The sequence below is a fragment of the Miniopterus schreibersii genome, assembly GCF_964146895.1.
Source record: "Miniopterus schreibersii genome assembly, chromosome: 17".
Lineage (NCBI taxonomy): Eukaryota > Metazoa > Chordata > Mammalia > Chiroptera > Miniopteridae > Miniopterus > Miniopterus schreibersii.
In genome coordinates, this window is record NC_138117.1 from 23,465,895 (window position 1) to 23,593,546 (window position 127,652).

General features: G+C 39.3%; 2 protein-coding genes and 1 pseudogene across 3 annotated transcripts; 2 read left to right on the forward strand and 1 right to left on the reverse strand.

Moving 5' to 3' along the window:
• The first annotated feature begins 43,585 nt into the window (after positions 1 to 43,585).
• LOC308546956 (large ribosomal subunit protein eL31 pseudogene) lies at positions 43,586 to 43,978 on the forward strand (annotated as a pseudogene). Its single transcript has one exon. The product of its transcript is annotated as a large ribosomal subunit protein eL31 pseudogene (transcript).
• Positions 43,979 to 55,259: 11,281 nt separating this feature from the next.
• ARMC1 (armadillo repeat containing 1) lies at positions 55,260 to 79,170 on the reverse strand. Its single transcript, XM_081116381.1, has 7 exons — positions 78,961 to 79,170; positions 75,128 to 75,348; positions 69,486 to 69,577; positions 60,369 to 60,558; positions 57,251 to 57,367; positions 57,094 to 57,168; positions 55,260 to 56,065 (listed from the first exon to the last, which is right to left on the reverse strand). Exons 2-7 carry the CDS (start codon positions 75,308 to 75,310, stop codon positions 55,874 to 55,876), a joined length of 849 nt encoding a protein of 282 aa, XP_080972507.1. The 5' UTR covers positions 75,311 to 75,348; positions 78,961 to 79,170; the 3' UTR covers positions 55,260 to 55,873.
• Positions 79,171 to 85,932: 6,762 nt separating this feature from the next.
• On the forward strand, positions 85,933 to 121,516 carry MTFR1 (mitochondrial fission regulator 1). The gene is made up of 8 exons (XM_081116884.1): positions 85,933 to 85,998; positions 97,070 to 97,210; positions 105,232 to 105,330; positions 109,945 to 110,060; positions 116,973 to 117,205; positions 119,002 to 119,251; positions 119,808 to 119,976; positions 120,761 to 121,516. The coding sequence occupies exons 2-8, from the start codon at positions 97,145 to 97,147 to the stop codon at positions 120,827 to 120,829; spliced, it is 1,002 nt and encodes a 333-aa protein (XP_080973010.1). The 5' UTR covers positions 85,933 to 85,998; positions 97,070 to 97,144; the 3' UTR covers positions 120,830 to 121,516.
• The last annotated feature ends 6,136 nt before the right edge of the window (positions 121,517 to 127,652 follow it).

The following is a 127,652-nucleotide window of genomic DNA, read 5'->3' on the forward strand; positions in this document are numbered from 1 at the left end:
TTTGGAAAACCTTTGCAGCATGTCACAGTATACTTGTAAAAGGTGGGGCAAAAGTAGATTTACAGTTGTCCGTAAGGAAAATAACACAATAATGAATAAATAGCAATACGAGAATAAACCCTGTGTTTCTCATACTCACAACTGTAAACCTACTTTTGCCCCACCCTGTTTATTGGTCTCTTTCATTTCAATGTGTTGGCCTTTCTCTAGGCTCTTCTACAAAGAAGAAACTATTGGAGATTATTAATTTCTCCACAAATAGTTTCCCCTCAACCCCACAATGAGTAAGCAAATTAAATCCTATGTCTTAGTTCTCCCCAGTGAGATCTAAAAGAGAAGACCTATGTATCAAATAAAGAACACTTTGGAGCAAGCATACATTAAAGCAGCGCCTTCTTTCTCTGGGGAAAATTGATAGACACACTTTCAGATCTTAAGTTCTGAAAAGTTTTTGCAAATGGTGTGAGTGTGAAAGAAAATCTATTGGGCTTTCTCACCTTCTCTTAAAGCTCTGCTTACTGCCACTTGATCACAATTGGTCTCCTTGAGATGCTGACAGACATCTCTCAAAGCAGTGGCATTGTATATTTCGCAGAAAGCCTCTCCCTTGGAAGGCAGAGCTCCTTGGAATGGTACCACATTGGCCAGAAATCCTTATTTTCTGCAGTGCAGCATCCATCCAAGAAAAGTCTCTCCAGGACCAATATTGCCAAGAATAATACAGACAAACATGTTGGCATTCACAAACTTTGAAGGTAGCCCAGAAATTGAAATGCTCAACCTACTCACAACAGAGAAAGACGTGTACCCTCACTTCTTTGTCTGAATTACTTATCACATACCTGAGAGATTTGGCTAACTCACTAATAGTGGGCAAAGACTAGCTCAAGGAATAACAGGACTTTGGAAAAAGCAGCTTACGCTAAAAAACTGGAGACTTGGCCAAAATCTGATTCATTAGAACAGTGCCTCCCAGTGTTACAGAACCAGACCCAGCCAGTGTCTCTATTCCACCTCGCCTGAAGTTAGATACTGAAGACAAGGGTGTTTGATAAGTCAACAAAAGCTAATTAGCTGACATCAGTCTTGATCCTGTAGAATGCACCATTTGGTAAATCTAACTTAAAGTTTGTCTCACCAATCTTTCTAATGCCCTTAGGCCAGAGAGAGGAGGAGTGGAACCACTTCATGGCCTCATCCTGTACCTCTGTCCCTCACCCATTTTAACAAGGAGATAACAAGTGTGCAGAAACTATAAGAGATTTAAATTTTGTCAGACACTGTTATATTATATTTCCTCCAATTTAATGGCAGAAAATCCTGGTCAGAACTTTCTAAACTCCTTTCCATACTTCTCAATAACTACCAACCCACCTGCCATCTTCATAAACTCATTAGTGCCCACCGCCTCTGCTGGCTAGAGTAACTCCTTGCAGCAAAAAGAGGGAACACTTTCTTAAAAGGATAATTTTATTTCAGAACACTTGTATACTTTATAAGTATTCTTTAAATAATAAGTGTTTTTGAACATTGTACTGATAATGATTTAGCTTGTGAAATTATTAGTGGCTGAATTAACACAATTTCACAAGTGACCAACTTGTATTTTAGAAAACATTTACTGTCCTGGACAACTATATTTTCATGCATGAGTCTGAAATAGCCAAATTTGCAGATATTTTACAGCAAGGTTTGAGCTGAAGGAAAAGATTAGCTAACACCCTGAAAAAATATGTTAGACATTGGAATCACAAGGCCATCGAGAGAGGCAGAGTAAAATTAAGAAAGATGAGCAAGGAGAAAATATCTAAATACCTTTTAAATGAGATTTGAAAAGGAGATGGAGGAGCAATGAGGTGTAAAGATAAGACAAAGGCAAACTTTCAGATTTCCAGATAAACAAGCAGACATCATTCACACCCAGTGAGCTACGGGAGGCAGAGAGGCCATCAAGCCTTACTACAAGCAATGCTCCCACCTCGCACCTTAATTATAAGAGGAAGTCTAGTCCTTGTCCTCCATACAGCTAGTTGGGTTTCTAGTTTTCCATCTCACTGCTCTAAAGAATCATTTACGTTGGCTCAAGCCACCAGAGACTAATGGATATTCCCCACTCCATAAACCAGCTGCCACATTCATGTGTTTCTATGGAGAGGCTGGGCAAGGGAACACGTATGTGAGGTTTTGTCTATAACCAATGCCATCGTTCACAATAACACTGATGATAATATACTCCCACGTGTAAATCAAATCTATATATTTCCAAAGTGCCGGTCAACTTACTAGTTAGGCAAATATTTATCAAGTCTTGTTGTGAGTGAATAAAAAGCTGCACCAAGTATGAGAAAGAAACTCCAAGCTGTATTGGGACTAATCCCTGTGTAACAACAAATTGAGAAAACCTACCTTGACCTTCAGGTCCGCTAAGGTACCTAGGACAAATAAGTATGTCCGGCTGTTCAGGACCCAGATATGATTAGAAGCTAAGTAATATTGCTTGTGGCCCTCTTCCTACCAAAAATACCAACTTTTTACCATTTTGTTATCAGAACCTCCATCAAAAAAGTTTTTAATCAATGCTCAGACTTTATCTTATAAAAATCTAAAGTAACACCAGAAAAATAGGCAAGAAAAAATAAAGCAAAACAACTAGTTTATTTTTCTAATGTTTATAAAAGGCAAAAAGAATACTGAAATTATGAATAACTTTATTTGACTAAAAAGTTTAATCACTGATTAAAGCTGAGCATATCAGGTTTAACCCAAATACTAGGCACTCAATGACACCATCTTCTATTCAACTGAGTGGATCAGTAACACTTAAAAAAAAAAAAAAGGAAAGCCAAATCATACAATTTTGAATTAAATCCTAAGTCCCATGAAATCAGCACCAAAATAAAATGAATTGTTGGTTGTTTTAGCTTCATCCTAATAAAGTTTAGATTTTTATGCTTGTGGCTATTTTATTTATCTATTTGCTTGTCTTTTTGTTGCTTGTTGTGTACTGAGTTTAGCAAACTCAAGGATGGTTCTGGCTGGAAATTTTGCTCTGTAGCCTAGAACTTAGAGGTCAGCCTAATTAAATTTATTTAGCAATAAAACCAGAAGTCCAATTGTTATTACCCTCTTACACACTCAGGCTATGGTAATTTACAATATAAGAAAAGAAAATTAATCTCAGGTGAAAGAATATAACTCAGCTACTGTGGAACAAACCCAAATGTTTCTATGAAATTGTATGAATCTAGACTATCCGTGCCTGAGTCAACATAGAGGGAGCTGAATTCTCTGAACAAGGATTCTCTGCAATTCATGGAGACTCATTTACCCAGGAATGTGGAGAAATCAATATTGTTTTTGGTGGCAGGGGGAAGTGACAGATGGCTCTTAACTTTAATAAAATCCTTTGTAAACAAGGGTAATCATTTTTAAAAAGAAACAATACATTCTTTTTATTGTTTTTCTTTCTTAATATAAAAAATAAAAATTTCACTTTTTATCCCCTCTCTACTTCTTAAAGAAAACTCCCAATGGAAACCATGAAAATAAAAGCTGTACGGTAGCTGTGAAAAACAGCAGTCTAGCAGCCACTGGAGGAAACAGAATGAGTTTGGAGCTCCCCTAAAAGCTCTGTCCCCAGAGAACAGTCACGATTTTATCTGTCTGGCAGCTCACTGAAAGGCTCCATTCTTAGGGCTTGTCTTTATTTGACATGACTTAGAACTCACTCTGTGCAAACAGACCTATCTACAGGGCATTTGTCAAAAACAATCAATGGCGATTGTTCAACACTGCTGCTGCCTGAGGCAACATTACCAACTGGGGCTAATAAGAGGCTGACCAAAACTCTTAAAACTAGGGAATAACACATCTGTACAGACTTTTAAAAGTTCTTAAATATCCCTAGCTACCAAGAAAGTCATATGTATGACCTGGGCTGTGTGCATGCCCAGAAAAGACCTAAGAAGGTCATAATTCCATACCCCAAACTGACCTTGAGGCTCTGCTCAAGCATAAGGTGAAGGCTAAAGCAGACTTGTAAATAACCTGCTGCAGCATTGAAAGTGTGCCCCAACAGACACACACACACACCCTCAGCAAATGCTGGGAGTCTTATTGGCTCAGGGTTTTGAGGGAAATCTCTGTCCAATTTTTAGCTGATCTCTAAGGTCAACAAACAGAGACTCCAGTGGCTACATACAAGTTTACAACTTTATACAGACCACAGAATTAGTCCAGAAACATGACTAAATAAACAAGTAAAAGGCAACAACAAAATCTCAGGGGGGTGGGGAAGGAATAGGGAGAAATGTGATTTCCAGAGTTGCTATATTATATTTTAAGTGTTCAGATTTCTTTTTTAAAAAACTACAAGATATGCAAAGAAAGGAAATGTTTAACTTATACACAGGAAAAACATCAGTAATAGAAACTGTACCTAAGGAATCCTAGGTGTTGAACTCACTAGGCAAGTTCTTTAAGGTGGCTACAATAAATACATTCAAAAGGCTAAAAGAAACTGTGTGTAATGAATAAAAGGATGTTATGAGAATAATGTCTCACCAAATGGAGATCATCAATAAGACAAAAAAATTATGAGGAAGAGGAAGGGGGTGGGAGAAAAAGGGGAAAGGAGGAAATGATAAAAAAAAGAGGAAGATGAAGGAGAGGAACCAAATATTTTGGCGTTTAAAAGTACAAAAATGGAAATGAAAAATTACTAGAAGGACATAACAACAGATTTTAACTGTCAGAAAAAAGCATCAGCAAACTTGGAGACTGATTAATTGAGATTATAACACCTGACAAATAGAAAGAAAAAAAATTTTTTTAAATAATAGGAATCAAGATGGTGACATAGGAAACAGCTGTACCCGTCACTTCCTGCAACCACATCAAAATCACAACTAAAATACAGAAACACCAGCACTCAGAGCCTCCTGAGATCCAGCTGAACAGAAGCCCCACAACCAGGGAACTGAGGAAGCACCGAGAAGGTAGGAGGGGCGGAGACGAGGCCAGATTGGGGCTGGATCGTGGAGTCGCGGCCGCGGACACACACCCGGTGCCGCGGGTTAAACCCGGGAGGGAATCTAGGTGATGGGGGTTTCCCAGAGGAGTGAGGGGTCCAGGCCCCACAGCAGGCCCCCAGCCCAGGGCTCCAGGGCCGGGAAGAGACGTCCCCACAACTCCGGGCTGTGAAAACCAGCGGGACTGTGGCCGAGGGTCGCGGAGGCTGCGGGAGCCCCAGCAGCTCCTCTTAAAGGGCCCGGCACGGACTCACTCAGACGCTCCCTCTGAGCCCAGCGCCGGGCAGCAGCTTGAAAGGACCTGGGATACTTGGGGGGGAACTAACCTGCCTGAAGTCAGGGCGAGAGGTGGCGGGGCAGCTTCCTCCCAGGAAAAAGGTCTGGCAGAGGCCATTGCTCCTTCGGCGAGTCCACCCGCACACAGCCGGCAGGCAGGCGCCATATTTGAATCGCCAGCGCCTGACTCCCGCCTTTGGCCCCGCCCCGTGATTCCTGGAGGCCCCGCCCCTCCCCACCTGCAGCTCATCCAGGCCATTTCCAGGGGCTTTTCTATGCAAGTGGCCTCTCGAGCCTCATGCTTAGGACTTTCCTAAAATCTCTCAAACAAGCAGCATCATGCCCAATATGGCTTGATAAATGACCCCAGGCGTAGCACTAGTGGCAGCCTGCACTGGTTCATAGCTTGGCCTCTCCTGGACACCTCCAAGCCCAGCACAAGTAGCAGCCAACTACGGTTTGCTGTGTAGCTCATGCTGGGTGGCCCTGGGCAAGGCACTGGCAGAGGCTGACTTTCACCTCCTGGGATGCCCCAGAGACAGTGCACCTGGTGGTCAGACTCGACCACGCTGGGTTACAACCCTACCACAGCCACAAATAACACACTCAAGGGGCACACTTGGTGAACACCAAAGCTCCACTGAAGTAAATCCTGCTCCATAGGGGTTTCTCCAGTACAGCAGCTCTTTGAGTATAGTTGCAGCTGGTCCTCAGGGCTGATTAGCCCCCCCGGGGGGTGCAATTCCTCCCAGTGATGCCAACAGCAGCCAAGGCTCAACTACAACAGGACAGTGCACACAGCCCACACAGGGGAGCACCTAGAAGGCCCAGCTCAGGTGACTGGGGAGGCTGAGCCACTAGACCCTTCGGGACACCTACAACACAAAGCACTCTACAAATTCCAGGAGACATAGCAGCTCTATCTAATACATAGAAACAAACACCTGGAAGCAGCCAAAATGTGGAGGCAAAGAAACATGTCACAAAGGAAAGAACAGAAGAAATCTCTAGAAGAGGAACTAAATGAAATAGATCCATGCAAGCTAACAGATACAGAGTTCGGAATTTTGTTTATAAGGATGCTCAAGCATATTATTACGAAATTAACTGAGAAAATCAATGACATAATAAAGTACCAATTTGAAATGAAGGCTACATGAACTGAAATGAAGAATAATTTACATGGAATCAACAGTAGAGCAGAGGATGCTGAGAATAAAATCAGCAATTTGGAACATGAGGAAACAAAAAACACCCGACCAGAAGAGTAAAAAGAAAAGAGAATCCAGAAATATGAAGATAGCATAAGGAGCCTCTGGGACAACTTCAAGAGGGCCAAAATTTGTATTATTGGGGTGCCAGAAAGGGAAGAAAGAGAGCAAGAAATTAAAAACCTATTTGAAAAAAATAATTACAGAAAACTCCCCCTGCCTGGGGAAAGAAATAGACTTACAAGTCCAGGAAGCACAGAGGGTCCCAAACAAAACGAACCCAAAGAGGCCCACACCAAGACACATCATAATTCAAATGCCAAAGGTTAAAGTCAAAGAGAGAATCTTAAAAGCAGCAAGAGAAAGCAGTTAGTTACCTACAAGGGAGCACCCATACGACTGTCAGCTGATTTCTCAACAGAAACTTTGCAGGCCAGAAAGGAGTGTCAAGAAATATTCAAAGTGATGAAAACATGGAATACAACCAAGATTGCTCTACCCAGCAAAGCTATCATTTAGAATTTTAGGTCAGATAAAGAGCTTCACAGATAAGAAAAAGCTAAAGGAGTTCATCACCACCAGACCAGCACTACAGAAAATGTTGAAGGGTCTTCTTTAAGAAGAAGCTAATGAACAAGAGAATCTGACTAACTAAATAGCTCCAGAGACATTGACACATGTAACAGACGATCATATTTCAGAGGAAAGAGGGAAGGGGGTGGAGGGTAGGAAGAGATTAACCAAAGAAGTTATATGCATATATGCATAACCCATGGACACAGTCAATAACAGGGTGAAGGCCTGGGGAGGAGGTGGGAGCAAAGTGGAGGGGGTCAATTGGGGGGGAAAATGGGACACCTGTAATACTTTCAACAATAAAGATAAATTTTAAAAATAATAATAATTAAATAAATAAATAAATAAATAAATAAATAAACAAGCCTCAGAGACCTATGAGATTCCATTCAAGCATACCCAATATACCTATAATGAGAGTGCCAGGAGGAGAGGAGAGAAAGGTTCAGAAAGAATGAAGATACAATGGCCAAAAACTTTCCAAAATGATGAAAAATATTAACCTACAAGTCTAAGAAGTTCAAGAAACTCTAAGTAGGATAAACTTAAAGAGATATATACCTCGATACATCAGTCAAACTGTCAAAAGACAAAGACTAAGAAGAAATCTTGAAAACAGCAAGATCAAAGCAATTCACCATGGATGCCTACTTTAAATCCTACCTTATCAGTAATTGCATCAAATGCAAAGGACTGATGTCTACGATCAAAAGACAGAGATTGAGAGAATGGATTTTTTAATGATCCAGTTATGTTATCTACAAGAGACTCACTTAAGATACAAAGACACAAATAAGTAAAAAATAAAAGGATAGAAAAAATATACCATGCAAACAGGAACCAAAAGAGAGTTCGAGTGGTTATGCTAGCATTAGGCAAAACAGACTTAAGACAAAAATTGTTACAAAAGAAAAACAAGGATATTTTATATTGATAGAAAGGTCAATCCAACTGCCAATTTGACATTGCCACTGGATGCTTGTCTCGAAGTCAATATGTCCAAAATGAGCTCCTGATAGTGTCCCCAAAACAGCTCCTCCTAAAGTCCTCCACATCTCATTTATAGCAATTCTATCCTTCCAGTCACTCTAGGCAAAAACCTTAACTCCTCTTTTCTTTCACCGCCTACATCTCTTCCCTCAGCAAATTCTATCAGCATTACTTTCAAAATATATTAAGAACTTGAGCACTTACCATCATCTTCACCATCACCACCTTGACCCAAAGATCATCTCCCTTCTATTCAGTAACCTCTTAAGTAAACTGCCCTTATTTTTTAACTTTGCCCCAGGACTTTAAGGGGCATAATTACTGAAAAGCACACTGTAATGAACATTGATAACTAGATAGAAATAGGGAAATATAGAAAAAAGTATTCAGAGAAAATTTGGCAAATAACTTTTAAAACTGTTCCAAATAAAGCTAAAGATAGTTCTCTTCCAATAATTTTGCATTTCCAAGAAAGCTTAAGTGTAATAAAGTTTGTTTTCATTACCTAAAGGTTACTTTATAAATGTGTTTTGCAAGTACATCACAACAAATAATTTTGTGCAACAGATGTTCCCCCCCATCCTTGTCCATTTAACAGTTGCCCTCCACGAGAAGTTGCCTCGTTGTTTGTTCCTAGTATCTGCATGCCAGATAAATGGAGTGAGGCTGCTGAACCACTATAACCAAACTCTTTATGTCTCCAATGGTCTGCCTGCAAGAGGGAAGCATTTTCCCTTTCACTATATCCTAGTCCTGTCCCCATAACAGTTTTTAAAAAACTCATCAATCATCTAGTAAATACATACACATACATTCAGAAAAAGACATTGAGAGAGGGTGTTGTCTGCATGATACTAATGTGCAGTGCAGTGCACCCTACTCAGCAGGTTTTATAACATAGCACTTCAAAGCAAAGACTTGGTCACACAGGCTTAGGTCCCATTCTGGTTCCTGCATACATGAGCGGTACAACTCAGGTAAGACACCAAACCTCTGAGCTTCAGCCCCACCCATTGTAAAAGAAGGGGCAATAACAGTATTTACTTCATTTGACATTTGTAAAAAGTAAATGCAACAAATGAATCTATAACACTAAGTTCTGTGCTTGGCACAAAGTAAAATAGGTAATACTTATTAGTAGTATTTTCATGTAACAAAATGAAAACAACAGCAATAACAAAAATTAATCATCACTCCTGAAGTGAGAAAAATAAATTCTTAACCATACCCCTTCACTCACAAGCTGTGGGTGGGAAAAAACTCTGCCTAAGACTTTGACTTTTTTCCCCAAAGTCAAAGTTTTTACCAGTTCTTTGTATCACGTATCCTAAGGGCCGGGAAATTCCTTTTTTGTACAGGGTAACCCAATTATGGACTTCCAGGAGCCGGGGAAACTTGGGAAAGAGAGGAGACGAGCTCTCCACCTATGATGAAAAACCAGCAATAGTTGAAGACTTTAGGACCCTTAAGTGAACTATGGCCAGTGAAAGCTGGCCCCATGGTGTGAAGTGGTTAATAAGCTATTTTTGGAAAAATCATGTCTGATGTTGAATTTGCAGTTGTTTCTTGTTCTGAGCTATTATGCTATTATCCCTAAAACCTTCCTAACAGTCTGCTGCTCGTAGTACCTTGTCAGTGTTGATTTCGGCAATAAGGGACTAAGGGTTGGGTCTCAAGTAGAGTGCTGTGGGATGAGGAAAGGGCAGGAGCCAAGGAAGAGGAGACTGGTGAGAGGAAAAGGGAACTGAAGAGCAAGCGTGGATTAGAGCAAAAAAGTCAGGAGACACTGTAGGTGCAACCAGGAATCCTTGGGAATACTGGGAAGAGCACTAGGCCTCCAATATTTAATGTGATGAAAGCTTCAGTTGCTCTGTTTAGAATAAATGCTAAACAAAATATAAAAGCTGGAGGACTCGGGGCTACTCTAGTTACAATGATTAGTATAAGAGCAGCACATTTTAAAATGTTACCGCTAGTACAGATGTTTAAGATATGAAAAACTGGGGGTAAGGCTTCATTTAACCAACTCACACAGTTGAGGATAAACTCCCAAAGTGGATCTACAAATCAGACTCAGATTTCTCCCACAATACACAGCAGTACGTAGACTTGGCTCCATGCAGCTTCCACAGGAGCCCAGAACTCTGGCCCTGGAGTCCCATTGGCCCCCCTTCCCCCCTTACACAGGCCGTAGTCTCCTCCCACAGGGAAAGCAGGACAATTCAAAGGCCCAGATGGATGACCCTCACCTCACTACCTTTATGTTCCCAAGGTTGCACTAACCTACACAACATTCAGTTCCCTCCCTTTTCTTTTTCTAACCTCTACTTCACCATTTTTTATAACTGTTCTCAACAGGAACCTCTTTAACTAAGCTGCTGCCACCTTTGCCCAGGACATAAGTTCTGCTAGATGGTTCCAGGTGCCAACTAATTTGGTAGCTGTGACTGAACAAAGTTGAGGTACTGAGACACTATAAGCAAGAAGCAGAGTTCTGCCAATCATTAAAAGTTAAAATCATTGTTTTAAAGCTGACAAGAAATTTTAGTACTAAGTTTATTACTGGAATAAAAAATAGTCAACATAGCAACTGTAGAGGGAAATCGCAAGTACTATGCGAAGTCTATTCTCTGGGCTCGAGTTAGCCAGTTTCTTTAAAGCTGCCTTTCATAGCCAAACACGGCCCTGTCCGTCACTTACAGTCACTTACTGGCTTCGTCACAAAAGCTCCCTGTCATGCCTGGATAGGAGTCCGACAGCTTCCAGGGCATCAGTTCTGTCACTAACACATTTCTTTTCAACCTACATAAGATTATAGTCCTTTAACCAGGCTAGAGACATTCTTTTTCTGTTAAGATCAACCTGGAGGCCAGACCTGTCCTCACTCTGCATTTTTCTGCAGGGTCCATTTCAGGGGCTGTCCCTCCAGGTCCCTCTCCATTGCCTTAGTTAGTGACTCAGTTCATGGTGGCCACACTCAAGATCACAAAAATGTTCCCCTCAGTTGACACTCCGTTACCTTTGGAGGTGAATTACGTTATAGGTGTGCTTCTGCTAAATTACAACTGGCACATTCAGGTCAATTATACCCCCCTATCCATCCTGACAGGTCTGTCACTCGGGCAGGAAGCACAGCCACCTAGCTCTCTCAGGGCACTCACTTCTCAGAGAAAACCTCAGCCAGGTGGCTGCCTGGGCCGCCCAGGGGGAGAAGCGGGCCCAGCCAGCTCCTCGCAGGCCCCACACGCTTCGCTTTTCCGCATTTCTCACGAACATCATTAAAAACTCAAACAACACTGAAGGTGTCTCTTGGTTATTTTCCACACACAGGATACTATGGGACTTTTCCCTGACTTATGAAGAAATGACATTACAGTATATGTGAGTATTTGTGGTCTGCTTTTGCTAACATGACTACGAGAGAGAGAGAGAATAAAATACAGGTGGCCAGCACAGCCGTCGCTTTCCCACGCTCTCCCCACCGCTTCCTCTGCTGTCTCCCAGGGTCCAACCCACTCACACTCTCAGATGTTCTCACTAAGCTGGTGTCTTAGTCATACTGCAGGCAAGCCACTCACCACAGAGACGCCCAAACACAATAACACAGAAGATTTTTTCTCTCCCCCGAACAGCCTGAGGTTGGGATAGACTCCTGAGGTTGGTAGCTCTGCCCCACAAAATCGCACAGGGGCCCACCTGTATTCTTACCCCCCTGACATCATACAGGGACCCTCCTATATTCTTGTCCCTCTATTCCCAAGGGTATTACCCTCATCCCCATCTTCAGAGCTCATTAACCACACCACAGTCTGCAAGAAGGAGGAGGGAAAAGAAGAGTAGCATGTGTGACTTCTGCTCACATCCCACAGCCAGAGGTGAGGAAATATAGTCTCCAGTTGGGCAGTCTTGGCCACAGCAAGTTTAAACTCAGGCTTAGAGAATCCCCAGATCACCCAGTCTGGACACAAAGACTATAGCATTTCTCACACTAGATCCTCATGAAGCCTCTGCTATTGGTGTAGCACAAAGACTGTCAAGTGGAATATGTTTAAGTCTCAAGCATTGTGCTAAGTACTTTACATACACTAACTCTCACAGCAAACATATGAAGTGGACACTGTCGTTTTTACTTTAGAGCTAAGAAGAACTGAATTTAGAAGAATAAAGCACCTTTCCCAGGCTCAGATAGCCAAGTGGCAGTCAGGGGCACAGGGCAGAGAAAGGCAGTCACATGGCTTCTAGGTTGATTTCAAGTCAACTAGATCACTGGGCAAAGCTCTGAACTGATAGAGATGAGATTGGAAGCTAGGTTCCCACGAGGAGGTAGGGTGGAGACAGGGAACCAGGATGAGGGCAGAAGACTGGATGATGCAAGATGCTAGAGTGAAATAGATGAGACACGACCTATTCCCATCAAGGCACTAAGTGAGGAGTTTGTTCTCCTTTGGGTCCACCAAACCCTGAGTCTAGAAGTAACCTGCCATTTTCTGCCCCAGCTCACTATTGCTGTAATCAGTTTCCATGTTTCAGTGCTTGAAGGAACTCTGGCCATATTTAGTCATTCAGCACATGTATTATGTACCATCCTTTAGGCAGAGTCTGTCTAGGCTTTGGGAATATAGAAAAGATCAAGAACAAAATCATCCCTTCTGTCACCGAATGCAAAGTCTAGCAGGAGAAAGAGACATTAGATATTGTGCCCATAATAATGTGTAACAAATATTGTGGTAGGGAAAGTACTGGCTGGGGGATTTGACTTTAGAGAGAGGAAGGGAGAGAGAGAGAGAAACATTGATGTGAGAAACATTGATTGACTGCCCATGTCCCAACCGGGGACTGAACCCCTCAACATAGGCATGTGCCCTGACCAGGAATCAAACCCATGACCTTTCAGTATACAGGAAGACACTCCAACCAACTGAGCCACACCAGCTAGGGCATCTACCAAAGGAATTTAGCTTTGATCAGGCAGGCCCACTCTTAAATAGAAGAATAACAGAGCAATAAATATCTGAGAAATTGTGTTCTGTTAAAAACTGGGAGAAAATAAATCAGAAGGAAGCTGAGTTACAACGCTGTCTCAATAATTTGAACACAAAATGATGAAAGAACGAATGAAGTCTCTAGTTGTAGGAGCAATGAGAAAGACCCTAACCCAAGAACCATTGTACGTAGTGAATTGTTAGGACCTGGAGACTGATCAGATAGCAACCTGAAGCAGGGGGTAGCATCAAAATAACTCCAAAATGTTGAGCCAGGAGCACACTGTAGAAATAGATACAAAAGGACATTGAAAAAGATAATCTCTAAGATCCATTCCAACTCTCACTGCTATGATTTTTTTTAAATGGATGAGGACCCCACATTTTTGGAAACGTAATAAGTCATCCAATTTTCTTCATTCTAAAAGTGTTTATTGGGCACAAACTATGTACCAGACAGTGTCTAAAGCCTGAAAATACAATGGTGGATAAGACAGATCTTTGTCTTATGGAGCCTATATTCTAAAGAAGATACATGCAAAAAAAGTCACTGAAAGCTCATAAACAAAGATTGCTCCAATCCAATTTATGTTTTAAGAAGGTCACTTTGCTGTCCTCTAGAGAATGCATGGACAGGAACCAAAGGCTAAAGAGGGAAGATTCCTTCAAAGGCAGTTAGGAAAATAAAGGTGGTCATAGTGGAGATATAAAGAGGTAAAAGTGAAGATATCCAAGGTTCTGGATTGGACTGGATGTGGTAGTGAGAATAATGGTGAAATCATGGATAACTGCTATGTTTCCAGCTTAAGTAATCAGAGGCATGTGATTCCTTTTACTCTGATATGGACGTTTAAGGGGAAAACAAAGCTATTAAGGAAAACCTTCTTATTAAGGTATTTTTGATGGGATATGTAAATAAGAAAAGGTATGTCAAGTGTCAAATATTCGAGCTGCACCAGTTTCCAGATGTACAGCACTCACCACTCCAGGATAGAAATTAATATTTGGGGCTTGATCTATTGGCTTTTTGGCCATTCAAGTGCAAGTATTAGTAGGTTTGGTGGGTGGGGAGAGAGTGAAGCTTGCAGATTGAAGCTGAGGAGATTCTTTAATATGCAAGTCAGAAAAAATTTGCAAAGTATTTACCTATCATCAAATAGCTTATTAGCACTGTCACACCACGTATCTCTGACAGAGTCTAGACAAGGATGCTCTTTACCATCTTAGTGCCACAGACAAGACTTAAAGGCAAACAGAAATGTTGGGGGGGGGGGGGCGAAAATTAAATGACTTCCCTGTGATAAGTTAGGCTAGATGGCAAAGTCAAATCTTGTGCCACAAGCTCATGAAATAGAAAATCTTTATTTACAATATTGGTCTCTGTTATTATTGCATGAATTGCAATAATAGAAGTCACCATCTCTACCTTAATCCTTATTTAGAAACATTTAGTTGTGAACTATATTGATGGCAGCCAGAAGCAGCTAATCAATAGTGCAGGGATTCTTTCTGACACGGAAAATCAGAACATGGCAGATAAATGGACTTTCTGTCTTGGCTCTCAAATCAATAGGTCAATTGGTCTAGCTCCAAGTATTCAATATATATTTAACCTTAAAATAACAGACTCCTTTGACCCAGTTCTATAAATCTCTCTTTATTAGTAAGATACCTATAAGCTACTAGGAAAAGTCTAAAAAATAATTGACAGGATAATTCACCAGTGAAAAGGCAGGGAATCACTTTCACACGGGATCTAGAGACATCTCTGGTTCATTTTTTTCTGTAAATCTTATGGACTCTACCCTGTAACAGCTCTCATATCTTTCCCCTCCTTTCTTAACCATACCCACTGTCACTATCTCACCCTTTAATATAACAGTCCCAAACTCACCAATGCTCTTTAATTCATTTATTTATCATGTATTAATTGAGCAGCTATTTATGCAGCAGGCACTATTCTAGGTACCTGGGAACCAAATGGACAGAACCCTCTGTCTTTAAGGAGGTTACATTCTACTGGGGAAAACATCAAACAAAAAACACAATAAGGAAGTAAATTATACAATGGTAAGTGCCACACACACACACACCAAAAAAAAAAAGAAAGAGAAGCTAAAATGATGTAAGGAGGATCTATACAGTCGGTGGGGAGGTATGTCACAGTTTTGGATAATCTGATCAGGGAGTCATCATGGAGAAGGTAAAATCTGAACAGAGAGTTGGTGGAGGGAAAGGAGTTGGCAAAGCAGATACCTGTGTGGAAAGCATTCCAGGCAGGGGAAACTGTCAAAGCAAGAACCCAAAATCAGGAACGCATGGATGCCCCTGCTGGCTAATGTGAGTGAGTGAAGGGTAGAGGAGAAGTGAAGCTGGTTCTTGTCTTTGTCCCACAGCAGGACAGAAGTCAGAAATGAAGGAGTGACCACAGGCTTCTCCCACGCCACCCATTCTATCAATATATCTAGTTGACTTTTCCTCATAACTATCCTGCTAATGTCTTTTCTGACCTATTTCATACTCTCATCATTTCTCCCAGAGATTGCTGAAGTAGGTCTTATCTATCTTCCAATCCTACGCATTTCAGGAGTTCTTCAGGAGTGACCCATGAGTTAGTTACCTTAAGAAACTGAGGAAGACCCATTTATCACCCTGCTGATAAAGAGACATCAAAGAATGTTTTCCAAAATGTTAATTGGGGCTCCCACTGAGTGATAAAATTTCACATGATCTTTACTCCCCTTTAGAACTTTTTATAGTGCTTACTTCTTCTTTGGAAAAGTGTATGTTACGTTTATAATAAATAATATAATCATTTTATAATAAAAAGTTAATAATGAGCTCTTTTATTTGCGAGGGGAGCCTTATTCTACTTATTTACTAACATTGGGAAATACACTACATTGTTGAGTAAAAATCAATCTATAAAATGATATAGAATAGAGACTACAAGATACACACCAGTGTGTTAGTGATTGTTTTCTCTGGACACTGTGATAAGAGGTGAATTTCCCTCTGTGTGTTTCTATACTGTCTCATGTTTTATGAATTGAATAAATATATACATATATATTACTTTCATAATTTTTTAAAAAGAACAGTGTGTTTTTTATATGTTCCATACATTTTAGAAAAACTAGTATTAAAAAACTTAATAGTATCACATATTTACATTGAAACTACTTTTGTTAATACTAATTAAATCTCTTACCCATTCTCACCTCTTTGATAGGTACTAATACCCTACTGACTTACTGGCCACGACTAGAAACCCAGGAAAAGAAGACATTCCTGCAATCGTTTCTTTTTGTGCAGCCCTTAAAAGAAGCAAAAGTGACTAACAAAATGTCATTAGAGAGACCACAGGAGAAGCCTGGCATTCTTCTAAACATAGCCTTATGTGCATAAGGGCAGGGACTATAAACATCAGGTTGGGAGTTCTCATCATATGATATTGTCTACTTGTCTCAGCTATTTAATACCTGCCCTTTAATTTCTATTTCTCAGACCTGAAATCCTGTTATATTGAAATACGTGCATTATCATTTCATTTTCTCCCCCTCAGAACTGCATCCTCTTGCTCACATCCTAATGTTAAAGGGTTAAATTGTGAACCTTACCTTCCACTGTTCCTAGAAATCCTGACCAGAAAAGCTCTCCTCAGTGAGCCCTTGGTGTCTTTATTTTATATCTAAGCCATCTTCCCAGTCAATGAACCTCCCTAAAAGATTAATGTAGTTTGAACTTTTTATAGAGGAATATCATTTGTGCGCTGTCATATTTAGCACAAATGGTGCTTCAGTCACAGCTCAGTAATATTCCAGCATATTATTTCCAAGGTATTTGAGAGTTTAAAGAATTATTGAAGGGCACGCTGTACTCATTTGGTAATAAGGCAGAGAGCACTGCCGTCTACATATGATTTCAACAAATGGAATCACCACTAATTTCATTGCACGTAGCAAAATAGTTGTGGTAATAACCCAGGTAAAATATCCCACTGGAGGAAATAGATGACACAGAGTCTTTTATAAGACCTCCAAGAAGCATTGAAGAGGAAGTCCTAGGAGTGGAGGGCAAGGTGCTGAGAAATCATCTTCCCACATGGAATACGTACCTTTGACATTGGGGTTTTGTCGGCCCTGCGTGTGAGGCCACAGCCCTCACTTGGCCATTACTTTTCTGCAGAAGCTGCCCAGCTGCACCGGCAACATGTAGCATGATGGAGATGTGAAAGGCACCGAAGGGGAATGAAGGGCTTCATGGCACTTAGGGGGAAACCGTAACCACACCAAAGCTCAGGTGTTTGGTGAGAAAGTCCCAGACTACTGCAGCTTTGTAAAGAGCGTAGGTGAGAATAGTTTGACCTTTTTTTTACATTTGAATTGACATATGTAAGTTTTTAGAGGAAGGAAAGGTCTTGCTCACTGTCAAGTGTCACCAAATAGTAGTTTAAAGGTTTCTAGATGTACGCTAATCAGAAAGACAGAGAGAAACCTACTGTCCTGAAAGGTCCTTTTCAAATATATTGCTCCAACTCTGTTTCGGATACTGACCTTTTTAGTGAATTCTCCATTCCCAGCAATGATAGTATTTAAGTCTTCAAGTTAGGGGAATCCTGGGAGCAAAGATAGGTCTCATCTTTCATTTCTAGATTAAGAAAGGCATAATTTTGCCATTTGGGAAGCTAGCTTATTCAAAACACAGCTTCTTTGGGTTGCTAAAAGCTATTCTCTGCTATTGAATTGACTTAGTGAGAGATTTTGAGAATACTGCTATTTGCATTAGTTGGAAATATCCAACCCTCAATTCAGACAAAAATGGCTCTGTCTCATTTTCTCCCATTTCTTCCCAACACTCCACCTGGTATGACTCTGCTTAGAGTGACCAGAGGAGTTTTAACCTTATAGGAGAATGCTCCTGGAATACTTTGTGGTCAGCATCTACATGTCACCTATTAAGGAAATGTGAAATTATTTCAGCAATATTTAGTACTTCTCAACTCAGACAAAAAATGTCAAATGTATAGATAGCACATAACACCCCTTAAATTTTTAGCCTATATATAAAGTAAATGAAAACCATGAAAAGTATACAAATAAATGGGTCATTCAAATACAGCTTGAAAGGTTAAGGGTCAGTGGTGTGCAGGCAGGTTAAATAGCCATCTCAGACGGGTGAATAAAGAAATATTAAAATGATTAAAAGGGGATGGAGCTATCCAAAGGGAACAGCTACACCACACTGAGCCAAAGGGTATTGGGTCCATGGTAGCAGCAAAAATATCCTTGGGACAGTGAAACAAGAAAGACCATAGAAGAAGCAACAGGGGAGCCTAGGCTGGGCTGCTCTGGCTCACTGAGAAGTCAGAGAGAGAAGCGGGCCTTGAAGACAGATTCGGGGACCTTGTAGACAGGTTCACAGGGTAAGCTGGGGACCTGGGATGAGCTGCCACTGCCCATTGCTCCCCTGGTTGCAAGTCTCCCAGGGTCCCTTTGGAGGGATGGAGATGGCACTGGCTTGCTCCCCTGGTGCGGTGCGCGCACTGGGTCCTTTGTCCAGTCTCTTCCTTGCAGGCTGGAATCTTAGGGGAGGTCTCAGGGGAATGTCTCAATAGAATATATTCATCAGCTTTCCAGGTGTGCTCTTTCAGGGTCATGGTCTCCACTGATTGGTCAGTGCCAGGGCACAGGGGTCATTAGTCAATGTATCTGGTCCTGAGGCAGCCACAGCAGCCCCTTGTCTGGTTCCGCTGTTTATCTGGGCCTGGAGCTGAAATACAACTGAGGCCCAAATGTTATCTTTAGGGAGCAACACTGAGGGGGTCTAAACCAAATGACCAGTGATATGCTAGGGGAGGAGAGATTACCCTGGGGACAAGGTTCTTGTTTTCCCAGTTTCACCCCTGCCCTGGTGAGTCACTGCATCCTAGTTTCTGTACCTGGATTTCTGTCCTTAGCCCATCTAACACAGCTGAAGTGACTATATGCCAAAATTCTTAAAAGTATTCTTTTTATAGGCTTTCTTAAAGTACAGGGATTGTGGCATATAGTATGTGGTATCTTATAACATATACTACCAACTTGTTTTCTGGTATTACCCCTCCCCGGGTACCCTATGTTGACTTCAACCCACCAACATATCTGTTTCCCTGGCTATATTATCATTGAGAGGTGGCCATGGGCCTTAATAACATCCAGTAAAGATGAAATTCAGAATATTGATCCAGACATATTCTTTCTCCCACTGGATATAAATGTTAACCACACACTGCACTGAGAGTTATGGGAAGTCACCTTGTAACCACTAGGAGGAGTCAACCTTGGGATAAAGTTGACCAAGGATAAAGTCAACCTTGGAAGGCAAAGGGGAGAAAAGGGGGAACAAAATGGAGCCCATAATAACATAACTGAGCTCTAAATCAAGCCCCCAAGCCTGGCTTAGCTTTGTGTTTTCAGTGACATAAAAAAAATCAACCTCTTTTCTTTTTAAGTTAGTTTTACACAGGTTTTCAGCTATTTGCAACAACAACTTTAAAAAGTACTGATTCATAGATCCAGAGGGGGAAATTAAATTATATTTATTTAAAAATCTAAATCAAAAAGTATCATGTCAATGAATAAATAAGCATTTCTGTCCTACAATTGTATACAGTACTCATCACCAGGCCACCCAGGTGCTGTAACAATGAACAGATGTGATAAGTCAGAACAGGATGCCATACCATTCCTCAGGTTCTGCCAGCAAAAGGCCTTTGCTATTTTTTATTTTTTAAATTTTTTGTCTCTGAACAAAACTGGAACTGAGGATTAGATACAATTTTCTTTTTCATTCAAGGCCCAGATGGCAGACGGCAAAAACTTAATTTCTGGCCTCTTGGTAGAAATTTGAGGACTGTCAGCTTTTAAGATTTTAAGTAATTCAGTCAAGAGACTATAGGCACTGTAGGTTTGGGAATTGTCTGTCTTCAGTTTTGCTGTTGTTTTGTTTTGTCCTTAATAATTGTAACATCTTAATATTCATCATCTGTCTCGGAGAAAATCAGCAGGGTGCCCCCCAGTGTCTGACAACATGGATTGTTTACAGGCCCAGGATCCCCAAGGATTGAGCTTTGAGCAGCTGGAGCTTCTGAGGACTGGTGTGATGGAACTCAGTGAGCATTTGGGAACATTTGGGATTTACGCCATGAGATGCTGCCTTGGGGGAAGGTTGACAATAGGAGAACAGTGGCATGTGAGAGAGGCAGACAGGGACAAAAAGGAATCTGGGTTGTCCGTGGTATTCTAGAGAAGGCTTTTAAAGCTCACAGATTTGACTCATTATATTATACAGTTTTAGGGAGGGGTGCAGTATAGGCAGGCCTCTAAAATTGTCCCCAAAATGTCCCACTTCTTCACCTCACCCCCCTAAGTGCCCCACATAATCTTCCCTACGGTGAATCTGCTGGCTTTTTCTGGTTTGATTATATCATATTATGCGGCAAGGTGACTTTAAGAAAGAAAGATTAGCAAGATGTATATTACCTAATGGCCTGAAGCTGTTAAAATCTTGCAGTTATCTCAGAGACTGGAGGATGAGAGGATTCAACTCAGGCCCAGCTGACAACCAGTAAGGGGACGGAAATCCTAGTCCAGCGACTGCAAATACAGTCACACACCATATAACAATGTTTCGATGGACAACCACATATACCCCAGTGGTCCCATAAGATTATAATGGCTTAAAAGCAAAAGGTTTGTTTGCGATGTTGAAAGAAAAGGCTACACCTGCCTATGATGTTCAGTGCACGGCAAGCTCCAGGTGGTTTAAAGAGTACACAGGAGGCTCGGCACGCTCTCCACCTGCTGCCGGCTGGGGCCTTCATGGGTGCGTGAGCCAGAGGACCGGGCTGGAGGGGAGGGGAGCCCGCCCCACGCCCTGCACACACACGTGCACGCACACGACACACTCATGCACACCCACTTCCCTCAGGTTCTGTTTCTCTCTTTCCTCCCTCTCCCCTCTCCTTTCCTCCACCTGACATCTGTTCTTCCTCCCCGGGCACCTCCTTCCACAGCCCTCCCCCTGCCCCTGCAATTCTCATGCCCAAACACATACACTTTATTTTTAATACTATATTTTTACTGTACCTTTTCTATGTTTAGATACACAAATATAACTGCCTGCCATAATCAGTACAGTAACATGCCGCCCAGGTTTGTAGCCTAGAAGCAATAGACGTGTCGTAAGTAGGCTATACCATCTAGGTCTAGTGTACGTGTACTCTATGGTGTACACACAGTGATGAAAGCACCTAAGGACGTTTCTCAGAATGTGTCCCCTCCTTAAGTGAGACGTGACTATTATGAAAGTCTGCCAACAACAAGCCTGAGCTTAGAAGTTGATTTTTCCCCCCAGAGCCTTAAGACAAGAACTCAGTCCAGCTGACACTTGATTTTGGCCTTGAGTTTATCCTGAAGAGAGAACCCAGTCACACGGTGCAGGACTTCCCACCTACAGAACTGTGAGCTAAAAAATGGGTGCTGTTTTTAAGCTTCTAAATTGGTGGTAAATTGTTACACCGCAATAGATAACAAATACTTCTTTCAAATCAAAACAATGAAAAGAGCAAATTATGTTGTCAGGAATACTGAAGAAAGAATGTAAGGAGGTGGAGTTGGATGGAGGAATCCTACTGAAGAAAAGGTTATTCACAGATTAGGAGCAAGTGGCGAACACTAACATATTTCAGACCTGCTTGATACTAGCCACCTGGGTTTTGGATAAGACAGTTTACCAAAACAGAAGATAAATGAAAATCACAGAAAAGGACCTAGTCTTCATAACTTCTAATGCCCAATCCTCCTAGAACATTAGTAGCAACATTTGGGAACGAATAAGAGTAACTTATAATTACATTTATAAGTCAGCTAGTTAAGTATGAATTTATTGGCAATATATAATATATGATTATGATAGATATTTACTAATCATGGGACAAATATGTAAGAACCTTGTGATTTACTTCCAGAGCCTAGCAGATTCCTAGCTCAGCAAATGGTCTAATGCATGTGGGTTAAGAATTCTGATGATGGGATAATCTAATTTTCACATTAACCACTAAACCAATTACTTTTTTCATTTTCGTTGAGTGATTTTGAGATATTTCTACCAACTGCAGATTGACATATTAAGTGACAAATGATGAATAGAGTAGCTTTGCCATTTGCTCAGAGTCGTATCTGGTTATGTACAACTTTACATGTGAATCCTGAAGACCTTATTTTAAAGAATAGCATGAAGCTATCATTCACAGAAAAGTGTTTTACAATAGACTTTATTTTTTTAAAGGAGTTTTAGTTTCATGGAAAAGTTGAACAGAAGGCACCGAGATTTCCACATACTCCGTCTCTCCACACATGCACAGCCTCCCCCATTGTCAGCATCCCCGACCAGAGTGGCACATTTGTTATAGTTGATGGATTTACACTGACGCACCTTTATCACCTAAAATCCTTATTTTATATTATGGTTCGCTATTGGTGGTGTATATTTTATGGGTTCAGACAAATATATAGAGCCGTGTCACTGCCCTGAAAGTCCTCTCTGTTCTGCCTCTTTACCCCTCCTTCCCTCAACCCCGGGAAACTGATCTTTTTGCTGTGTTCATAGTTTTGTCATTTCCAGAACATCATATGTTGGAAACATACAGTATGTAGCCTTTTCAGATTGACTTCTTTCACTTAGTGATATGCATTTAAGTTTCCTCGATGTCTTTTTATGGCTTACTATTCATTTCTTTTTAGCACTGAATAATATTCCGTTGTCTAGATGTACCACAGTTTATTATTTAACTAGTCACCTACTGAAGGACATCTTGGTTGCTTCCAAGTTTTGACAATTATGAATAAAGCTGCTATAAACATTCATGTTCAGATTTTTGTGTGGACATACATTTTCAATTACTTTGGGTAAATACCAAGGAACACAATTGCTGGATCATATGATCAGAGGATGTTTAGTTTTGTAAGAAATCGCCGAACTGTCTTCCAAAATGGCTGGGATTTTGCATTCCCACAGTGAGAGTTCCTGTAGCTCCACATCCCTGCTAGCATTTGGTGTTGTCAAGGTTCTGGATTTGGGCCATTCTAATAGGTGTGTAGTGAAATCTCACTGTGGTGTTAATTTGCATTTCCTTGATGACATATGATATGCAGCATCTTTTCATATGCTTAGTTCCCATTTGGCACATTTTTTTAATTGAGCTGTTTGTTTTCTTATTGTTGAGTTTTAAGTGTTCTTTGTATATTTTGATAGCAGTCCTTTATCAGATGTATCTTTTGCAAACATTTTCTCCCAGTCTGTGGCTTATCTTTTTATTCTCTTGACAGTGTCTTTTGCAAATCAGAAATTTTTAGTTTTAAGGAAGTCCACCTTATCAATTCTTTCATGTATATATCATGTCTTTGGTGCTATATTTAAAAAGTCATCACTGTCTGGCCAGGCATGGCTCAGTGGCTGAGTGTCAACCTAGGATCCAGGCGATCGGGATTCGATTCCCAGTCAGGGCACATGCCCGGGTTGCGGGCTGCAGCCGATCAATGACTCTCTCATCATTAATGTTTCTATCTCTCTCTCTCCCTCTCCTGTCCTCTCTCTGAAATCAATAAAGATATGTTTAATATATATATATATATAGAGAGAGAGAGAGAGAGAGAGAGAGAGAAAATAAAAAGTCATCACCAAACCCAAGGTCATCTAGATATTTCTCCTATGTTATCTTCTAGGAGTTTTGTAGACTTGCATGTTACATTTAGGCCCATGACTTATTTTTAGTTAATTTTTGTGAAGGGTGTAGGTCTGTGCCTAGGTTCTCTTTTTGCATGTGGATGTCCAGTTATTTCAAGACCATTTATTGAAACGCAAAGTTTTTCACTTAGCTATCAACTTTTATTGAAAAGTGTGTGCTAGTATCTTAGTGTATCTTTGTTTCTAACAATAACAAATCTCCCTAAAAACTTGGGATGCAGACATTTCATATAAAGACCCAGCAATCGTGTTACTTTCATTCATTTCTCTCACAACCACTCTGTGAGCCAGCTTAGCAGTGTGACCTTATTTTACAAATAGAGAAGCTGACAGACAGAGAGAGTGAAGAAAAGCTGCCTTGCTCACCCTACAAAACCCACAGCAGAGTGAGAGTTCACATTTACTGTCCCTGTTGTTGCCTGAGCGCCTGAGGCATGAAGGTCACCCGTTTTTACTTTGTTGCCGAGAAACACTGAGTTACCCAATCTCAACGAATATGAAAAACACTTCTCATAGTTTCAGTCCTGGTACTACAAGAGCAAAAACTACCAACCCTGTTCCCTTTGCTCTCTTTGGCAATAATGCTAAGAAAAAACAAACCTAAATTGTGAGCCTGAACTAGAGGTGAAGGGAAACATTAGGTGCATACCTTAAATGTTATGCTCACTTTCTGCAAATGATTTTTCAGAAAAGTTAGCAAAAAATAATACTGGGAAGTTGGTAGGTCATTAGTCCAGAACACATACAAATAATTTTAGAAGCAGAAAGAAGATGCTTATATCAAACTCCAGAGGTCCCAACTAAAATACTACCCTTCCTAGTTGAATACAGTGCTACTGATTTTTGTGATTACTTCGCTTGTGCATGGCTGAAAAAAAAGCTTATACCACAAATTCACTGATTCCTCAAAAGAATATTCTAGGATTCATGGGACTGTATACAGACTTTTTTTGAGAGAAAGAGAGAGAAAAGGGGAGAGAGAAACATTGATGTGAGAAACATTGATCAGCTGCCTCCTTCACGAGTCCTGACAGGATCGAACCCGCAACCTGCATATGTACCCTGACCAGGAATCTAACCTGCCACCTTTGTTGTATTGGGACGACTCTCCAACCAACTGAGCCACACCAGCCAGCACTCTCCAGGCCTTTTTAAACTTTGCCGTCCAGCCTTCCTGTTGACTGCTTCTTTTGCTGGCTGCTCCAATTTCCCTGAATCGATGCCGCTGTTCTCAGAGGTTCCCACAGGGCCAAGCTCTCTGACATTGTGCTTCCAAGTCCATGTGGTCCCAAAGCAATTAGTCAAACTTGTGTTGTTTTACAAGTTGTTTGTATATTGACTCTAACAACTACATGTGAGAAACTAAGGCTTAGAAAAAGGGACCTTCAAAAAACCCACCAGATTATCTACCAATATTTTTAACACACACACACGAAAAAAAACTGTCTTAATTAAAATACAACTATTTTAACCTGCTGACGTAACGCATTTTGTAAGTATGATATTGCTTTTCTCTTTTTCTCATTGGCCCTGAATAAGACTCAGCCTCTAATATCTCTATCAAAATTCTTAGCTCTTCCCCTTACGAATGGCATTCACTCCTTTAGGACTTAAACTTCTTTTCCTCCATTTATTTTGTCTCATTCATTTTATACTATGGCCGCATTTACATCCTTAGTTATACCCTGAAAAGACAAAAGTGGGGTGTCCTGGGAATTAGAAAGATAACACGCCGCAGCGGGAGGACACGGTCCATGCGGACGGTCTTAGATTTGTCACATAAGCGCTGAGGGACTTTGGACAAGCTCACTCACGTTAAGGCCTCCCCTGTAGGTTATGTGGGTGAGGAAATGATATACTGCGGGGGAAACACGCGGTTCTGCGAGAGCAGCGCGTGTGGAAACGGTGAGTGTTTGATTCCAGTCGTTTATCTTCTTTGTCTCAGCTTTTCCGTCTTGAAAGGGGAATGACCAAGTGTGGAGAAGCTGTACAATGGGAGTCGGGTAAGCCTGCGGGGGGTGTGGGCAGCAGGGAGCGCTCAGGGGGTGAACACCCGCCTCCCACCCACCATCAGTACTGAGATGACCATTGGATAGAAGTTTCACGATTCTGTCACTCTTAAAACATACACTTTGAATGGACTCTCTGGGTTAGACAAGACTGCCACCTTTGTTTTCCCTGTGAATTTATGATAACTGCGGAGATCCCCACTCATCATCTGGTACCTTCTTAAAAAGGCCAGTATCATCTCTGCCTCCATTTTTCTAGCTCAGGGTTTTCTCAGTGTGCTCTGGGGAGCCCTCACGGCACCGCATATTTAATTAGTGTAACCCCATGAAGCAGTTCAGTGGTCAAATAAGTTTGGAGAATATGGGTTAAGCAGGATTAAACAGATTCTTTTAATCTAGAGTGCCTCTGAGCTTTTAATGTGTAAATGGCCATCATCAACCTCTGAAAATGTACTATAGATTGTTTCCCAAAGTTCCTGAACCTGATGTTGGCTTGTTACCTTAGGGGGCATGTGTTCTTAAGAATACAAGTTGGTGCCTGGCCAGCGTGGCTCAGCGGTTGAGTGTCACCCTATGATCCAGGAGATTGCGGTTCAGTTCCCAGTCGGGGCACATGCCCGGGTTGCGGGCTCAATCCCCAGTGGGGGGATGCAAGAGGCGGCCAATCAATGATTCTCTCATCATTGATGTCTCTATCTCTCTCTTCCTCTCTCTGAAATCAATAAAAATACATTTTTTTAAAAAAAAGAATACAGGTTGGAAAATACTGTTCGCAGTGTGACCACTAGCAAACCATGTTGTCAGTTTAGGACTGAGTAGTCTTAATTACCAACACATAAGCATATTTGACCCTTTGGGACCCCACAGACCCAAAGCTGTTTAAAACATAGAATCCTAGGCCCTTTTCCAAACAAACCAAGTCAAAATTTTCAAGGGTGAGGCACTAGCATCAGTATTTTCAAAAAACTCCACCAAAGAGTCTAATACCAAGTCAATGTTTAAAACAATTGGTATAGAAAGTTCACATGGATCCTGAAGACACATAGTTTGACATATAAATTCCCACTTCACAATAAATCAAGTCACATTCAGTCCCCCACGAGGCCTTACACACTTACTAGTTCATAAGTGACGAGGTCCCTCTCACCATATGCAGTCGCCATTGAGACCCCATGAGGTCTGACCTGGGGGGAGAGGGGAGATGGTCCAGCATCTGGCATACTGCCTAGCATTCATCTGACAGCCAATGTCAGTCTTTTGAATGAATGGCATTTTTAAACTTAGTGGGTTCGTTATAGACAACTCTAATCCATCGTTTATATTATTGGAATTCTGACAGCAACTACGCTATAATTAACAAGATAATTTCCATGCTTCCTTCCCACTTCATCATTTTGTACTACTAGAAGTAGTATGCCTGGATCTAGCCAATAAATAACTCTGATTGGATTTGCCCCTAACAACTCCACTAAGTGGTCTTTGAAACATTAAAATGAGCTACCCAGCTCTATTAGTTTCCTATTGCTGTTGTAGCAAATTACCGCAAACTAAGCTGCTTAAAACAACACAAATTTACTCTCTTTCAGTTTTGGAGGTCAGGAGTATAAAATCAAGGTGTGGCAAGGCTGCATTCCTTCTGGAGGCTCCAGAGGATATTTTATTTTTTTTTATTTTTATTTTTTTACTTTTTCAGATTCTGGAAACTCCTAAATTCCTTGGCTCATGGCCCCTTCTTCAAGTCACTCCAACATCTTTCTTCCGTCATTGTATCTCCTCCTGCTGACTCTAATCCTCTTGCCTCCCTCTTACAAAAACCCTTGAGATTCCATCATCTCACCCAGACAACGCAGGATAGTCTCCCCACCTCAAAATCCTGAATTTAACCGCTTCTGCAAAGTCCCCTTTACTCTCTGAGCCAAATGCAGGAAATTAAGTAGGACACTAAATCCAGAAAGTGCCAAAAGTTAAAGTTGTCATGGTAACAGGAACGCAGCAACACAGCAAAACCTGTTCCTCCAAAGGATACACTAGCCAGCTTTGCAGTTATGATCTGCTGAAAAAGCAGCTTTCATTCAATGATCCAGAGCCCTTTGCAACTACATATTACCCCTTGTTCTGTGGCTATTAGGCAAGAAATGGCTTGCCTACCCAAATTCAATTTCACAAAATTATAGGTGTCATCTACTACGTGTAAGATGTGGAAGACGTGGAGCTAAGTTCTCAGAGAATAAAATATGAATAAGACATACGTCCTGACCCCAAAAACTTTTCTTCCAGGGCTAAGCATGCAAATGATGATAAAGTTCACGAAGCAGAAAGAGCACTTAGTGGAAGTCAAAGAAGTGAGAGGACTCAGGCAGCTGGGAATGACAAAAGTCTCCTGGATCAGGTGGCATTTGAAATGGATGGGATATTTGCAAGAAGGTGAGAACACCCCATTAAAGCTGGGAGGGGAAAGAGCAGAGTATGCAGGAGAACAGCATCAGTGTGGCTAAAATAAAGGCGACATGAAAGGATCTTATAAAGCCAGGGCCCAAAATGATAGGCAATAATGTAATTATCAGATGTCAGTGTTTTAAATAAGGATATTTCACAAATTTAAAAGGCCAAAGTTCTCTTATCTCTACTTTACCTGACTCTCCTACTGTAAAAATGTTATCTCAGAAAAGCCCTTATCTAATTTTTTTTCAAACTTTTTCTGTTCTTGCTGTTTCATAGCCACAAGTCTCAGCACATCTTGGCCCCCGGTACCTGAAATGCAAGGCAGAAATTATGGTATCAGTTTACTAGACCAGGACATTGAGAATCAAAGATAAATTTCCCAAGCTTACATAGGAAGGAAGTGGTGAAGCAAGGGTTTAAATACTGTCTGACTACAAAGCCCAAATTATTTTCTTACTTTGATTATTGAAGGTACCACTATATATTGCAATTACTTATTTGAATGGCTCTCCCCCCAATTAAACTGTGAGTACCTTATGGATAAGCTTCATACCTTGCTCACTTTTGTAGCCTCAGAATCTAATTCAATGATGGACACACAAGGGGACCTAAGTTTTGTTGAATGGGTGAACAAATGAATTTTAGTCAAGCAGTTACTGAGGGCAGCATTTCTCCGGGAACAATAAACCCTTTGCCACAGAGCAGTGATGTTAATTGTATGCCCCTATTACAGCAAAACTTCATGGGCTTTACTCCTCAACTGGTTATTTATAATATTTTTTTAAATAGATGTCAACTTCATGGATATTCCTTCCCTCATCTTAATTTATGCTTGTACCTCTCCTTTCTGCCCAAAACTTGTTCCCAAGAGTGTTGAGAAACACCATCTCCAACCATGCTGGTATCCTTAGCATTCTTGCCAATTGGCTTTTTACCTCCCGTGGTCCAGGGACCCCACCTCACACTTGTATATCACTCGCGATATCAGAGGGCACCACCGACTTCTCAGAGTCCTGTGTGAACTGGCTTCCAGAAGGACTCTGGCTTCCTCCCGTCCCTCCACTTCCAGGCGACTTTCGTCATCCGAGGACACTGCAACGATCCTTTACCTTTTCCAGTTACAATAAGGGGAGATCATTTGATCTTTCCAGGTGACTCACAGGTGCAGAGAACATTTTGTCGTTGGCCAGATGGGAGGGGGGTTGGGAGGATGGGTGAAAAAGGTGAAGGGAGTAAGAAGTACAAATGGGTTGTCACAGAACAGTCGGGGAGATGTAGAGGACAGCAGAGGGAGCGCAGTCAGCACCATTTAATGGCTATGCATGGGGTCAGGTGGGTACAAGATTTATCGGGATGATCACTTAGCAAGTTACGCAACGTCTAATCACTGGGGTGCACACCTGAAACTAATATAATAATATGTGTCAACTGTCATTGAAAAATATAAAAGGATTTTATTTAAAAAAAAAAAAGTCTTCACTGTGCACTTCGTCAAGATGCTACCAGTTACCTGAGTGCCCTAGCTTGTGCCCATGTTCCAAAGTCTCCCCTTCCCTGATGGTCTCACCCCACACTGCACTTTAAGCCTCTCTACTGCTTCTCCATTCATTTGTTTATTTTTTTATGTTTATTTTTTTGTTAATTCTTATCCGAGGATATTTTTCCATTGATTTTTAGAGAGGAGGGAGGGAAAGAGAGAGAGAGAGAACATCCATGTGAGAGCGACATATCAATTGATTATCTCCAGCATGCACCCCAACTGGGGCCAGGGATTGAACCTGCAAACCCAGGTACATGCCCTTGACTGGGAATCGAACCCAAGACCCTTCGGCGACAGACCGATGCTCTAACCACTGAGCCCCACCTACCAGGGCAGCTTTCTCCATTCATTTTAATCACTTCAGAAATTCTCTCCTCCCATGGAGTCTTATTAATTAAGTAGACCCTATACTATCTGGATATCCTGTCAGCATGACCCTCAAAATATATACAGCATCTCCATGTCCACTGCCTCTGCCTCGAATGGGCCACCATCCCCTCTTGGCTGCAGCAGTCACCTCTGCGGGTCTCCCTGCCTGCCACACTCCATCTGTTCTCAGCACAGCAGCTCCATCGATCCTTTAAAAATCTAATCAACTCAATTCCCTTCTCTGCTTAAAATCTTAAATGGCTCCCAAGTCACTCCTAGAAAAGGCCAGTCCCGCATGGCCTACAAGGGCTCATGAAGTCCCGCCTCTGCCCTCTCTGACCTCACATCACTCTCCCCCTTGCTCAGGGCCCCCCAACCACACACTGACAAGGCAGTGTGCTCTTGGGGTCCTGCCATTTGCTATCCCTCGTACTCGCGTCACAATCTCCCCCATTTATCTGCTCCTTCAAGTCACTGTTCAAACGTCATTCATCCTGGTAGCATGGCCTACCCTCAGTGCCCACTTAAAGATGCAACTCATCCCCTTGCCCAGCTTTGTTTTCCTCCTGGGCACTGATCACCATCTAATGGGCTAAGGCTGGTTTATTTGCTTTTTATTTGTGTCTACCCAAAGAAAATCCAGGACCCGAAGGGCAAGAAGCTGTGTCTATTTTTTTCAGAAAACAGTGACAAGAGTAGTGCCTGGCAAATGCAAACTTGTCAAATGAATGAAATCAAAGCATTAATGCACTGCAAGTTTTATATTTTGCTCTTGTTACTATTAAAACTTCATAGAGCCCTGGTCAGTTTTTCTCAGCGGTTAGAGCGCAGACTGGAGGGTCTCAGGTTCGATTCCGACCAAGGGCACGTACCTGGGTTGCAGGCTCAATCCCTGGCTCCAGTCAGGGCCCGTGCAGGAGGCAACCAATCGATGTGTCTCTCTCACATTGATGTTTCTCCCTCTCTCTCTCTCTCTCTCTCTTCCTTTCACTCTCTCTGAAAAAGCAACGGAAAAAATATCCTCAGGTGAGGGTTAAAAAAACCCCACAAACTTCATAGAGACACAGAACACATAAAACCCAGCTTCTACAGTGCAGAAGTGCACCTTTGATAGTTTTACCTTTTGCTATGTTTTATTCATAAGCGACAGAGCCATCGCATTTTGCTTGTAGAGTCACCAATAACAGTGATTCAGTGCCTCAGAGCCTCGCGAGGGCCTTGGAGACACGATGCACACAGCCAGCAGTCCAGACCAGCACGAGACCCCGTTCACGCGTGGAACAAGAAGAGAAGTGGCTGTGTAAGAATAAGGAGAAGATACACACAGTACTGAGAAAACGTTGTCTCTAATGGTCTTACTTGCAAAGCTTAGGGCTTGACAAGGTGTCAGCTCTTTTCCCCCAGTTCATACGAAGCCAGGAGAAAGAAAAAGGCACCAGATCCTCAGCTTACATAACCAGTGAGATAGAAGATTCACTAAACAATAAAATAATCTCGGGCTTGAAAAAGAGTTCTGAATTTGAAACGTAACACTTTGTTGTCTTAGATTTTCATTTCCACCGCTTGTATAAAATGTTCATCATCCGTCATATGGAATAAATAAGAGCCTGAATCCTTTGGCTGACGGGCCCTGTTATAAAACAGTTCTTTGCCAGCATCAGCCCCTCCATGGGAAGTGGCAGCGATGATAAGATGGTGGTGCTGCCACCCCGGCTCCGGCTTGCGGGTGAGGGGAGCCACCATAAGGCGACCACTCAGAAACATGCTCCAGTGAACAGATGGGTCTGCACAGTGCCCTGAAGGCAAACAGACCGGGCTCTGCTGGACCGCGGGAGGAAGCGCATTCCAGGGTCCAGGGTCCCTCCTTGGGAATACACCGCCCCTGAGTTCCCAGACTTCAAGCCTCCAGCTCCTTGGTCGCCCCACCCCAGAAGGATCACAGAAAGGAGGCTCCCTGGGGAGAGCACACCTCAGTGCTGCCTGGCTGCCTAGATAAAAGCCAGCGACTGAACCTGCTGGCCAGGTGCACTGTCAGAGCAGCACAGGCGTAAAGACACTGCGAGGAAAGGGGCGATTTTTATAAATATCACTGCTCTGCTACACCGTCAAACTTGAGAGAGCTTGTCTTCCTTCCTTTGCTGCCACAGTTTGAGCACAGGCCTCGCCCTAATGCTTTAAAAAGGGAAAAGAGAGTTTGTCAACATGTCCTTATGTTTAATGTACACGCTCTGCCCACTCTGGCTACAATGCAATTGTAGGATTTTATTAGTAATTTCAATGGTAGGTGTTCTCGTTTTGAAAATATTACTTGGTCAAAAGTTTAGATTTTAAGTACACAAGGATAAACATACAAAATTGTTTGGTGCTACATTGTTGTTACAGCAACGAAAAGTAACATGGAAAGCAGCATCTATCAATAGAGGTAGTTCAACTGTGGCACAAACATACAACGGAATAACGCATAGCTTATAAAAATCAGACATGGGAAGATGTCCATGATAGAGTAAATGTAAAACTTATGTATGATCTCATTTCATTAAAAAGGTAAATGTTTGTCTTTACATAGAGAAATACTTAGGCAGATATTAACAAACTGCTTCAGGGGACTACAGAGGACTTCATTTACTATTTCATATGTTCCTGTAAGATTTAAAAGTTGTGACAGGCATCTGTTATTTCTATGAACAAAAACCATGTTCATACATGTGTGTGCACGCACCCGTGTGTATAATTAAGTTCTCCAAGCTTTGGGCATAATGAAACGCAAGGTAATAAATGGCACAGAGTAGAGAGAATGATTTGTCATTAATTGTATCTATAGAACAAACTTATATTATGCCTTTTATCACTTCATAAGGAATACGGAATCTTAAAATTAGAAAGCCGAGGTGGTTCACAGAAAAACAGTTTTTTTCTTTTGACTCAAAAGCACCCGCAGCCCTGGCTGGTGTGGCGCAGTTGGCTGGAGCATCATACTGTGCACCGAAGGGTGACAAGTTCAATTCCCAGTCAAGGCACATGCCTGGGTTTCGAGCTCCATCCGCAGTCAGGGGGCAGGTGGGAGGCAACCAATCAATGTTTCTCTCTCTCCCTCTTCCTTTCTCTATCTCTAAAAATCAACAAAAAGCATAGCCTTGGGTGAGGATTCTTTTAAAAAATAGCAGCACCTGCAACTATCTATTGTTAAATCCAATAACCCACGTGAACAAATAAGTGAACGTGAAGCCAATAATGTAAAATTGATATAAATTTAAGTGGAAGCTGCAGTCTCCATAAAATACCCTTTTCCCAAGCACCCCCTCTCTTCTCACCCTGCCCACCTTCACTTCCCCAGGTAAGCTCAGGCCCCAAGACCTGAGAACACTTTCTTTCACTTTCTCACTTGTTTCTAAGTGATGGTAAATCACCACACAGAACATAGTAAGATTCCAAAGCTTCCTGTTCCCAGGTTTTCTAAGATTACTTATGAGAATGCTAACTGTGACAGAAACATATAGACTGGCACGCACATCACATCACATTTAGTCCTGGCTCTCATTACAAAACGTGGCAAGCAAGGAAAACAACTTTAAGATGCAAAAAGAAAATAAAACCCTCATTACATTTATCATAAAAGACCTGAGAAATCATTTGAACGCTCTCACTGACTACTCGATGCTTAGAAAGGACCAAATTACAAAGATTAGCCTATTTTTTATTAAAGTGGACTTCTAAAAACCTCTCTGTGGATGATAAATTTAAATGAACATTTCTCTGCTGCCATCCCGTGGATTATTTAAGTACTGCAGTCAAAACTCAGGAGTGGGCAAAATCCAGTCCTTTCCCCCAAAATTTTGCAGGATATGAAAAGACTTACTGATTCCTTAAAGTCATTTATTTGACAAAACAAAATATAGCAATGTATATGACATTCTACTTCTAAAATATTAAGCTTCTTACTAAGAACTAGGTTTATTTTTAAGTTTAAGGTTTATAACTTTTAAGTGTTGTTGCCTTGATAGAGAAATAAAATGCTTTTGCTACCTCTTAGGTAATAATTACTATAACAGATGTTATAAAATCCTGTGTTAAAGCAATGCTCACTTGAAAAAAAACAGGTTTTTCAGACACACTGTTGGCATTATCTATGCCACCAAATACTAAAATTTACAAAAGACAGTTAAAATCCCCTACCTAAAAGATAATATATATGACATTTCAGCCTAACTCCAGGCCAAGGCCCTCCAAACCCATATACCATTGGGAAATGGCACCAAAATACATAGCAAGAATTAATTTGAGGTCTCAGACAAGTGAGGGTCAGGCAAAAGATGAGCACCACCAACCCTCCATAGCTGAGCTCTCTGTCCAAGTACCCTTCCCCAACATCTGTGAACACCAGTCATCTCCAAAGTACGAACTCCTGGGGTTCATGAATTCACCTGGTGATGTGACTGTGCAATGAGGATCAGAACGTCCACCAGAAGTACCATGGCGAGCCAGATTATTGCTAGGTGAATTAGGAGTGTGGTAACTTCAGAGCTGTCCCCTTCCACAAAGATTGGGAACAGGGGAGGGTGGGGATAGGGAAAGGGGAACCAATATTGTGATATTGTGATTTATAAAAGACACTATATATTGCCTGGCAGGCATGGCTCAGTGGTTGAACGTCAACCTATGACCCAGGAGGTGAGGGTACATTCGGGTCAGGGCACATGCCTGTGTTGTGGGCTCATCCCCCGTAGGGCGCATGCAGGAGGCAGCCGATGGATGACTCTCTCTCATCATTGATGTTTCTATCTCTCTCTCTCCTTTTCCCTTCCTCTCTCTGAAATCAATAAAAACATTTTTTTAAATTTATCTTTATTGTTAAAAGTATTAGAGGTGTCCCATTTTTCCCCCCAATTGACCCCCTCCACCTTGTTCCCACCCCCTCCCCAGGCCTTCACCCCATTATTGTCTGTGTCCATGGGTTACGCATATATGCATATAACTTTTTTGGTTAATCTCTTCCCACCCTCCACCCCCCTTCCCTCTTCCCTCTGAAATATGATCGTCTGTTACATGTGTCAATGTCTCTGGAGCTATTTAGTTAGTCAGATTCTCTTGTTCATTAGCTTCTTCTTAAAGAAGACCCTTCAACATTTTCTGTAGTGCTGGTCTGGTGGTGATGAACTCCTTCAGCTTTTTCTTATCTGTGAAGCTCTTTATCTGACCTTCAGTTCTAAATGATAGCTTTGCTGGGTAGAGCAATCTTGGTTGTATTCCATGTTTTTTATCACTTTGAATATTTCTTGACACTCCCTTCTGGCCTGCAAGGTGTCTGTTGAGAAATTAGCTGACAGTCGTATGGGTGCTCCCTTGTAGCTAACTGCTTTTCTCTTGCTGCTTTTAAGATTCTCTCTTTGTCTTTAACCTTTGGCATTTGAATTATGATGTGTCTTGGTGTGGGCCTCTTTGGGTTCCTCTTGTTTGGGACCCTATGTGCTTCTTGGACTTGTAAGTCTATTTCTTTCCCCAGGTAGGGGAAGTTTTCTGTAATTATTTTTTCAAATAGGTTTTCAATTTCTTGCTCTTTTTCTTCCCTTTCTGGCACCCCAATAATATGAATGTTGGGCCTCTTGAAGTTGTCCCAGAGGCTCCTTATGCTATCTTCATATTTCTGGACTTTTTCTTTTTGCTCTTCTGGTTGGGTGCTTTTGTTTCCTCATGTTCCAAATTGCTGATTTGATTCTCAGCATCCTCTACTCTACTGTTGATTCCCTGTAAATTATTCTTCATTTCAGTTCGTGTAGCCTTCATTTCAAATTGGTACTTTATTTTGTTATCGATTTTCTTAGTTATTTCCCTAATAGTATGCTTAAACATCCTTATAACCATTATTCTGAACTCTGTATCTGTTAGCTTGCTTGGATCTATTTCATTTAGTTCCTCTTCTAGAGATTTCTTCTATTCTTTCCTTTGTGACATGTTTCTTTGCCTCCACATTTTGGCTGCTTCCAGGTGTTTGTTTCTATGTATTAGATAGAGCTGCTATGTCTCCTGGAATTTGTAGAGTGGCTTTGTGTAGTAGGTGTTCTGTAGGGTCCAGTAGCTCAGCCTCCCCAGTCACCTGAGCTGGGCCTTCTAGGTGCTCCCGTGTGGGCTGTGTGCACTGTCCTGTTGTAGTTGAGACTTGGTTGCTGTTGGCGTCACTGGGAGGAATTGACCCCAAGGCCAATCATCCGTGAGGACCAGCTGCAACTACACCCAAAGAGCTGCTGTGCTGGAGACACCCCTATGGAGCAGGATTTACTTCAGTGGAGCTTTGGTGTTCGCCAAGTGCTCCTCTTGAGTGTCACTTGTGGATGTGGTAGGGTTGTAATCCAGCATGGTCGAGTCTGACTACCAGATGCACTGTCTCTGGGGCCTCCTGGGAGGTGCAAATTCAGCCTCTGCCAGTGCCTTGCCCAGGGCCACCCAGCATGAGCCACACAGCAAACCGTAGTTGGCTGCTACTTGTGCTGGGCTTGGAGGTGTCCAGGAGAGGCCAAGCTATGAGCCAGTGCAGGCTGCTGCTAGTGCCAGACCTGGGGCCGCTTATAAGCCATATGGGGCCCGCTGCTGCTTGTTTGAGAGATTTTAGGAAAGTCCTAAGCATGAGGCTCAAAAGGCCACTTGCACAGAAAAGCCCCTGGAAATGGCCCGGATGAGCTGCAGGTGGGGAGGGGCGGGGCCTCCGGGAATCACGGGGCGGGGCCAAAGGTGAGTCAGATGGTGGCGATTCCAATATGGCGCCTGCCTGCCGGCTGTGTGCGGGGAGGACTCGCCAAAGGAGCCATGGCCTCCGCCAGCCCTTCTGCCTGGGAGGAAGCCGCCCCTCCACCTCTCGCCCGGATCTCAGGCAGGTTAGTTCCCGCCCGAGTGTCCCGGGTCCTTTCAGGCTGCTGCCCGGCGCTGGGCTCAGAGGGAGCGTCCGGGTGAGTCCGTGCCGGGCCCTTTAGAGGAGCTGCTGGGGCTCCCGCAGCCTCCGCGACCCTCAGGGACAGTCTCGCTGGTTTCACAGCCCGGAGTTGTGGGGGCGTCTCTTCTAGGCCCTGGAGCCCTGGGCTGGGGGCCTGGTGTGGGGCTGGGACCCCTCCCTCCTCCGGGAAACCTCCCCACCGAGATGTCCTCCTGGGTTTGAACTGATTCAGCCCCGACCCGCCCGCGTCTCCGCCCCTCCTACCGTCTCGGTGCTTCTTCAGCTCCCTGGCTGCGGGGCTTCTGTGCAGCTGGATCTCAGGAGGCTCTGAGTGCTGGTGGTCCTGTATTTTAGTTGTGAGTGTGATGTGGTTGCGGAGGCGGCGGGCGCAGCTGTGACCTACGCCGCCATTTTGTTTCCTCTCCAATAAAAATATTTTTTAGATAAAAAAAATAAATAATAAAATAAAATAAAAGACCCTATATATTTGTTCTTCATCCTGTTTCTGGCATAGGACTCCTAAAACCCTTGGAGTTTCCTAAGTGAGGAGAGCATAAAGGTGTCTTTTGTTATGTTAATGAGGTGACTTTTGGAAAACACCTCGGGTTGGGGGGTCGGTGCCAAAGGAGCCAATCATGTGATTGGAGGGTTGGAACTTTCAGTGAGAGGAGCTCAATCTCCAAGAGCCAATGATTGAATCATCTGTGCCTATGTAATGAAGCGTCCTTAAAAACCCAAAAGGACGGGGTTCAGAGAGCCTCCAGGCTGGTGAGCGAGTGGAGGTGCTGGGAGAATGGTGGTCCTGGAGAGGGGATGGGGCCTCTGCACCCTCTCCCCGGACTTGCCCTATGCATGTCTTCCACCTGACCGTTCCTGAGTTACATACCCTTTTACACAAAACGGGTGAGCTAGTATGTAAAATGGTTCTGTTATGTGAGCGGCTCTGGCAAATTAATCAAACCCAAGGAAGAAGTCCTTCAAACCTCCTATCTATAGCTAGGTAGTCAGAAGCGCGAGCGACAACCGGGACTTGATTCAGCATCTGAAAGGGAGAGGGGGGCAGTCTTGTGGGACTGAGGCCTTAACCTGTGGGATCTGATGCTATCTCTAGATGGTATCAGAATCTAATTGAATTATAGGACAGCCAGCTGGTGTCAGAGAATTTCTTAGTGGTGTTGGAAAACACATCAGAGTTGGTGTCCGAATCCTGAGTGCCCTCGTCCCTGCTCGGATGCTGAATGCGGTCCTCGTGGGCGAATGCTACTGTGAAACGCGGGGATCTGTTTACTATGTGGCTGCCAAACCCACTGTCGAGTGCAGTGACTAATTCACGCTCACTTCCCATACCACTTCTGGACTTGCAGGCCTTCCGCGCAGTACCCAAGTTTCAGGGCCAGCAAAAAACTCAGGAAGGGATACAGGGGGAAAAATAGAAATTCACATTAGTCATAATGTATGATTTGGAGAACTGAAGAAGAAACTGGAAAAAAAAAAATCTGCTTCCTACTCCCCTCCTTATGTCCCTAGTAATTATGAGAATGTATAGGATTTTCCCATTTGAGAAGGACTTCAAAGGATGTATTAGGAGAATCTCTATGAGACCTTATATTTGTTCTTCAGAATCCCATGAACAAGATCTGGGGTTCATGTTGCCATATTCATGGCCAGACCAGCATCTTTCAGCAGCTCGGTACCCTATACAGTAAATAATTTTTTTAAAAAAGGTAGGGAAGCTGGCTACTAATATGTGCTCTCAGTTGGATATATTTTGGTCTCTGGTTGTAATTTAGTTGGTTCTATGGGAGGAAAGGGGCAATACTTCATAGATCATATCTTCTGAGTCAGATCCAAGCCTTGAAAATGCTACCTCTCCGTTAGGTTCTGTAGAAGCTAAGTTTGGGGCCTTCGAGGTAGACTATTAGATTGACCAGGAGGAGCACCTGGAGTTGCTAGATTTAGCAAAAAAAATTGAGGGCACACAGTTATACTAAAATTTCAGGTAAAAAAAAAAAAAAAAAAACAATTGGGACATACATATATTAAAAATGTATTCATTGTGTATCTGAAATTCAAATTTCTAATGGGCATCCTGAATTTTATCTAGTAACCCTAATCTTCCCCCATCCCCAAAGAAAGTATTAAAGAAAATTAACATCTCAACTAGAGAAAACGAAGCAAAATGGTAATTTATTTTCAACGTAAAGCTATTTTTTTCTTATTAAGATAAAATACCATAAGAACACACTGAGTAACAGGTTTTTCCAAAAGTAAGGCAAATTACATTAAGGTAGAATTGAAGCTCAGGTAGAATTACACAGCTCAGTACTTCAGGTACTTAATAAGCACCGCAGCACGCAGGCACCATACTCAGCACCGGGAAGAGCAAGTTCAAAAAGACACAGCCCTGTTCCCAAGCAGCCACAGTCTAATGGAGGAAAGAGACAAAAGAAAGGGTACACGTGTGATGTCGGCAAGAATACAGAGGACAAGAGATTGCAGGCCTCTCTTCTGCCCCCTATAGAACTTAGTCCTTCTATAATGAGGTGTGACTATCAGGTGAAGCTTTTTTTTTTTTAAACGGCCCAAACTGTCTCCACTGACTTTTGATTAACATCAAAACCCACACATTGTCTGTCAGATGATAAAATGTCAAAGCTGGAAATAACCTTAGAGATCTCATCTGGCATGCCTGCTTGGTAAGCCCAAGCCCAGCAGCCATGGGCATCGGAGCAGCTGCCCCTTTTCGACAGACTCCAGCTAGAGGCTTTTCCTGGCAGCTGCTTCCTCGGGTGAGGTCTGGCCATGAGGATGGACTGATCCATTTCTCAGGTCCAAATGACGAATAAGTTCCTGCTTCCAGAGGCAAAAGCTATCAAAGCAGAGAGGATTTTTAACAGAGTTACAAGAAAGGCTGCCACCACACTGTAGCACTCAGATTAGAGCTAAGAGCACAGTGGGTTAGGAAGGCAAACAAAGTTACTAATGTCAGAGGTGATGCTTCCAGTTATTCAGCAGATAAAATCTATTCATTCCATTCTTCGTCCTCACGTGGTTATATCAAAAGGCTAATCTCGACTTAGTAAAACAAACTCAGAAAATTCACACGGTGTTGACAATTGATTCACAATGCAGGGATTGATTATAAATTGCTGATGTTATGCCCTGGCTGGGTGGAGAAAGCAAGGCGGGAATGGGGTTGCAGGATACCTAACAAGGTTATGTGCTCTCTTGAGAGTGGTTAAGCTTCTGAGGGGTCTGAAAAAGAGGCATTTCAAAGGTGTGTTAACCTAGATGCTCAGAAGCAATGGACAGGGCTTGCTTACAGCAAAGATAAACCTTTCATTAAAGAAGTTAAATACTTGAGGTGTGACGACCCACCATAACCTACCTAGTTAGGAATTTATGATCAGATCACCCTGTGAGGTTACTTTCAGTCCAATTTATCATAGAGCCCTTTTTTCATGCATACTATATATATAAGTATAGTCAGATCTCTTCTAGAAATAGGAAAACTATAAGTAGGACAATTCCCACTAAAATGTAAATGATTTTAAATAGTTTATGGTCTTCCCAATCCCCCCTAACAACACTTCTAAGAAAATTAATAAACTTCAGAAATAAACACAGAGATTTATTTAGTCATTATGGGTTTCTTTCTTTGCCCCACCACCATCTATATAGTGAGATAGAGAGACCTCTAAACAGACAATTTCTATAGTGTGTACTGGCCAGTCCCTAGTTCACATTTCATGATTATAATTTAAATGCAGTTTTTATTTTTAACTTTAGAATGCACAAATAAAGCATGGGTGGTTACATTTTGTAATTATGGCTAAAAAAAAAACTAAAAAGAAAAACAGAACATAAACATCATAAACTGTGTAAGGAACTAATGATAAAGTAATAAAATAGATGGCAGAAATTGGAAGAGAAGTGAGGGGTAAGCCTCTGAAGGGAAATATTATATCATCTTACCTAGAAGGTATGTATCAGTTATCTACTGCTATATAAAAAATATTACCATCACCACCACCACCCTAAAAAACAAGTGACTTGAAAGACCAATAAACATTTTTTATTGCACAGAATTATTTTGGATCAGGAATTCAGAAGCAAATTAGTTAAGTGATTCAAACTCAGGGCTTCTCAGGAGGTTGCTGCCAAGAAGTTGTCTTCAAGCTGCAGTCATCTGAAGGCATGACTGAGGCTGGATAATCTGCTTTCAGAAATGGCTAGCTCACCTGGCTGGCAACTTTGGTGCTAGCTGTTGGCAGGAAGTCTCAGTTCTTTGCCACATGAGCTTCCACTTAGGGCTGCTGGAGTGTCCTCAAGACAGGACAACTGACTTCCCCCAGAATAAATGGTCCAAGAGAGAGCAAGGCAGAAGCCACAACGTCTTTTATGACCTAACCTTGGAAGTTGCACCCCATCATTTCTGTGATACTCTGTTGGTTACACGGGTCATCCCTACTCAATGTGAGGTGGTCATGAATGCAAGGAGGCAAGAATCCCTTGGAGAAAGAGAAGGCTGGTTCCATAGGGTATTAATAGGTACTGTCTAAGGTTGATGAAATAAAAATAGATGTTTAAGTATATTATTTAAAGTTATAAAAGGAACCAAAAGAAATAAAATAATAATATAATTAACCAACTCAATGGAAAAGGTAGGAAAGAAAGGTGGGAGTCATCTTTTATATTAGAAAATTCACTAATGTAGTATAAATTGGATACATCAAGAAACAGAGAAATAATATTTTTTGGTCTGGGAGTAGCCACCTTTAGAATTAAAACTAGAACAGTCAAGAAGTGACTGCCTCTGGAGAGTAAATAAGGATAGAGTGGGAGATTTTTACTTCTTATTTATTAAAATCATTTTATATCAGTTGATTTTTTTAACCAAATGTAAATATTACTTTAATAATAATAACTTTAAAAGTGGAATTTTATCTGTAGGACAGACGTATGATTTTCTATATGACATATGCTGGGATTAACCCAGGGACAATATATTGAAGTCCAAAAAGCTGTTAATATATTCACACTGCCCCATAAGTGGTCACCTAGTAACACTCACACATGCTTAACATAGCTTGAGTGGTTTAAAACAAACCATTGTTCCAACAGTAAGCTTGTCTGGACTTTTTTATTTTGTAACTATACAACTCTTATAAGGATTTATTTCAGTAGTGAAGAATTTCCACAAAGTCACACTCCCTTTAAATTCCACAAAGTCACACTCCCTTTCTTTAAGAATTGTTCTTTTTCGTGTTTCCCAAGAGTCATCAAATGTAATTAAAAATAAAAACTTTTAGTGAAAGATTATATTCTTAAATTTGTGGTGCTAGGGGCTATGGACCATTTTAGGACCCTAATAAGAAGTTTCCAGAAATAAAAACTAGTTTACTGCAGAAAACCAATGAGAGTGTATCACCCAGTACACATTTCCTTGTCTAACATGTCTTTAAAATTCACCTGGAGAGGAGACAACTGGGTGGGCGTAGACAGTATTCTAGATAGAGCAGCCTTCCCTTGAGAGAACTGAACTAGCACCAACAGGAAAGCAGATGCCAGAGCAACAAGGAAATTCTAATAATCAGAGCGCTCTGAAAACCAAAAGGGCTGCCTAGAAAGGGCTAAGGTGATGGCTGTTAAAGCAATCGGGTAACAAAGTAGAACTGAATTATTACCATTCCTTTCAACTCTGAGATTTTTATAAATAAGATGTTTCACATTGAGTGGATGTTGCCTCCAAAATTTATGCTGGGAAAGTAAACACTTGGGAAATATTTTTTATATAATATTTGACCCTTGGTGGACTGAGGAAATTACCCACATACTGTCAGACAAAACAGAGGAGAACAGAGTCAGACAAAACAGAAGAGAGTTTTCCTAGCACGTGTTTTAGGGCCCTGGGATCAATCTGGAATTATGTCCCAAATAGAGTTAACTATCTAGAGAATAGTTGCTTTTACTCGGGCTTCTTTATGGATCGTAAGCCTGTCACATTTCACTTGTTTCATGAGCATCATCTACAAGCCACACTAAAAATTAATTAGCAGGAAGGAATCATCCCTGCCATTACAGGACACAGAGTCGAGAATCAGAAATGTAATGCTTGCCACAGGACTCTCCAGCTAGGCCAGAAAGACAGGAGGCCTGACCATTGGAAGGAATAATCAAAGTTCCCCTGAGGCACTCTTCCATGGCAAGCCCACAGGACAGGAAGTGCTGCACAGTAAAGCACAGCTCCAAACAATGTGATAAAACTGTAGAAACACAGAGAGAGAGGCCGATCTGATACATCAATCAGAAAGAGAGTAGCTAATTTGAAACCCATGAAAATTTTACAGGCTAAGAGCTTCCTCTGCGGACATGGACAGAGCCTAAAAATCCCACGTGATTCCCAACTGAAGGACACTGAGGCAGCTTTTCCAGCTTGGGCTCTGCAGAATGGCTCCCACAAAGAAGGGGAGCAAGAAAGAGCGCCGTTCTGCCATCAAAGAGGTAGTGACCAGAGAATACACCACCTACATTCACAAGCGCATCCATGGAGTGGGTTTCAAGAAGCTCGCCCCTCGAGCACTTAGAGAGAGACCTGCAATTTGCCATGAAGGAGATGGGAATTCCAGGTGTGCCCGTTGACACCAGGCTCGACAACGCTGCCTGGGCCAAAGGAATACGGAATGTTCTGTACTGTATCCGGTTGTCCAGAACACGTAATGAGGATGAAGATTCCCCAAAAAGCTCTATACGTTGGTCACCTACGTGCCTGTCACCACTTTCAAAAATCTACAAACAGTTCATGCAGGTGAGAACCAACTGCTGATTGTCAAATATTTATAAAACCTTGCTTTATATTCAGGTCATTACTTTAGTAACTTTAATGAAAAGATTTTTTTTAAAAAAATATCTCCATACACTTTGGAAGATCAAGAACTGTTCCAGATATCTATGTTATCTAGTAACAAAGGAAAGTTGGAAGGATGCTGCATTTATTTTAGTGGAATTGCACTTCATACAAAGATGTATACACAAGAAAAAAAAACCCTCATGGAGTCAAAATTATGCTTGGAAATCTAAGTCACCTTTAAAATACAGTATACAACATTTACAGACCATGTTGGAAGCAGACTCTCAATATGTCCAACACAGCCAATTTTTCCTTCAGTGTTCAAACAGATGGCTCATTCTTTGGGTGAGCACCAGATGAAGTAGTTGGCTTGCATTTGAGGCCATCTTGTATATATTTAAAAAAAAGCACTTATCTTTAAACACTAGAGTCACACTCTGCACTGTGAGAAGCTCACTCTACACGGCACAAAGAATCTATGACCAATTGAAGGAGCTATAGATTAACATCTCCCTTTAATATATTTTTATTGATCTCAGAGAGGAAGGGAGAGGAAGAAAGAGACAGAAACATCAATGAAGAGAGAGAGTCATTAATCAGCTGCCTCCTGCATGTGCCCCCCCTGCTGGGGATCGAGCCCAAAACCCGGGCATGTGCCCCGACAGGAATCGAACTGCAGTCTCGTGGATCATAGGTTGATGCTCAACCACTGGGCCATGCTGGCTGGGGAATACTCAAGAGAAATGATACACTTAAATTTTAACACCTAGTCTGGGGAATACTCAAGAGAAATGATAGGCTTAAATTCTCTCTCTCCCCAGCACATATAATTGGAGTCATAAAAGAATGTGCCTCTGATGGGGCTCCCCTATGTTCATAAAGATACTGATAATGAAATAAAGGTCTTAAAATGGTGGTTTATATCCCACTCCTGGTACCAATTTCTGTTATTGCTCTTCTCAGGTTACAAATAAGAAACATGCCCAGGTAAACTTAAAAGAAAAAGATTTATTTGAAAGATACATCCGATTCACTAATGGCACTAGTACTTTGACATTATCTCTGTTTATGTCAGGGCTTTTTAACTCCGAATAATCCAAGCTGAAAGCAGGCTGGGTAATTTCATCACCACCCCCCTTGGTCACTGAAGTTGTGTCCACGGCTGAATCCACACCAGGAAAAGGGCAAACACTCCTATTCCACACAAACAAACCTGCCTTGGGCGACTTTCCTCGGACAAAGGCAACTTAACGAGCTATCACTATTTTTTTTTAATATGTGTTTATTGACTTCAGAGAGAGGAAGGGAGAGGGAGAGGGAGAAGGGGGGAGAAACATCAATGATGAGAGAGTCATTGATTGGCCCCCACAACCCGGGCCTGTGCCCTGACCCGGAATCGAACCGAGTTCTCCTGAATCATGGGTCGATGCTCAACCACTGCGCCACGCCGGCCGGGCCCCACAATCACTTTATGGCCTCATCCTTGTTTAGTACAAATACCTTCCAAATAATCACAAAGATAAAGTAAGGCAGTCTGTGACCTGAGGAGCAGCCAGAATGTACACATTTTACACCTTTAGTAACATACATTAGAGTTAGTGAAAACTAGGAATGCCGTCTAGCCTTGTTTGCTAAAAGAAGATAAACAAAGCTTAAAATGTTTTGTTCCTAGTAAAACAGCCTTTCCCTTAGCATATTATGTCTCTAACTAAAGCAAAAAGGACAAGTGAACAATCTGAATTTCATTTTTCCTACTTTTGCATTTTGAAAAATCAGAAATATAATTGTAAGGAAGCTTAAAATCCATGGGGGAAAAATGGATAGCTTAAAATTTTCAAAATTAATTTAAGGAATTCATTATATTTACTGAAAAATCATTATTTGTTTGACTCAGTTGAATAAAATGAAATTGTTTCTTACATTTAGTGCTTCTGAGTGGGGATTTTTTAGACTGACCAAGCCACCTTGCCTTAGAGCATCTGTCAGTGATTAAAGCAGCAGCTCCCCCATTTGTGATTCAGGACTTCATGATTTCCTAGTGGCTACTAAGTTCTTCCCTTTCAGATCTAATGAGTATATATCTTCTCTCCCAATTCATTTTAAAATTTGAGCCCACTATTGATTTATATCTAGATAAAATGTAAAATATCTGATCTAAAATTACATAATTTTTATTAATCAGTAAAGTTATGGCATTATTACTTGTATGCACTCATTATATAGGGGTGGGCAAAAGTAGGTGCACAGTTGTATTACAAATAAGTAATACAATAGTGAATAATAATATAAGAATAAACTCTGTATTCACAACTGTAAACCTACTTTTGCCAAACCCTGTATTTATTACCAGTGTTTCTCTACTTGCATTTTGGGCAGGACAATCCTCTATATTTGGGACTGTCCTGAGCACTGAGAGACATTTAGCATCCCCAGCCCCAGCACACTAAGTGCCAATAGTTTGTCCCATTACTATGACCATTGCAACGTGTGGACACAAAGCATGACTGTGCCCCCAGACACTGTGAAAACCATACCACCCCCCGCGACCCCTCAAGGACTACTGTGATGTGCATCATAGTGACTGTGGGGAAGTAGGCAAGGATAGCCAGTTCTTTGGAATGGGTTTTTAGGAGACCACGTACATTCAATGTAAAATTTAGCTGGAAAATTTTTCTGTAATTATAATTTGACGTGCTGCTTTATTATTGAGCCTGGATTAATTTTAGAGTAATACATCCATATGATATCAATTTTTAATAATGAACATTGTGTACTCTAATAGATAATTTTGTTCATTTAAGTTGAAGAAGGGTTCAGAGTCAGAACTATAAATTTAGGAACTGTACCTTTCTCTCTCCCTACCATGTCCCCCACCCAACCCTCAATCACCACACAGGACAGACCTCTTTTTAATTTAAAAGAATGAAATGTCATGAAAAATAAGGGTTACCTCTATAAATTTCACATATCATGCAAGATTTTTCTTTAAAGCAATTCAGATTTATTGATATTGATTTTATAGAGCACGCTTATGTATTTGTTTTAGACATACTTCTAGAAAATTGTTATGCCTATACATTGCACAGAGATGTTACACTGCAGAGCCCTTGTGCAATTATTTAAAAAACTACACACCACTTGGGGTGGTGAACACACAATACAGCATACAGATGATGTGCTGTGGAATTATGCACCCAGAACCTGTTTCATTGCATTAACCAGTGTCACCCCAATAAATTCAATAAAAGGAAAACAACAACAAAGTACTACAAACCAGAAAATTGTAACTGAATAAGACTGCACAGAGACAACTATTAAAACGAATGTGAATCTGAAATCTCAGGGTACAGAATCACGCTCCTTTCATACTTTTTCTTCAATGGTTCATCTGCCAGAAAGGGGGAGGAAGGGTAAAGTTTCATAAAAATAGTAAATAAAATAAAACACTTTCAAATCTTCAGTTGAAATCAAAACAACTCCTTGGAGAGCACACAGGTACAGAATCTGTTTTATATAAGTGTATTTTGAAAATAAACCAAAATATCCATTACATGTGTGTATTTTATAGTTACAAATTGTGATGTACACGACAGATCCCTGCATCTGCATATGCACATACTGGCTATATTTACTTTAATAATGAGATTGCCTCTGTAGAGTAAATGATACAATAAATGTTCAAGTATTTTGAATGGCTGCTATTTCTATTTTATGGTCAGTGATATGTCTTCATTGTTTTGAAAATGTAGACAACTGGAATGAAATAGTCAAACCATTTCTCTACAGAAAGCACTAATAGGTATGTTACACACAAACACAAACACTTATAAAAACATCCAATGCATTCCTTTGAAACAGGTGAAGAAAAATAACAGTCATAACTTGCTACAAAATCATGTAAAGTAGCTGCTTTCCTGATGACATTTTTGCTTCTAGAGTTTTGGGTTAATATTTTTAGTTTGGAGAATTTATAAATATACAGGAAATGTGAGACATCCATTAAACATAATTCCACGTTTATGTAATTGCAGAAACTATAATTTATAACAGACACCAAATAACAGTGCAAGCTTATTACAACTATTAAAGGCTTCTTCATTCTAAAACATTTATGCCTTTGAATAGTTGCTAGCTCTAAAATTTTTATATTCATTTTAATTATTCAATTGCTTACATTTAAGCTTTCTGCCCACCAGTGCCTTCAGAAATTTTTGAACTATATTCTTGCCTTTTTGGTATCTTTTTACTTTGATCATGGTCTATATTCTTTTTAATTTTTATTTATTGATTTTAGAGCAAGAAACATCAATTTGTTGTTCCACTTATTTATGCATTCATTGGTTGATTCTTGTATGTGCCCTGACCAGGGATTGAACCCACAACCTTGGTGTATCAGGATGATGCTCTAACCAACTGAACTACCCAACCAGGATGATCGTGGTCTATATTCTTGGTACCTGGAGAATCCAAACATTTTGGGGTATATATGTTGTCAAAGTATTTTAGAATAGCTATACTATTTGGAGCTAAAATAAAGGAGAATTTCAAAGTTAAGAAACTCCAAATCTATAAAGAATATCTGCCATCAAATAGGTGGCACCATGCTCAATGCTATTTAGTTGAGACCCACTGAATTAGATGCCAAGGATCACATGAAAGGGTCAGAGAAAGTAGAGGGTAATCTAGGAGTCTGATGATCATTCATGAAAATAAACTTATCCATACTAATATAAAAATGTGAGTGGATAACTTATTAAGACTGAGCACATTCTCTTTCTGGCTAATTTTAAATAGCCTTAACATAAAACTAATTCAACTTGCCTTCTTAATCCACTAGGAATATAAGAAATTTCCCAATGGATCAGTCCAGCAAGTCTTCGTTCAGCCTTAGGGAAGGGCCAGAAGAGTTTGTCCATCACAGGCCAGTCCTTCCACCTCTACTCTAGATTCCACCTGCTTCTGAACCTCATTCTACATTCAATGTTTGTTCCCTTTTCTATATATCTCTCTCCTGGGTCCATCCAACTAACATTTAAACATTTCCATCTCTCCCATCTTAAAACACCCAACCCTGGATCCCACATCAACATCCTTGCCCATGATCCTATTGTTCCAAAGTTCTCTAGCTCAGGGTCTAACAAGCCCATCAGTGCAGCTGCCAACAGAATCCTGGGAGTCTCCCTTCAGAATGAATCGCCAGGTTCTTCTGTGGTACTTCCTAAAAACACTCAAACATGTCACCTCTCTCCATGCCCACTGCTACTTATCCAAGTCCAAGCCACCATTGCCCTGTATTAAAAGTATGGTAAGAGCCAACACATAATCTGGTATCCTCAGATTCACTTTCCTCTCCACATTTCCTCTCCAGGTCCATTCTCCATATTGTAGCCTACATAATAGCCCCTTAGGCAAATTACCAAACTCATGCTTCAGTGTTTTATATGTAAAGACCACTTTTTTTTAAAGAGATTGTTGTGAAAATGAATACTAGACAGATATAATTAGCAGCTGCAGAGCATAACAAATGGTAGCTGTTATGAGTTTATTAATGTAAATTCTTAATAGCAATTGAACTACTTATATTAGGAAAGGAAACAATATATTATTCAGGGACTAAATCGAAGGGCCTGGAGTCCTACCTGGCCTCCACCAACATTCGTCTCCTCTTAGACTCAATGCACCAACCTCATCTTACATACGAGGCTTCACAAAACTCTTATTCCCTTTGTCTGGACTCTTCTCCGTGTCCCACTTGGCCAGTTAACTGCTGCTTGTCATTCAAGTTCTAATTTAATCTTTAATTTCTCCAAGAAGCCTACCCTGACTCCTTGAGCTCCAATTCCCAACCAACATCAGGTCTCCCAACCTCCTGTACTGCTTCCTGGTGCATCACACTTGTAATTATCTGTTCCAAGGTCTTCCCTTCCCCTAGACCAAGTCCCACGGAGATTATGTCTGTAATTCCACCAACGAGCACTATGCCTGGGACAATATAGGTATGTTTTTCCCCCCAATTTTTATTGATTTTTTGAGAGAGAGAGAAACATCAACATTTAGTAACTGACATTAATGAGGTAACTGAAAAACACCCTGAAGAGCTACATTCTAGCCCAGCTGGGCCTTGCTCAGCCGTTGAGCATTTACCTAGGATCCAGATTGCAGTTCGATTCCCGGTCAGGGCACATGTCTGGGTTGCAGGCTCGATCCCCAGTCAGTGACCTCAGGAGGCTGCTGATCAATGACTCTCTCATCATTGATGTTTCTCTCTCTCTCCCTCTCTCTGAAATCAATAAAGATATATTTAAAAAAAAAACAAAAAACTACACTCTGATAAGAAGCCTGTAACAATCATCATGAATGGGTAATGCTGGCATTTATCTCCCAACCAGAAATGCTATAACAGAGAGTAAGAAAAATACCTTCATTTTTTAAATTTCTAATACAACTTTTCTAATATAAAAGTTCTATTTCTAGCATAACTTTTGTGGAGGTGACAAAACACCTGCCTGGCCTATTTTGCTACTACATCACTAAGAAGTCGTATACTGAAGGAAGGAGGCTGCTCTGCTTTCCCACCCTGGATTACAACTAATAGCTCAGTGACCAGGATCTTAATTTAGAATATATTTTTCTTTAAGTCATTACCTCATATAAGCTTACTCTTGCTACCTACTACCCAATCAGAGAGAGAGAAAAGATTCCCATAGATTGTCATATCTAACAATTTTGCTACAACCACTTCCAGAAAAAGACTATAGTCCTTATATCAAGACTATAAATATTTTCACCCAGAAGTGTCTTTATACATTATCACCCTTAAGCTAGTTTTTTACTAATTTAATTATTTAAACTAATCTCCCCATGTCACTAGGACCAGAAACACTTGGTTTTGTTCCCGTTAGGTTCATCTTGCTTTACTTCCACAAGTGTCATGTGAAGGTAATTTTTTTAAAACAGACCTTAGCCCTAGTTAGTTTGGCTCATTTTGGCACAGTGGTTAGAGCGTCGGCCCGTGGACTTAAGGGTCCAGGGTTCAAGTGCGGCCAACAGCATGTACCTCGGTTACAGGCTTCATCCCTGGCCCCTCTCTCACATCAGTATTTCTCTCTCTCTCCCTCTTTCCTCCTTCCTCTCTCTCTGAAAAGCAATGGAAAAAATATCCTCAGGTGAGGATTAAAAAAAACCAAAACTTTTATTGCCTGAAGAATTTGATCCATTAAAAAAAAATCAAGCCCAGCCGGCATGGCTCAGCGGTTGAGCGTCGACCTATGATCCAGATCAGGGTTCAATTCCCTGTCAGGGCACATGCCCGGGTTGCGGGCTCGGTCCCCAGCAGGGGGCGTGCAGGAGGCAGCCGATCAATGACTCTCATCATTGATGTTTCTCTCCCCCTCTCCCTTTCCTCTCTGAAATCAATAGATATATTTTTAAAAAATCAAAACTAAAAGTATAAATGCACATGTAAACAAAGCTTGTTTTACAAAGCTTTATTTTACATATAAACTTTCTTAGAGCAGTACATTTTTCTCTGAATTTCTGCACTGAGAGGTAATGATTCCCTTTTCCCTTAGAAGTTTCTCTCCTAAAACTGAGTCCTGATGTGTAGCTCAACTCTTTGAATGTGCTTGTTTTCACCATTTGCTTTAACCCCTTTTTTCAGTCATTGGTAAGGACGGTAGAGCTGATTTTCCTCCTGTGTATGTTCTCTCTTTTTCCATCTTCATTCATTTGGAGTTCATTCTATGCTCTTTTCTTGCCTCCCAGTCTCCTAATTCATTTAGCTCACACTAAAATTTTCCTTTTTTCTCTGAAAGTATATTGCCCACTGCCCAATTTTGCTCCCTCTGGGTAACTGGAATATTTCTGTTTGCAAATTACTCATTGAGTATTATTTTTAATGTGTCCTAATAAACTATCCTCCCACCTAAAATGTTTAAACATGAGAAAATGGGTATTTACACAACTTACATTTTCACATTCAACTCCAGAGCAAAGATCTGGAGGGTGGGACAAATATGGAATATTTTGGGTTATAATAAATAGACAAGCTAAATAAGCAGACTGTTTTGGTAACAATGAGATATACAACTGTGCCTCACACATAAAGTCTGTAATAATGCTACAGAATGCATGAAAGACTACGCTGGGGGCTAAACTCTCATTTTTGGTGCTAAACAGTCCAATCTAATCCAAATGCCTGTTGACATTACAGCAGAAAATGACAAAAACAGTTCAGATTAATCTAATAGATTAGAATGTGGCTAGTCTAGAATAGTAGCCAATTTCTGGCCCATAGACATGTTTTATGTGGCTCAGATAGTGTTTTAAAGGTCTGGGACAGCCACAAAGTCCAGAAGCTCTGCATGTGAAAACCCCACAATCCGAGTGAGGAAAAGATGGTTCCCTCTTTAGATGGGCCAGGTGCTCTCCATGTTTTCCTTATGTTGTGGCCTAACCAGGCCTACTTCTTTCATGGACCTAATTTTTCAGGTCCCCAGAGTCCTTGACTGCTAACAGATTCTACTTAGTTAAGACTCTAGACATGATTCAGAGGGAAGGATCTGGACTAGAATGGTGGTGGTAGGACACACAACCAAGGGACCTAAGATGCAAGCTGCCTTGTGAGGGTGTATAGTCTGGGAAGCCGACTGCCAGGGTTTGAGTCCTGGCTTCACCACTACCGAGCTCTATGACCTGGGACTGAGTTACCTAATTTCCGTGTCTCATTTTTCCCCCCATCTATATAATGGGATGTAACAGCATCTACCTCATAGTTAAGGACAGTGCGTGGCACAGAATTAGTGGTCTATTTTTTAATATAAGAGTGCCTACCATGAGCTTGGTTCTAAGATAAATAAAAACTCACAGTTTACATTTGACACAGCAAAGGAAAGGGAGCCATCAAAGATGGCAACAGTACAATGGAGATTTAGAAGTTACATACTGAAAGCTAACTGAAATCCTGACAACAGATGACTTCTATAAGGGACATTTAGATAAAAATCAAATAGCTGAGAACTAAGCCTCAAAAAACAGTCCCTCTGACTGGATACAGAAAGATGAGCAGTCAGATAAAGTGCAATTAGAAAGGTACAGTGTCTCACTTGAGAATTAAGGACAAGAAGAGAATCATGTCAAACTTCCAGTAACAATAATTCCATCTTACACTTGTAAATTTTTAGTTTTCAAATTATTCATGATGATCCCACTGGATTCTAAAAATGACCCATGAAGCAGAGGGGTTATCTCCATTTTACTAATGTAGAAAAACCTTAGAGGTTAAATTATTACCTAAGATTAAGTAGCTGGTAAGTTATAAAATAGAAAACCGAAACCACCACTATATATATAAAATATTCTCCTGTAACAATTCTATAAGAATCAGGACAGTATAAGTTAATCTTAACTTCATTCAGTGGAGCAAGTATTATGATCCTCTGCCACTTTTTAAAATATAAAAACTAAATGACAAATGAAAAAAACAATAAAGTGAATAAATCAGAAATAAACATGCCCCCTCCCCCCAAAATAGTACAATCTGACATTTTCCTGTGTGCCCATTTTAATTAGTATCTTCTATTTATTTTTAGTGATTAAAAACAAATTATTCATTCAGTCTCTTAAAAAAATATCCGAGTGCTAGCTACTAGCCAGGTACAGTTACATACGCTCTTGGTTCTCAAAGAGCTAAGTAGGGGAAAAACACTGGTAAATATAATTTCAATCTAATGTGATAAATGCTATGATGAGTATATGTAAAGAGACAACTGATCCAAAGCCAGGAGGAGGCAGGTGTGGTGCTGGGAAGAAGATGAATGGAAGGTGCATGGGAATTAGTCGGGTAATGCACCTGCAGGGAGCTAGAAGGTGCCAGGCAGTGTGAATACAAACAGGCTTTTTAAGAGTACTCAATCATGCTTATTTCACAGAAATGCAATATCCATTCAATTTTAATTATGTTACCTTTTATTATTTTACAATATATTTCAAAAAATGCCATTACAGTTGCCTTAACTGCCCTATAAGACCTGGAAACAAAAGAACACTTAGAATTAGAACACACGAACACCAAGCTGTAATACCTACTTGTATTGAACCATTGCTACCAAAGGGATGTAGTTTTTTAAATAGCAGATGTGTGGCAATGCAAAATAAAACACAAACTTGTTAAAACAGAACAGTAAACTTTGTTTTAATGGCTATAGAAAGGAGGTGGTTTTGTTTTCTTTTTTCAACACATCTGGTTCTGGCAGCAAGCTGTATTATGCATTTAAAGCAATACACGCCCTGAATGCTTATATTTTCATTTGTGCGAGTCACCCAACTCAGAGTCCAGACACCTGAAAACTATCATTCTCAACACCCTCAATACCCCTCCCTCCAGAAGGTCACAATGTTCAAGATTCTTGTTGGTGAAGCATTTTACAATAATTTTTCTCCAGTAACACTGGATGCTTTTCATTATCTCTAAAAGAGAAGTAATGAAAATGCAAGAAAACCCTCCAGGGTCCAATTTTCACTTCACATTCTCCAAGTAATAAAATAGCAGCTCTACATGTAGATGAAAAAGAATTTCAATTTCTTCCTATTAGTTTTTAATCGTATTGGCATTAAAACTTATCTGGATTTAGTTGGAATTCCAAAAGGAAAATTTTAGTTGCCAAATATTTCAGAAATGCAATAAAGCATTACATATATGTAATTAGCTCTTATCTACAAAAAATATATATGTATATATATTTATATTTATTTATCTTACCTTCACTGAAGTTTTTTTTTTCTGGCTGGACATGAAACACAAAATTAAGTAGACCAATGCTGGCTCTATTTCTTTATAAGCATTAATTTGAGTACTTTTTCCATTCAATTCGACTGCAAATTCATAATAAATTCACAAAAGGCAATACAAGGAAACACCTACTGAATAGCCACCTGCCAAGCAATTGATGTGTTAAGGTTAGACTCTACCAAATGGTATACGATATTACAGGCATCCAATTTTTGTTTTCTTTTCCAAGTTTGTCAGTTCTTTACTATTTTTTTTTCTCACAGGAGATAGTGTGTAATCACAAAATAAGGCCTAGAGACCACTAACAGTTGCTCCCAATATTATGGTGGCTGTAACTCTCAAGAGCTGATATAAACCAAACAGAACAGCAGTCAAACTACATTTGGTCACATTCAGTCTCCACAGCACTTTGCTGACATACATGTTTCCCTCTCTCAAATGATTGTGTATTAATTATATTAAAATGACAACAAATAAGATTGCAATGTTTTTGTAGAATTGTATTTTTAGGGGACTGCTACATTCAAATGAATATATTTTAATTCACAAAATGTCATTAGTAATGACCTTTCTATAAACATGGTTGGCAAAATTAAAAAAGGCACAAAAGGGGAACAATGAGAAATACTTCCAACTCTCAGTAGAGTACCAAAGCGAGTATCTTTCATGAAGAAAAGCAGAGGAAAACATTCCGTAATTCATGCACAACTTGAGCTAAGAAAACTTCTCTTCAGATAGGTCCCGAGGCCGGAGGGGAAAATGAGTTTTCCTATCAAGTGCTTCGTGTAAAATAAAATGTAAAGCTGCACATATGTTTGGTTTAACTGTGGACCCATGTTTTTTAAAAAATGAGGCAATTAAACAAAGGAAAACAAAACCAAAATACCTTCATAAACAAAGCAACTCCCCCTGTAGCCTCTGTCCTTTTTAACACTTAGTGGGGCAAAATGTCCGATAAAATGTAAAACGCAGCATACGCAATCATGTAATCTAAAAACTTTTCATGATAACTTATTGCAAATTGCACTTGACAGTTCACCATGACAATGGAAAACTGGCCCCTTGTTCATTCACACAGTCCTTGCACCCCAAATTGAAGTCACCAGTAAAACGACCTGGATAAAAAGTTTGCGGCTGTGCTCAGCCAGCTAGCCCCACCCTCTGGGTGGGAGCCGACCCTTGACACTGCTTTGTCCTGCTCTTTGGTGGGGCTCTCATCCTCAGGAAGGTAGTCAGGCAGCTCTGTGTTCTGTTCTACTTCCACAGCCATATCCTGGAATGGGACCAGCATCTGACACAGAGAATGTGTGAACAGTTAGTGCAAAACCAATGTAATTGATAGATGTGTGTCAGAAGTGAAAGGACAACTTTCTCCTCATTTTAATCACCACAGTATTTATTTTCAGGGGCTGTATTCCTTTGAAAATGTCCCTCCTACATAAAGGTAAACCCATTTTCTGAGCATTGTGTAAGCACAGAAAGGCAGAATTACAAGAATAAATGTTCAACCTCTGTCTACTTCAAGATGACAGGGTAAGGCAGAAAAGGGGAAGGAGATTAATAAGTGCAAACTTCCAGTTACAAAGTAAGTCATGGGAAGTAATGTATAGCACAGGGAAGAGATCAATAATATCACAACTGTGTATGGTGACAATTCTTAGACTTCCTGTGGATAGCACTTTGTAAAGTATATAAATGTCCAATCGCTGTGTTGTACACCTGACACAAATATAGTACTGTATGTCAACTATAATTAAAAACAAATTTCTAAAAATTTAAAAATAAATAAAGAAGATAAAAGCAAGCATCTGGCCACTGGGTGGGCCTCTGGAGAGCCAATGACCCTCCTTTTTATGGCAACTCAAACGAGCCGAAGCCATGTAGATTCATTTCCCTATCACAAAGCTGGTGGAAAGAGCAACAACAGGCAAAGGTTTTCACTATGTGTATTTGCCTAAGAGGGGGACTGCAGTTTTACTTTTTGGATTGGCAAGACTAATTAAGGTTAGAAAGTATTTAAAGACCAATCACAGAAACCACATCTCCTTTATTTCCATATATCAGCAAGACTTCTCCACTGAAAGAAGGGTCTGAAATTCACAAAATATAACATATATAAAAAGAGACTGAAATCCACAAAAGATCTTTCTAAATTTCTAAAAAGAGTTAACTGCTATCCAAGAAACATTGAGATATTCTGGCCCAACCCCATTCCTATATACTTGGCAACTATTAGTCTAAAACCAGTGGCAATCTGCTGGCCGTAAAGAACAACCTAGAGTCGCAGTTAGGTATAAAAAAACTACATAAAGCTTTTACCTCTTCTCCACTTTCACTTTTCACAACTTGCTGAGCCTTCATCACCTTGGTCGATGCTATCGCGGATGCCAAAGCCTAGGCCAGGATAAAAAGGGACAAACTTGAACTCAGATTTGTTACCTGGAAACTCAAGCATATCAGTATTTAAAATACTAACCTCTGCTTTCAAATCTGAACGGATTCGCACCACACATCTTTGAACAGCCATTTGAAAAGTAAAGCTAATAACGCCTTTAATTTTTAACAAAGCCTCTTCACATAGATTTCTCCGAGACTGAAAAAGTAAAAGCAAACTGTTACTAAAATTGACAAAATAATAAAAGGGAATAAATCAACTGAAACCACTAGTCGTTACAAATGGGAGGGTGGGCACCATGGGGAACAAATGTCCCTATTTCAGTTCTACCATCTCAGATGTGAGGGCACAGGGAGGGTGGTGCTTAGTCAAGTTTATTAAATTTTACAAGACCAACAGAATTGTATTCCCTGCTAGATTTTTTCAAGCTCATTACTAATATTTAGTTTTGATAATTTTAACAAGAAGTTAGCCAATGTTAATTTAAATCTTAAGGCAAAAAGTGCTGAAAAGCAGAGGTTCCTCTCACTCAAGGGTGGGCAAACTAGAGTCCGCCAGTTTTCTTTCTAAATCAAGTTTTACTGGAATGCAGCTGCACCCATGTGTTTACATAATGTCTGAGCTAGTTTCATTCTACAGCACAGTTAGTAGTTATAACAGAGACCACATGCCCTGAAAAAACTAAAATATTTCCTATATGGCCCTTTAAAGAAAAGGTTTGCTACCCCTGCTGTGTTGCTTAAAAATCTCTAGGGATAAATTCTAATAAATTAAAGTTAGAATCAGTGAGCATTCAGTGTTTGACTCACTGTTTTTTAAAGCACTTGGTATTTATAAATATCACCACATTCTTCATTAATGGCATTCTCAATGGGTACCCACTGCGGTCTCAAGGGCTATCAATATCCTCTTCTTGGTTCTCATTTTCCTCTGACAGCACAATGTAACATACACCTTTCAATGCTTCTTTGACTCCTAATAATACACTACCCTGGTCTTCTACTTACAGCACTGATTATTCCAACTCTTGTCTCGTCTTACCTCCAAGATCCAATGTCTAAAACTAAGGGATTTTCTTTCTACTTTGCCCCTCAGTGGACTATTCTCATCACTTTCACACAGAGAAACACAGACATATTCCAGCATGATTTTATTTTCATTTGTCTACTGCTACATCCACTTAGGTATCAAGTAGTCATCTCAAAACAAGATCCAAAGAGATGGATTAAACAGTAACTAGTTTCCCCTCATCCCTCCCTCCACCTCCAGCCCACATATCTCAATTTTCCTGTTTCTGTATTGAGACCAGGTTCTGATTCAGTACTTCTGAGGGGACAGAAATCTGCAATTGACCCCAAGTCTCTGGATCACACCCTAAGATGCACTTCCTTCAACTTACGCAATTCGTTCTTCTCTTCTATTAAATAAAATCAGTCTTCACACTTATCCCCACTTCCTTCAAAACAACTCATATCCTTTCTATCTCCCTGTTTAAACCATTTTTTCACTACTCCCTACTACATTTCAGTACTCCTCAGGCAAGGACCTGGGATATGGTGGCACATGGCAGTGCACAGACCTGCAGGGGCTCATCAAGAGCACTGTTTCTTTTTACAAGACAAAAGGTTGTACACGTACACAGATGCATGGTGACGATGGTTGCAGAACATTATGAATGTATTTAGTACCATTGAACTCTACACTTAAAAATGGTTAAAATGGTAAAGTTTATGCTATGTATATTTTACAGTTAAAAATTTAAAAAAATTTTGCTCTGGCCAGGTGGCTCAGTTGGTTAGAGCGTGGTCTCCATACACCAAGTTTGCAGGTTCAATCCCTGATCAGGGCACAAAGAATCAACCAGGGAATGCATAAATAAGTGGAACAACAAATTGATGTTTCTCTCTTTCTCACAAATCAATAAATTTTTAAATATTTTGAAAAAATTTAAAAATATAGATTTAATGTAATAACAATGTATTCTGGGACTCATAGCATATGCAGGAAGAAAACATAGCAATAGCGCAAAGGCTGAGCTAAGGGAAATTAAAGTATAGCGTTATGTCTTATACTATGTGTGAAGTGATGTAGAGTAGCCCCTACTTATCCTCAATTTTGCTTTCTGTGGTTTCAGTTACCCTCAGTCAACTGTGATTCAGAAATATTAAATGGAAAACTCCAGAAATAAACAATCCATAAGTTTTAAATTGCACACCATTCTGGGTAGTGTAATGAAATTTCATGCCATCCTATCCCCACACACACAAATAATTCATCCCTTTGTCCAGCGTTTCCATGCTGTAAACGTTACCTGCCTATTAGTTACTTAGTAGTCCTCTTGGTTATCAGATCAAATGTCACCCAGTATCACAGTGCTTGTGTTGAAGTAACATTTATTTTACTCAATAATGGCCCCAAAGCACAAGAGTAATGAGGCTGGCAATTCAGATATGCCAAAGATAAGCCATAAAGTGCTTCCTGTAAGTGAAAAGGTGTGCATGGATATATAGGAAAAACACAGCATATATAGGGTTCCGGACTATCCATGGTTTCAGGCACCCACTGGGGGTCTTGGAACTTATACCCTGCAGACAAGGAAGAACTACTGTAATAATAATTGAAGCTAGACTGTGACAGTTAAAGATATAAAAATAAACCCTAAGTCAACAAAGGGAGGGAGGGAGGGAGGGAGGGAGGGAGGGAGGGAGGGAGGGAGGGAGGGAGGGAGGGAGGGAGGGAGGGAGGGAGGGAAAAATGGGGCAATCTTGGCAAATATTCCATGTGCACTTGAAAAGAATGATTATTATCTTGCTGTTGGGAGGGGTATTCTATAAATACCAATTAGGTTAAGTTGGTTATTAGTGTTGAGTCTTCTATGTCCTTACTGATTTTCTGTATAGTTGTTCTATTAACTGAGTGGTTCTCATATCTTTAGCTCTAACTGTAGATTTGTCTATTTCTCTTTGCACTTGTCAGTTTTTGCTTCATGTATTTTGAAGTTCTAGTGTTAAGGCATAAATATTTAAAATTGTTATGTCCTCTGATTAACCCCTTTAGCACAAAATGCTCCCCTTTATCAGTATAAAATACTAATATTGGGACTTCCTAAAGATTGTTAGCAGGTGACACTGAGGAAACTATTTCGTTAACATGATTTCTCTTTCTCATCTTATGAACCATGTGTTTATAAAAGTCTTACCGTATCATCAAGACCATCTATATGTAAAACCACTGTTTTGGCACGTTTGTTTGTAGTTCCCAGAAAAAACTGAGCTTTCCTTCGACGTGAATTCATTTCATTGAAACTATCACTATCTGCCATATTGGAAGCTTGAAGAATGTCATAGATTTCAGAGGCCAGAAGCTTTGTTTCTCCTGGAGTTGTAGTCCTTGAAAAGAAACAGATAAGTTATAAATCAGTATAATCACTTCTACTGATTCTGTAATTTTATTCCTCAAGTTTGAAAAGCCTTGTTTTCTTCATTCTGGCTTGTTCAATTTAAAATACCAGTGAATCCTAGAGTCATCTGTAATGTAGAAAAAGCGTCTAATCTATAACAAAGTCTTCTCATTTCATTCTAAACCCATGGTTCATTGAGATTCAAAACTCATCATCACTACAGTGGTATAAAAGCACACTTAATTGAAATCATTAATTAAGTAGGAAATCAACTAAAAAGATCAAGCTATAACAAGTCCCTGGATTAACACTAACATTCAACTCGCAATTTGAAAGTAACCTGACCTTCAAGAAAATACAACAGGAGAAAACAAATTAGATCGTTCATATTAAAGTTACCTCAATAGAGACTTCTTAGTAAATCCAAACTGATTGTTTCTTAATTTGCATTTTTACATATCTTTCACAGAGTATGTATCATAAAACCACAATTCAGACAAAAGTTTTCATTCTTAAACTTTTAAATCCTGTATAGCTCCTCACATAAACACTTGTGCCATGCTGTCCAACAGCACTTTCTACACTGAAGAAATATTCTGTACCAGCACTGTCCACTCACATGTGGCTATTGAGCACTTGAAGGCTCAGCTCAACCACCATCTTCTTTATGAAGCCTCCCCACCCCAACATGCCATTCATCCCTCTGCATTCAAAGTACTGTATATACTTTACTATTGATTTTAATTTTCTATTTCTTTCTCTTCAAGAATAGGGGTGTATTCTCTCTGTACCTTCCACAAAGCCTAATGAACTTTTTTGCAATCCATTTGTTTATTGAATGAGCAGAAATACTTCAATTTCTAACTAAAAAGACACATTCTAGCTATAAAGACCTTCAATTCCAGGAGTGCAACCTGGCAATTTTCTGGGCCCTCAATTTATTATACCAGGTGCTTTTTGAGCCACTGTTGACCACAGAGATCAATTGCTTTGAATGATTTTGGCTCTGTATTGCAGGAAGCTATGAAAAAGACTATTTTTTTAGGAGATGTCTCAGCACCTTTCTGATGGCTGTTTTACAGTTTATTGAAAAGGTCACTGCAGTTCTGAGATATTTTAAATACTGCCAACCACAAGTTGTAAAGTGTATGAGGACACTGGCTAGAGGCACTCATGAATTTAAGAGGAAAAAACTACCTGAGTAACTATTTTCCCAATTCTCCCAAGGATGGTATAGAACTAGAACCATTCCAGATTCATGGGAGAGAAGATAATCTGTATATCTAATGGAGTCCTTAGGCTTGAGGGCTTAATTCTATCACAAGCCCGTTCTAGTGGATTCCATATTAGTAGCAACAGAGGGGAGAAATGGCCATTTGTTAATAAAAACAATTTGCAAAGGTGAGACATGTGCATTCATGATTGTCCGTACAGCTACAGACTACTCACACTAACTTTAAATTTAAAAGCCGAAGATTTACACAAAAATATACTTCATCTATAGAGTTACACAAGCTATGCCTACTTAGGTAAACAAAGCACTTAAGATGATTAGCAAAAATAGATAAATGAAATAAATACTCCTACCACCACCATTATTAACTTCCTTACTCCACAGTTCCAAAGTTTCATCATTTTCATATAGTAATAACATTCCTTTTGAAGATTTTCAATTTCTAGCTACTCAAAACCAAAAGATTTTAAAGGATAACATAATCAAATCAACATGATGGTCTAATTGTTATTTCAAGTATGTTCTTCTGGTATACTCACAGGACTCAATTGTATTGCTACCATTTCTATGAAACAGTTAGAATATCTCTATTTATAGACCCATAACTCCCTTAAAAGGAAGTAAAATTTTTTCTTAGGCAAAAAGAAATTAACAAAATCATGTAAGCAAAATGAATTACAAACCAAGTTACTTCTTGACCTACTTACTACATGAAGTATCACAAATATCAATGCATCTTGCTAATCAACAAATCAATTATAAATAATTATTTCCCTAGTTTAAAAATATGCTTTTAAAGCCAAAAAACCAAAAATAATCCAAGAGTACTTTCAGGTTCAAAAGCTATCTTAGTCTTTTTTTAATAAGCCAAAATTATTGTTCAAATACAATGATTCAAAACATTCAAGCAGAAAAAGTCTAGAGTTATATGGTACATTTGGCCATAAATGTTAGAGAGAATGTATAATTAAATAAGTATTAATTGCCCTAATCTTCCTAGGCAGGTGAAAATTGAGAGCTGATTAATGACCTGGATTTAGTTCAGTCTTTAAAATCTGACATCAGAAAAAAAGACTATCTTGAAAGGCTCCTTCATCTAGTAATTGTAATTTTGCTCTCAGTAATTTACTATTCCATAATGAAGTATACTGACTCCTCACCACTTTTCCTAATTAGTTATCTATATTGAAAAAGTTCAAAATGTTATTCATAAAACACAAGTAAAAGGTGAACTTTGATCTTTATTATATAGAAAAAATAATTTTCATTCTGAATATAGTATTTCCTTATTGTCATAAACAGCAATTCAGTCTAATCCTAGATGCTGCTAATAACATTTTATATTGTCCATAAAGGCCAGTTAAGACTTCCATATACTTCATGAAGAGGCAGGATAGTAAGCACCTAGGAAAATTCCTTGACAAGTGGAATGGGGAAACTGAGATAGACAGCTGAACAAACTGGCCGACCAATTTACAGCCAAATACAGAAGGTCACCAGGCCGGAAAGTCAAGAGTGCCTAGGAATGGGCAAAACTGGTGCCACCTCACCCCCAGGACGGCCTTTCCTCCCCTGGCATATCCCTGGTCATAGGACCCTCCCCTGATGTTTCTCCCTAGGTTTCAGTTGTATATCTGCTCCAGGCCCAGAAAAGCAGCAAAAACAGGCAGGCGACACCAGGAACAGCTGCAATGACTAATGACCCCCTGCCCCAGTACTGACCAATCAGTGGAGACCACAACCCTGAAAGGATACACCTGGAAAAGCTAATGAATATTCTATTGAGATCTCCCCTAAAATCCCCATCTTTAGAAAGCAGATAAAACCCCTCAAGACAAAAGAGCCAGTGTGAGCCCTTAGGGCACCCCCACTCAAATCTCCTTTTCAAGTGGACTTTCTTTCTCCTAAACTTTAAGGGTCCCCACAAGACTTAGCTCGTCTCGGAATAACCCCTTGAACATGTCTCCAAGGCCCCCTTTTCTCCGACTTTCCAGTGGGCTGAGAACAGCCCCACCTTGACTCAGTTCTTTCCCATAACCTTTCTAGAGAGCCAAAGCAGCCCTGCCTAGTCTCTCTCCTGTTGCTTCTTCTATCCCAGGTCCTTCCTTGTTTCACTGTCCCTAGCTTTAATAAACATACTCTCAAAATCACCTGGACTTCTGTTGTGACATCTTCCCTGCATGAAGTCAAGAATCCACGTACTACCAGCCCACGGTAGACCCACTCCGAGCCCATCCCCCTTTCCTGTAACAATGAAAGCAATGAATATACATGTTATTTTACTGTTAGAAACTTACCATCATCTTTTTTAAAACTCCACAATGTTTCCTTTAGGAATTGGCTTTGCATTTTTTTCCTGTTATTTGCTAAGAAAAAGTCTTCTTGTTAACATTTATGCAACCCAGAAAATCATCCCTCATCTTTTAACACAAAACAATCCTATCTTAAAAACTGTTCTAAGCCCAACCGGGCATGGCTCAGTGGTTGAGCATCAACCCAGGAGCCAGGAGATCGAGGTTCAATTCCTGGTCAGGGAACGTGCCCAGGTTTTGGGCTCGATCCCCAGTGGGATCGTGCAGGAGGAGCTAATCAATGACTCTCTCACCACTGATGTTTCTCTTTCTCTCTTTCTCTCTCTCTCTCTCTCTCTCCCCCTTCCTCTCCCTTTAAAATCAATAAAGATGTATTTAAAAGAGAAGTGTTCTAAACAGCTCTGTTTAGGTAACAATGAAGTCCAAGGCATGGAAACGATGATCCCTGAGCCAAAGCCTATTAATTTACATATTATCTATAGCTGCTTTGACCTACAAGGGCAGAACTGAGTACTGTAGTTGCAACAGAGATTGTCTAGCAAAGCCAAAAATATTTACTATCTGCCTTTTTACAGAAAAAAATTTGCCAGCCTCTGTACTAAATAATTACAAAAATAGACGCTGAAGAAAACTACAAAGAACATGAAACGTAACTGCAGCCATTTAGAATGATGTTTCAGTAAAATGGTTATATGGAAGAGTGTTCCAGATATATTAAGTAAACTACAGCTATCCCTCAAACATTGTTTCATTCAATATTGTTTTGTTATAACGTTGATGACATGCCACAGGAACTTAACTCATTTTTATCAATTAGCCTAAGGTAAAACTGGTTGTTATACATGGATATTAAAAGAGGACTTACTATACTACTATTATCTTTTATATGATAGGTTGACATTAGACTTCTCAAAACAACATAAAAATCAAGGCAAAATGAAACATCATTTTCAAGAATCTCAAGAAAACAAAAGGCAAGCCAAAGATCCAGTCTAGTTATCCTTTAAGTATCAAGGTTACTGAAAAGTTTTAAATATGAAGGAACCCAAGGAAGATTTGAGCCTTCCTTGAGCAATCTCACAGACAATGAGCTTCGACCAACCAATAAATGACAGGGAGAATATGAGCCAAAGGACAGATGATGAACATTTTAAATATTTAACTGTACATCTAACTTTAAAACAAAGGTGGAAAAGAGAATGAAAGAATATATAAATGTTCTGACAAAGTAGAAGTAATGCAACTTTTAAAAAGAAAGGAGAAGGGAAAGGAAAAGAGGAAAGTAGAAAAGCTCAGTGACTATGGAACACATAATAGGTGGGAGTCAAAAGATTACCATTAAAAACCAACAAGACAGTGGAAGTTTAAGAAAACAAGTCAACTGAGAACATTTTTTTTAATCCTCACCTGAGGATATTTTTCCATTGCTTTTCAGAGAGAATGGAAGGGGAGGGGGGAAAGAGAGAGGGAAACATCGATGTGAGACAGGTTGTCCTGCATGTGCCCCAACCAGGGCCAGGGCCAGGGCCAGGGACTGAGACTGCAACAGAGGTAACATGCTCTTAGCTGTGACCCTTGAGTACGAGAGCCGATGCTCTAACCACTGAGCAAAATCAGCTAGGGCTGAGAACATTTTTTAAAAGTACAAAGGCAACCACTATCACAATAGGACAAATCTAAGTACCAGAAGGAATTTTCAAAATAAAAGAAGAAAACATCATGCAGAGAAACACAACTAGTTTAACATAATATACGTGGTAAGTACAACAAAAATTAGTTAAAATGAAATACATCAGTCAATAAATGAAAATGGACTTAGCTCACCAACTGAAAGAAAAGGATTTTCAATTTGGCTCACAAAGCAAGACACAGTTAAAACAAAGTGATTCAGAAATAAAGGAATGGGCAAATGTAGAAACAATGAGAACAGGGGTTGCATGCTGATAAAGAATTCCAGCCCCAAATCCAAGCAGTAAACATGACAAAGGGCACTTTTTTTAATCCTAAAAGACACACTTCACAATAAATATATATATAAATCATGAATATATATGTACTAAATAATATCATGTATGGAAAGAGAATGATAAAGTTCAACGGTAAAGCAAATGTTAAGATGTTAAAATTTAGAGAATCTAGACATAGGGTATTTAGGTATAGTTGTACTGCTTTTACAACTTTTCTGTAAGTCTGTTATCATATATGTAAATGAAAAGATAAATGGCATTATGGGTTTTCTTCCTTTTTTGTATTTTTTAGTTTTTACACATACTGCATACCTATAATATTTTTTTAATTTATTTATTGACTTGAGAGAGAGAGAGGGAGAGCACGAGAAAGAGAAACACTGATTTGTTGTTCCACCTATCCGTGTGTTCATTTCTTGATTCCCATATGTGCCCTGATTGGGGATCGAACCCAAAACCTTGGAGTTCGGGAAGGATGCTCTAACCGCTCAGATACCTGGCCAGGGCCTAAAATGACATTCTAAAAAGTAAAAGAACAGCCCAGCTGGCATGGCTCAGCGGTTGAACACTGACCTATGGTCTAGGTGATCGTGGTTTGATTCCCGGTCAGGGCATCTGCCTGGCGATGCCGGCTCAATCTCCAGTAGGGGGAGTACAGGAGGCAACCGATCAATGACTGTCTCATCACTGATGTTTCTCTCTTTCTCTCTCCCCCTCTTCCTTCCTCTCTCTGAAATCAATATATACATACTTAAGAAAAAGAAAAAAAAAAGACACAGAAAAGAGGCATAAAGAAACGAAAGCACACACTTTTCATCCAAGATTTTAACAAGACTAGACCACCATATATTACGGCACTGTTTCAAAATCTAGAATTTTAGGAAGTTCTCCAGATGAAATAAGATATTTTAAAGTTGTGATGCCACATTTTATTAAAGGGGTTTTTGTTTATAGTATATTTCATGTTAGTTATTCCAAGCACTTTTATAAAATGCATCTTTTGTCAGAAGTATTACTCCTGAAGTACCAATTAACAAATGTCTTAAACTGGGTTCAGATGTTCTCCTAAATTGGCATTTTGAAAATTCTCTTCACATAGGGATCCAGACTAAAAATAAAATGTAAAATGGTTCTAATCTCTAATGACAAGACTTTACTTATGGAAGACATTAAAATTAGGACATAATGCTAGATTTAGCATGAGTGACAGAGAACTTCAAGTTCTCTTCACAATTAAAGAACTGAAAGCAAGAGTGACTTTGTAGTGAATCCAACTGTTGATCTGTAAGCCCCAATTTGACCTCAACGCAAGTAAAACCTGCTGTTGAATAACACGTTAAAAATCTCAGCAACATTCTGTAGCTAAACATAATACGGTGATTAAAGGGCGAAAATTTTAGTACGCAGAATTTTCCCTATTTTACAAAATATTCTTCTCTTCTTCCCACGTGAAGAATAACCTCTACTCTCCCTACCTACTTCTGCTTTTTGGTTCCACTTTGATCACTGCCAAATGGAAAGTTTCTCTCCAAAGCAGTATCCCTTCACAACAGATTTCCTTTGTTCTGTGGCTCTTTCTGGGATATAGGAAGATCTTTGTTATACTTCCTTAGTTGCACAGTTCCAGAGAATCACAGCTAAATCTCCCGCTAATTCAGTACACTTACAGAGAGATCCTGTAGGAATCCCATCCTGACTTGCTGGCTGTCATGGAACAGCCACATCAAAGAAAACAAATCTAACCCTAGCCGATTGCTCAGTGGTTACAGCATCAGTCTATAGATAGAAGGGTCCTGGGTTCGATTCCGACCAAGGGCATGTACCTTGGTTGCATGCTCGATCCCCAGCCCTAAGGGGTGCGTGGAGGAGACAACTAATCGCTGTGTCTCTCTTACACTGACGTTTCTCTCTCTTTCTCCTTTCCTCTCTCTAAAATCAATTTTAAAAATAGTTAACTACATGGCATTAAAGCATACTAGGAACAAAAATAACACTACCTTGTATTTTACACACTTTAGAATTTACTAAGCATTTCTACAGATACTATCTTGTTGGATTCTCAATTACTCTGCAGCTGTTACTTCAGGCTTATAAAGAAACTCATGGGCAAAAAAATTATTTGTCTCAAGTCAGAACTGGAATCCAAATTTTTACTAATGGAATTGACCTCAAACCACAGGCAATATTAATGCAGTTGATAGCAGTCATTATTTTGTTAATTCCTAACCAATCACCTGAATAAAAAGGAAGACTTCAGTCTTCATTTTGTCATTAGCAAAGATCAAAGCACCAAAGAATCAGTCTATCAGGCAGGTAACCCCATGAAAACAAATATTTAAGTAATCTCTAAAAACTGAGATTAATAAAATAAAATTTATCCAGAAGCCAAGAACACTAAGAAAAAAACAAACAAAACACTGCCTTGGAGGTGAATTTAGATGATTCTTCACTGATATAACTTGTATTTGGCAATTACAGGACTTCTGTGACCACTCAAGCCAAAGAATCAGCAAGATAAGTTTTTTAAAATCAAATTAAATTAAGTGATTACTTATTATAGTTTTAAAGGCAGTAATCTCTTATATAAGATACAGAATAAACTAAGATAAAGCCTCAGAAAGCTTACCTTTTTCCTTCCAGACAGAGTAGAAATATCAAAACACTGAATCTTCAATTTCTAGCCTCTACAAAGAAATCAGCAAGGCCTAAGAAAGGAGTAAACCAGACATCCCCAGAGGCAACACAGCTGAAGGACCACAGATAAAGTAACAGCCTCTCAGTATTTTCCTCACCCATGAAACTATTATCTGTCAAACCTACCTACCTTAAAAAGTTGTAAATAACAAAATAAAACAATGGATATGAAAATCTTAGTAAGATGAGAGGTACAATTAAAAACCACCCATCAGCTAAAATGCAAATTAAATAGTTCTATGTCTCTGAGAGTCCTCTCAATGATACTCAGGAAAATATCACCAAAAGCCCTTTTTTGCCAGGATACTGATAAAGGTTCTTTTCAGTAAGATTGGGATGAAGTTAACAAAAGAATTTTGTACTACACTAGAACACTACATATTTTCAAATGTGATTAGTCACCTGTGTTGCTCTACTAACAATTCACTTTACTTTATAAAAGTTTACACAAGGTAAGAGTATCTTTTTTTAAAAAATACTCGTAAGTACAAGGTTTATCAACATTTTAAAATAAAATTTGAACATTTTCATAAGGACTATTATTAAAACATATATTTAAGAAGAATAAGAATATTGACCATCAGAGTATTTTTGGACATATAACCTGTATTAGAATAAAAACTTCAGTAAAATTATATATTAACAATCAGTACACATTTAACAAGAAGAGCCACATTTCTACTGCATTGGGAAACAGTAATGTACTTACTTCTGTATAACATTTTGCAAGCTTAGCATCATACCCAGTTCTCCCTTCATCTTTTCTCTGTTAGCACGGCATTCTGCCAAGTATCGAAGAGCCTACAGCAGAAACAGTAATACATTAATTCACATGTCCAGACTATTCAAATTTAAACCCACTAACTTACTGCAAGAGAAAACAGGTTTTTGTTTTTAGAATCAATTGTTTTTGAAGTGTTTAGAAACTCTTTTTAAAATGTGATCATCAGAGCAGTCCCCTCCGGGAGAAATGATCCTTTGAGCTGAAGTAGCTGATTCTGCTCTTTGAAATGAAGGTTCCTAACTCATCTGCAAAGTCAAAATTAGGTTGTTCTAGTTTTATTTTCACCACTTCATCTTGTCAAGGATACAAGGAACTATATTACATTTATTAATTTCAGGGAAAGTCCCTATAGCCATCATTTCCCCAGATCCTTTTCACATATGAATTAGAATAAACTGCTGAGGGGGACAAATCATACAACCACCTTTATGGCATCAACTGCTTCTAGTTTTACAATTCACCTTCAAAATGTCTTTTACTGAAAAACAAAAGATGAACTCACCTCACAAATTTCTACTTTCTGAGTTCAATTTTACTAGGGTGCTTTCCTCTTAAAATTTAAAGTACATTTTGCGAGTATTTCCTTCACATGCCTATTCTTTAGGGATTTCATTAGCTGTTGTACATACCCCATAGTCTCTCATCATTCACCAGACTTTGGTACATGATTTTCAGGATAATACTTCTGTGAATTACACCATCCAAAACTCTGCCATCTCAGTCTACTGACCTTCACATTTTCTACTGGTCCTCTACACTCCATTTCCAAAGTGCCCAGTCTTTACTGAAAACAATACCATCAAGGAACCACAAATTCAACAACCTCTCTGACAACAATCTCCTATCCTTTCTGCAACTTCTCATACCTTGACTTTTCACTTCAGTCCATAAAGGATTAAGAGCCATGGGAACTGCTGTCCCTCCATAAAAAACTAATAGCCAGGACAAGAGGCAGCATAGAATTGTAATCTCTGAGTGAAGAGAAATGACAAGCTAGGCTGGCGTCGCTCAGTGTCTGGCATTCAACCTATGAACCAGGAGGTCACAGTTCAATTCCCAGTCAGGGAACATGCCAGTTTCTCACTGGATCCCCAGTGTGGGACCTGTAGACCAGGAGGCTTGATCCCTAGTGGGGGGCCTGCAGGAAACAGCTGATCAATGACTCTCTCTCATCACTGATGTTTCTATTTCTCTTTCCCTCTCCCATCCTCTCTGTGAAATCAGTAAAAACAAATTAAAAAAAAAAAAAAAGACAAAGTGGGCCCCACAATTGCCCCATCTTACTGCTTTGGAGGCAGTTTTCAGGATGTAGCACAGGCAGGGGGAACCCAAATGGAGCCCACTGGCCTTACTGAGTTAGGGGGTCAGAGATCAGAGTTGGGGCAGTTGGGGTGGTGCAATATAATAATAAATAAATATTTGGTCTCTGATTCCTAGCACAAAGCTCCTAAAACATTTGGAATTTTCTGGGTGGCAGGAGTGCCTTGTTGTCACTAAGGAAGAGAACAAAAACTCCTGGACACAGAAATTCAGAGTTTCTGAACTGGTGACTACATCTACCTGCCAGGAGGGTGGTGTACTCCAACTCCACAGGGACAGAGTTCCTGTGCTCAGGACCCTTCCAGACCTTCCCCTATGTACCTGTTCATGTGTATCCTTTATAATAAACTAATGAACATAAATAAACATAAATTTCCTGAGTTCTGTGAGCCATTCTATAAAATTATCAAACCTGGGGAAGGGGTCATTGTAACATCCAATTTATAGTTGCTCAGTTAAAAATATGGGTGACCTGATACTTGCAACTGGCCTTTGAAGGGAGGGCCATCTTGTGGGATTGAGCCTTAAACCTGGGGAGTTTAACAACTCCAGGTAGTTAGTGTCAGAACTGAACTGGATTGTTGAATACCCAGCTGGTGTCCACAGAGGATCAGAGGACTGGTGTCAGAAAACACTCCAGGGGGATAGAATTTGCAAAACAGAATAACAGAGAGGAGGGATCTCCACAGCACAGGCACTCACTCAAGAGATCTTTTGAGGGGACCTCCAAGAATCTTTGGTCCAATACTGGCTTGCACATGCTTGGGGGTAAATGATCACCAGAAAGTAGGGAAAACAATGCCTGAAGCTCGCTCTAGCTGGGAAGAGTTTGTGATACCACCAGCCAGACGTGAAAAGACCTCACATGTATTGAGGAATCAGGAAATTCTCAGAAGAGCCTCCCCTTAGTAGTGGTGATATCATAGAATACAGGCTGCTTTAGACTCTACAAAGCTTCAAAGCGAGCCTTAAAGAGATCAAATTCATTCCAAGTAACTTAACTCAACCCAGAACAAAGTACAAGAACATTTATAGGGATACCAAAAAAACCCCCAAACCCAAAACCATAAAATTTGCAATGTCTGACATCTGATTAAAAATTACCAGGTATAGCCTTGGCTGGGTGGCTCAGCTGGTTGAAGCATTGTCCCGTATACTAAAAAGGTTGTGGGTTTGATGCCCAGATGAGGGTTCGATCCATGGTCGGGGCGTGTATAGGAGGCAACTGATCGATGTTCCTCTCTCACATCAATGTTTCTCTCCCCCACCTTCCTCTCTCTCTAAAATCAATGAAAACCTATGCTCAGGTGAGAATTAAAAAAAAAAATTATCAGGCATGAAAAGCCAGAAAATATGACCCATAACCAAAGGAAAAATAAAAACAGACTTGCATATGACAGAGATGGAATTAGAAAATAAGAGAAAACTAGAAAACATAATAGGTATTACAAATATGTTCCATATATGCTCAAGGGTGAGTAGGAACACATGAGCATGGTGAGGAAAAAACGGCAGATATTTAAAAGACCCAAATGTAACTTCTAGAAGACAAAAACATACTATCTGAAATGAAAAGCACACTGGATAGGATTAACAGCAATTTAGACACTACAGAAAAAAAGATCAGTGAAATTTAAAATGTAGCAATGGAAACTATACAAAATGAAGTATTCAGAGGGGGGAAAAAAGACTTAAATAAAAGAGAAGCAGTGCAACAGTGACCTGTGGGACAACACGAAAAATCTAACACACATTTAAGTGAAGTTCCAGAAGAGTTAGAGGAAGGAGTTAGAAAAAAGTTGAAAAAATAATAAATGACAATTTTCCAAAATTTATGAAAATTATAAACCCATAGGCCCAAGAAGCTCAACAAATTCCAAGCAAAAGAAAACCATTGATTTCAAGCACATCATAATCATTTGCTGAAAACCAATGACAAACTCACAGAAGCCAGAAAAAGGCATTATATAGAATGGAACAAAGGTTAAAAATTACGGGAATCTTATTAGAAATCATATGGACCAGACAAGAAACATCTTTTAAAGTCCTGGAGAGCTCTAGCCAGTTTTGCTAAGTGGTCAGAACATCAGCTCTCGGACTGAAGGGTCCCAGGTTCAATTCCAGCCAAGCGCACATACCTCAGTTACAGGCTCAATCCCTGCCCCGGTAGGAAGGTATGTGTGAGGCAACCAATCAGTATGTCTCTCTCACATCAATGTTTCTCCCTCCCTCTCTCCCTCACTCTCTCTGAAAAGCAATAGAAAAAATATCTTCAGGCAAGGATTAAAAAATAAAATAATAATAAAATAATAAAATAAAATAAAATAAAATAAAATAAAATAAAATAAAATAAAATAAAATAAAATAAAATAAAATAAAATAAAATAAAATAAAATAAAATAAAATAAAAAATAAAGTCCTGTAGAAAAAGTACACCTACAGCAAACCTGCAATACAGAAAGTGTTGAAGTTCTTCGGGCAGAATAAAAAGGACACCAGCAGAAATGTGAAGAGATATGAAAGACTGAATGATACCAGAAATAGTTAAGTAAGAAGATAAGTATAAAGTACATTTGATTTTTAAAATGTTAATCTCTTTAAAAGATAACTGTTTAAAGCAAAAAAATACTGTAGAGTTTTTAACATATGTAGAAGTAAAGAGTATGACAAAAAATAGCACAAAGGATGGATGGAGGAAATGGAAACATACTGCTGTATGCTTCTAACATTATACATGACGTGCATGATTTACTTAAAGGCAGACTAAGTGGTAAGTTAAAGATGCATGTTGTAAACCTAGAAGCACCACACACAAAAATTAAAATAAAAAAAGGGTAAAGCCAGTAAGCCAACAGTGAGGATAAAATGAAATTATACAAACACCACACATACTCTTCAACCTCTTTAGTAAACTTCACCTCTACTGGTCCCGCTACCTCTCCCTTAGCCCTGTCCCTCTGACTTGACTTCCCTTCCTATTCAGCCTGGCAGCTACAGTCTATCATTTCAACCACTCTTGCCAAAATCCTCCACTCCCTCGCTTGGTCGTCCTGTCCAACTTACAGGATGAAGAATCAACCCCGAACAAATCCAACTAGCTGGCTCTCTCAGAGCCTATAGTAGACCTGAAGAGGAGTGAAAAGGAGTTCCACAGGCCTTGAGCATCATATCAATTCAGGGTTACCAAACTAATCAGCCCCTCCACACTTGCAAACAATCTCACCACTCTCAGCAACCTCTTCCGTTGTATGTAAGAACTATGAGAGCCTTTTCCTCAGACTTCTTCCACTGTGGCAACCCCTTGCCTTCTGAATTTAAACAGGTTCAAGTCTAGTCTCTCTCTTTTTTTAATTCCTCCCAAGTCCCTGTCTAAAGACCAGCACTCTCTCTCTTCTCATCTTCACTGCAATTTGTACTGAAAAGGGACCAAAACTAGGGACCATGAAACTTCCCTGTTTATTGCCACTGTTCATTTATATCAATGTCTGTTAAACTTCATTCTTTGGAACTAAAATAGGAAATCTGTCTTATGTCGTATGATTTTCAAAAGTATTTTTCTGTATGAACTTGTAAAATTATACTAAATGGGAATTTCTCATAGGTCCTTAAGGACAACGATTTTTAAATTTTCTACATTAATTTTCTTTTAAACCTTTTGTTATGGAAGTTTGAGAAGGCACAAAAGTAGAGAGAGTGACCTCCATGTACCCATCATCCAGATTCAATAATTATCAACCACTTGGCAATCTTGTTTCATCTACCTCCCCTGCTGGTAAACCACATTGAAGTATTCTATAGCATATCTCAGAGAACATATAATTTCATTTGTAAATACTTTAGTACATCTGGGGAATAGGTAAAGAGTAGAGTTTCTTTCTGAGGTGGTAAAATGTTCTAAAACTGATTGTGGTGATGGTTGCACAACTCTGCGGAATATACTAAAAACCACTGAATTGTACACAGTAAATAGGTGAACTGTATGGTGTGATTTAGATCTTAATAAAACTTTTACAAAATAAAAACAAAACAATTAAGTGCCTTTTTGAGTGTCCATCTGTACTGATATGACAAAATGCATGTAGCATGCTGCCATTTCTGTCAGAGGACTAGTCACATGCATATATATTTGCATATACAGAAATACAGACTTACTATTAACTTATTAGCATGTCATCTAACACTTCTTCAAATTCTCCTTAATTGCAAAATTACAACACTGAAGACTGAAATTACTAAAGGCAACTTACGAGCAAAGCCGAGTGGACAACAGGGGGGTTGGGATGGTCCATAAATAAAATAAGGCCAGGCAGACATCCCTGATCCTGGACAATGGCTCTTCTATTTAATGGATCTGCCGCCAGATCCCGTAGCTGGTTAACTACCGATAGGGCATCAGGTTCTTCATTCATGGTGGAGGAGGAGGAATTCATCTTCTACTCCACACACATGAACAAAATCTTCTTAAATTCTGTAGAAAGAAAGAGTTTGCAAAATTAGTTCTAAGCTGCTGAAGGATATTATGGCATTTGTTAAACAATCAGGATTACAACACCTTTAGAAAGAAACAGATGAATCTAAATCACAAAAAAGAACTGGCAATTCCAAAGTTTAAGTAAAATGAACATAAGCAGCTGACTAAAAAAGAATCGTTATTTATGTGCGCACAATGTTTAAAGAACATATGTCATCTTCAATATTCCAATAAATTCCTTTCAGCAATACATATTTTAACACTAAAGCACCACAATAAACAAGATCTTTACAGTTCAAGCTGTGACCTTCGCTATACTTGTCAAACTGTAGCACTGCCAGTGCTTTTTTCTTCAGAACATTTCTGGAGCCTAAGTCCCACCTCAGGGAAAAGCAGCTAGCTGACAGCTTTTTTTCTTATTCATCTATGAACAAAACCCAGCAAAGTGAGTCTACAAAGATAAAATCCACTAGGAAAAAGGAAAGAGTCAAAGAAGGCTGTGAACAAAGAAACCAAGAAGGGTGTCTCTTGCTGGGCCTTAGGCCAGTGGAGTTTGAGAGGTCACAGTGAATGTGAACTAAATCTAAGCACACCTGTCCATCTCTGAGTGTACCACGTTCAGAAGAATGAAACAGAATTTGGTTGATTCACTTGACAGATAAGTAAACAGCCATAGAGAAGTTAAATAATTTGCCACAGGGGACGAAAGTTAGTATAGTATAGAACTGGGCTAAAATCTTATTTACTAGCTCCTAAACTGATCAGCAGTCTTTCCACTTCCCATACAATTCTTTTAAATTCAGCGGTCCTTCCACTTTCATTCCAATTCTTTTAAATTCCCATACAATTCCATAAAAGTGAACAGGACATTTTAGAAAATGTAACACGCTAAACATACAAAAGCGAAAGAAACAAAATACTTCAAAATAATCTTCATATAAGCAGAAAGTTAAAAATAACTTCAATTAATCAAGTTATACAATACATACTGCTTATTAGGAAGAATATAAAAGTATAAATACTTTCCACAAATTAATAAGTTTAATGCTAATTTCAATAACATTGCTAACTGGGGGAGGGTGTTGGAGACAAAATTATAACTCTAGAAAGGCTATTAAAGATATTTTGTAGCCGGTGTGGCTCGGTGGGTTGGGTGTCATTCTGTGCACCAAGGGGTTGACGGTTTGATTCTGTCAGGGCGCATGCCCGGGATGCAGACTCAATCCCTGGTAGGGAGTGTGCAGAAGGCAGCCATTGATGCTTTGCTCTCACATCGATGTTTCTCTCTCTCCCTCTCCCTTCCTCTCCCTGTGAAATTAATACAATATAGTTTTTAAAAAATGTATTTTGGCATTCATTCTCTCTTACCCTCTCTTATTCCCAAATTTGGCAGACCTCAAAAAATTTTTAAATCACCTTTTAAATTCATTGAACTGAGCAATTTTATAGCAACCAATGAACCATAATGTAAGGGGGGAAAAAACACCTTCTTTTCTCTTCCCTTCTTTTATAATGAGTACTGCATTAGGTTCAAAAAAAAAATAAGCTTGCTTTCCAGTTGCATTTTTCACTTAGAATACTAATGCCAAGGTGTGGACCTGGATAGCCTACAAGAGAATAAACTGGAATTATAATTAAAATAAAGATTCCAAGGTCCAACCCCAAGCCTAAAAAGAATCCTTGGAGGTAGGGCCCAAGACTTATTTTAATAAGCACATCAGGTGATTCCGGGTGAAAATAAGAACCATTAAAACTTTATGTTGGTCTGCCCAGCCAGTGTGGCTCCTCAGTGGTTGAATGTCAACCCATGAACCAGGAGGTCATATGGATTCCTGGTCAAGGCACATGCCCAGGTTTCGGGCTGGATCCCCAGTAGGGGGCCTCCAGGAAGCAGCCGATCAGTGACTCTCTCATCATTTATGTTTCTCTCTTTCTCCCTCTCTCTGAAATCAATTAAAAAAAAAAAAAAAGTATTAAAAACTTTGTGTTGGTCTATAAACGCCATGTCTTTTTAACATGGCTATGAACACCTGAATAAAACCCTGAACACTATAACTCTACAGGACACTTTCTTTAATTACTGAGCAACATGAGAGTAAGTGAATTTGGAACTAGGTTTCAGGGTTGTTGTTTTTTACCAAATAACCAAATTAACAGCCTGGAAAAGCCACCAGTAATAGGAAATCTACCCCCTTCTTCCAAAGAAACTGATTGGAATCTCTTAATCAATGGAACAAAATTGTGTGGGGAGATTTGTGCACAGATTGTGTATGAGTAAACAAAAAGTTCTTGAAATTTTATTTAACTGTCAGCAGTAGCGCTTAACATTTCTTTTGTCTCAGCTTTTTTTTTAAGACCAGCACCTGATGTCTTACAAGCTAATTTTGAATTACTAAATATTTGTGTATAGTTTAAGATTTTTGGATGCAAAGCTAAAATTGCCAATACAGACATATTTAACTTTTTAAACATCGTATCACTAGCAAATGAAAAAAATGTAAAAACCAAACAAACAAAAAAACTTTCTCTGTCTTTTTAATTCCAGTCTTATTAGAACACAAATGTATATACTACATAACCTTTTATATTCTCTTTTGTTTGGTTCAATTTGGACAAATCATTGTAAGACAATGGATACTCCCCACACTTTAACAAGCACTCTGATCACCTAAGAGATCTTGTCAAAAAGTAGATTCTGTTTTAGTAGGTGGGGTGAGACCTGAAATTCGGTATTTCCAACAAGCTTCCAGGGGAGGGCTATGCTAGTGAGACGCTAGGAGTGAGGTGATAGATGTGAGACACCTGGAACTGAGCAGGTGTCTCATTTTGTTTCTTTCAGCCAAGATTTATGATTCGACTCAAAGAATTATTAAGCTCGCATACAGTCAGTTAAGCGAGTTTTTGAAAGATAACGTAAGCACTGAGATCAGATCTGGTTTTCTCCTTACTAGCAACTAAGAGTAACTCTTTGAGAAGTTGAGTCTCCTTCCAGCCTCAGTTTCCTCACCAAAAAAATCCTGTCCAATTCAAAGAAAATTAAAACTTAAGATGATATAAGAGTACCGGCAAATAGTAAACAATAACAATACTTGATCCTGTGGGGACTTCTATTCCCCCGGGTCCGGGGGAATGCCCTGCTCCGCCCTCGCATATCCGTACACTACCTCGAAAGGAGTTGCTAACAGCACGAATCCTCTCAAGAACGGTTTTCAAAATACAAAGATGTGAACACTGGTCTCTCCTGAATGAAGCCAAACGTAACCAAGTCATTCTGCTCTTAGTGCAGTCATGCAGGTGCACAAAAACTAAAAGAAAGTTACTCAAGAACCACCTGCAGAGAGGAAGTGAGGTGACACCTATCAGTAATGGTGGGGTTTGTAAACATCGGACGTGCGGGGGACGGAGAGGAAGTGAATAAACCCAACATTCTCGCAGGACGCATGGGAGCGGGGCGCTTTCCTGGGCCCGGAGGGCGCACTGCTGGGTGCTGATAAGCAGCAGGCAGAGCGAGCGCCCCGGCCCGAGCCCCTTCGCCGACTCGGTGCTGGGTCCGCTCTCCGCGGCCTTCCCGGCCCCGCCGCTTTGTCCGCCGCCCCGGACCCTACATACCGCTCCAAAGCTTCAGGAGTCCGGAGCCTGCTGCACCATCAGGGCAACGCCAAGGGGTGAGGTAGAGGGACCCGGAGGCGTGGAGCCAGTCCCTCCGTTCGCAGCCGCGGCCTCCGAGGCAGGGGACTTTATCTAGGAGTCAAAGAGCGAGGGCGCCAGCGGAAAAAGGTTCTACAGGCTCTCCCCCATGACCCTGAAACCTCCGTCGGTGCTGGCCTCTGATTGGCTGATACCCTTGCAACGCGAAGAGTAGACGTCCAATCCGCGAAGACTTTCTTGTACTAAAGCGTTCATTGGTGACCAAGGGAAATGCACTCAGTGCTGAAAGGAAGGGTCCAATGAGAACCAGGAACCTGGATTGGACTAAACGCCTCTCCGTCCACTAATCTCGATTCCGGCTGAGACATCTTCGCGTTTTCCCGACTACAATTCCCAGCCTTCCAGCGGTGGCGTTTCTCTGCTCCTGCGCTCAGAAATTCAAACTGAACGTGTTTGTTGTTGATTTTCTCCAGCAACTCTTTTAGTTCTAATAAAGCAGTTTCATAATGTTTCATTCGCTTTTGTGAGTTTTAATTCATAATATTTAAAATTTATCTGAGATTTTCCAAAAACACTAGCACTATGTTAGGCATTGGACTTCGTTCATTTCTTGCTAATGTCCACTGTCTTAGCAGCGCGAAGTCCTTTGATTCCTCTGTAAGTGAATTTAAAAACCAAACGTTAACTTTCGCTCAAATTTACTTACCTTCCCTAATTTTTTTTTTTTTAATATGCTTTTGTTGATTTCAGAAAGAGGAAGGGAGAGAGAGAAATATCAACCATGAGAGAGTCATTGGTCGGCTGCCTGCACGCCTCCTACTGGGGATCGAGCCTGCAACCCGAGCAAGTGCCCTGACTGGGGCACCTTGACTCTTGGTTCATAGATTGTCGCTCAACCGCTGAGCCACTCCGTCTGGGCACCTTCCCTAATTCTTGATTATCCTTCACCTCCTTCTGATAAACTCAAAAAGTAAATAGGCCCTTGCGGGTGTGACTCAGTGATTAGAGCAGGGGCCCGTGCGCCAAGGAGTCTCCAGTTGGATTCCCGGTCAAGGGCAAGTACTTGGGTTGCGGGTTCCCTCACCCCCGGGAGAGGGAGGCAGCCAGTGGCTGCCTCTCTCGAATCTATGTTTCCCTCTCTCTCCCCCACCTCCCTCTTTCTTCCCGTCCCTCTCCCTCCCTTCCACTCTCTCTGAAAAAGCAATAGAAAAAATACCCCACATGAGGATGAACAACAACAAAGTAAACAGGAGTAGAGTAGAAAGGGTGTCTTTCTCACTATTTGACCTATAGCAAAAACAAGTCAGACATGGTTTCTGTTTCCCAAAGTCACAAGAGGGAGTGAAGTGAACACTGAGTCTAAAATACAGAGAAAAAAAGAGATGATGCATAATGTCCCGTGGTAGAAACACCAGCCCCATTTGTTAACAATCATCCCGAGAAGTAAATGGTAAGTGTAGAAAGCTGTAAAAAGTATAAGTTCAAAGCGTACAGTAAGGTGAAACAAATCCCACTTGATTGAGTACATGACATTTCATTTGGTATTATTATTAAAAACAACTCATTAACCCAGGAAAGTAAACTTGCTATTTTTGTTAAGGTTAATTTGTACATTAGAAAGAGAAAACACATATGGGATTTTCCCAACAAGTAACTGATGACTTAGGTTTGTGGCACTGTCCAGAATATATGTTCAATAGAGTCTTTGTCTTTTAGAAGTTCACAATCTAAAATTAAATGTGATCACATTTCTGACATTAAAGTATAGAGACATTTTTCCTAGTAAATTGCCATTATAGAGAGTAGATGACTGGAATTAAAAAGCAGGTAAAAAATAATTACCACTTTCATAAGCATCTATGAATTACAAGCCATAGGGAAGTCTTTAAGGCTTTAAGAATGTAGAGTCTCATATTGAAAGTGTATGAACTTGACACCAGTGAAGTTATACTACTTGCCATTATGTGTCATTGCTTGTTCTTAGCCTCAGATATCTTGCCACAGGACACAGCTGGAATATCAAATTTCTCAATGGCTGTGTTGCTTAAGATATATGAATCAGATAATGACAGTTTCATTCACTCAATTTTTTTAACAATCATTTTTGAAACACATACAATGTGCTAGAGACAGTCTTAGCAATGAATTCAAAGATAAGGAAAACCATAATTACTGCCCTCAAGGAGCTTGTGGTCTAGTACAATGGTTTCCAAAACTTTCTGATCAAGTACCCCTTTCAACTTAAAAAAATGTTTGAGCATATAGCTCCAAATTTCCAGTATTAAGTGAGAAAAGATGCTTGGGCTCAGTTCCCAGTGGGGAGCATGCAGGAGGTATCCAATCAATGACCCTCTCATCATTGATGTTTCTCTCTCTCTCCCTCTCCCTTCCTCTCTCTGAAATCAACAGACATATTTTTTTAAAAAGGTGAGGGAAGGAGGTTATGTAGATAAAATATATTTCAGAGACATTCACCAACTGGGACATGTAGCTCTTTTTAAGATTCTGATTCAAAGAAACCAACTGTAAAAAATTTAAAAATAAAGGGGGGGAGGGGAATGGGGACATTTGTAACAGTGTCAACAGTAAAAATATTTTAAAAAATAAAAAATAAATGAGACACCCAAGTAAGTTTGAACACTGAATTGATATTAAGAAGCATAATGATCAATGTTTTAGGCCTGATAATGGCATTATAGTTATGTTTTTTTTAAAAGATTTCTTCAAAATAAACTGATGAACAAAATAGATCCAGAGGCATTAGAAGTATGAAACAGACTGAGGGATCTCAGAGGGAAGGTGGGGGTGGGTGAGTGAGTGAGGAGAGATTAATCAAAGTATTTATATGTTTATAAGCATAACCCATGGACACATACATTGGTATGGGGAAGGCCTGGGGGTGAGATGGATGTGGGGTGGAGGGGATCAGTGGAGGAAAAAGGGGGACATCTGTAATACTTTCAACAATAAAGATAAATTAAAATTAATTAATTAATTAATTAAAAGACTTCTTAACTTCTAGTGATGCACACTGAAACATTTCTAGTTAGTTGAAATGGCATGCCTGAGATTAGCTTCAAAATAATCCAAGAGTTTGCCTCGATGCCTCGAGGTTCATTCCCCAGCATCTCCAAAACAAACAAAAAGAATCAGAGGCCTGGAAAGGGTATGGATGAAATCATAGCTATGAGGTGCTGATTGTTGAAGATGTATGATGGGTACATAAGGATTTATTACATATACTTTTAACTCTTGTGTAAGCTTGACATTTTCCAAAAGTACAATTTTAAAAATAAAACCTAATTTTAAAACATTAAAAAAAAAAAAAAAAAAGCTCTGCAGGTCAGGTTATATCCCAAGAACTGGTTTATAGAAAAAAATGTCACAGTCTCTGGAAAACAGTGATATTTTCACCTATCTGGATATACATATTTTTGGATATACATCAGATCACTTTGTACACTGATCTAAGAAAAAATTAGTTTCAAGGCTCAGAACAACCAAAAGTATACCCAATACTGCAGGATCAAATCAAAATAGCTCAACATTTTGTCACTGGGAACCATGGTAAACACATTCATTTCCACTGAAATTTACATGACTGAAGTGGATTTAAATATTCTCTCTTCCAACAATATCTGCCTTTGTGATCAGAGCTTGAAGCCAACGGATCTGAACTATTAGGCATTTAGCTGCATCTTTTAACTTTCACCTCATGCGAGATGATGTTGGCCCATCAATTAGTCTTGAAAGGCTGTCCTGTAGCTGAACCTCTGCCAAACATACCCAGCCCCACCTTGTCTTGAAGCACCCTTCACATAGGAACTTCACTGTTCTACCCAATGGTCCTTCACTAGTTAGGTTTTTTTGGATTTTAACTCAGGACCACTTGAGGCCCATTCCAGTATGTTATATTTTCTATAGGCAGGCAATCAGAGCTGGAGAAAAAGCAGAACTATAGAGAAAGGGTCTGAATTTCCAAGGAAGATACTGTGTAAGATTTGCAGATTATTACCTATTTTACCAAATGGGATTGTCATTAAATCTCATATGAGAAACAGGCTGATGGACACATGTGGGCATTTGTCTGTCCTCTACTTTACTACCACTGGATCACAACCACATGAGCTGACTATATGTCCTTCATGGCTATTATTTATAGGTCCCTTGTGATAAGTCAGGCATTGCCTTTAGTATTTTACCTCAGTCCTCGGGGCTACCCTTTGAGTTGGCTATTTTTCCCATTGTGCACATCAGAAAATTGAGACCAAGGGAGGCTGATTGGTTTGCCCAAGGCCACACAGCTGATAAGTGGCAGAGGCATATTTGAACATGTGTCTGTCTGACTTGGAAACCTACATTCTTTCTACAACCTAATTAAGCTTCACTGCCTACCAACATGAACAAATGGAAACCTGACCTTTTGTTAAATCTCTACAAGGAAGTTAGCCTACAAAAGGCCTTGTTCACCTAATATATAAGCCTAATATACACTTAATGGATAAATCTCTTGCTTAAATAATGGCATTATAATCCTTTAATTTCCTGTTAGCAATCTGGAAACATAGAAAGGTCAAGGGATTTTTTCCAAGGCCACAAAGTGAGTGAAAGCTCTGATTCTTCTCCTCCATGCAATAAATACTCCAACTAGCAGATGAAGTTACAGTCATTCTGGATTCTGCCAAGAAAGCTGAGCCATTAATCTGGGTAAATAACTCCAGGATCAGATACACTAAAAAGAAAAAAAAAAAAAGTCTATTTTCTTCTAAAATCCCCAAATGGTTTAACTGTAATCTTCTACATTAGTTTCCAAAGTTAGTCATGCAGAACAATCACCTAAGGTTCTGGGAAGGGGACTGGGCTTATGGGGGGGGGGGGGTTGTTTGTTTTTGTTTTTTATATAGTTTACTGATTTTTAGAGAGGAAGGGAGAGGGAGAGAGAGAAACATCCATGAGAGAGTGAAGCATCCATCAGTGGCCTCCTGCATACCCTCCATTGAGGACAGGGCCCACAACCAGGGCATGTGCCCCAACCCATGCCCCAACCGGGAATCCAACCAACCACCTTTTGGTGCACTGGATAATGCTCATCTCACCAGCCAGGGCTGGGCTTAGGTATTTTTAAACAAGCTCCAAAGTATATTTAAGAACCATTGATCTTGTGTTGGAGACATAAATCATATTAGTTATCCATTGTTTCCTAAAAAATTACTAAAAAATGTAGCCGCTTGCCACAACAATCATTTATTATCTCAAGTCTTCTGTGTATGAGAAATCCATGTGCAGCTTAGCTGGATATCTCTGGCTCAGGGTCTTTTATAAGGCTGCAGTCAAGGTGTCAGTGGGGCTGCAGTCATCTGAAGGCTCAAGTGGAAGAGGACATTTTTCTGAGTTCACTCACATGGCTGTTGGCAGGATTCAGTTCCTCACAGGAGAGTGGACATAGGGTCTTGGGTCTTAGTTCCTTGCTGGTTATTGACCAGAGGCCTCCCCCAGTTTCTTGCCACTGGGCCTCTCCATAGGGCAGCTCACAACATGATGGCTGACATTTTCCAGAGCAAGAGAAGGAGACACTGAGAGAGCAAGCAAGACGGAAGCCACAATCTTCTGTAACCTAATCTTGGAAATGATATCCATCACACTTGCTGTATTCTATTTATTAGAAGGAAATCCCTAGGTCCAACCCACCCTCAACAGGAGGGGTTTACATGAGGTCTTAAATACCAGGACGCAGCCATCGTTGGTGGCCACCTCTTCCTACGCTGCCTGTCACAGAGGTGAATTGAAAAACGAGTTGGTAATATTTCCCAGCTCTGTGTACCGAGAGGCTAGATTCAATCACACCCCACTGGCAACAAGCACACCCAGTGCCTAGACCTCACACTCACTCCTTTCTGATGTGTTCCCTGGGCCCCCAGGAGGGCTTAGCTTCCAGGCTCCCTCCCTCCATACCTTCATTATAACATTTGGTATAAACAATTTGGTTAAATTTGTATTTCTATCTCCTCGTTAGCCTGTAGGCTCATTGAGGGTGTAGTTCAAGGCTTAAAAAAAAATCTTTGTACTGTCATAGTGGGCCCCACAAAAGCCCTTGTTGAGTAAACCAATTAATGTTTTTGCTGAAAGAGGAAAGCCCTCGCTGGGGAGACCTGGGAGCCGGGAGGAGCTCGGGAGCTCGGCGCCCGCCCGTGACCTCCGGTATCTATTACGATGGGAGGGTAAGCGAGGCGGCCAATCAGCCACAGCCTCCCGAGGGGCCGTGCAGAAACACTGACAGGTTTTTCACCCTACCTACGGAACTTTTACCAGGCCTTCACATACCTTACTATATTTTCATAGCAGAATTATTTGAAATCCAGAGTGTCCTAAACAGTCAACTATTAAAAAGCACATGCCCCAATGAATCAGAGTCAAGAGATGCTGGAACTGAAGACGGTAAAGTAAAATCCTCACCCACTAGGGACCTTGTAGGACCACGCACGCTCACTCTCCCCTAAACACAAACACACCGTAGGTATGAGGCCCGTAGAGACAAAAGGTCTGCAGCGTGAGCACCAGCCTCTACGGCGTGGGATGGAAGGGCTCAACATAGGTTAACAAGGGCTTAAAACTCACAGCTTCTTTCAAGGTAATACACACTTAAGGCTACATTCAGAATGTGGGTCGTCCAGCACACCTACAGCTTTAAGTTTACGTACAAAAGCACTTCCCAGGGAGGAGCCGTGAGGCCACAAAGCGAAGTCCGGGAGAAAGCGCCCGCACCCCGCCGCGCCCCGCGCGTGCGCACACAGGCTACGGGAGGGGGCGGCCGGAGCGTGGGGCGGTACCCTAGCCTTCGGCTCTGGGCTCTGGACCCGCCTCCGGGCCGGAGGAAGCCGGTGATTGGTTAGTCTGGCCGTGGCTTGGGGAGGAGATTGGATGATTGGCAGCAACGTCCTGGGACCGCCAAGCTGGAAGCGGGGGAAGCTGAGAAAGACGCTTCGCTGCCTCGCGGCTGAGGTAACTGGGGCTGGGGACTTGGGGAAGCGGTTAGGTTGGGGTCACGGAGGCGCCCCTGGGCCTCACGGTGGTGGGAAGCCCTGGTAACAGCGCAGGAGCTGACGGAGCGGGGTTCGGGCTTGCGGGGAAGCCGGCAGGCTTCGTGGGCCGGTTGGGTGGCTGCCCCGCGGCTGAAGGGAAACGGAGAGGTTCTCGGCAGCCGGGGCGACTGAGAGCCCTGGTGGGGCTGGAGCTTTGGCGGAGCGGAGGGAAGGCGGCAGACTTGCCCCGAAGGCTGGGTTCACCCACCCACCCATTTACCCCGTATCTGCCCCCTCCCCCGCCGTCGGAGCGCGCAGCTCGCTCGCCGGCCGCCAGGCGGCGGCCCCCGTGGGTGGTGCGCCGTTTCCCGGGACTGGGCGGGCGGGACTCGGCGGCTGCGCCTCGCGGCCGGGCTCCGGGAGGGGGAGCGCGCTGCCGGCCGCCGGGGCGGTGCGGGCAGCCTCGCGCGGCTCGCGCTGCTGCTCGGCTTTCCGCCTCCGAGAGCTTCCCGGCGGCTCTTCCTGACCAGGACCGGGATTGGCGCGTAGCCTCAAAGAAATGGTCGGCGTTTGGACACGTAAAACCACGTTTTATTATGGAAAGTTTCAAGCTCTGCGGGGGGTGAGAGGGTGGCGTGAAGGACTGGGCGTGCCCGTCACCCAGTTTCGTCCATTACCGATAAGCGGCCGGATTTGCACCTTCCCAGGTTAATTTGAAGCAAATCCCACACGTATCATTTAATCTCTTTTACATATTTCTGCGGCTTTGCGGGGGTCAGTAGTCATGCTGCTTTTCCAGTCGTTTGCTTTCTTGAGGGGTTGTGTAAAACAAGGCACACGTTAAGGTGCAGACGGCGCTAATTTAGTTTTTGCTACAGGAATGTGGGCAGTTCTCCCCCCGGGCAGTTTAACTACCTTCTGCTCAGGTTTTCAAAATCACTGAAAACAAAGGTACCCAATAATCTAGTCTTGGCAGTAGCATTACTGGTTTTGAGCGGTAATAATAGTACTGATGTTTTGCATTCGGGGAGCTCTTAATTTGTATGAAGTACTATGAAATTGTTTCCACCTGTTCCTTTCATTTTTACAACAGCTGCGTGAAGTAGATACCCCATTTTACAGGTAAGGGGAAAAGAGGCTTAGCGAGGTTACGCAATTTGCCTAAATTCACGCTGACCTAAGGGCCGGGGGCACGCCTGGGATTCAGGACGCTTACCCTGGTCACTGCAAAGTCCTTGCTCTTTTAACCATAATTGAACGTCCTAAGAATTGTTGAGTAAGTGTAACTGGAAAATTATTTCTATTGAGCTACAACTCCATAATGGGGTAAAAATCTTGGAAATTTACATAAGTACGACAGCAGTATAGGCATTTTTGTTTCTTTGAAACTGTAAAACGTTAATACAGTTGAATTTTAAAGTTATGAGAACGTATAGGTGTAGTTCAATAAGTACAAGTGTTTGTTGTTGTTTTTTCCTATAGTATATGCCAGTTAAAGGGGTATGGGACAGGGGTAAAAATATATACATCAATGAATAGTCTACCTCCTTTGGCACTTAGCATATATTGGCAATTTATTTTGAATACTTTCATCTGTATCCCTCATCTTTCCAATCTGCTAAGACAGAATCTTCATGCAAACAGTGTTGGAGGAGTAAGCAACTAGATACAGCTGGGCGTATTCAGAGGGCAGTAGAGAAGGCCTGTAGAATTGGAGGTTAGGATTGCTACTGTAGGGGAATAATTAGGAAGTGTAGAAGTAAGGTTAGGAACTTGAGCAGAGAAGTGACATGAGTTGACCTGGTGAATATAAAAGAAATAGATGTGGGTAACTGGTGAACTTATGGACATAAGCAAAGGGATGGAGAAAAAAAAATAGTCTGAGAAGGAGAGAGGAAAAGAGCATGGTACAGTGGTACAGGAGGTTCTGAAATAAATACTGGTGAACTTCAGTTTCCATAGGTTTTCTTGGGCAGTCTGGATGATGAGTATTATTGTATCATTGCTCTCCCAAGTGCTAACTACGCTCTATTTAAGTATTCTTTTACATGTTTATTGTGTGCTGTTGATACAAATTACACAAGATAGGTAAGCAACAAAAGGACACTAATCCCATTATTTAAGGATAAACCACTGACCCTGCTCTAGTGTATGTCCTAGACTAGGATTTGGTGAACTATGAGCCCAAGGCCTAAACTGGCTGGAGGCCTGTTTTTGTATGAACTCAGAGGTAAGAGTGAGTTTTATATTTTGAAGGGGTTGGGGGAAAAAATTTAAATACTATTTGTGACATGTGAAAATTATATGAATTCAAATTTTAGTATCCATAAGTGATTTTTAAAAACCCAGCCATACTTATTTACATGTGGCCTATGGCTATGCTTTTTAATTACAAGGGCAGAAAATGTTTATTATTTGGCCCTTTACAGGAAAAGGGCCAACTCTTGTTCTGGACCTTTTTAATGAATGTGCCTATACACTTTTTGTGTTTTTTTTTAACAAAAATGAGATTATAAATTATTTTGTAATCTTATGTATTGACCTTTTATTTTTTAGACTTAAAACTGTTGGGTTTTTAAGTGTGCTAAGTCTTTCATCTGCATCGCTCATCTTTCCAATCTTCTAAAATAGAATCTTCATCCAAGAGTGTTAGAGGATTAAGGAAGTAGAATCGGCTGGGTTTATTCAGAGGTCAGTAGAGAAGATCTGTTCAATTGGGATTTAGGATTTCTACTGTAGTTGAGTGATTCAGAAGTCTAGAAGTAAGGTTAGACTCAGTATGCATGAGGTGCCAGTGTGTATTTGAACAATCCTCTTTTGCTAGATATTTTTGTTTCTTTTCCAGTTTTTAAACAATTATTCCTAATACATAAGAGGACAGCTTTTTCTATTCAGATTTTTGTGTGTCAGAATATTTCTTTAGGACAAATTTCTAGAAGTGAAAATTGCTTTTGTTAGGTTGCCCACCAGAAAGGTTGTACTTTGCCCATACCTTTACCCATATTGAGGTGTCTCCCTTTTTATCTTTGTCAGTTTGATGGGGGAAAAAGAGATAACAGTTTTAATTAACATTTCTTTGGTTAGTAGTGTGAGATCATTAAACATTTTTTCATATTTATTGTCCATTGTGCTTCCACTTATAAAAACTCCCGGTCCTGTCTTTTTCCTTTTTCCATTGGGTTTCTGATTTTTTGATTCTTGATTTGCAAGAACTTTATATTCATTACGGATAATAATTACTTGTTATATCCAAATGGCAAATGGTTTTCTCCATCACTTATCTATTTTCTCTTAAATTCTGCATAATGGCTAATAAAATACCTGTATCAGCCAGGAGAGCACTTGGGGCTGTAGTTTTTGGAATCAGCACATGCCATCTCTGAAACAGTTCATTTATGATACTGAAGTTGTTGCCAGCCAGTCAATCTGCAAGTCACTATTACTAGACAAATTGTATTGTATAAATTGATATTACTTAATAAATTAATTTCTACAACTGGATGTGACTAGTATGAGTTAGTTGTACATATTTAAAAAGTCAGAAGTTAAGTAGGAAGTTAAGTCTCCATTACTATAAAAATAATCAGAGCCCGGCCGAGCGTGGTTCAGTGCTTCAGCATCTACCTATGATCCAGGAGATTGAGGCTCAATTCCTGGTCAGGGCACATGCCTGGGTTGCAGGCTCGATCCCCAGCGTGGAGCATGCGGGAGGCAGCCAATCAATGACGACTTTCTCATCATTGATGTTTCTCTCTCTCTCTCTCCCTCCCTCTCTGAAATCAGTAAAGATATATTTAAAAAATAATCATAATTCTTTAGTATGTAACTATTTATATATAAAATATTTTTTCTTTAAGAAATTTTATTAATGACTTTTATAAAAAATATGTTTTTATTGATGTTTTAGAGAGAGAGGAAGGGAGAGGAGGAGAGAGAAACATCAATGTGAGAGCGAAACACTGATTGGCTGCCCCCTGCATGACCCCTACTGGGGCTCAAATGCGAAATTCTGGCATGTGCCCTGACTGGCACCCCTTACGTTTACAGGACAACACCCAGCCAACTGAGCCACACCAGCCAGGACAAGGTATCTCTATCTCAGTCCCTTTGGACTTAGATAGGGAGTGCAACCTATAGTTAAGTTTTTAAGTGTATTGAGAAAAATATCCTAAAATGGCAAGATTTCATTACAAAGATATTATTGCTTGAGATGAGGTTAAGTTTTTTTAAAAGTTAGTTGACTTAACTAAATTATTAAAAGCGTTAAGATATGACATAAATCATAAAAAATTGTAACTCATAATGTCTGATATTGGGAAATAATGTTTCCCCGAAGTTTATATTTTGTTAATTTTATTATTATACTGTCCAAAGTTTGAATAATTTTTATGTCTCTACTTTTTAGATTTTATTTACTTTGTTTAAAAAATGTTATTGGTCTTTAAAAATTACATAAGTAATATTTTGTTAAAAACCATATAAACAGTACAGAAGTGCATAAGTGTAAAAAAAGAAAAAGTGAAGGATTCCATTACCAATCCTCAGAGCCAATGTTAAAGCTTTAGTTTCTTCTCAAATCTTTTTGTATGTATATACATAAAGTATCTTATTTTACCACTATTTCTATGCTTTGTTTTATTTTTTTAATCCTCGATATTTTTTCCATTGCTTTTCAGAGAGAGTGGAAGGTAGAGAGGGAGGGAGGGAGGGAGGGAGGGAGGGAGGGAGGGAGGGAGGGAGGGAGGGAGGGAGGGAGGGAGGAAGGGGGGAGGGAGGGAAAGAGAGAAAGGGAAACGTCAGTGTGAGAGAGACACATTGATTGGTTGCCTCCTGCACACATCCCAGGGCCCCAGGGATCAGCCTGAAATCAGCCTGCCAACTGAGGTACGTGCCCTTGGCCAGAATCAAACCCAGGGCCCTTCAGTACGTGGGCAGACACTCTAACCACTGAGCCAAACCAGCTAGGGCAACTAATTTTTATTGATGGACATTTAGTATGCCTCTAGATTTTATCTTTTACAACTAATGCTTCAGTAATGGTAAATACCCTTACCAGCTTTTAAAAACTAAACATCTTGCCCTAGCTGGCGTGGCTCAGTTGGTTGAGTGTCGTCCCATGCACTGAGAGGTCACTGGTTTGATTACCAGGGGGCACATGCCCAGGTTCGGCTTGATCCCCAGTAAAGGACGTGTAGGAGGCAGCCCATCAATGTTTCTCTCTCTCTTCCTCTCCATTCCCCCTCCCTTCTCTAAAATCAGTAAAAACATTAAAAAAAAAACCCCTAAATATCTTAATTTACAAAGGTATAATTTAGTGAGTCTTGCTAGTAAGGCAATTTTTACACATCTAATATGAAGGGGGCTAATTATTACATAATTTATCAAAATCAACTTTGTAGTGAATTTTCATTAGTTTGCCAAGGACAGCACTTTTTAGTCAGTGAAAAATATTGACTTCCAGGTAGTGTGTGTGTTTGTTTCTGCTCATGTTCAGGTTCACTTAAGGTATTTGAACAGTCTTTTCAAAAGATTATTTTAAGCACTGGCCAGAGTGGCTCAGTGGTTGAGCGTGACCCACAAACTAGGACGTCAGAGGTCATGATTTGATTACTGGGTATGTGCCCCGTTCAGGGCAGATGCCCGGGTTGTGGGCTAGATCCCTGGTGGGGGGGGGTGCAGGAGGCAGCCAATGGATGATTCTCTCTCATCATTGATGTTTCTGTCTCTCTCCCTCTCCCATCCTCTCTCTGAAATCAATAAAAACATTTTAAAAAAAGATTGTTTTAAAATTGATGCCAGAGTACTAACTTTATTTGTATAGGAATGCTTAAATAAAAGTACTTTAAGAAGAAAATACTAATGCCATTCACTGTAAGGTTATATTTCAGAGATCCTTACCTGAAAATGGCAGACCTTTCATTTAAATGGAAATATAACTACCTCTAATCTCTTTTATGTCATGGAGAGAATGTTGACCTCTAAAAATGTTACGGAAAATGTTCTTCAGTTTAGTTTCATATCTAAAACATATTAACTTGAAAGAATTTTCATCAAATTTTAATTAGCTTGTGTTGTTAGACTTATCTAAAGAGATTTTTGTTGAGAGATGTACCATAGGTCATGAAATTTACTCCTTGGTGTACTGAAAAAAAAAAGTCATTCTATGTCAGATTCTGCTTGTTGGTGGGAGACTATACCAGTGTACTTAATTATTGCCAGTAAATTTTACCCATAGGTTCAATACTATATTGTTTTACACTATGGTAAAGTGTTCTGACTTAAAGTCTCGACTAGACTGATGTGAAGCGTAGCAGTGGCCCCTAGACTTGAATTTCAAGTTGAATTCCCAGAAAGTAGCTTAGATTGTTTACATAGGGTTGATAACTTTTCATTGTGACAAGTAAGGACATTATTTTCAAAATCAAGTAACATTAATGTACTGTCCCCATATCCTAAAATGAAAGGCATTTTTACATCAAAAAGGTAGGAAGGACATATTCTTAAAATAAACTACAGTAACTTTAAATTGAGTAAGTTTTTGTTTTTACTTCACGGTTCTTATTTTTCTTTTTCATTGTTTGACACCAGAATGTACACTGTCATTTGGGATTCACTGATAATGGTGTACCTAACCTCTTACTATTCTGAGAAGAGGAAACTTTATTCTAATAATTTAGCCAGCTGAATAAGAATGTTCCATTAATCTTCTTGGACTCCCCTATAAAATGATCTTATTCCTCTCTCATTGTGAAAATAGTTGAATGACCATTTCCTTGAATAGTTCCCAAATACCTTCTAAAATAATCCCCAATGTAGTGTAGCTTTTAAAGGTTTTGGCATTTTAATTTTAATTTTATTTTATTGATTTTAGAGAGAGGAAGGGGGAGAGAGAGATACATTGATCTGTTGCCTCTTGTGTGAGTCCTGACCAGGGATCGAATGGGAAACCTGGGTATGTGCCCTGGCCAGAAATCGAACCCACAACCCTTTGGTGCACGGGGTGATGCTCCAAGCAACTGAGCCACACCTGCCAGGGCAGATTTTTTGGCATTTTAAATTTAGTGACAACTGTTATTACTGCTAACAGTTATTCTGAAACTATACTGATTTAAATTGTTTTAACTACTTCAAAAACATATGTTGCTTTAGTTGTAAGTAGTATTGTAGTAGCTGCTCCTCATCCTCGGATTATGTTCCAAGACCTGCAGTGGATGCCTGAAACCACATATAGTACTGAACCTTATATGTACTATGTTTTTTACAATACATATATACCTATGATAAAGTTTAATTTATAAATTAAACAGCTAATAATAAAATAGAATAATTATAGCAATATACTGTAATAAAAGTTATATGAAATCTCTCTCAAAATACCAGATTTTACTATAGTCACCCTCCTTCCTGTGCTGTAAGATGATACAGTGCATGCATAAGGAGATGAAGATGACGTAAGGTGAATGATGTAGGCATTGTGGTCCCCATTAGGCTACTATAGGGGTTACTTGAACATGAGCACTACTGTAGCGTGACAGTCTGGTGGGTAGTGTATAGAGCACGGATACACTGGACAAAGAGATGATATATGACTAATCGGATGGAATAACTCTGTGAGATTTTGTCATACTAGGAATGGCGCACGATTTAAAACTTACGAATTGTTTATTTCTGGAATTTTCCATTTAATATTTTTGGACCACAGTTGACTGTGGGTAACAAACTGTGGAAAGCAAAACTATAGATAAGAGGGGACTACTGTATTTTGTATTATCTTTGATTTAATTGCTCTAAACTTTAATTGGTATAACTATACTAGTATATATTTTCAAGGTGTTTGTGGAGTGAAAAGAAAGTCTGTTTTCAAAATTTACCTATTTCTCATTTAGTATTGGTTTTCTGCCTTGCCAAGTACTGCTCTCCGCAAAAAGTAATTTGTTACTGTTTCTTATAGTCTGTGCCAGAGTAGACTAGACCATAAGCCCATACCAATATAAAATTTCCAGAAGTTAAATTTGATATATATATAAAATTATATATACACACATATGTATGTATATATACACATGTATTTACATGTATATTCCTAGAGAATCTAGGAAACAAAATGCAGCTTGATCCTTAGCTATGTTTGTTTTGTTTTTAAATAACTGACCGGGAATTGAACTGGCCACTTTTTGGTGCATGGAACTATGCTCCAACCCAGGCACACCAGCCAGGGCAGCCATATTTTTTAAACCTTTTTTGTTTTGAGGTAAAACACACAAAGTATAACAGAAAAATGCACAAACAGACGGATAGCACAATAACTTATCACAAAACAAACACTTAAGTAGTGCCACCTAAGTTAAGAAATAGTTGTTCGCACTCTAGAAAACTCCTTTATGCTCCCTTCTGGCTAATACCCCCCCATACAAAGGTAATTACCATTGTGATTTGATGGAATTGTCTTTTCATTTTGTTGATGGTTTCCTTTGCTGTGCAAAAACTTTAGTTTGATGCAGCCCCATTTCTTCATTTTTTTCCTGTTTCCTTTACCTGGGGAAATACATCAGAAAAAAATAGTGCTAAGAGAAACACCCTCGATTTTACTGCCTATGTTTTGTCTCAGTTTTATGGTTTCAAGTCTTATATTTAAGTCTTTAACCCATTTTGAGTTTGTTCTTGTATATGGTGTAAGAAGGTGGTCTAGTTTAATTTTTTACATTTGCCTGTCCAATTTTATTGAATATACTCTTTACCCCATTGTATATTCTTGCCTCCTTTGTCAAATATTAATAGACCACATAGGCATGGGTTTATTTCTGGGTTCTCTGTTCTGTTCTATTGATCTGTATGTCTGTTTTTATGCTAGCACCATGCTATTTTGGTCACTGTGATCTTGTATAGTTGGATATCAGGTAGTGTGATACCTCCAACTTTGTTCTTTCTCAAGACTGCTGTGGTTGTTCGGGATCTTTTGTGGTTCCATATAAATTTCAGGATTATTTTAGTTCTGTGAAAAATGCTGTTAATATTTTGATAGGGATTGCATTTGAATCTGTAGATTGCTTTGGGTAATATGGACATTTTATTTACTTATAATTTTTATTTTAATTACATTCACCTTTTTCACCAATCCCCTTAACTTCCCTCCCATCTGGCAACCATCAAAAATGTTCTCTGTATCTGTGAGTCTGTTTCTGTTCTGCTTGTTTGTTTTGTTTTTTAGATTCAATTTTTGATATGTAATTATTGCCATTTTATTATTCATATTTTGTATCACTTTTTCTTAAAGAAGACCCTTTAACATTTCATGTAATACTGGTATGTGTGTCTTTCAATCTGAAGTGAGTCTTTTGTGGGCATCATATGTACAGGTGTTGTTTTTTTAATTCATTCAGCCACCATATTTATTTTGATTGTGTAACTAAGAAACGTAGGTTTGGCTGCCTGCTGCAACAAAAGCCAAAATCATGAGGCCGGTACTGGCGCAAAAGGAAGTAGGTTTTATTCAGGTGCCCTGCGACCTGGGAGAATGGTGGACTTCCGTCTTAAAGATCACATCTCCTTCTTGCTCAAGCTGGTGGGTCTGATAGGGATAGGGATTAGGGATTCGGGATTAAGGGATAGGGATAGGGATAGGCATAGGGAGGAGAGGGCTTTTTTCCCTGTCCAATTATCTTGCTAGATTTGGGTGCACTTGGGTCCTGACCATTGATCTTTCTAGCTTTTGGCATGCTGGGATCCTGTTCATTTATCTTTCTAGCTTTCCGTGTGCTCTGGCCCTATCCATTCATCTGTCTAGTTTTCTGAAAGCTTGGGTCCTGCCCACTTATCTTTCTAGCTTTTGGTGTGCTTAGTGTAAGAATGTCCCCCTCTGCCATCGTGGCGAATGGGGGGAACACCGGGAAGGTGCTGCGACTGTCTGTCTCCGATAACAATTTGAGCATTTAGGCCATTTACATTTAAAGTAATTATGGATGGTTATTGTCATTTTATTGTTTGCTGGTTGGTGGTGTTCTTTTTCTTTCTTCTTTTGCTCTCTTGTACATTGATGGCTTTCTATAGTGGTTTGTTTGGATTCCTTTCTCTTTATTTTTTGTATATCTGTTGTAGGTTTCTGTTTTCTGGTTACTGTGAGATTCATATATACCAAGCTTTGTTTTTGGCAGTCTATTTTAAGTTGATGGTTGCTTAAGTTTGAATGCATTCTTAAAGCACTACATTTATTACTCACCCTCCTTTCATTTTTGTCATCATATTTTATATCTTTTGTGTGTGGGTGTCTGTATCCCTTAATTTATTGTATTTACACATGATTATACTACTATTGTCTTTTAACCTTCTTACTAGCTTTATGATTGGTTGATACACTTTTACTAAGTGTTTGCCTTTATCAGTGAGATTTTTTTTCTCATATATATATATATATATATATATATATATATATATATATATGGGACAGGGTGATGAGTGGCAGGGGTTATAGTGCTCGAATAAGTGTGAAAGGACTTTTGTCATTTTTTACCTCCTAGCATCTGAATTCCTTTTCCATATTTCTGGAATGCCTTTATGATTTTTGGTGGGTGGCAAAACCTTCTTACAACTATAGCTAGGTAGATTTAGCCAAGCAAATGCATACAGACAGCAACTCAAGAGGAAGTGAGACAAAAGCCAGACCTGGTAGATTCTGTTCGGTCAGGGGTGGCAGTAGCAGTGGTGTCTTTCCAGGATCAATTCTGCTGCAGTTTTTGGATGTCTTTCCTGGCTGTGTAGCCTGTAAGTCAGGTTCTGGTAAGATTGTTATCTACTAGATATCTTTTCATAAATATATTTCCTACTAAAATTAGCCAAAAGTAGGTTTTTGTTCCTAACTAAGAACCCTGATTGGAAAAAGAAATACTTAAAAAAGTTGTACTGTTAGTTTACTCAGAGTTGATTATAAGCAAAATTTGTTTTCTCTCAAGTAAATTTAGACAGTTTAAAATGTTTTAGACTAATTTTGTGAGACATGTTGCAAACAGTAAAGATTCTAAATATTTCATTTTAATATTTGCATTTTAAAATTTTAGTGTTTTATGGACCATGTGCTGCTATGTACACCTGAAGTACTTGAAATGCAAATTTGGAGACACTTTACCATCTAAATGCTTGGCTGGATTAAGCGCCTAATTAGGATGGTTTTTCAACAAGTTGGAGTAAGCATGCAATCGGTGAGTGCTCAAAATTAATTTTTAAAATTCAGACAAGATTCTTTTCTGAGAAAGTGAAATGAATCTGTATATGACCAACAATTCAATATGTTTATGTGCTATTTAATTTGCTTACTATTTAAATGATAGAAGAGAAACTTTACCTAGCATCTCAAGTAAAGGAGTAACTTTCTGCGTTATATTGAAAACTTACCAATATTCATTTGATTGTTAAAAGCAATGTATTATTAGGGAGGAAAGAGGTTAAATATATATAGAAATCATTGAATGAAATGTGTTTGACTAACACATGACTACCCAGTATTGTAGAATTATTAATATTGAATTCTATTATAATGTGGTTTATCACACAACTGTTTAAAATAAAAAGTCATGTCTGCTTTAATATAACAACTATAAACATGAAAAAAATTAGTGTAATATGGTTATTCTGTGCCAAAGATGGGTTCTGGTCTTGACATTTAAAAATTTTTTATTGTTGACACTATTGCAGATGTCCCCCATTTCCCCCTTTACCTACCTCCAATCAGCATCCATACTCCCTACTTCTGGCCAGACCACACTGTTGTCTGTGTCCATGGGCTATGCATATATGTTCTTTGGCTAATCTCATCACTTTCTTTCATCTACTTCCCCCCCATCCCCCTCCCCTTTGACCTCTGTCAGTTTGTTTCATGTATCCTGGGCATCAAGCCTGCAACCAGGGCATGTGTCCTGACTAGGAATGGAACCTGCAACCTTTTGGTGCACCAGACGATGCCCAACCAACTGAGCCACACCGGCCAGGGCTCTTCTGGGATTTTTGTGGTCTTGTGACTTATATTTAAATCCTTTATCCATTTTGAGTTTATTCTTGTGTATGGTGTAAGTTGATGTTCTAGTTTCATTTTTTTGCACATACCTTTCCAATTTTCCCATCACCATTTATTGAAGAAACTCTTTATTGTATGCTCTTTCCTCCTTTGTCAAATATTAATTGACCATACAGACATGGGTTGATTTCTGGGCTCTTGGTTTTCTTACATTGATCTATATGTGTGTTCTTATGCCGGTACCAGGCTGTTTTGATTACAGTGGCCTTGTAGTATAGTTTGATAGCGGTAATTTGATACCTCCAACTTTGTTGTTCTTTCTCAAGATTGCTGAGGCTATTCTGGGGTCTTTTGTGGTCCCATATAAATTTTTGGAGTATTTTTTCTAGATCTGTGAAATATGCCATTGGTATTTTAATAGGAATTGTATTGAATTTATAAATTGCTTTGGGTAGTATGGACATTTTAATGATGTTAATACTTCCAATTCATGAACAAGGCACATGTTTCCACTTATTTGTGTCTTCTTCAATTTCTTTTTTTTTAATCTTCACCCAAAGATTTTGATTCTAGAGAGAGAGAAAAACATCAGTTGATTGCTTCCATATGCGCCCCAGGCAACTTGGTATCAAACCCACAGCCTGACCAGCACCAAACGCATGACTGTTTGGTGCACCAGATGATGCTCTAACCAACTGAGCCACAGTGACCAAGACCTCAGTTTCTTTCTTCAATGTCATATGGTTTTCCAAGTACAAGTCTGATCTTCACATTTTTGAAAGTATTTTTTTAAAAAGTTTTCCCACCCAGATCCAGTGTAAAGTTATTAAAGCAATACTTAAGCCAGGTATATTTTGTGGAATATTTGTTTTTCACTTTCAAATTCAATGTGTTGTTAACAATAACATGGAATTAAGTTTTATTTATTAAAGATATAGGCAAAGAACATAATTTGAATATGGGTATATATACTTTTTAATGCACTACTTTTACTTTTTTGTTTTTATTTTATGTCTTTTCATATTTTAAGAGAAAGTTGAACTTTATAATCCCTCTAACCCACCCTACCCCCTGAAAGTTACATCTATTTTCTTTGGAGATAAAAAGCAAAGAATTAAACAAAATCACTTTTTTATAACTGTATAATTTTGAGATTATTAGCTTGAGGATTAATCATAGGAAAATGGTTTGTGAAGTTAATAGTATTTTCATCTTTTTCATTTACATCTTTCTATGTTTTGGACTTTACTTAATGCAGCTATACCACCTTTCTTGTTTGTTATTTATTATTATTTGGCTACATAGGGTAGATTTAACATTTTAGTACTGGCTGCGAAAGAATTTCTTTTGCTTTTAGAAAGATATAAAATGCTCATGATTTCCCAAAAGTGAAGCTTTACAATTTATGATTCCTATTTATTTGCAGTTTTAGTAAGAAGTATTTTTTAGTGGAAAGATTGTACGTCCTAGACTCAAACAAATCTAGGTCTGATATTTATCTTTGCCGGTCATTTTCTTTATCTACAAATTACAAGTAAGAACTACTTCAGAGTTAGCCTATAGATTAAATGACAGTTTTATGTGAAACACCTAGCACAGTGGTTTCTATCTAGTGTGGGTACATTAAAAAATGGTTAGTTTCCTATGGTTTTGCTCTGTCTCCCCACCCCCAAGTCAGATGAATGTGACTAAAGCTGACTGAGGCCAAAGTACAGGATTTTGTTTCAGGAACAGGTAACACACGTTAGCTTGTTAATTTATTTAGGTTCGTTCATTTGGAGCTGTAAAACCGATGCCTTTTATCAAAGAATGGACCAGATACGAGAGAATTAACTTGCTCTCAGTATTTGAATCACAGCTGCAGGCGCTTTCCACTAATAGCAGATGATCAAGATTATTTTTTTCTGTAACATATAATCAACTTTAATCAGTTAACTGAAAAATGTATGTAAAACAAGTTTTCTTCTAACATAAAGCAATTGCTCCTTTGGAGTTATTTTCTATCTTAGTTTCCAAGATCTCTTAGCTTACTGCCAAAGAGTAAAAAGGTATAGTTTACCAAGATTTTACCTTTGGGCATCTGAAAAAAGAAGAAAAAAAACACACAAACCAAAACTTTTTAGCTTTACATTTCAGTGATAAATACATATTTTCTCAGTGGTTTGATAAATAAATGAACTTGATACTATGTTTGAAAGTATTCCAAGAGAAGAAACTACCTTCATTCTTTATATATTTTATCGGCTTTAAAAGTGCAAGGTTTGGTATCAGGGTTTTGTTTTTGCTGTTAGGACGACGAGTGATGATTAGCTTCTTGTATTTTACTCTACACATCAGCACCACCATATTAGCTATCACTAATTGGACCATATGCCCAGTTCTATTACATATATTAGAACAATACTACACGTATATACACATATCTGTTACATATATTCACTAGAACAACACTTTTTTAAAAAAATATATTGTTATTGATTTCAGAGGAAGGGAAAGGGAGAGAGAGAGAAACAGCAATGATGAGTGTCACCGATTGCCTGCCTTCTGCATGCCCCCCTTGCTGGGGATTGAACCCACAACCCAGGCATGTGCGCTGACTGGGAATCGAATAGCGATCTCCTGGATCATAGGTTGATGCTCAACCACTGAGCCAGCCAGGCAACATTTTTTTTACAGATGAAGAACCAGAGGTTCAGAGTGTTTAACTGACTTGACCAAAGTTACCTAATAAGTGGCAGAGCTGTAATATGAACCCAATTCTGATTCTAAAATCCTTCCTCATTTTAGTGTACTTTGCTACCTCTTATAAAAGAAAGGGAAGAAGACAATACTTATTAAAGACATATTGTATATAAATATCTTAAATCTTTTAATGCTCATAGGTTAATGAAGTAGATAGTGTCCCCATTTTATAGACAATGAAGTGGAAGCATAGAGGGAACAATAATCTGGCCAGCTTTATACCAGCAGAGGTAGAGCCTACTTTTTTTATTGGAGTGACATTGGATAATAAAATTATACAGGTTTCTTTTTTCTTGTAAAAAAAAAAATGTTATTATTGGGTTTTTGGTTTTTGTTTTTAAGAGAGGGAGAGGGATAGAGAGAGAGAAACATTGATGAGAGAGAAACATGGATCAGCTGCGACCTGCAAGCCCCCTACTGAGGATTAAGCCTGCAACCCAGGCATGTGCCCTGACCAGGAATCATACCGTGACCTCTTGGTTTCTGGGTCAATACTAAACCACTGGACCACACCAGCCACACTTTTTTAAAAAAAATTTTTTTTAATTTAAGGGAAAGGAAGAGAGAGAGAGAAACAATCAATGATGAGAGAGAGTCACTGACTGGCTGCCTTCTGCACATCCCCTACCGGGGATCGAGCTATGACTTCCTGGTTCATAGGTCAATGCTCAGCTACTGACCCACTCCAGCTGGGCACTTTTTCTTTTTTTAATAGAGCCTACTTTTAAAGCCAGGTCTATATGTTTCCATGGCCTGTATGTTTTCACTGCCTTCCATTTGCCTCAACATTTGTTTAAATTTAAAACCATATATTCACATCTGTCCAAACTTTCTTCTCAGTCTATTGCTATATTTATGTCCAGCAAAAATATTTTTAAAATAGAGAACTCAAGAATAATAGGAAGCTAATGTGATTCTGATTAATCTCAGTATTTTAAACTGTACCCTTTTGTTGTTTGGAAGAATGAATGAATGTGGCTAGGAGTTCAGAGTAAGGGAAAAAACTGAAGGAAGTTTTATCTTCAGTTGAGAATTTTGAAATTGTTGGAAGAGTTTCATCTTTCTATCTCTACCCCCCTTTCCTCAGCACACACTTTTAATTTTCTCCTGGCTTCCTTGGAATTAAGAATTTTTACTTCTTGAGTCCTAGATTCCCTGAAAAAAAAGTTTTAATTTTTTTTTAATTGATTTTTTAGATAGAGAGGAAGGGAGAAGGATAGATAGAAACATCAATGAGAGAGAAACATCATCAGTGGGCTGCCTCCTGCACGCCCCCTACTGGGGATTGAGCCCACAACCCCAGGCACGTGCCTTGACTGGGAATCCAGCCAGGGATCTCTTGATCCATGGGATGACGCTCAATCCACTGAGCCACACCAGCTGGGTGACTCCCTGAAAATTCGATAACGATATTGACGTTGTTCCCCGTAAAATGTTGTATATATACACACTATTTTGCATGTAATTTCAGGGATATGTGAACCCCAGAATAAGAACCTTTGCATTATTATATGTAAATAGCATATATTGACAAAAATATCTTTGTTTAGAATTAAATTTATACTTTTTCCTGCTAATTGGTGCGTCTCAAATAATAGTGGAGATTAAACCAGTGTATAACAAATGAATTACCATCTAAAATTTGAGTGCAGTCATCATGATGAGACAGATGACACCTTCAGATTCCAGCTTCATACTTCAACACTTCCACAATAGCATTTCACAGTGTTAAAACAAAACCAAATTGCTTTGCTGTCCTCCTCCTCCTCCTTGCTGTCATCACTTTGAAACACTGTTGCTAAATGTTATGGACTGTCATTACTAGACAGACATGCAAACACACACAAAGATTATTAGGTTATTTATCAGTTCTTATATTTAATTGCTTCTTAATGAATTGAATTCTTATTAATTGCATTGAATTGTCTAGTAATGACAGTTTTCTTCCTGCCCTCTCTCTTACATCTGAAATAAGAGTAATGACAGTTTCTCTTTAGAGGAAGTCTTTCCTTCTCCAAACAAGTATATTGACAAGACAGTTCAGCCACTGTTAGGGTAGGAGATGCACTTGGGCCATACAGCTTCCCAGGGTACAGATGGTGACTTTTCAATACCATCTGTTCATTATTTCTTCACAGCCATTAACAGTTTCTTCCCCTCCATGAGGGCTGAAAAGAAAAAAATAAAGACCTAGTTTTAGAGTTCCTGGAAGTTAGCTGCTCACTTTTTTCTATAATCCAGTAAAGGTTATGGCTCTTACTCCTTTCTAAATATTTTAGTCATTAGCTTACATATACACTTCATATTTCTTGGTGCTAACAGCTATGCAATTCACAAGTAACATTTTGTTAGTCTACTATGTGCACTTGAAAAAATAATCATGTAAAGCAATCTGTTCTTTTACTTCCTTTAACTCTGTATAAACGTAAATAGTCTACTTATTTCTTATAAGTAAAAGCTCAGTCTTTGTTCACCTTCTCTTGCAGAAGACACCTTGTATTCTTTCCTTCTGATATTAAGCAGATGGAAAGGTAATAGTTGAAACAGCCGTGAAGCATGCATAGCAAGGAATGCTAAAAGCTGGTAGAAACATTAGTTCCTGATCTTGACAAATCTTCTCTAAATTTTTCTTTGTGAGTTTTTTGTCCTCTTCATCTCCAGTTAAGATCTTTGCTTACTGGAGGGACAAATTTACTTTAGACTGTGTAGTTGTCGCATTGTGATGCATAAGGAGCGTTCTGCTCCTCCTATATCATAGAACTTTGTGACTAAATAGAAGACTAGAGAAATGACTGAAAGGTATAGATACTATTGCTCTTTGGATTTATTTTTAAAAAATCAAGACCTATGAACAAGTATAAGGTAAAGAGTTTGCTTAAATACTGTTTTAGAATTACTTGCTCATGTTTTTGTTTTTTCTTGACCTCTTATGTTAACTTGGTAAAACTGTGATGCTTCCCATTGCCCTTTAGTAAGATGTTTTTCCTTCTCTTAGTCCTTGGGTGTTATTGACACTATTCCTGTGATAATCCTCTATATGAACATTGATATAAGCATAATTTCAGTTCCTGAACTACAGGTAATTCTTTCTAAGTGTCAGGGTAACTTTGCCCTCATATTTATTGTTTAATCATATTTCAATATTGATGCCATCTTATCTACTGACCAATTTTCCAATCTGTACCATCTTTTTAATTTATATTTCCAAAACAAGAGTTATAGTTTTTGTTGGTTATAATAGCCAGTTGTAGGTTATAGGAACTCTCCCAGGTAACAGTGAAATTTTGAACATCATGAGGAGAATTATGTAACAGTTGAGGCAAATGCCAGAAGTATCATATATATTCTCCCATGATCTTCACTTTAACCCATACTGTTATCCCTAAGTTGGATTTGGTTGCTAAAATCTAAGAAGTCACATTGCTTTTATGCTCATTTTGAGTTGTCCATACTTTTAGAATGGTCTAAAGGTCTACTTTGGACTATGTGTTGGAGGCACCTCTGTTTACAATAACATTTATTGCTTGGTCATAGTGTTTATATTAGTAATTTCATTAAGTTAGAATATCCATGGAGCAACTTAAAAAAGGGGTTGGTATTCATTGCTCAGAATATATTTCAGCTTATTTGGTACTGTTTATTTAGTTTTAGGATATAATTGAATGTTAAAGTTTAATGAATGAAGTATAATAGTCATATCAGTTTCATTCTTTTCTTTTTAAATTGCTTTTAATAGCATACTACCCCTCTTTACCTCCTCTTTATTCATTCAAAATGGATAGTTTTTAAGGAAAGGTCACATACTTGGGGAGAAATTTCAAGGTACAATTGGTAATGATTTAACATTCTACATGTGTGTGTTTTTGTTTGCTTTTGGGGTTCGTTTTTGTTCTTAAAAGCATAGCATAACATAGCATGTCCTCTGTGTATTATGATTTCATCTGGGAAATTTTGCTCATTAGGGCCACCACTAGCCCATTTAGTACCTTTTTGTAAATTAGGAAAAGGGGCCTTTCCCCTGGGGACAAGACCTCACAAGAAAATGGACTGCAATTGGATTTTGGCCTCTGTTCACCCTTGGCTAGGTGTTCTTGTGTAACAAACAAAATGCATTACCCTGCATCATACAAATTCAGATTCTGAACTTTGTACTGATTTGGATTTGTTTTGAAAAGTCCATTATAGCAAAAGTAGCTATTACTAGTTATTTTTCTATATTTTTATGTAAAACTTACATTAATAGTAATCAGCCATGTATAGTCTTTTTTTCCTGTTTTTATTTTTTTCTTTTATCTTTATTCTTGTTTAACTTTTTAAATTGAGAAATATTAGCTCATTTCCCATAACATTTGGACATTCTGATTCTATAATGTGTCAGCATGTTATGCAATTAATTGTCCAGTGCTTTGTATTAACAGTATTATAAGTCGTGTAATTAAACTTTTTTTTCCCCCCCTACTTCCTCAGGTACTTTGGTCTGGGAAGCCATATGGTTCATCTCGAAGTATTGTAAGGAAAATTGGTACTAATTTATCTCTGATCCAGTGTCCAAGAGTTCAGTTTCAGGTACTATATATTTCAAATTTTGTATTAATGTCTATATTAGGAATATAAATAGGCAAAATAGTGTTACTAGTACTTGTTGAACCTTTCCCCCTATTAAGGTTACTATCAAAAAATAAGAGGATAAAAATCAAAGTAAAGTCTAATCTTAGTTCTTCTGTGAAGCAATTGTTCAAGATTTTTAAGACATTTACCCTTCTTAAGAATGCATATGTGAGGATTTAGAAGCACATAGTAAGCCAAGCAGTTGTTAATTCCCAGGTGATCTCAAACGTAGGCCTTATATTACTTTAGGAGCTTCAGGTACCACCATTATTTTCTTTAGCTATTACACCATCCTCTTTGGACAGCCACTCTCTTCCCCTCGTTTATTTTTAGATGTCTCTGTGCATGCCATGTAAAGTTGCTTTCTCCATCCTTTGTTTAAAGCTTAGCATTAATTGTGGGAACTATTGCCTTGGCAACAACAGTGTTAAGACAGAAAGGTTGAATTAGGAATACTTTTGAATGCTCAGGTCTTAGTATTCTTTTCTAGCACCAAATCAGGGGCAACTCTACTTTTTGCTTGGAGATAAATTGCTATTTTCTTGATTTGGGCTTTTGTTCCTTATTGCTGTTATAGTGTTATTAGGCATGCATCACATAGCTTTTTTCCTGTTTTTCATTAATTCTGTACAAGTTATACACAAAATACCAATTTTAAAATAATAAATTAACATGTAAAAGCAAAAGATAAATTTAACTCATCATTCAAAAGTTCAGAAGTGCCCCAGTGAGCTTATTTGATATTATGTCATACTCATAAATCACTCTTCGTCATAGATAGAGGTAGGAAAAAAAATCCTGTAAGTGGTAGCAATTACTGTTTGTTCAGTTTGACTAACAGGTTGCCCATTGTTTTGCTACAGTCCCACTTACAAATTGACTGGCAAAACCTTTGTGCATCAGTCTAGAAACTGACAGCTTAGAAATTTCTCAGAAGTAATTTTTATCAAACAATAGGCTTTAAAAAATAATCAAAATGAAGAAATCTGTGGTGTTAAGTCTCTCCAGTATAATTTTTGAGACTTCAGTTCATTTAACTTCCTTCAGATAACTATTGTTTTTAACCAAGGCTTGTTAACTTTTTTCCCTGATTTGCTCAGTTCCATTAACATTTTCTTTTATCTATTTATCTACTTAAACTAGTGACAGAAGAATTTGCTTCAACATTTTTGTTCATGTAGCTAGAGACATGTAACAGGAGACATGGAGATAATCTAGGATTTTCTGGTAGCAACACAAATCTGCCTTGACAGTGGGCTGAAGTACTACAGACAAATACATTTCCTTGGAAGGAAATAACACTTTCTCAGTCACTTAAAAGGGTATGAGTAGGATAAGACTATTAGATTTAGTACTGGAGCTGCATTTGAAAAGAGATGGATTAACATAAGGAGAGGAGTAAAGTAAGAGAAATATTGGTTACTTATTTGAGAATGTAGTGGAAGACAGAAGACATTTGTTTATAGTGAGACTTCCAGGCAGTTTTGTAGCATACTGAGTCTTTTCAAATTAAGCATCAGTATTAAAGTGGGTATTTTATCTGCTACTTATATATTATAGATATGCTATTTTTACAATGTATTTTCTATTTTTTAATACATTTATCAGAAATATTAAAAATGTAGAGTCTTTAAAAAATGTAAAGGATGCAGTTTAGAGTAATAAAATTGAAAGTGCAGTTTTGCTATTTTTCTGGCATATTTGGGGGCCTTGATTGATGTGGAATGTATTTGAACTGTCTAGGAGTTCAACAAGAGTAAATACTATTACTGAAAGTCTGGAATTGGGGAATCACAGTTGAACCCAGGCATGCTGTTTCTTCCTAGGTTATTTTGAGAGACACACACACACACATTTTCCTCCCTCTTATCTCTCTGGTCCCTTTCCTTCTCCCTTTTCCTCTTAACCCCCCTCCTCCCCCATTGTAGGTGTGTCGTGAATAGAAAGCATTAATACTCAGAAATATCAGTGGCTGAGTGTTCAGGTTATTGTTCTTTACACAGGTACACCTCTTGGCCTACTGGTGTTACTGTATTCATCATATTAAAATACAGAATTTCTGTTTTTAGTTTTTACTATGGTAGGAATTGGTGGTGGTGGGGAATAATTCTTGAAAAAAAAAGCTAGAGATTATTAGTGTTCATTTTAAGAATACATGTTTTGTATTTGGCTATAAACAAATGGTAAAACAGACTGAATTTATTTACTATGAAACAACATTCTAGTACTAGTGTGTTTATTTTATGAGGAGTCACATGTGGACAAAGTTAACTTTTAATATTTCATTCTAAGTATTTGAACTTTTGTATATTTCTTTTCATTTTATTAAATGAATTAATTTCTTTAGTGTAGGTTTACATTGTCAGAATATTTTAAATTATCTGAAATTACCTCAGTAAAATTTTTGAAATATAATTGGATTTTAAATTATTTAAACTGTCTAAGATGTTCAGCTGAACTACTTAAAATAGTAAAAATACAAACTACTGCTGAATGAAATGCTTTTCCACACGTTCTGAAAGGAATTTGGATAATTATAGATCAATAAGCACTAAATTTAATTTAAAATTTTATAATGCCCTTAATTTAAAAGTAAATTCTATTCCTCTTGCTGTTGTGTTGTTTTTTTTCCCCCCTACTAACAATAGCCATGATAGGACAGGACCTTGCTGGAACCTTCAGTAAGTTGGCCTTTTCTTTTTCAAACTTCCCATCAGTCATCCATGCATGTCAGTAGTGGTGTCTAAATTGTACTTCAGAAATTACATATTGTCAGTCCTCTTGCCTGTCCTGACGTCACCTTAACTGGTACTTTACTAATTGAGTCGTCCTTCCCATTCCATGCTTATGTCACTCAGTGTACATTTCAGCAACAACTGAAAGAGGTTTATTTGTGTTTTTTTTAAAATCTTTGCAAGTTATTACTCTGAATAGAAGCCATAACCATATACCACAGGGACCAACCAGCAGATGATGGGGTTTGTCAGCTCAGTAAGGCTTATGAAGCATATATATATATACAATGACATTTTAACACAAATTCTAAAAATTATGTCTTGTGGCAATATTTTAATTACTGTTTTGGTCAGGTTATATCCATTACCAGAGGTATTAAAACCAGCCATCAGCCCTGGCTGATGCGGCTCGGTTGGAGTGTTGTTTCATACTCCAAAAGGTGGCAGGTTTGATTAAGTTGCAGGTTTGCTTCTGGGTTGGAGCACGTACTGAAAGCAACTGATCGATGGATTAAAACAAACAAAAAAGAACATATAGTAGTATGTTAACCTTTGTGGGGCATGCAGAACATTGGTATTTTGAAAGCCTTTTCATCTTAATTCCATTATTAGTTGTTTTTGTTTTTTGCTCAGGATTAGGTTCTTGAATCTCTTTAAAACAATTGTTTTCTCTCTTACCTGTACCCCCACCCTCCCCAAAAGCCAATTTAAGGCATTTTAAGTACTTGATGTTCTTAGTATGTTATATGTTAAAATGTCAGTTTTCTAATGCTCCTTTATTAAAAGTTGATAATGTTAAGTACTTATACATAATAGGTAAACATACATACCAACAGCTAATATGTTTACTTAAAATTTTGTAATATTAAAGATATCTTAGATTTAAAACTATTAGTATTATATGTTTGCGTGATATGTTTTACATTTGAGGAAGAAGCATTATTTAAGTGTAACTTCCAAAAGCTTGATCTGGCAATGACAACATTAAGGTACAAACAAAGCATGGGTTATGGTACAACCTTTTTGATAAATACATTAATTTAAATAAATATCTCTGGCCTTTTAAATTATTTTAATTTAAAAAGTCTTCATTTTCTTTTTCATTTAAACCTCATTCCAACTTGTTGGAAGTGTTATATTAATCTGATAACTTTATTTTTAAATTGTTATCCATTGACCATCTGGCTCTGAGGCATTAGAACAAAAATTTAATTCAATTAACTCATATTTCCATTTTTTCAAGGTAAATGTCAGAACTTGCATGCTTTTTCTTTGTGTATTTATTTCAAAATACTCTGTTCCTTTATGTTTTTAAGGTAGAGCTAGAGAATTCTGTTCTGCTGTTTGTATTTTTTACTCCTTAACATAGTACTTTTATTTAAAAATCGTAAAATTTAAGGATTTTTTAAAAATTTGTTTTCAACATTATAACAGTATATCTACAAATATCCATTTAGAAATATAAAAATATTCCCAGATTTAGCACAAATTGGTCACTTGTTCTTGTTCCTATACTTTTTTTTTTTTTAACCAGATTTCTTCAGAAAAAATTTTCTTAATGTTTTAGGATGACCAGAACTTGGTTTTTTTTTAATCAATCTCATTTGACCTATAAAATAAAAATTGAATAAAGTTAAATTCTAATTCAGAGGCTGTCATACATTATTAGGCAACATATGATGTAACTAATGGTCCCTTTCATGGGGACCTTTAATGGAAATGAAACTCCCTGTATGTTTGTAAGACTAAAGTTGATGGTTCTTATTTAGGTCATTAAAAAGTTTTATTCTAATATTTTGGTGCCAGATGACACTCTTTCCCTATTTATAACTTATAGCTTACCAGCCCTACAACAGAATGGAGCCCCAGTCACCCAGGAGAGGATGCAGTGGCATCTTTTGCTGACATTGGATGGGTAGCCGAAGAAGAAGGAGAGTGCTCAACAAGACGCAGGTCAGTCTAGAACCTGTGAGAGCTGAGATGGGATATTTATTATTTTAAAAGATGTTACCTTTGCAGTATTTCCTTTTAATAGGTGACTTTGATCTCTAGTAATTAACCCAGTTGTTGTTTTTTAGCAGTCATCTTTTCTGTTTAAAGACTCAGTATTGATAAAGTTCCTAGAGACATAACTATTGTATCCTTAAGAATTACAGAATTCTCTGCCTTTTAGAAGTTCTAATATGAGAAACCAGAAAGAACTGTTATTAGTATGTTCATATAAGTATAGTATTAAAATGGCATTATTGGTGTAGAAAAATCAGTGTGGGTTATATTAGGGAATTTGTGTAATCATTGGAGAATGATTCCTAAAATTTCTGAATCAAAGTGAGTTGTGATTCAAAGGAAACAATATGTAAAAGTTAGAGAGAGACTTCCATTTATTTGAAAGAGCCTGAATAAATGATTACTATGCATCAATCTAATAAACAGTTATTCAACCTATTCAACTCTTCATTCTTACTAGGCATTGAGGATACAGAGATAAAATAGGATATAGTCTTAGTTTTCTAGGATTACTTGGTGTGCAAGAGGAGATTAGAAAGGAAACTGTTAATATTGATACTATACAGAAGGCCACTGTGGGATGAGAGAGCTTTGGCAAGGCTTCCCAAAGAAGGGGATGTTAAAGGTTTTAATTAGGATGCCAAGTGGCATGTTTAGGAAACTCCAAATGTCTCAGTGAGGCTAGGGAGTAGCAGAAAAGGGTAAGCTGTAGGAAATGATTATGAAAAGTAGGTAGAAGTTTAAAGGTTGAACATGTTAAGCTAAAAAGTGTATAGACTTTTTCCTGAAAGCATTGTGGAGCCATGGAAGATTTTTAAGCACCACAGTATTATCAAATTTGTATTTTATTTTATTTTTCAAACTGTATCCAGCTTTATTAAAGATACTTTTCATAAACAATCACAGTATTTCAGGCAGGACATGGGCAGACAATCGTTAACAGTATACAACAACTTTCAAACTCCCTTCTTCAATGAACTACCAAAATCAGAAAGCCACTATAAAACCCAATGAAGTCTTCATCTGATGCTCTGAACAGGGAAAGTTTAGAGTAAGGGTTGACATTTCACATTAACAGTCATTCACAGAGCAAAAGTTTTTTATTTCAATAAACTCTACTTCATCCACTTTTCCTTTATTGGATGATGCTTTTGGTGTCAGTGTAAGAACCCTGTGCCCAGCCTTAGATCCTGCATATTTTCTCCTGGTACTGTTGCTGTTGTTTTTTAGTACGTGATCCTTTGTCTGGTTTGGTATCAGGGTAATATTAGCTTCATAAAATGAATTGGAAGGTGTTCCTCTTTATTTTCTGAACAGATTGTGTAGAACTGGTATGTATTCTTTACATTTGGTAGAATTCTCCGGTGAAACTGTCTGGGCCTGGAGATTTCTTTTGGGGAGTTTTAAAATTACGAGTTCAGTTTTCTTATTAAAGTTATTGGACTATTTTATTACTTTGACATTGGATAAGATTAGTTTCTGCTTTTTAAGGAATTGGTCCATTTCATCTATATGGTAAGATTTATGTGTGTTTTAATGTTCTTAGCACTGCAGGTCCTTGAATAATGTTGTTATTCTGTTTCAATGCTGATGAGAAGAAAAAATCAGTTCCCAGCAGGACGACTGTCTGTGTGGAGTTTGCACATCTTCCCTGTGTGTGCATGTGTTTCCTCCATGTACTCCGATTTGCTCACGTGCACGTTAGGTTAGACATGTCTAAACTGTACCAGTGTGAGTGAGGCGAGTGTAAGTGTGCCCTGGAATGGTGTCCTGTCCAGGATTGGTTTGTTTTGTACCTTGAGCTGCCAAGATAGACTCCTGCCCTTCTTGACCCTGAACTGGAATAAGCAAGTTGGAAAAATTATTTTACTTGTTTTTATCAATCTTTCTTAAATATTTATACCTCACATGTATTTCAGTGTTTAATATTAGAAGTTTTTGGGGTTTTTAGGTGATGTTTTTGTGACCAGAACTGTGCCATAGGAACTTAACCCTTGTTTATATCAATTAGCTTATGGTTAATTATAGGTTTTGTTATATGGCCTTTTGCTTAGTTTCCAAAAACCCATTGAGGATATTAAATGAGAACTTACTGTATTCCCTCATTATCCTTTCAGTGACTGAAAGGTCTGTAATCTTTTTAAAGAACCAGTTCTCTATTTCATTTTTTTCCTGTTATTCTGTTTAATTTTACTGATTTCTTCTCTTTATTATTTTTTTCCTTTTGCTTGCTTAGTTTATTTTGCTCTTCATCTGTTTTTTTTAGGTGAGAGCTTACATTATTAGAAACCCTTTCTTTTTTGTTATAAACACTTAGTGCTATAATTTTCCCTCAACATTACTTTAGCTGTGTCCCACAAGTTTTGATATGTTGTTTTTTAATTTTTATCCAGTTAATTGTATTTTTAAAATTTCCCTTGACATCTTTGGCCCAGGGATAATTAAAAGTTTGTGGTTTAGTTTCTAAATGTTTGGAAATTTTTTTCTCATCTTTCTGTTATTGATTTCCAGTTTGATTCTGTTGTGGTCAGAGAACATACACTGTGTATTTCCATTCTTTTAAAATGGCCATACCCTGGGCCATTTTGGAATATATTATGTGGGCACTTGAAAAGAATGTATTTTCTGTTAATGTTACGTTTTATGAATATCAATTAGATCCTGCAATGAGTTCTGTATTCCCGATTTTCTATTCTAAAAAATTGTTAAAAGTGGGGTGGTGTTGTCTTCAACTATATTACATATATTTGTATATTTCTCCTTTCTGTCCTACCAGTTTTTGCCTTTCATATTCTGGAGGTCTGTTGTTTGGTGCATACACATTTAGGATTGCTGTGGCTTTTATCATTTTACTGTTATACAGTGTCCCTCTCTCTGTCCCTGATAACTTTCTTTGCTCATAAGTCTACATTATAGACACAGCGTTTTTCTTTTGGTTGTTTGCATAATATATCTTCTTTTATTTACTTTCACCCTGCATACATTATTATATTTAAGCTGAGTTTCTTGTAGACAGTTGGGTCATATTTTTTTAATCCACTCTGGCAGTCTGTCCTTTAATTGGTATATGTAAACCATTTACATTTATGTAATTCTGTTAGGGCTTTAGTTTGGCTTCCCACCCCCTCCTCCCTTTTCTCTTTCTGTTTTCTGTTTTCAGAGAGAAATATTGAGAGACCCTTCAGTGTGTGGGTTGATGGTCTAACCACTGAGCCACATTGGCCAGGGAAGAAAAAAGTTAAAACAATCATATTTTGGCTGTTCTGTCTCCTGCTTTGGGTACATCCATACTTGATACCTCTTTTTGTTTTTATATTTGTTTTGCTTCTTTAAAATTTCTCTGAATTACATACAAAAATATCTGAAGAGCATTTCTTAGTTCAGATTAATCTGCCTCTGTATTCCAGCTCTCAATAGCCCCCTATTTTGAAGGATGACAAGAGAGATTGGTTCTGAGAATAATTTGTTGATTGTCGTATAGAACAGATGTCTGTGGGAAGGGTGTGTGTGTTTTTAAAGGAAGGAGTCTGTGTGAAAATGTTCATAAAATCTAAACTTTTTCATACACAAGGGAAGAACATTACAGAGCAACTCTTGTTTTTGGTTTTTCAGGCTCTAATAAATGTGGATTTCTTTGTGTCTTTTGAAAAGACATGATCATTTCAGGATTACTTTTTCAGCTTCTAAAAATACACATTTAAACTTCTACATTTTCTATAATTGCTTTGTTTGAACCTATAACCATCAACAGTATTTCACATAGAGAAATGCAGAATCGACACGATCATTTATAAAAATAGTATAGATATAAAATACAGGTGATCTGACACTGCTGCTTAAATCATTTTGCTAATGGCTTTTTCTCTCTTACTCAGGGACACTGGTATTCCAGATTGATGAGTGCTTTGTCCTTATTTTTCAGTAGATGGAAAAACAGGATAAAATTCACCTGTAAGAGTAACGGGGCGATGTAGAAGAGTCTTTTTTTTTTTTAACATTGTAGTTCAATACTCATTTTCTCATACAATTTATTTTGGATAGAAGATAGTTTAAAGAGAGTATGATGTTCACACATGCCTTGTAGTTGATCTTAATCCAAATTGTCTTGTTACCTTGTTCCAGTTTTGGATATTTTACAGTAAATGTTCATGGGATTTGAAGATTATCTTACTTGAATGAGAACAGTTAAAAACAAACTTATAAGTGTTTAATACTTTAGGTCCCTATAATGTCTGTGATGTCTAGGGGAATGCTCTCTACTAAAGTGACCACTAGTTCTTGAATAACAGTATTGTAACTTTTGTTTAGTAGCACTGAAGATTCTACTATCCAAAATTTGACTTGATTTGTTGTTAAAAACAAGCCATCACTTCCACTCTCAGATGTGAATATATTATTTTAGGCATGTGAACATGAAAGACGGTGGGGCAGAGACGAGTCTTTATCCACAGGTTCTGTGTTCCTCGTTCCTCTCCTCTCTGCTCAGTTCCACTTCCATCCAGTTGTGATCCCTCCAGGTGCCCCTTACCTCTGGTGCTCATGGTGGTGGTGTCCATCCTCAGTCTTGAGAATACTCTGCTTCTGACTGGTTTCTTCCTCGACACTTGTTTTGAACTAAGGGTGTTTTAATTCTACATTTGAGCTTTCTGTTTTTACCCAGATTGTTAAGACTAGGTTCTGTCATTATCACTCTACCTATCTGCAGTTCCCCTAGTTCTTTCAGGAAGTAGTTTTTTGTTAAAGACAAAGTTATCAAGAACATTCTAATTTAATGTGTTTATTGTATAGAGCTGTTCAACAAAATTATTTGACCAACTTTATGAAAGGTAGGTAAAAATCAGAATTTAGCCTATTTTATCAACAAAGAGCCACAGTGATTTTTTTCAAAATTTTAATGTCTTATTATTTCTTTATTGTAGGTTGATTAGAGCACATTGCATGTAATCTGTAACTTACATAATTTTTCAAAGAATATATATATTTAATCAGAACATTGGTACTATTCCTTACAGATGTTTTTACCTTTGTTTAATCTTCATGTACTTTTAAAGAAATTTCATCACCTGTTCCTTCCCCTTGTCGGTATAAGAAAGTGGTAATTGCAGCTTTGCAAGCCAAACACATTTCCCTATCCCACTCATACTCCAAATAAAATACAGTATTGTTAACATTGGTTACTAGGCAAGAACTACGACATTATAATTGTTTGATAATGTTACAGGTAAAAAACAATTTGTAAGCATCTTCTGTGTATGGTAATTCAATTAACAGGGCATGAACAGAAGTTAGATATAAAGGAAAATACCTGAATTCAGTGCATAATATCAAAAGCTAAGAATCCAGGAATGCCCCCATTCAAAACATAGTTAGAATTATCACAGCTCTCAAGCAAAAGTAAAATATCAATATCCAGTTAAAGGAAAACTAAAATGGAATTTAATGTTAGTATTAAGTTTGACTACATATAACATAGAAGCCTAAAATAATGGCAACTTCAACAGGATAGGAGTGTATTTTCCTCTCAGTGTAGTTTATTTCTCTCTCAAATAAAAAACAGCCTAAGTAGATAGTCTGGGGCTGACAGTAGCTCCACAGTGTCCTCAGGGATCCAGCCAGGCTCTCTGCCCTCCTCAGTGTTGGCTTCCATGTCAAGGTTAGCTGCTGGCCCTGTATGACTCAGTCATCACCATGCACTCAGTGCTCTCAGGAGGAGGAGGGGTGAGGCTAGAGATGAGAGGACATTTTTGTGGAGTCTTCACCCTTTCAGCAGCCTGTCTAGATGGATGGCTCAGCAGTGTGCCTACATCTTAGCCAAAACTCAGTCACATGACCACATGAAACTGCCGGAAGCTGGGATATGTTAACTTGACCCTGGCGAGTATTTCAAAATGTGTACTTTAAATATGTACACTATTTAGTTGTCAATTATACCTCAGTAAAGCTGGAAGGAAAAAAGGAAAAGGGCACTCTGGCCACTGTGGCTCAGTTGGTTGGGGTGTCATCCTGTAAACTGAAAGGCTGCGGGTTTGATCCCCAATTTGGGGCACGTACAGAAGGCAACCAATTGATCTCTCTCACATCGATGTTTCTCTCTTCCCATTCCCCTCTTTCTAAAATTAATAAGTATATCCTCAGGTGAGGATTAAAAAAAAGCCTTAGAAGCCAGGAAAACCTAATTGTATAAAATAGGAAAAAATGGATAAGCATATAATTGACAGTTCAAAAGAAATCTGAATTTTATTCTCAACCCCGAAAAACTCCTATCTGGAGCTGTGGAGCACTACACATTAAATTTTTTACACCCAAGTGACTACTTAGTTACCATGTAGTTACTGAACGGGTTCAATTATAATGGTTTTTTTTCCTTTTCAGTTTCTGATGCTGTATTTGGCCCATATTGTTACAGCATGTCTTGCAATTTGATGTACTCTATCATACATAGGAAATACACTGAGATGCAGAAGCCAAGAACCTGGGGAAGGGTTAATGCATTACTAACTTGATTTTGGAAATACAACTAGTAATTAGCTTACCGTTTTAAAGAGTATTAAAATGTGTCTTCACTTAGTTCAAATCAAAACAAAACATGAATTAGCAAAAACATTGTTGGAATCTGTGATGCCTTGTGCATATCATCTAGAGGTTCAGAAGAATGATGGCAACAAGAAACCCAGGCCTGGTATGTGTCTACATTAGGTCCACAAGTACTTTGTTGTTTTAAAACTTATAGGAGGGGATCTATGTAAGGTCAGCCTGAAACGTGGTTCTCAGATGTTTTGATATTTTCTGATTAATTTGCATTTAAAAAATTATTTTCTTACAAAGCCTGTGACAGCCAACCTTCTATCTTCCTTGCAGGACAGAGGTCAGGCCCAGGCAACCCCTTCAGGATGACCTTTTTTTCTTTGAGAAGCCCCCAAGCAGGCAGTTTTCCTTACCAAACTTGTCTCCAGAAGAGCCTCCACTGAGGACACCACTGGCAAATGAGGAAGCACTACAGAAGATCTGTGCTCTTGAAAATGAACTTGCTGCTCTCAGAGCTCAGATTGCCAAAATTGTGACCCTGCAAGAACAGCAAAATCTTACTGCAGGTCTGTAAATCCTACATTTGTTATAATCAGCAAACTGGAAATCAGGAGAATGTCACAAATTTTAAAATTTATTGGCAAGTAACAGCTATAAACCAAGCCAGTCCTCTACATAGTCCAGGACCCAATCAAGTTTAAGTGGTTTTAGCTTGTTTTGAACAATCTTGGTGCTATCAGAGAGGATGACAGGTAGGTATATCTGGAAAACATTGAAATTTCGGTACTTGAATTACTACCTAGGTGAATGCTATGGGGAACTTAATGGGACCATCTCAAAATAGCCCTGACAGGGCTGAGTGCTACTTTTTTACCTGGAAGTCTTGAGGCAAGTACTTGACCTTTCTACCTCCCTTTCCTGCTCTAAAATGGAACTAACAGTACCTGTGTTATGGAGTTACCATGGGAGAAAATGTGGAAATGATATAAAATACCTTTAGCCCAGCCAGGCATGGCTCAGCGGTTGAGCGTCGACCTAGGATCTAGGCGATTGAGGTTCAATTCCCGGTCAGGGCACATGCCTGGGTTGTGGGCATGCAGGAGGCAGCCAATCAATGACACTCGTCATTGTTTCTCTTTCTCTCTCCCCCTCTCTCCTTTCCTCTCTCTGAAATCAATCAAGATATATTTAAAAAAAAAAAAAAGTATTAAAAAAATACCTTTAGCACATAGTAGCTACTTAATAGTCATTTTCTCTTGCCCAGAGTAGAAACTGAATTCAGGTCCTCTGACTCCTGGTCAAATACTCTTGCTTTTATTTGTGGGGCATTGTCACTTTGGAGAAGAAACCATAGCCTTGAAATCCTAGTCCATTAACCTGTTGGCAAGTAGCAGTTGTTTTTCCTAGTGTTGTTCCTGAGTCCTGGCTAGACTCAGGATTACACAACTCTGCCTCTGGGCCACTTGGCTTGTGCTCCTGGAGTTTAATGTTATCCAGGCTGGTTAGGGCCAAGGTGGGCAGAGGGCGAATGCACTCTGGGCACCAAATGCTTGAGGAGTAATAAGTGTTAAGTGAAGTTTGCGTGTAACTTCAAAAACCAAGCATCCTGTCCTTCTGACTTTAACTTGCAGTTCTCTTTTGCTTTACCTCCCTCTCTTGGCAGAGTAGGAAAAAGTGCCATAAATAGATAATTTGGGGATTTATCGTTGGTGTTCTGTTTATAATCTAAACCCTTGAGTGAAACTTTTTTGCATCCCCTAATCAATGTAGTTCACCCAACAGGAAACTCTAACCTCCAATTATGCAGAAAGATGAGTTTTTAGGTCATTATTATATAACCACTTTAACTATAATACCTTTTTTCTATTCCAGAAATCTTTTCTTTCAAACATATTCTAGTCATTGCAGGTGTATAATGCTTAGAATATCTTTTATGTGAATAATGTACTTAAAAGGAACCACAAATTTATCCAGTAGTTTTTTAAAACTTATCATAGTACTAAATTACCTAACTGAATGTAATGAAGATAGTTATTTATGCAGCACAGACTACTTTATATTTCTTCTAAAAGTAGTTACAAACTGTGCCACAGTCAGGCTTAAACATTTGATATCACAAAAACACTCCTGTTAAGTTAAATGGAACTTTTCCATCTGGAGAGTTTGGGATTAAATGATACAGTGACTGAGATTCAGGCATTTAGATTTTAACCAAGTAACCGAAACTTCCTTTTTACTTACATAACTGAGATTCTTTTTAAGGATATTGTTTTCAGGTATACAAAAGTCCTTAACATGATATAAAAAATTTTATTTGCCTGTTGCCATCAGGATTAAAATGGATTTTTCCTTATTTCTGTAGATGATTTAGATTCTAGCACATCTGTTACCACAGTACCACCCTCTGTCCCACCACCTCCCCCTCCGCCGCCCCTCCCTCCGCCAGTACTCCACCAAAGTACATCTGCTGTTGATCTGATCAGAGAGCGAAGGGAGAGAAAAGCTGGTGCTGGAAAGACGTTGGATAAGCACAGCCCAAAGAAACCTTCTATGCCAAACATGCTAGAGATACTTAAAGACATGAACAGTGTAAAACTTCGGTCAGTAAAAAGGTGAGGATACATGTACCTTCTTTCCTACTTCCCTCATTTTAATGTCTTGTAAAACAAAGTACTGGGCTCCTTGAGAACTCTGCTTTATAACATAACTACCATGAATGATCAAGTTTTTAATTTACAAAAGATGGGCCCCAGTGGCTCCTTTGCAACTCAGAAATTCGCAAAATAAACATCTCTAGGTTACGTTTTAGTTTTTCTCCCATTGCATTCAAAGCCCTTTCATTTTGTAAAGTCTTCCCTGTCAGTCATTTACTCAGTAAAGCCATGTTGTGTAGTCACTAGGCTTCCGGAGAAGAATGGAACTGTGTACCTGCCCTGAAAGGACATAATCGGTGTTCTTGAGATGAACTGAGTGGCTGTTCATTGGGCACCTCTGTGCGCTTTCATTGAGCCTTAATTCTCCAGTTTCCATCTCACTGCTAGCAGTGTTTTCATGGGGTATCTGTGGTGCTAGAGAAAGGCTGTCAGGCCTAGAAAGGCACACAAAGTACTTCCCGGAGGGATGCTAGCATACTGAAATGTCTCGTTGGTTTCTGTTCACTTCTCTAAGGTCAGAACAAGATACAAAGCCCAAACCTGTAGATGCTACTGACCCTGCTGCTCTCATAGCAGAGGCTCTGAAAAAGAAATTTGCTTACCGGTATCGAAGTGATAGCCAAGGTGAGGCTGAAAAAGGAATTCCAAAGTCTGCATCAGAGGCCACTTCAGAAACAGTGTTGGTGAGTATTAGGTCCGGCTTCTTTCCTAGTACAACGTAGTATCCACACCATTGCTGAGCACCTACATTTTACAAGCTGTGTCCTCTGCAAGATTCAAAGGATTTAGTCTTTACATAGCAGAATTACTTACAGAAGAGCATAAAGAAGGAAGCAAAAATTAACCCCTGGTTTCACTGCTTAACATCTCCAATGGTAAATTTTTCATGCTGTGCTTAATATTTAAGCATAATGAAGTCAGATTTATTAAAATTTATATCTTTGGCCTATATGTTGTGATATAGAAATTCACAGTAAAGAAACATTTTCTCTTAGGATGCCCCATGAGAGTCTTCTGAAGAGGGTAACATTGGACCTGGGCCTTACAGGATGTGTGCCATGCTTCCACGAAGTCTGCTCAATTCTTAATCTATACATTCCTTTCAGTCAGGCACATGTCCCCCGTGACAGTAACTTACCTGTTGCAGAGAGACAGATATCTAGAAATTCTAGCATCTTTGAAAGTCTTTATAGACATTGAAAAGGAAACTTTGTGGTACTTTCTTGTTTTACTCACAGAAGTAAAATTGGACTAAGCTAGGTCTTGCTAAGGTGATTGTACTTTTCTAGGAAGCATTTTGGTCACCTGCCTTTCAATGTCATGTTTATAACAACCTGTCAATTCATGAAAGTTTTAATATTGCCTGGTTTTTCATATAGAACATACCAGCCCTTTGATCTGTGATTGGGAAGGGGTTATATCATTATATGAACCAATATTTATACATTTTGTTTGTTTCTTTTCTAGTTTGGGCCACACATGTTGAAGTCTACAGGAAAAATGAAGGCTTTAATTGAAAATGTTTCAAATTCCTGAGAAACCTGGTTCAGCTAGTAGAAATCAACACTGTTTAGTAAATACCTGAATTTAATATTCAGTAGTCTCCTTTTAACGCTAACTAGAGGATTAAGCAATAGCAAAAGGACTCCAAGTTTTTGTTTGCTTTTATCAGGTCAGCTCTGAAGTTTTCCAGAACATATTTATATCCTTACATAACATGTTTTTAATGTATAGTCAGGATGTTTAGGTTTCCAGTTTTGAAAACAATGATCTAGATTTCTGAATGAAGAAAGGACATTTGTAGATGGGCGTTTTCAAGTCTTAACACTAATGTATCTGTACAAATGTTCTAAATGCATATATTTGGATATAAGGCAGTCTATGTAAAATTATATAATGAGGGTGCTATTTGTTTTCAGTGATCATTCACTAGTCATTGACGGAAGAGCTGGCATAAGAGTTTGTTAGAAATGAAATATTGTTAGAACAAGATGGGAATCTTCTTACCTCAAATAGAACTTTTATCTTAGATTTTCTCTCACGTTTTCTTGGAAATGGGGTTTGAGTAGAAACTCTGCATAATGCTCACTGCCGTCCATTCTGAGGAAGAAAGGGTAGTTTGCAAATAGGGAGGAATCAAAGTATTGAATTAAATCTCTTTTTAAAGTGAAAACCAGAATGTTCCATCTTTATTTTGTTTAATAAATGGCATCATAAAAATGACTTGTTGCTAAGTTAATACTTCTGGAAATTGTTGGCATAATGGAGTTTAAAATTTTTAATACTGGTCAAAATAATAGCTTTAAAATGGAACACTGAGTAGGTGAAAAAATTTCCTATAAGATGTTCATCATCAGAATGCTGCTCTGCCGAATTACATTATGCAGCATGAACCTTAGCTGTTATAGGAAGTAGAGAGCTGCCTTTTTCATCTAGGCTTCTAATGAATTGCTACAAGTGATCATTTTTAAATACTTGATAAATCTTCATGGTTTCTTTATTTCTTTTAAACTCAACTATAGTTAATGCCTGAATCTCCTACCGTGAGTAAATAGTTGGATTTATTTAAATATATTTTTAAAAAGTTGTATTTCCTCTAGGGGGTGGGAGATGAGAGTAGATAGACCCTAACTTTTAAGTTATTGAAAATATGTGCAATGTTCTAGATGTTAGCAAGTACTAGTTGAGGTAACTTACATGGTTTGGTTATCAGCTTAAATATGAACAGTGGCTTATTTTATACATGCTGTTGATGTACAATGTTTCTAATTGTTTTATATGGTTTAAAAATTCTGCTTTTAAAAGAAATTCATACAGTATACCTGACACACATATTTTGACCTCCTAAGAAGAAATTTACATTTGTATCAGTATTGAGTTTTGGCCAGTGCTCCAATTTGAAATAAAGAAAACTTTTTCCTTGGACCATAAAGCCTACATACATGTTTTCTTTTTTTTACTATAGGTAGGATTGTTTTATAGCACATGTAGCTTCTCAAGAGTAATTTGCTTTCTACATTTTTCAAGTGGAAATGTACTCCTTAGAATAAGTTACACTGTCTTTCATTCACCTTTCTAATCTTAAAAGGATTTCAGCATTAAAACTGAAGGGCCGTCACGAGGGATGATTTTCCTCAGTGCTCACCTCATTCAGTTTCTGGTTCTCTCTTCCAACAATACCTGAAGTGAAAGATCTTAAAAATTAACCTTTTAAGCCTCAGCTATAAAATGCAGTTAAGTAACTGATATGTTTTGTCTACTATGATTCTGACTAGTTCAGGGATTCAGTACATATACACAGTATGAGTCAGAGAACACTGGCCTTGGAGTTACACATGATCCATGTATGTGATCTGGCCAAGTCACACCTCTGTTTTTCAAATGGGAATAATGCTCAGCTCAAAAAATTGTTGATTAAATGAAATGATTTGAACACATTCTGTGAACAGTAAGTAGAGTGCTAAATAAGTTATTACTTAAATCATTTTATATGAGGTCACCATAGTTTCCAGTAGACTGATTTCTCCTACGATATATGGTTGGTCCCTGGCCCCTGCACAGGCTTAGGGTGGAGCAGCAGGCCTAGAGTCTGTAGTTCTGGTTGTCTCCCCAGTCACAGCCTCTTCTGTGGAAGAATCCTGTCCTCTTGCTGTATTAAGAATTCCTGTAAGTCTAAGTGGGAAAGAAGACACCACAGGGTAATAATTACCAAAAACAAATATTTCGGAAAAACCATCCTTCTGATAACTTACCCAAAAATATTCTCTCTGGGTTAGAATCTGGCCAGTGGAAGTTTAAAACTTTCAGGAGTTAACCCAGGAAAATCAGCTCTGAGACTGTCAGGCAGAAAGAGATGCTTAGTTTAATGACAATATCAGTTATGTCTGTTGTCCCAGTATTTTCATGAGCTTTCAGCCCCTCCTGAGTCCTTTCCCTTCTCATCCTAGAGATGTCATTCTTCTGAGCTACCCACCCTACTGAACCTATTTCTTAGAGTTCTTTCTAGTTTTTCCTTGTCAATCTTGTGAGCAGGCTGGTTCTTTGGTACTAGTGTGTCACTTGAGGACACAGGATAATAAACAGCATCACCAAGTAAGGAACCAGAAGTCGTGTGTCTCCGTCAGGAGATTACTGTCCTCAATCCACTTCCTACATGCTGGCTGCCTTCACGTTCCCACAGCGGGAGGTCCTCCCGCCTCTCTGCAGGTCACAGAGTGCGCCTTCCATAGGTTAGAGTAGGACCTGGGTGATTTGGACATTCCCAGGGGGGTGAACAAGGCAGCCCACCAGCGCCCCACCTGTACCAACCAGCGGGGCCGGCACCGAGCAGCCCCCCCCGAACTGCCTGCCTGGCGGGAGAAGCCTTACGGGGAGAAAGGCCAAGCTTCCTGACAGGATTTTTGCTGGAGCTACGCCGTCTGCTGTTGATCTTGTCCAATGGCCACCCCTGTTCACTGGCCAGTGCGCTTTGCATCAAGGGTGAGAACTACGCTGGCTGGGGCGTCGTCTGAAATGCTGGTTTTAGCAACACGGGACGGGAGTACGTGAGACTGATCCCAGGGCCCGGCTCTGAATACTCCTTAACCCAGCTCGAAGGCAGACTGCGCAGCGCCTGCACCGCTGCCTTCCCCTCCCCTCCCCTCCCCTCCCCTCCCCTTCCGCGAGGAACGCCGGGTAGCGCTGACTGGCGGGCCCGAGAACACAGCCTCCACAAGCTGGTCCAGTCAGTCCCTCGGGGATCTGAACAGGAAGCCTGGACAGAGGGGCAGTTGGTACCTGGAGTTCAAAGGATGACGACATGAGGACAGCTGTACTCCTGAGCACTTTATACAAAACATTAGGAGGAAATGAATGAGGCCGCTGGTTTGGCACTTAACTGTGTCAATACATTATTTACTTTCTAAATCCTCGCCTGAGGCTATTTTTCCCATTGCTTTTCAGAGAGTGGGGGCGGGGGGCACACTGATGTGAGAGACAGACATCAACTGGTTGCCTCCTTCACACACCCCGACCAGGGCTGGGGCTGAGCCTGCAACCGAGATACGTGCCCTCGGCTGGAATCAAACCCAGGACCTTCAGTCCACATGTTGACACTTAACCACTGAGCCAAACCAGCTACGGCACATTATTTACTTTTAAGAAACACATTTTACAGGCTAGGAAGCCACTCAAGAGATTAGGTAACTTGCCCAAGGACCTACAGCTAATAAATGACAAAAGCCCCAAACCCAGATCTGTCTAGCTGTAAAGGCTTTTAAAAACGACATGATGCCACCTTTCTGAGCAGAGCGCAAGGTAGAGATGAGAAGCGGGGCAGGAGTGTGGGAGGAATGAGCGGGTACAGCAGAGAGCTGCCCCTCGGAATGCCTGGCTGCAGGCTTGCTCCCAGCGGCCCCCACAAAGGTTCTTCTCCATTCCCACAACACGGATCCTCAGGATAAAGCCCCAGGTAACCTGAGTAATCTTCCCCATAATGGAAAAGGCTAACCCCGCATCTTGTGATAATTCTTAGAGGAAAATTCAAATGTTTGATTAGGAACCTGAAACATTCCTTTAAGGGTACTTTCTTCAAAAAGTTTAGATATATAACGTATATAAATTTCAGCTAAAATAAAGGAAATATCATGCAGCCTCCTGATTCTTTATAGGAGATGGCTCAACAACAAACACTTAACATTTATGCTCAAGAATCTCATGTAGCCCTGGCCAGGTGGCTTGGTTAGTTGGAGTGTTGTCCTGTGCACCAAAAGGTGGTGGGTTCGATTCCTGGTTAGGGCACATACCTAGGTTGCAGGTTTGATCCCCAGGTGGGGTGGGAGGCAACTGATAGATGTTTCTCTCTTTAAAAAAATATCAATAAAAACATGTCCTCAGATAAAGATTAAAAAAAAAAAAATCATAGCATCACAGTGGAGAAGACCCCTTTGTATCTCCCCTGAAATTTGCACCTATGGACTTCTGTAACCCAACAAAGGCTCTGCTCAACACACTAGCATTCCAAGGAGGTCCACACACCAATACATAGGGGAGGCAGGATGGGGGGAAGGACAGGGACAGTGCCTGAGGACGCAGTTCCCCGGCCCCTGTGGCCGAGCCTGGAGCCCCAGCTAACATGGTAGAGGTGGAGGAGTTGGGGTGCAGCCCCCACACACTGGCCCAGGGAGGGTAAGGAGCAGAAGCAGCATTGGCCTGAAAACCTGGCTCCCTCCCTTGATTGCAGTGGAGCCCAGTAGCTGCAGCAGAGATGCATCCATGGCATCTGACCACAGGGAACCAGGTAACAGCACTGGGGTTCACAAACCTGGCTGCCCCCCACTCACCGAATTCTCCAGAGTGGTGGTGCCCTGAGACCCAGGTGACACAGACACAGCAGGGACACACCACCACTGCGGGGGTGTAGGTAGCACAGGTAAGAGAAAACAAAAACTTGTGCTACAAACAGCGTATCTACTAAAACGAAAGAAAGACCCCTAAGTATCATCAAGAAAGGTGCTCACTACTTCAGATGCACAACATCAATCACATGAACAACGAAGTAACACAAAGAAAATGACAATTCTTCAGAAATCAAAGTCATGGGACACTGGGATCTAAATGACAGAGCATTCAAAATCCAAAATTGCAGTCATGAAAAAACTCAATGAGATCCAAGGAAACTCAGAAAGGCAGTCCAAGGAGCTCAGGAATAAAATTAATGACCAGGAGTACTTTACCAAAGAGACTGAGACAATAAAGAACCACACTCTGGAGCTGAAGAACTGACTAAATGAGGTGGAGAATGCATTAGAAAGCACTGGAAACAGAGCAGACAGTACGGAAGAGAATTAATGAACTAAACCATTCCTTCTAAACACTCCGACCCCTGGCATTCATTCTGTACAACATGGAAACCCGCCATGCGTAGCAAACACTCCACACATCATTTTGTCACCCAAACACTTTGAGAACAGAGACCATGTTCTGGAATTTTTAATACCTTTATTATATCCAGCGCAGTGCTCTGCACACACAGGAACTTGGATATTGCTTACCACATAACTTCAGCATAAACAGACTAGTTAGTTTCAGTATAATTTCTGTTAATGACAGCTAAAAAGGAAACACATGATTAAACCACCAAGTTACTTGTTCAACAACCGCTTCCTGATGGCCCAATTTACGCTAGCCCTGTGCTGAGCACGAGAGACCAGATGAGGCCCGTGGTGTCCCCCACCCCTCCCCATACACCACCAGTCAGCTCACCCACAAGTACGGTCATTCTGCCGTGGACCTTTGGGGCCCTCCAAAAGACACAAGTTGTCTGCAGATCCACAGCAAGCAAGGAATGGCTCAGACTAAGTCTTGCATGTACCTGTACAACCTTATGCTTCAAATGTATGCTGATACTATGGTGTTTAATATGCACATTTATTTAAAAAACATTACTGAATGCATCATAGCTATCAGTCATCATATATTTTCCCAAGCAAGAAGATACTGACTGGGTGGGGATTTAAACAAAATATTTATACATTTTAAAAAGGACACATGAAAAACACTGTAAACCTCTGATGTGAAAGTTTCAAAGTTTTAAGAAAATTGAAAGCTTTAAGAGGCAAGAAAGCATTTTGGAAAAAGAGACTTACAGGAATCTTCAAAGAATTACTAGCACCTCTAAACCTGTATGTCAGGTACAAATATATTTCCCAGGTTTGCAAAGGACATAAAATATTTAGTTATTTTATACAGAGAATCACTACAAACCATCACATTTACAGAATACAAATACCGGGACCCAGATCTTTTTTCATTAACCTAAGGCTTGCAAAAATTTTCTCTCCAAGGACCTTTACCCCTAAGCAGAGGAGATGCCCCCACAACTGAAGAGTTGGGCCTAGAGCCCCAATGGGCTGCTACATGCTCAATTCTTTGAAGTCTCCTGTTTTATCTTTAAAATTTTGCAATCCATTCCATAATTTATCTAATTATTTTAAATTTATTTTAGATAAATTATTTTATCTAATTATTCTAAATTATTGAACTGTTATCTCAAATTTTTCTAGAAAATTAATGTTCAAGGAATATAGGTCATATTTAAAAAGCAGTATAGACAGTGATTCCCACATACATGTAACAAAAAAAACCAGTTCAATGGGTTTATCATATGTATTAGGCAAGAAATGAGAGCAACACTGAGGAGTCTCCCCCTGAGAATGGACGTAAGACAATCCTTTGAATATCATTAAGAAACAGTGGATCAAAGCAAAAGCAATCGGTCAGACACAGGCAGATGGAGCCCAGGCCAGTTCAAAAGAGACAAGGCTGAAGGTACTGACATATCTACTGGAAGTGCCAATCAGAAGCTGATGTGGAGAAGCAG

Bases quoted from the DNA above. Each gene is read 5' to 3' on its own strand.
- ARMC1 (XM_081116381.1), bottom strand. From the start codon at position 75,310: ATGAATTCCTCCTCCTCCACCATGAATGAAGAACCTGATGCCCTATCG. The intron at 60,559-69,485 runs GTAAGTACATTA...TTTCTTTTCAAG, and splicing joins TTGCAAAATGTTATACAGAA to GACTACAACTCCAGGAGAAA. The intron at 57,368-60,368 runs GTAAGACTTTTA...TTACTTTTTCAG, and splicing joins TAGATGGTCTTGATGATACG to TCTCGGAGAAATCTATGTGA.
- MTFR1 (XM_081116884.1), top strand. From the start codon at position 97,145: ATGCTTGGCTGGATTAAGCGCCTAATTAGGATGGTTTTTCAACAAGTT. The intron at 119,252-119,807 runs GTGAGGATACAT...CACTTCTCTAAG, and splicing joins AAACTTCGGTCAGTAAAAAG to GTCAGAACAAGATACAAAGC. The intron at 119,977-120,760 runs GTGAGTATTAGG...TTTCTTTTCTAG, and splicing joins CCACTTCAGAAACAGTGTTG to TTTGGGCCACACATGTTGAA.